Source organism: Calonectris borealis, chromosome 1 (genome assembly GCF_964195595.1).
Source record: "Calonectris borealis chromosome 1, bCalBor7.hap1.2, whole genome shotgun sequence".
Taxonomy (NCBI): Eukaryota; Metazoa; Chordata; class Aves; order Procellariiformes; family Procellariidae; genus Calonectris; species Calonectris borealis.
Window position 1 is genome coordinate 125,692,579 of NC_134312.1, and position 119,697 is coordinate 125,812,275.

At 39.5% G+C, this 119,697-nt stretch overlaps 3 protein-coding genes across 4 annotated transcripts; all 3 read left to right on the forward strand.

Moving 5' to 3' along the window:
* Positions 1 to 1,213: 1,213 nt before the first annotated feature.
* Positions 1,214 to 44,261, forward strand: RPGR (retinitis pigmentosa GTPase regulator). Its single transcript, XM_075174248.1, has 15 exons — positions 1,214 to 1,389; positions 4,597 to 4,722; positions 11,054 to 11,146; positions 13,699 to 13,761; positions 15,347 to 15,505; positions 17,015 to 17,164; positions 25,962 to 26,120; positions 33,758 to 33,913; positions 34,472 to 34,596; positions 35,720 to 35,902; positions 36,790 to 36,955; positions 37,995 to 38,101; positions 39,447 to 39,512; positions 40,156 to 40,200; positions 40,562 to 44,261. Exons 1-15 carry the CDS (start codon positions 1,314 to 1,316, stop codon positions 42,848 to 42,850), a joined length of 3,963 nt encoding a protein of 1,320 aa, XP_075030349.1. The 5' UTR covers positions 1,214 to 1,313; the 3' UTR covers positions 42,851 to 44,261.
* Positions 44,262 to 57,265: 13,004 nt separating this feature from the next.
* On the forward strand, positions 57,266 to 61,863 carry LOC142093248 (uncharacterized). The gene is made up of 4 exons (XM_075174234.1): positions 57,266 to 57,727; positions 57,946 to 57,985; positions 59,303 to 59,391; positions 60,441 to 61,863. Exons 1-4 carry the CDS (start codon positions 57,359 to 57,361, stop codon positions 60,663 to 60,665), a joined length of 723 nt encoding a protein of 240 aa, XP_075030335.1. The 5' UTR covers positions 57,266 to 57,358; the 3' UTR covers positions 60,666 to 61,863.
* Positions 61,864 to 70,455: 8,592 nt separating this feature from the next.
* SRPX (sushi repeat containing protein X-linked) lies at positions 70,456 to 119,017 on the forward strand. 2 transcript variants are annotated; one of them, XM_075174260.1, is made up of 10 exons: positions 70,456 to 70,644; positions 97,282 to 97,341; positions 103,767 to 103,958; positions 104,568 to 104,744; positions 110,970 to 111,096; positions 113,086 to 113,207; positions 113,889 to 114,068; positions 114,526 to 114,659; positions 115,990 to 116,111; positions 118,474 to 119,017. In XM_075174260.1, exons 1-10 carry the CDS (start codon positions 70,575 to 70,577, stop codon positions 118,652 to 118,654), a joined length of 1,365 nt encoding a protein of 454 aa, XP_075030361.1. In that variant the 5' UTR covers positions 70,456 to 70,574; the 3' UTR covers positions 118,655 to 119,017. The 2 variants fall into 2 exon arrangements, with proteins under 2 accessions (XP_075030361.1, XP_075030369.1); XM_075174268.1 differs by lacking the exon at positions 97,282 to 97,341 and having other exon boundaries at positions 70,562 to 70,644; positions 118,474 to 119,011.
* Positions 119,018 to 119,697: the final 680 nt, after the last annotated feature.

Here is a 119,697-nt window from a genome sequence, read left to right on the forward strand (position 1 = left end):
TCCACAGTATCTGGTAACTACAATCTCGGGCATCACTTTGTGGAACAATGTTTGTTCAGTTTTATTTTGAACAGCTTTTGCTGGATATGCCCTCGCTCCAGACTTAGGAGAAGCAGTTCGGGTAGAAAGCATCAGAGGGACAATGCGGTTCAAAGAGACAGAATCCCTGCCTCACGTAGGGGCAAAAATCACAAAGACTTTCTGGTCACTTTTGAAAATGTGGCTACCCTTCTTTGTGTGTACGTATACGGATACCTCATCTTATGCACCAACAACTGTACTGATTAAACTCTGCATAAAACAAGGCTTAAATTGGTTGTCTACTGTAAATTGCAGTACATCATCCCGAAAGCAAGACCTTATTCTTTCGGCAAGGGATGACTTGGCATATCTGAAACACACAGGAACAGCAAGAAAATGGAAATCCATAAACGACCATAGATTTTTTTTTTGGGGGGGGAAAGCTCCACTGGGAGTTTGGGACTGCACATTAAATACATTAAATACATTAAAAGCTACAAGCCCCTGGACTTATTCCAGTGGGGTCTGCACAACTGCCATCACCTGTGTCTCTGGCTGGGTGGAAGACTGAACGTTGTCTCATGCACCCGATCAGAAGACTTCACAGGGACATCCTGGTGAACCACAGAGACCATCAGAGGTAGCTTGTCTCTTAGGACAGCAGAATCCCAGTAGTTTCAAAGTTTGAGAGTTATGTTCTGTTCACCGATCTGAGGCAGGGCAGCGCCTCCAAGCACTCAGCAAAGCAAGCAGATGTATCAGGAGCCTGGCTTGGCTGAGCAGGGAGCTCAAGGCAGAGCCCCGGTGTGAGATGGCTGCTTCGGGAGCCGGAGGCAGGGACAGGCTGCAGAGGAAGGACACAGAAACGGTGCCCAGCCATGTAGGGATGCTGTCAGGAAAGCAAAGTTCTGCTGGAAATAAGACTCACAGGGGGCCTTCAAGGGAGGTGATTCTTCCCTCCTTTCAGCACCCGTGAGCCCCCGTCTGGCGCGGCGTGGCCGGTTTGTGCTCCCCGTACGAGGAGAGGCACACACACCCCCAGCAGCCCAGGTGAACTTCAAGATGGCGGGGCGGGAGCGGGAGGCCCCCGCCGACCGCCCCGCCGCCAGTCCCACCGCCAGCCGCCAGGGGGCGCTCCCCCCCCCGACCGCCAGATCCCCGACCTCCTCTCGGCGGGCTGGGCCTCATCGGCGGGCTGGGAGGCGCCGCGCTGTGCCGCGCCGCGCCGCTCTCGATGGCCGTTGCCCGTGGCAGGGCCTCTGTTTACTTCCGGCAGCCCGGCGCCGCGGTGCATGGGGCGCGGGGGCGGCCGCCCGCCGCCAGCTGCCATGGCCGAGCCCGCTGAGGAGGACGAGCTGCCGGTGCCCGGTGAGTGGTGCCGGTCCCTCACAGGAGACGGAGCTGCGGGCCGGGTGGGGGGACCTCGTCCGCCTGTGGCGGTCCCTGCCCGCTTCCCCCACCGCGGCGGCGCTGGGCGCCATCACGGGCGGCCCAACGGCCGCCTCCCGGCCCCGGCCCCGGCGTGCGGCCGCGGCCCCTGGTCGCCCCGCTCTGGACTTCTTGGCCGCCCCCGGCTGCGGGCCGCCGGCTCGGACCGGTGTCTTCCGGCGTCTGGGGAGAAATACGTACGCTGACGTCAGAGATTAGACGAGGGCAACCTTGCTGTCGTCACCGGCATGGTGTAGTGGTGCAGTGTTAAGCAGGCAGGTTTTTTCAGTTAATAAATTAGTTTTGGTCCGTGGTTTGACCTGCGGTAATTTTTAAACATTTCCTGGGTGCCCATACAGCAAAAATCTCATTGATGTTCTGTGGGATTTAATTTTATGAATTGGTAGGATCTAATTTCCAAACTGACAGCTTAGGTTTCAGTTGTGAAATTAATGGGATAGGAAGGACATCTGTGAATTAAATTGTCTGGGTTTTGTATACCTTGAATTAAGAATATATGTATTTTTTCATGTGAATGCTTCTGAAAGAAAAAGAAATGAACCAGAGAGCTCCACTTTGGCACGAGTGCCGAAGACATCGCTGTAAGCGTGGTCAAATATGCAGCATGGCTGGTTGGCTGGAGATTAAAACTTAAAACAAAATCATGTTTTCAGATGTCTTTTAGGATGTGTATGATTGTAGGTGTGTATACATAAAATGAGAAAAACTCAACCCTTTCTTTAATTTGACTGCACAAAGGCTTGTTTTTAATAAAACGGTGAAACACATCTAAAAAGGTAGTACATACAATTCTATACATGGCTGCTGAATGTGGTACATAAAATAACATCATTTGCAAATATGGGAAACTTGCGCATTAAAGAATAATTTCAAAATTAATATCAAATTTACAGTTTAAGAGAGAACTTTGGGTTTTGGAGCTGGAGTGCAGAGTATTGATGAGAATGAAATATCTCTATTTATTTTCAATGAAAGAATCTTACTATCAAATTACATATAATTTTACAGAAGCAATCTACTGTGACTGTGTGTATTTGTGTTGTCATAGCTTACATGTTAACAGAAAGTCTGCAAAGAAAAGGTTTGGTTTTTTTGTTTTCTTTTCCAAAGAATGATTCTATGCTTAAAGCACAAGTTTTGACATTTTAAAATAGGAGGTCTAATTGTGCTTTGCCACATTGTCTGCATGGCTTTTGGCAAATTATTTAACTTGTGAGATCATTTATTTTCTTGTAGAGTTAGTATTTTCTGTGTCAAGCCACATGCTTGACCAAAAGGTGAATGAATAATTAATGTTTTATGTTTTAAAACAACAGTGCTGACACTGTTGAAAAAAAGAAGAACTGAAAAAACTAGACAGATTACAAGGGTGGAAGAATTGTCTGGATTTTTTCGGTGGGTGTTTTTGTTTGAATTTTTTAGATCATGGTCTTATGATCAAAGACAGTTGTGCCAACCCATGTTTTGAAGGCTGAGAGTTTTCATTTTAGGGGGTCATTTTTAGACCACATGTATCTTTTCAGATGGGTGAGGAAGAGTGGTCAGTTTGGAGCCTGTCACCTCTTTAGAGCGTGTGTGTCTCTCTCTCTCTCTCTAATCCAGTTTGGAAAACCTGTTTGAATTCAAGTCTAAACGTAAGTGAGAACTCTTTGTCTCGACCTGCTTTCAGGATGAGCTTTTTATTTTACTTTCTGGAGGCAGTTATTCAGAGTTCTTTTTTCTTTCTTTTACGCACCTAGTAGTTTTTCTTGGAGGGTAGTGATAAAGTATGTTAGTGTACTTTAAGATAAATTATTGGATCTGTGGTGGGTTGACCTTGGCTGGATGCCAGGTGCTCACCAAGCTGCTTTATCACTCCCCATCGTCAGCTGGACAGGGAGAGAAAAATACGATGAAAGGCTCATGGGTTGAGATAAGGACAGGGAGGGATCACTCACCAATTACCATCACGGGCAAACCAGACTCAACTTGAGGAAATTAATTTAATTTATTACCAATCAAAAATCAGGGTAGGGTAATGAGAAATAAAACCAAATCTTAAAACACCTTCCCCCCACCCCTCCCTTCTTCCCGGGCTCAACTTCACTCCTGAATTCTCAGCACAGGGGGACCGGGAACGGGGGTTGTGGACAGTTCATCACATGTTGTCTCTGTTGCTCCTTCCTCCTTACTCTCTTCCCTTGCTCCAGGGTGCCCCACCCCCGGGAGACACTTCTCCATGAACTTCTCCAATGTGAGTCCTTCCCACGGGCTGCAGTTCTTCACAAACTGCTCCAACATGGGTCCTTCCCATGGGATGCAGTCCTTCAGGAACAGACTGCTCCAGCGTGGGTCCCCCACAGGTTACAGATCCTGCCAGGAGCCTGCTCCAGTGTGGGCTCCTCTCTCTACGGGGTCACAGCCTCCTTCGGGCGCATCCACCTGCTTCGGCATGGGGTCCTCCCCGGGCTGCAGGTGGATATCTACTGCACCGTGGATCTCCATGGGCTGCAGGGGGACAGCCTGCCTCACCATGGTCTTCACCACGGGCTGCAGGGGAATCTCTGCTCTGGTGCCTGGAGCATCTCCTCCCCTCCTTCTTCACTGACCTTGGTGTCTGCGGAGTTGTTGCTCTCTCATATTCTCACTCCTCTTTCCCGGCTGCTGTTGAACAGCATTTTTTTCCCATTCTTAAATACGTTATCCCAGAGGCGCTACCGCCATCGGTGATGGGCTCAGCCTTGGCCAGTGTCAGGTCCGTCTTGGAGCCGGTGGCATTGGCTCTGTGGGACATAGAGGAAGCTTCTGGCAGCTTTTCACGGAAGCCACCTCTGTAGCTCCCCCTGCTACTAAAACCTTACCACGCAACCCAATACAGTATCCTCAAAACACAATATACCAACAACAATATGTATTCTATTGGGAAATTCATGGAGGCTAAGAAGAATCAGAAGGACTAAAATATGAACCTGAAAACGAAGTAGTCTTGGTGAAACAGAATAGAAGAAAATGCTTCAGCCATTTTTTAAAAGAAGAAAAAGATGGGAAACTAAAATGTGCGATTGAATTAATAGGAAATGACTATTTCAAAATATATGAGGCAAAATTTGTTTTCACTAAAATTGACATTGTCTTTTTGTATTTTAGAATCAGGTGCTGTTTTCACATTTGGAAAAAGCAAATTTGCAGAAGATATTCCTAGCAAGTTCTGGTTCAAAAATGACAAGCCTGTACTTATATCATGCGGAGATGAACATACTGCTATTGTTACAGGTCAGTATTGGAAATGGAGTATATGATAAAAGGTTATATATTTGGACAGCTTGGATAGTTATGATTCTTATATGAATCCTGAAGTAATATATAATATAATTGGGTTGTGGAGAGTGGCGGGTACTCTCCTGTGGGGGCTATTGGATGCCTTTGATGTTAGTGTGAGGTCACTGAAGGTTTTCACAAGACATGTCTGAGAACTGTCGTGAGTGAATTGATAATAACTGAATGTATCACACTGGATTTAAAGTAAGCATGACTTTGTTCAGCTTGAATGTTTCCTGTGAATCTGACAGTATTTAGTAGATAATCTTAAATATAGAGGTTTGTATCATGGAAGTAAACAGTATCTGTTGAACACAGTCAACAAGTTCACTAGGAATCTGCCTGAAACAATACATAAAATTATATCTCTGAAATTTAGATTTGAATTACTGTTAACTGTCAACTGAAAATACTCATTGAAGAACTTGTTCATTTTATTTTATGTGGAAGGGGCTACTGTTTTGTTGATGAGCACGTGTGTTGATTGTATTGACAATCAACTACTGATACATAATAAGACTGTTGTTATGAAATTCATATGCATATTTTCAGGACTTTTTTAATTGGAATGTATTTATTCTTCCTCAGTGCCCAATTGGTCATTGCTCATTAAATAATTTTTTGAGGGTTTCTTGCTATGTCCCCAAGCAAAGTTGAAGATGCTGGATTTTTAGAATGAACAATTCCAGGCATGATAGAAGGAGAGTATAGATTTCATGGATTGCAGAATATCTTGAAATGAAATTATACAATGAATTTTTCAAGCCTAACTTCATAGAAGATGAATTATCCATTAATAGTTTGTATTTTGAACAAAACTTGACACTTTTTCTTGGATTGAACCAGTTCTATTAAATTGCCTGTTGCATAAAATTAATCAGAATGTAACCTGGGGCACTGTGAAATTTTCCTTTTGAAATTTTTTTTTATATATCCTTTCACATGCCCACACCCACTTTGAAATAACATTACTGTAATTCTCGGTTTAGACTAGTCAATTTAAATTGCCTCCCTGAGTTCCCCCAGCATGTGCCTGTGCCAGTCTAATTAGCAACAATCCTCTAATTCCCTTGTCACTGTAATAGTGGCCACTTAGATAAAGCTTTTGAAGAAGTCAACTTGCATGAGCACTGTTTCTCTATTATCTCCCCTTCTCCCTGTTATTTTAATATATACAGCATGTTTCAAAAATGTCTCTGTAGCTGGCTTTTGCTGTTGTAGTGTGCAGATACGTCACCAGGGAAACTTCTTAGATACTCAGATCTTTATTTTCTCAAAGCTTTTGAGGAGAAGGAACTGTAGAAGCACAAGTACAAAATTTCTTTGGTACCAAAAAGTTTTTTGGGACATTGTGAAGTAGAGGCAAAGAGGGTAAAATACTGATCAACAATGAGCAAAGGTAGAGAAATGGCAAGAGTTGTACAAAAAAGTGAAGAAGGGAAACAGAAGATCTTTGTCCCTCATTTGTTCTTCACACCTGTGCATGCCCATGTGCACGGCACATTTCTGCTGTTAGATGGAGTTGGATGATACAGTGGAATTACAGCCCTTGGTGAATGACATTGAACTGCAGTAACACCTGGAATAAAAGCTCATGCCGATAATGAGTTTACTGAGAAGGGTACAGACCTTGTGGGAAACCAGGAACTTTTTGAAATCCAGCTGAACCTGACCTGGAAGAGATAAAAGACAAACATCACTGAGAAAGGAAAAGTGTCTCAAGCAGGTGTGTGTTAATGCATGCTTCATTTTATTTTCAGTCTTTACTTACAGGTCACAAAATTCCCCGCTTCTTTTATTTTCCACCCCCTGGAAGAGGTAGTGGGACTTATGTATGTAGGGGACAATGGGAATATGAGGTAGATTCAAATCTGATAGAAATATATCAGTTTCACACTAACATATCTCAATAATCATAAGTAAAACAATCACCCAAACTGATACAAAACATTCCTTAAAGCTGGTTTTGGGTAGGAGAGACAGCTACATCTAGCACTGAATCTTGACTGAATGCAAATGAAGAAAATGTACAGGAACTAATACTTAGCATTCAAACAAAATACTCAGAAATTTTCAAATACTTCTTTAATCTAATCCAGCATCAATATTCCCATATGACTTTTAGGAAGGAAAGTGTAAAGTAAATACAAAACACACTGTTCTTTGGCTTTCTAAGTCAGGAGTTAGTCTCCAGAATTTTATTTACATACTATGGCTGTATGTTGGAATAGGAAGTGATAGTTACTTGCTGCTTCGAGTTGGCTTGCTGAGCTAGGCGGAGAAACATTTCTTCCTCCAGTTTTGGAGTTTGGGATTGAAATTTGTGTTTCTTTATTCATTTGCTCTGTACCTTTAGCACAATATTCATTAAAATGTTCAAGCAGGAATTCTTTTAAGCAGTTGTCTTCTTTAGTTCTTTGACACAGTCATGTGTTACACACTCCCTGCATCTTTTATAACTGCAGGCTTTGGAAAGCAATTTATTCATCCTATTGGGAGCTGGTGTGAAAAAAGTGATATTACACATATTTTTAAGAATGTCCTCCCAATACCTTTCTATTAATTTTCTCTTCTACAAAACGCTTAAAGTTAACAGCTGTCTTATTGTTTATTTGCCTTGATTAGAGTATCCTAGGCAGCTTGCCCACATTTGATCAAAGAGACTGATCCTGATCACAAGGTGGGAAATGGTCATGACGGAAAATGCATTTTCTGAACTCGGCTCTGGAGAGAATTGAAGCCCCCAGTGCAAGAGGGTAGAAGGAAAGAAAGAAGTTATCAAGTGTAAAAGTAGGAGTGAAAAGAGGTGCATGTGGAACCACAACAAGATAGTATGCTCATAATTTCGAGTTTTGTAAGGCATTAAGCGTTCAACAATTTACACCAAATAGACCTTGGAATCTCTCCAGGTCTTTGGACACCAGACTCCTTCTATTCTTTCCGCCTACCACCAGGCCATCAGAACATGGCACAGTATCTTTTACAGCTGCAAGGAGAAAATGAGAAAGATTAGTACATGTTTGTGTTGATCTTTGATATTTGTAGGAGCAGGCAACATACTGTGCTGTTTTTGTTTTTGTGATGCTAAATATCCCAAGCACGACTGTTCTTATTGTTCAATAAAGCTTTTATTTTGAGAATATTGTGACTTGCCTAACAAAACTGATGTCATTCCCATTTTAATGAGATTTATTTGAAATGTATATGAATTTTAAATGAACTGTTAACATAGTTTATTCACAAAATAGCACAAATAAATACAAAAAATCATGGTGCCTGGCATATGATACTCTGTCCAAAATATTACCTTTTAAGTTTTCTTCAGATACAGCTTCTCAATAGAATCTTGTAATAAATGCTCAAAGTGTACACGTTGTCTCCCCATTTTATTTCCCTCCAACACTAATATAATTTAGAAAGCAAGGGGGGGAATATGTAAAACATACCTTTAAACATAGGTGATAGGAATACTTGGCTGCCTGCTATTATCATGAAGCACGTTGAGGATTTCAGCTGGTATTTCCCAGCTCTGAATGAATGCCTTTAGTAGCGCTTCATGAACCAGGGGAGCACATGACAGATGGGGTTCCCAGGAATCACGGTTGTGGTAGCAGCTACTCACATGAGGAATGTACTGGTTAGGAGACACTCTCTTCCTGAAGCGTCTCACAAAATCCTCTGTTCCTAAAGATGTAACATCTTGTGGCTTCCCTAATAGCCCTGAATTAATGCTGGTGAAACATCTGCTGGTGGTAAGCCAATGCGTACATACTTTGGAGAAATACTCCAGTCTTGCATGAGGATGAAGGTGGAGACTGGTGTTGGAAGTACATTTTCGTTACCAAAACAGTCCTAGTAGTCCCTTTCTTTATATCCTGTTGTTTCCCTTCTGCTGCCGAGAGTCATAATCTTACTCTGCTGGACCTGTCTTCTGCCAGCCATTCCAGATGGCAGATGGCCACGATCTCTGTATGTCAGCACCAAAGTGGAAGCAAAAAGACAAGAGCAATCTGAGTTTGCGAAGTTTTGAAATATGATCGTTGCCTATTTGTCTGCTGTTGAATTGGTTCTCACTTCAGTGCATCTGTGGTGATGACTGGAGGTATCTCAGTATGCAATTATGAAAATAGGGCCTTTTGCGTACAAAATTCTGTCGTGTTTCCTGGCCAGCTTAGATTGCATCATGTCTGTTCCAAAACCTGATTTGCTGTACAGACCCAGAAATGTTGCTTCATTACAGGCATTTGTTTAGGTTCCTCTGTAGTGCCTGTTAGTTTTCATTCACTGTCTGAATTACCTGCTTCTCAGTTTTCTTATTTTCTGTTACACTGCTAAGTGTTGGAAGTGTGAAATTATAAAAGGCTGTCACTCAGTTGTAAAAGAATGTAAAAAGATTCCTCTCATCTGTTAAGCTCCTTGACTTACAAAGCAATGCCTGAGAATTTAAAGACTGGTATAAGAAACAGCAGATTATAGGATGAAAAGCATGACCTGTTGGAATTTTGAATGGATAAAAGAGAATGTGCTTAAATTGAAGTACAGCAGCTTGGCATCATATTCTACAGGAGTATTACTGTCTTATATAGGCACTTAAGAAGTATAAACCAAGGATACAAGGAAGCATATACCAATATAGGATGCCATTTACTAATAAAAATTCTTTCTGTTTAAGTGCATTTTGCTCTCAGTGACAGACAGCTCTGCATGTGTTTTGACATGATTGCATTATCAAAATCAGGATGGTGATATAAATGCTATTAGTAGTGCATTAGCGTAGACTTGACCTCAAACTTTCTTCCCTTGCAACTTTCTTGGAAAGACATAATACTGACACATAGCCCTGTGTTCCAAAAATTGTCAAATCTAACAATTTGATTGGGACTTTAGATACTAGTTATTGTTAGTTGTTGTTGGTTTTTTTTTTTAAACTATGTGGTTATATTTAAGAAAATAAATGAATTTTTTTTTTAAAAGAGTAAGTATTTTTGTTGTATTTTAAACAGTTCAATATCATATTTCAAAGTCTCTGTAAATCACATTCAGAACCTTCACTGGGAACCTACACTACTGAGGTACAAACCGTCATAATATTTTGGCATTATTATGTGGAATTGCTGTTATGCATTGCGATCATGTGATAATTGTTGATGGCTAGGGTGACAAAGTTTATTTACGTGACAGCCTTGTGATGGGAGTCTAACTCACAAAGCTCTCCAGACCTTCATCAAAAGGAAACCAACTCCTTTTAACAGTTGTAAAAGGTGGTTTTTTTTTACAAATCAGTTTCTGTTCTTTTGCAAAGATGTCTGTTGGAACAAGGATTTTATCTTTGGGTGTGAACTTCATAGCTTTACAAAAGGTAATAGTTTAAAAACTGAAATGAAATGAATTCATTTTAAGGTATTGTCAGTAGTCAGTTTTGGCTGCCTAATTTGCATGCCTGATGACAAAAGTGTAACCTGTTCATATACCACCCTCTTAAAAAAACACTGGTTATTCAGAATGACAACGGTTCGTTGTTTGTAATGGTCAACCCTGCAAGTTCAATGACATGTCATACCAGTTTCTGAAATACGATTCTAGCATTGCTCCTGTTGAAGATTTGTAATCAAATGTTTGCATTTAGGTTTACAAAACTCCCTGACTGCATGGTGTTTTTATACATTCCTTCTTTATACGCAGAATAACGCAGAATAATTAATACAATTTGTGAACACATTTGAAAATTTATCAGAAACTATGTCCTGTAGAAGTGCAAATTTGCAAATGATTTTAAGAGAAGACATTTAGCAGTAAAAGAAATAACCCCCCCAAAACAATAAAATAAGCTGAATGTTACAAATTTGTGTTTGTATTAATTATATAGCTGCATTATTCATTCCTGTCTTTGGGGTAAAAGATGTGGGTGCTCAGTTAAATGTGCTGTTATTTTATAAGTAGGCCTATAGATACTGTGGTTTCGGCACGGCAGGGTCTGTCCGAGAGTACAACATTTTATTTTCTGAAGAGCACTTTATCTGTGCTGTAATTGAAGGAGAGGATGTTTGTTCTGCTTTTTGTCCCTCCTTCTGGCTGGGGATTTCTTACTTAAACAATGCAATTACTACTTTTATACTGAAAAATCACAAGGATATTAATTATTATTTGCACTTAAGTATTGAATTGCCTAATCTTAAACCTTACATTAAAAAGGCAGTAGTAAATAGCATAGTGTGTGAATGACCATCATGTCTTGTATGAGGTATTCAAACACTTGTATGGATTCTGACTGTGCATTTTTTTTCAGGGAATGGTAAACTATACATGTTCGGCAGTAACAACTGGGGCCAATTAGGACTAGGATCAAAGAACACTGTCAGCAAACCAACATGTGTTAAAGGTTTGTTTAATTTTTCTTTTTTTGTCTTTTTGAAAGGAGACCCTTGTGAAAAGGTACTTTATAAGATGCAGTTCCAAAATAACTGATTCTTCCTTCTTTACTGATCATGTGTAGCATATTACTGCACATGCTTATAAAGGTAGCTTAAAAGGATCCCTGACTGATTTTCCATCAGTTCCAGATTCTGAGTCCTTTTGCGTCTGAAGATTACTTCAGATACATAGAATCCTGTCTTTTTTGAGGGCTCTCATTTTACATAATATTTGCCTTTTCTGACAAACCATATCTTCATTGTGACTGCAAAGACATTAATCAGATGCAGTGTTGTCTGTGTGTTAGAAATCAGAGTTCCAACAGCATTGTGTAAACTTTGTATCACTTTTGTCTTAGCACCTTTATAAATGAAAAAATCTGTCAGGAACTTTCTACAAGTACTGCTACATCTTTAGCAAGTGTAAGAAGTGCCCGAGGGGGCATAAATGTTAATATATTTATATGATGCAGTAAAATAAATGCCCATATTCTTTCACGTGTTGTAAAATATGTTTTCATTACACTGTTACCTTCTTGATCTTTCCTAGCCGGTTTTATCTTGTCAAACAAAACTAAGTCAATACTTTTTCACTATCCCCTTCCTTAAGTCAGCTTTATCCCATTTACACATTTCTCTTCACCATTAAATGTTTATCCTCATCCTTTCTGCCAGCAGATCGATCTGTTAGTTTATTGTTAAAAACAAATTATCCTGCTTGTTCAAACTCTTTTCTACCTGATTTAGTTTATTCTACTGTCCTTTATCTGCTCCTCTCTCTATTTCACTTAGAGGGAGAATGCAGCTACTCTCAGGTTCACATCTTCTGTCAACCGTGTGAGAGATTGATTCTTACCTTGGCTTAAATTGGTTGTGTGTCAAGATTTGTTTTTACTGTCAAATTGAAATGGAGAATAAAAGACGAAGAGGACAGCAATTCAAACCAGACCTGGCATCCATTGAAAAAAGTCACAAGGGGGGTATCTGTCTTCTCTTGGCAGTAGGCAGCAGGAGAAACTCCTGGAGCTTTTCTCACTAGCTTTCAGTCATCACTTGGCTTTGAGAATGAGGTTGCAAGGACACATTTCAGTTTCTGCTTGGGGCCAAATGGTTGTGGCTGCATGTTTCCTGAGAAAATATCTTCTGGGACTTGACTAAAGACTAATGAAATTGTTTATGAAAAATTTCCAGCAACATTGTAAATGTAGCATGGCTCATCAAATACAATTGATTAGCCTAAGTGGAGGAAGGTTAGGGAGCACAGGCTTCTGAAGAGCTGATTAAGATCATCTCTGAAGTCGGAGGCAGAGTTTTGGGATATAAAGCAGCAGGAAGAAGCCAACATTGGAAGTGTTACGGTTCTAGCCTGGTGGTGGTGATAGGTATCGAATAGGATAGGCAGGAACCTGAATTTGGACAATTTATGTTTGTGTCTGTGTGATAGACCACAGACAGTTCATGCTTAAGTAGACAGATTTATTCAGTAACTTGGTAGAAGGTAGAAGGGACTTTAATCTGAATGTTGTGGAGCTGATGAAGGTTGATCTGGAAGGACCGAAAAAGAGTTTGTGAAAGAAATGATGGTTGTTGGCTTTGTCATGGACTAGTGCAGTGGAAAAGCAATTTAAGATATATTATGTAAAAATAATGCTGGTTTAAGAGCATTGTCTAGGGCACATGGACATGGCTGAGGGAAGATAAGTTGTTGGCAACGATCAGTAATTGGAGAGAGGATGGAAAAGTTCGTGAGGTTTTTTTCCTCTGTTTCTGAAATAGAGTGCTTTTGCCATAGGAGAAAAGGCACCTTTGTATTTCTCTCTTTCCCACCAAAAAACCTCTTGACTCCTCTCGCATACGTTCCCAGCCTTTCACAGTAACCAGTCTGCAGAGAAGTACATGCAATGGGTGGGTGGTAATTGAGATGAAATTAAGACGAGATGGTATATGCAAAAATTTTAGGCACTAGTCCAGATAGGACTGTGCTTAGCAATTGAGTTTAGTGATCAATAAGAGGGCAGTGCAGAGCAAAAGTCTAGCAAAAAAGGTAGGTGTGCATAATGAAGTGAGATAGGGATGATAAGACAAAAGATTTAAGATAGTGGGATTTTAAAGATTTAAGATAGTGGGAAAAGCATAAAAGGGAGTTAAGAATAGTACTGTTAATGAAAACTGAAGACAGCTTTAAGGATGCATTTTGTCCTGCAACTTGATATATTCTTTGAGGCATATGCCATAAATGGTAAATTCTGGGGAATGCGGCATTGGAATGAAGTAGCCATCATCAAGTTAAACTGAGTGTGAGCTATAAGTTTTTAAGGTCTATATCTGTTTTCTTGTCTTGGGGGAATCCTGATTTAATAAGTCATGTGCTAGGTTCAAATGGGCAACAAATCTTGTAATCATTCTGTTGGTAAAAATATGAAAAATAAAAGAGCTCCCTCTAGAGTGTAGAACATTTTGTTGTTGAACCAGCTATCAGCTTGATTATAACTTTTCCCCCCCCTTTGGCTTTAATTCATAGCTTTAAAACCAGAAAAAACAAAACTTGCTGTTTGTGGAAGAAACCACACTTTAGTTTACACAGGTATGTAACCTATATTATATACATATTAAAGATAGAATTTCTTCCTTTGCTTTCATGCAAAATTACATTAGGAACCCCAGGAGTGTTGAGGAAGGAAAAATAAATGAAAATGCGACTGTTAAAACTTCGGGTTTTGATACCCAGTTCTTTGAATGCTTGATTTATTCTGAGCCAATGCATTTATAAAATAATGTTATATAGGAGTTTGCTAGCCATAGACAGATGAAAAAATATCTTGCTGCCATTTGAGGTGTGGTTATCAATTATAAATATTTCATTTAAGCCCTGCAAAGGTATATTAGTATTTTTTATATATCTGTACTCAGATTTACCTTTGACAAGTAATTTATCTTTGTTAGTGTGAAGTTATATATTTGAGTAAATATAGTAGAACTGAATGTTTTCAAGTCTTCAAATTTTGTTACATTTTGGTTAGACAAGGTAGTCTGCTATTTCAATGACAAGTTGCTTTATTAAGCTATAAATAAATAAACTGTAAATTTAAACTAAAAAATAAATTTTTAGAGAGACAGTATACAGAGAATTGATGCAAATTCTTGTCATGCTTCTAAAATTTATGTAATGGAATAGCCATCTTTGTGGTTGCAATCCTGTAGCTTGCAGTAAAGTTATAAAGAGGATTGTTTGATTATTAGGAGGTTTATGTATGTGGAGACCCTGAGCACTGTAAATAAGCCTATTAGAATAAACCAGAACATTTTAATAACAGTTGAGTATGCAAGACTGCACAGGGTAAATATTAGTCACTTTTAGTGTACATGCTGGCTAGATAATCTGTGGCCATTTATATAGCAAGGACCATTTATAAATTGTGTGTCAGTTGCTTATCACATTTCTGTCTGGATTTGTGTTATTAATGGGCCTTATCTTTTTCATCATAGATGAGCACTTTAGATGTGAAACATACTAAAATTAAAAATATAAATCTTAAAGTTCTCTTAAGTTCAAGATATCAATCATCAGCTTTAACTTCAAGATTCTAAAACAAAATAAAGACCTAGTTAATTAAATCAAAAGTGATTTAAGTATTAAAATGAGTAAATTATTTCTAATAAAAAATGAAGCAAAAATATATTTCATTCACAGTACTCAAAACTATCAAGTTATGCATCTTTCTAATTTATGTACTAATATGACTTCAGTTTTCCTGTCTGTGACATCATTCACCATTTTTCTCCTGCTTTATCTTAAAATATACATTATTTGGGTAAGGAGCTGCTTCTGGCTGCCAGGGCTACTAGTAGTCATTTTCTCAGAACTCTTGCAGAACTTCAAATTATATTTACTTTTTAGATCAGTCTCCAGAATGGTGGGAAACGCAGTCAGTCTAAGTACATGTAAGGCCTTTAGAAAGTTCTGATCCAAGCATGTGCAGGAAAGCCTCCTTGCTAGCTACAACAGAAACTGCTAATGTCAACTCGAGGATATCTCAGGGCAGTAGACCACAACTTTTCTGTAATGTTTTTCCATTGAAAATTAAATGACTTGCTCCAGTTTCTCTGACTTTTTACCACTGATGAGAATGTCTTCATTCTGTGTATTACATGTGCTTTTCTGTATGCAGAAAAAGGAAATGTGTATGCTGCTGGAGGTAACAGTGAAGGTCAGTTGGGATTAGGTGACACAGAGGAAAGGACCACATTTCATTTAATTAGTTTTTTTACCAACCAGCACAAGATCAAACAGCTAGCAGCTGGATCATACACCTCAGCAGCAGTAACTGGTAAGAGCAACTGCTAATAAAATCTATTTATGTGTGTCCAGCCTGGTGTTCCAGGGAAACATTTATTCCAGCATTCTGTCTGCATATGTGGGTGTATTTTCTATGCCTCCCTGTCTTCTTTCCCTAGTAACCATAGTCATTTTTTGATAGCCAATTGCCTATTTCAACACAATCTGGTAAGGGGTGGCAGTCTCATTAACTTCCTACAATTTTTGTGAAAGTAGACCTTTTCCATGAGCGGTGGCCTGCAATGGGAGCTCAATCTGTACTAGTTTAGTAGGAATCCTTACAAAGGAGAGACAGTATGAAGACCCTTAAAATGGGAAAAATCTTCAGTTCATTTCCAGGGAAGCCAGCTGCAAAACATGAATGTTATGAAAACTAAGTTTCTCTAATTCCACTTCTTATGGCAACTATTTTGGTCTACTGGTACAGGCTACACAGCTGTGTCATTAGTAATTCTGAGAGAGGCCTAACCTATGACCTATTTCTCCGATGGCAGAATTATACAATTGCGACATGTTGAAGTCCATACAGTTATAATACTTTCAGCCATTGGATGGGTGGTCCTTTATTACCTTATAATGTAATTTCTCAAGTTTTGCTACAAAGCAGCTGTTTCCGTACATGTTTAGGATAAGTTATTGAGGCTGTCATTTCAGAATGTGACAGAGAACATAAGAGGGTATGAGAGAGATGCTAGCCTGCTCGTTTGGTTTGTATTTTTTGGTGACAATTGCTAACATTCTCCTGAGATTTGTAAGTCAACTTTGAATTATTTTAGTTCCAAACAGCATCTCAGTAGCACTGTGGATGGTATGTTTTTTTATTCACAACTTATTTCCCACCAATAAGAAATACGCAGAGAGAGGACCTCATCTCTTCTAGAAAAATCCAGAGATTTTTCATGTTGTTCACTACCTTTTTTTGTTTTTTATTGCTGCCATTGGTCTTTGTGTCAACAGAGGCTGGTCTTAATAAACCTGGAACAGCTATTCTAATAGTTTAAGGAAAACAAAATGAAGCTGGGCGATATAATCACCTGTGAAGAGAACTGAAAGATAAGGCAAGAATAAGTGGGATGGGTACCAAAGTAAGAACAAAGAATAAGTTTGGAAGAATGGGAAAGTGGTGATTTGCTACTAGAAATGAGATGATGCCTTAAATTCACCATAATATTTTCATACTGACCTCTGGCAACTGAATTGTCTTATACACTCAATCTTCCTCTTTTTGAAGGAATGTTTTTACATAGTACTTCTCCTGTTGGTATTTATGGTCTAACGTCAATTGATGACTAAGTGTTCTGTGTCACTTTTGAAAAGCTTAAGGGATACCCTTTTACTTCAGACTGTTGTGTTGCATTGTGCTAAATACCATTTTATGTCCCTGAGATCATGACATTTGGTAATATCATACACAGAGTTTATGAAATGCTCTTAAATGGGTAGATTAACTTTTTATTAGTTTTGGTTTTAAATCTGTTAACTATCTGTGTCTTCATTTTAGAGGATGGACAGCTTTTTGTGTGGGGTGACAATTCGGAAGGTCAGATTGGCTTGGCTGATGAAGCCTGTGTCAGTGTCCCTTGTCAAGTGGATGTTGGAAAACCTGTTTCCTCTGTATCCTGTGGATATTATCACTCTGCCTTGATAACAGGTAAGAGAACGGGCATAGCGGTTAGTGGAGACGAGTCAGTAGTTCTCCAGCTGTTGTCTTTGTAAAGGTAGCTAATGAGGCATTCATTACTTTTGAAACTAGATATGCCATAGTTGTTAAAAACTGCCATGTGGCAGAAAGTAATCTATGTGGTTTTGTATCACATTGGGAGATTTTACCAGAGACAGGTTCTCTTAAATGTGGTCCTAATTGATTTATTTGGGAAACTTGTGTGTAATCTACTATATAATTGTATAGTATTGTTGAATTAACAATACTGTGAGAAAAAACTGCAGTTAATTTTCTGTATTTGCATGTTGTTGTGCAAAAATATATTAGAAAGAATGACTATCTTGCCACACTATTTTCATGAAGGTTATGACAAATGTTGTGGGTTAATATTATGATTTCAATAATCCAACTTCTCTTGAGAGTATTCATTTTTTTGTGATGATCAAATAATCATCTTCATCTTCTCTAGAAATATAAATATTGAATAGACTTACTATGTTTTGAGGAAAAATTAATCTTATTTGCTAGCAGTGCAAGGTGGTTGTCAAAGTTTGATGTTATGTCTTAAATTTTAGATCTTGAAGTCAGTTAAACAGGCAGTATACAGTATGAGGAGAAGCATACACTACAGTGAGTCAGTGTCTGATCTCCAAACCAACCCACCTGTCTGTTGCTTTCCACCTCTTGTTTCCCACCTCTCTGTTGGTTTCCAAAGTGATGATGCCACTCATTTTTTAATGATGCTAATATGGGTGAATTTATCAGTGAGTACTGATGGTATTATATATGAGCAGCCATGAATTCCTCTCAGCCATATAGATTTACTTTATTAAGCTTTACAGTTTAGTCCCCTCAGAGTAATTAAAGATTTCGAAGGACCAATAGGTTTGATTGCAAAGCTTTTAATGGGTACCCAGGAACTATTCTATCAGATACTTTTCTCAGGTTACTTGATAAATGTTACTTTTCCACATACGATATCTATATAGCTCTCTGAGAATATGCTGTTAACAGAATGAGAGCTTCCTATGGTGGACAAATACTAATTAGGTGTTATGGTGGTAGTGTGCAACTTGTATTGCAGATGCTTTATTACAGTAAATGAGTGAAGTGCCTCTGACTGATCAGGAGCTCAGCACCTGTTAGGAAATCTACAGCTTCCTGAACTCAAAATAAATGGGGGAAAAAAAAAAAGATCCTTACTTCAAGGATATAGTAAGAAGGTGTGTATTTCTGCCTTAGAGCCAAGAGCTGAAGCTCTGACAAGACTGCAGTGGGATGTGACGAAAGCTCTCATTAGAAGAAGGGTTGAGGACAAGCATCTAAGATCAAGGAGAGAACAGGGTGTGCCAGGTGCTCTAAGGAAGTGGAAACTTTTAATGGAGGGGGATGAGAAAAAAGGATTAGGGTAGCAATTGGGTAAGAGAAATGGAGCCTCTTAAAATATTAGTAAGAAGATGAACTGGTTATCACCTGTGAAAATGAGGAGTTGTTGAACTCCTTACTGATTAAGCAGGCCTGAGTGCGAGATGGAAAATCTTAATTTTTAGCCTTAGATCTGCAAATCCTGTACAAATTGGGCTTCAGTCTGTCTCACTGAAACTACTGACATGCGGATGGCCTCTTCTGTGGTGAAAGGAGAAATTGTTTTTTTATTATTTTTCTTTGGGCCCTTGCTGACAGTTTTATTTGACTGATACTTTAACTAAAAAAATTTAGTGTTGGACATCCAGGTACTTTTACCGAATTGATCTTCTGTTGCACTAGCGTCAGTGTATATCCAAACAGTTTAAAAACAAAGCTTATGCATTTAATCTAAGTGTACCATAGTCACACATTATTTTAGCTATGAAGTTAGCCATTAAATTATGAATTTGGAAGTTCTGCAAGCTGAGTCTGAGTACAAATGTAGTTACCTTATTTTTCTTACAGGCTAGTTAGGAAGGAAGTGAAGGCACTATGCTGTTAAAAGATTTTGCTTAAAAAAAGGTGATTCTTCTAGTATTATTACAATTCTTTTTTCACTTATGGAAAACACTTGCCTGTAGGACTTGCTAGGATGGCTAAGAACAGTGGTTCACATCCTCGGTATTCTGCCTCTGAGGGGTGGTAGAACATAGCAAACTAGATAATTATGGAGTATTTGGAATATTCATATTACAGGGATAGGGTTTTTCCCCCCCAAATTGCCAGTTAGTCATTGAATTATGCCTTGAAGTATGTTTAAAAGTTTGCCTAGCACAGGGAGTTTTCCATGTATTTTTATTGTATGGTTTTATTTTGTATACTAGAATTTAGAGTGATTAGGGTTATTTTTAATATATATTTTTGGAGGAAATATCTGGAAAAGAAAGTGGTTCTGTATTTCAGGAAATGAAATTTGAACTATTCAGGTGAGTGTATAATCTGTATTAATTCCCTCAACATTAATAAAGTATACCAGAGGAGCTTTTTTAGATTGTGGTTGCTGCTACTATGGAAGAAATGGGAGAAACTCTGTTAATAGAAAGCTTTCAACACCTGTAACTTATCAGTTATTAGAATACCATAGAATTACTACATTTTGACTTTTTAAACATGACTTGTACATAAAAAAGCATCCAATAATATACTATCTTTAATAATAAAACATAGCTGCAGGATGTAGGACTTGATACATGTTGACGGCCTGAACTGATGAGCATGGCACCATATGGTGCCCTTCCTTAATACATTTACGTTTGACATAAACTGTATACTGGCTAAGCAAACTGTTAGGATCACAGGCATATCTGCGTTAAAACTAAAAGGTGGTTAATGAGGATACTAGAATACATAGTGTGGTCACAGAGTGCCCTCTCCAGGGCAGGATGTTCATTAATAAGAGACTATTGAGAAAAAAAGTAGTAAAGTATGGATTCCAGCTTTTTTTTTTTTAAATTAAAATTGTTATTTCTTTGAAATAGCTGGTTTTATAAAAGATTTTTTAGTAGGCATTTGTCTTTAAGGTATTTCACTACTAAAAAGCCAAGTGCAATGTCAATGAAGAGTAGAGTGGAATCCTGACGCAAACCTTTAGTAGATCAAAGCATGCTTTATGGAAATTGTACGGCATTGGATCATCTGAATTTGTACTTCAGTTCTACAACCCTCCCTCCACCCCCGAAGTTTCTCAAATCTAGTAGTTCCAAAAAGATGATTTGTCGCCTTTCTTACTTTTGCTTTTTAGAATGCCTTCTTTGCAGACAATAATTCAGCTACTAAACATGTCAGTCACCTGTATTCTACCATGTACACATGGGCCCCACTGACACCAGAAGTAGTTGTAGAATAGAAGAACAGAATATATCCTGAATTATTTTTAATAAAAAACACTTCTGAAATTTAGACTAGGCACCAGCACAGGCAATGGCTAGCTCATTTCCGCATGCAAATTAGAAAGCTGGTCTAATTACTCACTTCATATTGGAAAGATGATTGTTTGCTCCCTTTTCCTGTCATTTTGCATTTTTCAAAGAGTTCCACTGAAAAGAAGTTTTTAATTTATCGTTTCCAGTCCTCTTTAGGACTGTTTCCCAATAGCTGTTTCCTTTCCTTTCTTTTTGCAGACTTGGGATGTTAGGTCCCCACATTAGAGGTATGTCTCAAACAAAGCAACAGAGCAAGAAAAAGTTGAAAGAGTGTAGCAACAATTTTGAGTATACAGATCTTTACTTGACTAGTCTTTGACCACACTCACTCAAGAGGGGACAATTTTTCAGAGAGCATTAAGCTTGGCAAGCATATATAGCTCATTTGTCCACTGGAGGAGATGGAGAGCAGGAAAAGCCAATGTATCTAACCACTACTCTGGTGTCTACAGGAATTACATTCATGGAGCCAGAAAGGAATTGAATATATTAAACCTGTTCTGGTGTTTCCCCTGCCTGAACTGTTACTATGAGCAAGCTCAAGATAGATTCCACTGAGAAGATGTCTTCTCATAGAGAGCTTTGCGGGTTCCTTGAATTCCTTTTTTTAATATACTTTGTCGTTATTTTTAAGGATCAGTTTTAAAGATCATCCGTTCCACAAACACTTCCATGCTCAGAATTTCAGCGTTTGAGGTAGTTTCAACCAATTTGGTCTTGAATAAATACTTCTCTTTTTTACCATCATTTATTTAAGGGATCATAGAGTGATCCAATTCTTTTGTCTACTGTCCTCATTTGCCACTAGCCAGATCTCCTATCTTCTCTCATCTGCAGTATGTGCATTTGCCTTTGAGGGGCAAAAATAGTTTTCCATTCGCTTGCCCTTTTCCTTGACATGCTCCTGTGACCTGAAGTTTAGTGATACAGAAAATGTGCCACACTAGTGAAAGTTCAACACATGAGAATGTGACTCATATGAGAGGAGAGAATGAAATAACCAGGTTCCATTGTGAACAGAATGTCCTTAAAATGCAGATGTACTGCACACATAATGTACTCAAAATTGATCTAGGTTTCACTGGATTCTTTTTATGCTTGATAGCTATTCTTCATAGTTTTTAGACTACTATTTGCCTTAAAGAGGTGTGTAATGTATTCAAAAATTGCTTTAATAAATGGGTTTATCTTTGTTAGCTTGATTATTAAGTTGAAAAAATGTAATAAACTTGATTAGTTTGGGAAGTCAGTGGAAGCTTGGCCATTTGAATCTCTAATCCTATTAATTAGATTGTGATTGGATTGATATTTGCAGTGCAGTAGTGTTTAAAGAAGTGCTGTCTCTTCGAAGAGAACTGCGTAAGTAGTTAACTCCCAAGTGCTTTTGGGGGTTTATCAGCTTGTTTCTAGAAATATATGGCAGATCCAAGAGTATTAAAACAATACTTACCTTCCAAAAAATACAGGGTTCTTTTTGTTGTTGGGTTTTTTCCTTTCTTTTCACTTAGAATCCCTAATAAAATCTCTTTTTGTCAATGGAATGTTTTGATTACAGAAGGCCTCATATTGCAATTGATTTTTTTGTTGTTAATTGGACTATTTTTTTAGAATAGAAAATTGATGGAGCTGCAAATAACTGCAAAGTATCAGCCTGTTCAGAGTATTTCTGCATGTAGGTATAAGAATAAAGATCAGAATTAAAACAGAAAGTCAAACTGAACAGAGAAGCCTAAACACAGTCTATAGTTTAGAAGTGAAATGAAATACAGTTTTCTGCAGCTGAGATAATTTGCTGTTTCTTAAAAAACACAGACAGATTGAAATTACTGCAAAACACCTCTTAGAAAAGAAGTATAGAAGAATGCCACAAAGGTATTTCTGCACAGATACATGCAGGTAAATGAAGTGTTACAATATTATTGGTGTAGTTTGTGTGTGCAGGAAGGAAAATGTCAGAATGATAGAAAAAATAAGGACAGCTGAGAGGGAGGGGTTACACCTCTGATGGTGATAGTTGGGAAATACAGCTGCTCTCCTATTTCATTGTCTTGCTGAAGAGAACGTAGCTCTGAATAGATTGTGGGTGGCTACTCTTAATTGTCTGAGCCCTCTGAAACCCTGCAGGAAGCTTGACATTGAGTAAGATTGTATTATTGTCATTCCCTCATTGCCCCTCTGTGCAGTTAGAGCATTCAGTAAAGATAGTAAGTTCAGTTGCTAGCCTTAGTGGCCCAGGAGCATGGTACTTGAAGAATCTGTGCCGTTGTGAGAGGCAGAAGTAATCTTGGAAAATACAGAAACCACATAAAATAGTCTGGGGTTTCTTTGACTAAGGCGGCGGCTAAATTCCTTAGGTCTTGTAAGCTTTGCAAATAAATATTGTGCTATCAAAGTTCTAAATCTTCGATGGAAGTGCTGGGTTGCAACTTTATGTTGAGGCTTAGGACCCATTTTCCGTTTAGAGCAGGAATTCAGCTTTTCTGAAGAAAAGTCCTTTTTATAGTTTTTTTGCTCTTTGAGTACATCATACATTTTTTTCAGAATTAATTGATAAAGTTAATTGATAAATTTATGCATTTAAATTGAAGCTGAGGTATCTTAAAAAATGCATAACCTCTTTTTTTTTGTCCTGAATGAACTTTACCGTAAAATAAGAGACATACTTTAGATTCTCCCTATAGTTAAAATTCATTGAAAATGTATCCTCAGACTTCCTTTGAAGAAAATAGATCATAATTTAGACCTTTTTTTTTGCTTATTGTGCTCTGTCGATACCAAAGGTAACATACATCACAGGTCAGCATGACTGCTCCAGAATTACTTCCTCTGAGAAGATGGGAGGAGGAGCACTGCTTTGTTAAAAGACATAGTAGTCTAAGGGTTTTCAGAATGAATCAAAGGAGGACCCTTATGGAGGGTCCTGGCAAAAGCAGTCTGTGCTGCTCTGTTCTACGCAGCCACTGCTATAGTCACTTTTAACACAAAGTAATCAAGAGCCAAGTGCCACGAAGAAAAAAAAATACACATTGCTGGCAAAAGAGTTTTCCAGGAAAAAAACATTTTGAATCTAGTTTATCTGTTGGATTTACCAGATGACTTAAATGAAAATGTATTACTAACTAGTTGTCCCATAGTTATACAAAATGAAGATGCGGTTTTGCAACCTGAAATTCTTACTCAGTTTTTATTCAGGCAAAAGAAAATTTTGAATGAGTGTACTGCCAGAGTAAAGCTCAGGAAGATTTAATAAAAATGACACATTTCTTACTGACACCAGTTTTGACTTTCTCTTCATCAGAATTAAAAATTCAAAAAGATAAAATTTGTTTCCTGTCTTGGCTTGGTATGCCCAAGTTTTAATAAACTTCGGTTCGTTTTGAATCATATCCTTTAATTTTTATTAACTTGGTTTTAATAATTTGAGTAATCTCATTTGCTTTTTACAATGCATATGTAGCTTCTTTTTTTCCACTTTACATTTTTATTCATAGGTTTATTTTTAGCGCTTCCATATTCCCTGTTTCTGCGTAGGCTTATTTTTTTGATCATTGCCATTGTCCTTAAATTCCCAAATTTTAAGTTGTGGCTGACATAGTGCAAGGAAAAAGCAACAAATGTAGCAGCCTTGCAAATGGCGGAATATTCACAAAGGCTGACAGAAAACTGGTAATAAGCTTGTTTTCTTATGCTCTGCCTATGTTCAATGGAGAGAGGGATGGACTTCTCTAATGGTCAATTCTGAACACCTACATAAGGCTTCAGCTTTGAAACTTTCTTTGAGCTCATCTATTTTCACTGTCTGTGGGGAAAGACCAGCATTTCTAAGATTAACTCAACTTTCATGTTGGCAAGGAATTCATAGCTTTTGAATAAGAATCTCTCAGATACTTGTGCATCATGCAGTAGTAATGCCTCTAAATGCTGTAAAAGTAAATTTGTGAACACTAAATGTATCCCTCTGAAAGTAAAAATACGTTTTGTACTGAAGTACAAATCTGCATGTTTCCAAAAATATTGTAGATGGGTGCTTCTGATGACTGAGCTCTAATAATGGAGTATACGTCTGGGGTTTGTTATTATGTTGATTATATGACTGTAGCTGTCTCTTCGAACTTCCTTTAGCAGGCAGCTCCTGCACTAGTTTAAACATTTCTTTTATCTTGGATTAGCTCCATGTGAGAGTTTTGTTTAGCCTTGTGCTTTGTTACATCCAACTGGGATTAAACCCAAACTTTTTCTTACATAATAGTGTATGATGATTTTTTTTTTGTAAGTAATTTCAAATTCAGATTGTGGGCCACAATGTGGTACGAGGACACTACTCCACAGATAATCTTTTTCAGGAGTAGAGAATATTCAGCCATTAATTTGAAGCTTTCCTGGCAGTAAGGAAACGTTTTCTACCTAAACCTCACTCTGACCTATTAGAATAGTTGGAGGCACCTTAGCACAGAAAATCAGAAATGTAGATGTAGCTAAATTGTGAAAAAAAGATGTAGATAAATGTAAAATGTAGATAAATGTAAAAGATGTAGGTAAATGTAGATAAATTGTAAATGTAGCAGTTTGTACATTTTACATGTTCCGTTTTTAACTATGGTAGAAGGATATACAGCATGCTGTCTTGAATGGTAATTCAGACTTACATAGCAGTGAAAAAGCAAAGGGAGTGATTGGAAAAGATAAAACAAAGGAAACTTGAAAGTAAAATGAATTACCCAAATTTGGGATTGAAGTTTTTGAACTGGATTCTTAAAAAGTCTGGGTGAATGAGAAGGGTGTTCTTGTATGATTATGTAGCAGATCAGAAAGAAGTTACAGGAAGAGATCTGTAAAAACCTCTCAGTATTTTTTTAACTTAATTCTGGTGGAGTTATTGCTATGGAACCACTGCTGTATTCCTGTTGTTGGATGTATGTTTTCTTGCTGTCCAGACCACACACAGTTTCATGTCGCTTACTCTGCTTTTTTCTTTTTTTCTCTATATCTTACAAGAAGAAAGTGTGAATTTTCCATCAAAATTCCAATGCAAAACGATTTTCTGTTTTAATTGAGATTCTTACAAGCAACTTCAGTTGACATAAGTACTGGTTACAGAGGGAATTATAACCTCTCAGAAGCAGGATGTATATGGTTTTGTTTTTCCCTTGGCTAGATGCCTTGCAGGCTAAATATTGCGATTCTCATCTTGGAGGGGGCTAAAATTTAGCCCCTTCTTGTCCCATCAAAGCAGACTGCTTTGCACAGCTGTTTGGACATTATACAAATATGTTCAATTATCCCGTAATGTTCATACACTTTTCTATCTTACTGATTTGTGTCTGCAGCAGTCTTGACAACCCATCCTTGCTTCTGAGTGCATGCTGGAAATCCTGCTCTGTTCTGTATTTTCACAGGAGATGGGGAGCTCTATACTTTTGGAGAACCTGAGAATGGGAAACTGGGATTATTGCCTGAACAGCTGAAGAACAATAGAGTCCCACAGCCTGTACTGGGAATTATGGAAAAGGTTAATAAGGTTGCTTGTGGTGGAGAACACACAGTGGTGCTGACAGGTATGCAATTTAACTGGCTTTTTTTACAGCCCTATAGCTTAATCAGTAAACTCAATTTACATCTCACTGAAATGTGAGATGCTGTAATGATCCTAACTGGAAGAACATTGTACATCAAGGAGGTAGAAATCCTCGTAACAGTTAACCTAAGTGCAGGCCTGTGCTGCGCTGTGCTGTGCGTATAGTTTGACGTTCAGGCCTGTGCTGCGCATATCCCTTTGCTGCAGGATAAACTTCGCCAGCTGATTCTAACAAAGGAGCTTACAGGCATCTCCTGCTTGGTACCAGTGGTTACACCACCTGCGTGTCCTTGCCTTTATCTAAAACTTCAGCAGCAAGTTCCCATGTGAATGTCCTGTTTATTTGACGGTGTAAATGATGAATAGAGTCTTTTTGCTCGCAAGAAAATCCTGTAAGAGCTCAGATGACCAAAATGGGGTAACCTTTGGGATCTGGGATCCCAAGATGGGATCTGCGTAGCATGCTGTGCCTGGCTGGAGGCCTGTTCAATTCCACACAGCTCAGGATTCCCAGCATCTGAAGGGATATGAGAGTATTGATACCATCTTCTTTTTTTTTGTAGTCTTAGCTCCAATAAATAGCATTTTAAGAGATACTTTACAGAGTCTGAGTGCCTTTCTTACTGGAATTGTAACAAGCCAGCACCTCCTCGTGCAACACGGATGATTGACGTTTCTTGCCTCTGAGGAGCTTGGAAGTGGTATTGGTGTGAGGAGGAAAATTTTAGAGGAAAGTTTCCATTCTGTAGTAATTTTAAATGACCCTGAATATTTAGGAAGGCATTAGGAAGTCACTTTTCAAGTAGCAGTCTGTTAATAGTGATGGAGATGCACAATCTACTGGATGCCTAAATGAATTAAATATCTCTTGTTGTGATACAGAATTTGCCTGTGACTTTGGGCAGAACTTTTAGGATACATACAAAACTCGTACAGATATAGACATTCAACGTATCATACAAGTTATAAAAATCAGCAAATACAACTGTTACATATTAGTTCACAGGGTTGTATGTATAGTACTTGGAAGATGAAATATGGTGTATATTACTATACTATTAAATAGTTGTGTGCAATGGTAAATTAGCTTTTCAAAGAGATATATGCAAAGCATTGCTAGCTATTTATTTCCACAAGTTCTATCCTGAATCATGGTAGTATAGAAGCAGAAAAGGGGAGTTTGACTTTGCCCACAGATGATTTAAAAAAAATCAGCTTTGGCTTGTAATGAATTCCACAGCTGTATAATATGCCTGTAATTAATCTCTAATGAAAATGCAAAAGCTATAAAAACAAGTAGGATGTATAGATATCAGTCCTTAAACCTGTATTTTGAAAATGCTACAGTCATCTCTTGTCAATCTGGTGGAGTGCCTTCAAGGTTATGTAACTAAAATTTCTAAAATATGAATTTAAAATCTAACTGAAATTGTAAGTAATATGATGTGGTATTGTATTGCAAGCCACTGGAGAGAGTAAAGGTGGAAGTGATGTGCTGGGAAAAGTTACGTGTAATGATGAGTCAAGCTGCAAGACTGTGGGTAGGTTAAAGCTCATTTGGGAAAACTATGAAGAGGAAATAACAGTAGACAATCCAGGAAATAATGCAAACATTTGTCTACATTTCAATACCTTTGTCTCTCTTCTTCCACCAACATACAGTCTTACCCTGGCAGTATTCTATGTCATAAAATAAAATTTCTTTACATGAAATCAGATTATCATTATTAGGAAAAAAATTACCATAAATTTGGGGCCAGCAAATGTATAAATCGTAGTATTATTTTATGGGTTATAAAGTGAACTTCTGCAGAAAGAATTTGATTATCATTATTGATTATTTTTTTAACCATAAATCTGAAGCCAACCAATAGATATTTTGTTTTAATGGTATTTCATGTGATAAAATTTCATTATAACAAATGACTGTTACAGAGATTTAGTAGGAAGATGTAGACCTGGATGACGTTAGCATTATAGTGAAATCTATACAAGAGCTAGAACAAAGAGGCAAAATATAAATGCCAAAAAACAAATACAGTGAAGAAAACACCATAGTAAGTCAGTGTCTTAGTATGTAAGATTTACTTGCCTATGGAAATAGATTTTGTAGTAGAAAGCAAATAAGAAATTCAGTGCTGGCTTAGCTGGCAGTCGATGATCAAAGTGATGAGTGCCAGAAGATCCAGTTGAATCAAGAGAAGAAGAAAACAATATCCGCCAACAAGATACATTTGCCTAAAGATTAATAGCTGTTGTGATAAGAGTGAAAGGTCAGATAGATTTTTTTTTAATGTAATTCGGCTATTATTAAATAGGCTACAGCTATGAACTTCTGCCTAATTCACTTTGAACACAAAAGTAGAGGATAATGGAAATACTGTCTCAAGTGAAAGATACTGCGTCAGAAGTGTTGACGTACAGAAATTTTTCTGACTCAAAACAAAATTTGGGGAATAATTGGGAAAAGAGGTAGATTTGGACACTGTAATCATTTAAAAAGTGAGTATGGTGTACATGCATTCTAGGCTTTGCACCAGAAACTTAACTTGAAATCAGTTCTGAAGTTTATATTGTATCTTGAGAGGAAGTGGCATGACCACAAATTGAGAATTCTGTTGAGGGATGTATCTTTACAGAGGAACAGAAACATTTATACCTCTTCTAAGCTCATTTTCCTAAATTAAGAAAGTAGTACAATTTTGAAGAAATTCTGAATTTCATGTATCATCTTCTGTGAAAATGGGTGCTGCTTACCTTTAGTAACACAATATATACTGATGAGGTTTTCATCTTTTCAGGGTCTTTCCAGTTTTCCAGGGTGTGTCATTTCAATCTTAAAAAATAAAAAGTGAGTGCTTGACTATTGTATATTCTCCTGTTTCATCTATCTTATTTAACATAGGAATAGGATAGGAGAAAATGTCATATGGAGAAACTGTTGCACATCTTGGCTCATTTCTTGTCATCAGTTCTACTTAGGGTTTATCAAATTAGAAGAAAGCATAATCCAGTTATCTTACTGAGTACAAGGCAAGTTTCTTCCTGACTCTCATACATAATTAGTCTACTCCAAAGCATTTCATTTGATTTCTTTTTTATGACTGCCTTATCTATTCTATTGGCAATTTTGGATGGTAAGAACCACTGTTATCTGGGTTGTTAAATCAAACTAATGTTTGGAATCTCTCCAGCAAGTATCAGAGTAAATGGTAGAAAATATATATTAAAATAATTCATTTTTTTGCTCTGAAACTCCAAAATGGGAAATTTTTTCCCCAGAGAACAAAAAATTAAACTGTTGAGAGCAACAATTTGGAAAAAATCTTTTTAAAGATACAAGGTTTTAGAAATGTTGAATATGGTATTGGAAACCATCTTCTTTACAAGTCTTATTGTTACTTATGCCGTTAATATTTGCAGTTGTTCTAGAGAATAAACAGAATCACAGTTAAAAATTCTATCATGCAAAAGCTTTCTCTCACTGTAGCAGCACAAACCTATTCATTTCATGACAGTCTGTCAGGCAGTTCAAGAAGAGCATATCCTCATCCCAGATGATTTCCCTCAGAGACTAAAAAAACCACATCCACTACCCACAATGCTTGCAAATGCTTCCTACTCAAAATGAAAACTGTTGGTATTGTCTCTTTTGAAAGAAATATGAGAGAGCAGCAATCCCAATTTGCATACTTTTTCAATAAAGCTTTTAACAAAGTAGAATAACAATAACTTGTGAATCTAGAAATTGGCGAATAAACAGATGATTGGGAGTGGCCTTGATATCTTCCATTTTTTCAGATGATGACAGATCCTCTGGGAATAATCCTTTCCATAAAAGGATATATTACCTCCTTTTATCCTCTGAAGGGAGGGAAAGCAAAGATATCTCTTCAAAGGAAAAAGTGAAGCACTCCGTCGAGAATAGATTGTTTGACATAACAATACAGCACATTAGTGGGTTAGTATGGATGTTGGATAATGTTGGATTTTTCATCTTCTGTCACAAGGTCTTTTAAAAAGAAAAGAAAGTCAGGATACCCTTTTGACAGAGAATGAAAAGATGAAAAAGCTCTACCTTTTCATGACAGAACTGACTGTTCAAACCCTATAGGATTATCTAGATTTTTCAAACCATTCTTAGGTCTGTATACTATTTATACTGAAATCCCCAAATCCAATTACTAGCTCTTGTAAAACTGAGTATTGTGTTAACAGCTATTTTTACAGTAACATTTTTCAACATAAGCTGTTTAAAATTAAAGCTATTGTAAGACTGAATAGCCCATTGGCGTAGTAGTAGTAGTAGTAGTAGTAGTAATAATAATAATAATAATAATAATATTCAAGGGAAACGAATCTGCGTGGAGAGATATAAGTATACTTGTCTGTTTCTGTTTTTCTTCTGTGGATTTTTAACTTTGTCTATAGCCTTAAATACATAGCAAGGAATGCAAGAATCTTAAAAACACTCTTGGAGCTCACTCAGTTCTTTCAGCAAATAGCATGTGTTAAAAAAAATCTGAAAGCTATATAGATTTTTGCCTAGGACTATTTTATTTGTAGTGACAACGGTCATGGAGATTAAAGAACTGTTATGTACTCCAAAAGATGCCTGCAAAGGTGGAAGATATGCAGTTAGAGGGAAATATCCCTGTTCTTCCAAAAAAGAAAATGTGGGAAGTAAAGGAGAAGCAGTCCCAGCACTCAAGTGCTGGAGGTCACTTGGAACAGTGAAGCCATTGGCTTCTGTGCAAGCTCTGAAACCATTTCTCTTCATCCTTCAAGGGCCCTTCTCATGGGCTGCTGCTGTGGAGGCAGCAGCTCCTTCCTCGAGGCCCAGACAGGACTTGTGTTCTGTTTCTTCTGGGTGCTGTTAATATGGCTGAGCCTTCCTCGTGATTCTCTGATGCACTGGAGGCAGTGCTGCTTCCCTCGTGCTGCGGTGGCCATATGTCTTTCCTCTCCCCTTGTACCACTCTGGTGCTGCCTTGACCGTTCCACGGGAAACTACATCAGCAAAACCCCTCAAAACCAGGTGGACAGCAGAGACAGTATAAGTGAGGACTGAAGAGGGAGAATTGGAGAGCAAAATCTACCCGTTTGCTGGCAGCGCGTTTCATTTGTTTCATCCAACCACATCCTTACTGGGACTGAGGACAGTAAGAAGAAGGTGGCAGTGAGGCGATATCCCCTTTTGGATTCATGCTGTAGGCAAATTCAAGTTCAGAATGATGAAATTCACCTCTGTCATTTTACCACTAAGTCTATGAGGTTGCTTTGCCGTAGACTTCTCTGTCCATGTACTTATAATGAGAGATTGAAGGAAATATCTTATTTCTGCTAAATGGGATTATTACTGAGGTTTGGCCTCACTTCTGCACCAGAGCGGTGAATCATTTAAGATAGGTGCAATGTTTTTGTCTTCCAAGCGAATGTTAGGAGGAGCAAAATTTAGGTGCCCCTGGTCTATAAGGGCAGGAGAAAAAATCATTCTTCTTATCAAAGCACTCTAACCTGGTTTTGGATTGGCCCATTGTCCTCATTGTCAGTAGAAACTGGGGAAAGAAAATAGTTTCCTGTACTTTTAAAATTAGCATTTGAGAACATCTCCCTCTGACCACAAATGCCTTTAGAGATCTAACTCGTTTAGTGAAAAAGGCATTTCGTGTTTCAAGCTAGGACTAAAGATAATATGAAAAAACTCCAACTTCACTCAAAATAATTATGTTAATCAGAGAAAGCCGTATAGTTTGAAAATGACAGGATCTGCCAGTTTCCAAAAAAATGTTAAAACAAATGCAGTACTTTTAAGCAGAATTTATAGAATAAGCCATCCTGAGAAAGCCATTTACTAAAATGAAGATGAGACTTCGGTTCGCTTAGAGAAAGCTCTTGTCTTTCAGGAGTAGTTTCTAGATTCTTATCCAGAAAGTCTAAATGTCATAGAAAAATTCTTACTTCTTGTTTTACTTTTTAAAGAACCTGAGAAGGTGTTGCTTTCTTGCTCTGAAATTTCCAGCAGAGGGAGCTTTACTATTACATTTAGTAGAAAAACAGCTTTACTAAATATTTTTCATCTACAATCTGAAAAAGTGTGAGACCATTGGAGTTTTTTTAATGGTGTGAATTCATGACATCTTAATATGGAACAATTTAAAAGGGACAGAAAAGGCAAACCCTTTCCGAGAAAGAACATTTCCATATGTAGTGTTACAGTATTTCATCATGTTTCCTTTGAAATTGGAAAGTTCAATATAAATTATTAAGTGTACTATGGTAGTAATATGGAATCTGGTCTGTTCTCTGCTTTCTCTTTCCCTGACAGTAGTGAAGGATTAGTTTGGGGGAATGGTAACATAATTTGGTTTTAATATTGCTTCAGTTTGTGGATGCTCAATTTGGTCACACAGTATAAACTACTTTTGTGGCACTGAAACTTACTTTGCTATTCCAGTGACCTTGTTTCCTTGACACAAAGAAGTGCTTAAAAAGCAAAGATTCTCTGTCGATTGTCGTTCCACACATTCAGCTGTGGATACTCGTTCCTCTCTTGCTTTTGAAGGTGGTGAGATTTTTGACCTGATGTCATCTGTGCAGCAGGAGCAGGCATGCTCTGCACCATGTTCATGACACCGATGTAATGATATATTGCTCCCAAGTCTCAGTTCTTTTTGTTTGACATAGAGTATTTTTTGTCCTTCTCAATCTTTCACAGGTTTTCTTAACAAATTTTCAAGTTCTAATTAGTACTTCTCTAGCTTTTCCCTTGTTGCCTACATGCAGAAGAAAAAGGGGCAGGGAATAAAATTCCAAGAAAACATCTGCTTTTCCCAAAAAACCTTAGTCTTTTAATTTCCCTTTTCAACTGTGACCTCATGAAGATTTCCAAGCATCACAGTCTTCCCCTGTTGTGATGGAGTGCCAGGGATGGACACACTGAGAATCTTTATTGTTTTGGAGAAGCTCTCTTTTTTTTTTCCTGGCACAGACAATCCATTAAATGGACAAAATATAAAAGTGAAAAGGTTATTATACTGTCACAAGATAACACAGTTATAGTGTTCTCTGTATTTAATGCAGGGCTGATTTGGTAGCTGAACAGAATACTGAAACCTATTCTGTTATTGTTCCAGTCTCTTCTTACACAGAAATTAGTATTGGTTTAAAGAGGTCTAGCCTATTAAATTTAGGGTCATACAGTGTACATGCAGGTAACCAGAAATTAAGATGAGACTATTGTACTTGAAAATGCACATAAATGTAAACATTGTGGTCTTGAATTAATTGCAGTATGTAAACTCCCATAAATTTTTTGTTAGCTGATATTTTGTGTATATGTGATCAGTGGATTATTTTGTAGTTATGTTAGAAAATATATTGCATATTGAACCATTCAAAATTCTTTTCTGTATATATTTTAGTGCTTCATTGCTTGTTTTTTATTTTGTTTTAATTTTTTATTAATTCATAAATTTAATTGATTAGTTGGTACATTTTTTAATTGATAAAACATTGCTTTTTGATGCTGATATCATTTGACTTTCACTTGGCTAATAGCAAGCAGGTTATAATGTATATATCAACATATTTGTTGTTAACTTTGTACATTTTCAGAGACAGATGTATATACTTTTGGACTTGGACAATATGGGCAGCTGGGACATGGTACTTTTATTTTTGAAACTTCAGTACCGAAGTCTGTGAAACACTTGAGGAGGCATAAAATATGTAATGTTACATGTGGGGAAAATCATACTGCTGTAATTGCAGGTATGTAAGTGAAAAATTCTGAAGTGCGCTTCCAGTGACTCTCTGTTATACTGTAAAAGCTTTCTTTATAAAATGAGCAGTAGAAGAAGACATATGCAGACTTACTAGTTCTGAAGGTTAAGTGAGCTAGTGAGAAAGCCAGATTTGATATTAGGAATTTCTGATTCACAGCCATGCTATGCATAGTTCTGTACGTGGTATCTCCTGGGGAATTGTAACCTCATAATCATGCCTTGCTAACAAGTATTCTTGTTTAGAAGCCTTTGTTTTGCTATACAATTTCAACCTTAGTGTTTTGTTGTTGGAGTTTTTTTCCCAAAATTGTCTAGATTAACTCTAATCTCCGACAGTACTTTGTCCTAAATATATATATATATATATATATATATATTTGAATCATATTCATCTGATGAAAATCTGAAAATAATTGTTCAGGTTTTGCTTTTGGAAGAGAAATATTCCTTACTTACATGGCCTGTTACTTTCTTTGTAATGGTTTTGTCCTGGTTTTGTACTGAATCTTTGTTATTAATAACATCCTTTTTTTTCTATATACAGAAAATGGCGTCATGTTTACTTTTGGAGATGGGCGACATGGCAAGTTAGGACTTGGAGAAGAGAATTTTACAAATCAGTTTGATCCCACTCTGTGTTATAATTTCTTGAGGTTCACAGTCCTTTTGGTAAAACTTTTGTTCATGCTCCTCAGACATCAAAATGTTTACATTTTTATGAAATATGTTATTAATGAGAGTTGAAATCTCATGATAGAATTGTTTTTTTCTACAACATTTAATTAGTAGACAACACAAATTGAAAGAAAAAGGAAATTACGTCTACTTATCACACTGTTCATTTAGTTTAGAATGCACTTGGCTTGGACTACACATATAGACTGCTTTTTAGGGCTTTATTCGGTAGTGTTGTACTATAGTATTTTAGTCTATAGGGCTGGTAGTAACCTATAAAATTAAATATTTGTTGCTCTTAGATTGTTGGCAGTAGGGGGGAAACTAATATCTGTTCTGAAAACACTGGACTGACATCTTTTTAATTTTAATGATTATTTGTACAGTGGGATATTTATTAAATCTTAAGAAAATTTGAGGAGTTGCTTTTTTGAATCCAAATGGGATGAGAAAGGAGAAATACTGTTTCCTTTGAAGGGCATTGTTCTCTTCTATTTCCTGAGGTGTTTAAGAAATATCACAGAATTGCCATCATCAAAAATGCAAACATGACTCAGAATTGAGCAAAATTTGGGACTAAAGTCTATGGCTCACTTCTGTTTGTTTACTGGACTTAGAGTTTAAGGAAGTTTTATCAGAAGTGGTAAGGGATTTAAACTTCTTAGAAAGTGAAACCTGTGATCGTCATGTAATTATACTTTGTCTTTTGGAGGGTGTAGGACTTTGTGTTACATTTTGTGGATTTTGTGATAAAATATCTAGGTTTGTATCACTGAAGATATCAGTATTGCCCACATTTTGCGTCAAAATAATTAGCTCAAATCTCTTCAAAATTGGTGGAAATATCTTTGCTTTCTTCTGTATCAATAATTTGATAGACCTATCTTGTATTGTATTTAAGTAAAGAGAAATGAACATAGATCACTAGTCATTAATAATTGTAATTGTACTTTTATCTTGCTAACGTCATTAGGAGCTAAATTTGAAGCAATTTAACATCTCTTACTTTTATTATGGTTTTTTTATAATCTAAGTCCCTAGGGACGATTGTAAGAAAATTAGATCCTTATATTGATACTTGCAAATGAAATAAACAGACCTTTTTTTGGTGCTGTAGGTTGCTTGTGGTGGTTGTCACATGCTAGTTTTTGCTGCTCCAAGACCTAAAGGATCTGAAGAGACATTCCTAGAAGATTTATATGAGAGCCGTTTGACTGCTACTATCTCTAAAATGAGTGGAGACTCACTACTATCAAACACCCTACAACTAACATCAGCACGAATGCGACGTCGAGAAAGGGTAAATTCAGAGTTGTTTAGAGTTGCCATACTTGTTTTAGGAAACAAAATAACTTTTTAAACTAAAATCGCAGCATACACCCAGCAGATAAATATATCTCCTTAAAATATGTGTTTAATTTTAATGTATAAAAAGAAGAATGAGTATCTACCCTGGTCCCAAAATTGATGCAGTAAAAGATAGGTATTGGTCAGATTTTGCTTGCTTATTTCTGTGAAAAAGACTCAAATTGGTTTTGTATTTTTTTAATTCTAAAATGTAGAGCCTGTTCCTTTGCATTTTTAAAAATATCTTAGAAATATTAAAAAAAAAGAACAAGAACCTGACTCTTTTTGGTGTTCCCTCTGAGTCCTTGAATAGATTAAACAAGTTCATAGTTTATAAAATATCAAAGGGGAAAGTTTCACAATCAGCTTAAAATGATCCTAAGATCCTGTAGCTACTTAAAATAGTAGTTTCTTCTTCTTTATCTCCACTACACATTCCATGTGATTTCTTTAGCAGCACAATGATTTGGATCATTTCACTTACCTGTCTGAAAACTAACTCTACCACAAAACCACATTTATTTTGTAAAAATATATTGATGCTGTGGATTAAGTAACTCAGTGTTATTTGAGAAACTAGTATTTTCATTTTAAATAAAAATCAAAATTCTTTTTATCCTTTGTCTATATTTTAAGATTGCTTGAGATTATTGTGTAGAAATGACCTATAATATCCCACTATATCTTTCTGCTTTTTATAAATAATTAAAATATTCAAGAAATTTTGTTTATGCTTTACATACAAAGTTACAAGACTCTATCATCAACCAAAGTATGAGAGGTTGCTTACATTTTATTCTTCTACTCTTATTCTCAATAATTTCTTTCAATCTTCTGAAGGAAAATTCACCAGAACAGTTTATTCGAATGGCACGAACTCTGCCTCCACTGGGAGAAAGCTTCTTAAAATCTTCATTGCCTGTGACTAGCAACACGAGCCCACTCTGTTTTTCTGTAACAAGTCTTCCTAAAGCTGAACCTATGAAGGATAAAGACCATGAAAAAGGTGAAGTGTCCCCACATTTTGTTGCTGTTTTCTGAGAATTATGTAGTTTGGCTTGCATCATTCATAAACAAATGCTCAGTTTGAACATGAAAGGTTTAAGTTCAGTCTTACCTCAAGAGAGTCTCGCAGAATACAGACGTGAAAGTTGAGAAATGCATACTTGGAAGTGCAGAAGTACTCTTCACTCTCTGTTATCTAAGATAATAAGGATTTGCAGTATTCTAGCTAATGCAAAAGCCTGGGTAACAATGGTACTGATACAGTGCTGGACTTCTGCAGAGATTCTCTAGAGCAGTTCTGGACTTCATCTGCGTTCCTGGGCACGTGTGATTTTCTGTGAAGAGCAGTACTGAAGAGTGCAGGATGCAGTGCTTCTGTGTAAAAGTTAGCTCAGATTTCTTGGACAGTCAAATCCAATTTGAAAGTAATTAATTCAGTTAGAATTAAGATGATTATTTGTAAAGCTGCCAGCATGTCCATTAGCATTTCTGGTTCCAGGAAAGCAGTGAAATTTGAATTGCCTTTAGAGTCTTCTGAAGCCTAAAACCTCAGGCTTTGTGCCATATGAAACTGGTCATATACCTGATGAACTTGAGGTGAACCTGAAAATAATGTAGGTACATTTTTATGATGCTGCATTGAAGTTAAACTCATTGTCCCTCCATCCGTTACGCAGATAATGTACAATGTAGATAATATGACTGCAGCTAATTTAGTCTAATTGGTACACTATTATTAAAGAGATTATCCAAAAGAAGCTTTGTCCCATGTAATATTTATGCTTTGAAAGCCTGCAGAAATGGTCAGAGATCTACAGTGCTCTGAGGCCAGATTGCTGAGCTACCTCTAATGTTAATACTGATGAAAAGGAGGTGGAAGTGTTTCTGCTGTGTCTTAGTCTGGGGGAATGAGGAATCTCAGGACGTCAGTCCTATGTCAGTAAAATAGAGATAATCTATATTTTACAAGAGCGGGGTGTTCTGTTTGCTATGTATTGTTCCTATGGTATTTGTTTACTTCCCCCTATTTTACCTTAAAGAAAAGAATCATCAAAAAGATGAACCTGGTGAATGCTCTGCGGAAGAAGATTCAGATAATGAAAATAATGACAGAAACCTTGGAGATACAACCGACATCCTAAATATGGTAATGTATTCCACTGATGAATCTGTGATTCAATCGTTTTTATGCAGGGGAAGAACAAAGCAGCTAAATCATGTTTCAAGTTCTAGTACAGAACTCCTGGCTTGCCCAGAATTTCATAGGTACTGACATACTGTTAAATGAGCATGCATTTCTTATCATCGTTATTGAATGCTAAAGTTTGTTTTCATTTTCCAAGTAATGTTGTAATATGAGGTTCAAGCAGTCCAAGTAGTGCAGCCCCTCCCCACGCTTTAGCTCTGGATGTCAGAAAGAAGAGGAGAAGGATGGTGGATACCACATGGTGATCTCTCTCTCTGACCTTCCTCATCTTGATGATTTCCAAGAGAGAGAACTGCAGAAAATGAAGCAGAGAGCTGTCTTTTCCTGTTCCGAGAAGAGCTTTTTTAGTACAGGATCCCATTAAAGGGAAGACCAAAATGCAGACATTTTGATTATTTGGTGATCCCCAAGCATATTCCTACGTATTTCTCTTATTTAAAAAATATGTTCACCTTATCACTTGCACACCTTTCCAAAACATTTTGTTCTCTCAATCTGTTACAGCATAGTTGTTTCAATTTTTCTGAACTGTGGCAACATAGATCTTATTGACGAATGTGACAAGAGGAAAAAAACCTTTAATATCATATTGATATACAAATTCTTGGGAGTCAGAAATCAGAACTGTCCATGCTTACTGTGTTGAAAAAGAATATGGTGCTTAAACCATAAGCAGTTAACAAACAGCAGCAGAGAACATTATCTTGTCATTTGGAGGATATGGAAGGAATGACCAAAATCTCACTATACTTGCCCACCTAGTATTCTACATTGCCTTGCCTTTTCTTTTTTTGCTTTATATAGAAGAGATAAAGGCATTAGATTCCAATGAAAATTTCTGCTGTATAATGTTTCTTTGAACATGTTCTTTCAAGGCTGTGCTATCAAACTGGATGTTAAGTTGAAGGTTGTGATGATAAGGGAGTAAGGTGTTATATTTGTAGCCACAACTTCTCAGTGAATGAAAGGTGGATCTAAAATGTGCTGGCGAGCTGTAAGAGAGGGCACGTAGCTTTCAGTCTCTACAGACAGTTTGGATGTTGACATCTAAGCTGGTTACCACTCGCTCTCTTTATAAGGAGTAAATGAGGGAGTGGAACTGACATAGGTGAGTTGAGTGATCATACAGATTTGTCTCAACCTAATAATATAATAATAAATAATAAAATAACTAAACCTAATAACTAATAAAATAACTAAACCTCTGTTTAGTAGAACTGGGCTTTGATGCTGCTTTCCCTATTAGTTATATTTATGTTTTTAATAGAGATCTTACTCTTTGCAGACACATGCAATGAAATTGAATCCCAGTGACCATTCCTTAAAATTATCACCACTCGAAAAACAAAAGGTACTGTAACTAATTATATATATACACGTATACTTATACTGACGTTTAAAAGATCTATGATTCTTGTATTATCCTTGTACTTTATTGTTTTGCTTTGAGTTTTAAAAAAGCTAGGCAAGTTTTATAGGCCTCCTCTTGCTAATTTTCTGAATATCCATGAGGTAAAATTCTAAGAAGCTGACAGAAGTCAGAGAGAATTTGTGCACGCTTATAGAACTCCTCATATGCAGCATAGTTTGAGATAAGAGTATATAATACTTCACCAGTTTAAGGAACAAAAGACTATCACATACACTCTGTGACTTATGCTGATAACATACGTTTCTACTGGTTTGTTGATGTTAAAATATTTTAATTGACTTTTGGGACACAATGTAAGTAAAGATCTTATTTACAGAAATTCATCATGGAGTATATTTAAAGGAACAATAATACTGGTTTTAATTATGAAATTAAAATACTTTTGTGTTCTTTCTATTTCACTCCTAAAGTGATCCCAACATTTGGGAATATTTCATTATCATTTTATTCTATATTTAAAAAATTATTCTGCAGAATTTGTTTAAAAATGTAAAATTTAAAAAAAAATTTTAAAAAGTGTAAAATTTAAAGCAGAAAGACAACAGAGTTTCAGACTTACTAGAAAAAGCATAACAGTGAGTGTATCAGAAGATTTCCCAAGGGGAAAGTTGGAGGAAGGTGTAAGAGAACTGAAGTTCTTTCCTTCTGTTTGCACAGCCTCACACATTGCATGTGGTCTAGCTTTTGGGACATGATACTGGCTGTACTTCTTGCATTCACTTTGTGTGCTTGAATAATGAAAAAGGAGTAGTAGTACATTTATCATCAACAGAATGTTACATTCTTCTAATATGTGCACTTGTAAATTCATTTCATGTGAAAGACTCTGCCTTTTATGCTATCTTTTAGTCCCCTCATACAAAGTGTTTCTTTTCTTCAGATGTTTTTGAAACCTTTTTCTTTTGCTGTCATTTGTCCTTAATGCTTTCCTTCTTTCTTTTTAATTTTCTGCTTCTCATGTGGAATAGAAGAACAATAAAAATGTGAAACTGAAAAGAGATGGTAAGGGTGGGCTGAAAAACAAGGATTCTCATTTCATGAAGAAAGACTCAAAATTAGATTCTGGCTCTTTACAAAAGCAGTCTTCACTTTCAGAATCACTAGGACAAGATTTAGAAAAAAGTAGTGCCTTTGTAGGGAAGCCTGTGGCCAAAAAAAATACAATGAAAGGTAAATCTGAGCATGCACAAAGTGTTAGTACTTTGAAAAGTGGTGTTCAACAAATTACTAGGGACAAATGCAGGTTAGTGAAAAGGAAGGAAGAATATGTGGAAAATCCTGAATTTGTCAGAGAGGAAGTAACTTATAATCTTCCCACTGAAAAACAAATTCTGACTGAAAAAACGAATTCTTCCAATAAAAAGTCAAAAGCTGTTAAATCTAAGCAATCGCTTAAAATAGATGTACTTCCTTCTGCATCCAGGGATCGGCCCCAGACTGATTCATTAGTTGTACAAAAACACAATCCTGTTAAAAAGCAAGGAAGTCGAGAAGCAGTAGAAAGTCGAAACAAAATAAAGGATATTGTTGAAAAATCTGATAAATGTGAAAGAATATGCGTCAGAGGAGAAGAAAGCAGTGAAGAGCAGAGGGGTTTTAAAAAAAAGGATCCATTTTTAAAACAAATAGCTGTAACTATGTCATCATCTCCATCTGAGGAAGGTAGTAATGATCTTGGAAAATACGTACGTAAGAGTAGGGAAAAAGAAGAGCATTACTATGAAGACAGAGAGATCCAGAAGGCAATGAAAACAGTAGAAAATGTGAAAGATTTGGACTTAGAAAAAGAAGACAGTGAGATTGAGGAGATGCAAGCTACAAATAATGAGAAAGAATATGTAGAAGAGACTGATATAAAAAGTCTGAATAATGAGGAAGAAACAAACTCTGAAGCTAAATCTGATGAAGACAGGCAGTTAGAAATTAAGAATGAGGAGGAATCTAATCAAGAGCAGGAGAGTGAAGGCAGTGAGAAGGGTGAAGGTGAAAAAGAAAAACTAGATGAAACAGTTGACAGTGGAGGTGAATTAGGGGAGGAAGAAGAAGAGAGTGAGGTTAAAAAAGATAGATATGAAATTTCAGTAGAAAGAGATGAAGAAGAAGAGGAAAAAGATTATGAGGAAGAAAATGAAAGAGAAGAATCACAGGCTGAAAGAGACAGTGAGAATGAGGGTGCAGAAGAGATTGAAGAGGTTAATCAGGAAAATGGCAAAGAGCAAGGAGATGAGGAAGGCAGGTTGATGGAGGAAGAAGAAATGCTGAGTGAGGGAGAAGACAAGGATATGGAGGAGGAGGAGTATGCAAAAGAGGAAGACACTGAAAAAGAAAAGGAGGAACAGGTTAAGAGTGAGGGAAGAGATGAGAGTGAGGAAGGACGTGAAGACGGAGAGGGTGAGGAAGAAAAAGAGGTAGAGGCAGAAGAGGAAGGAGAAGGTGAAAAGGAAAATGAAGAAGAAAACAGGGAGAATGAAAAAGACAAAGAGGGTGAAGAGGAGGAGTTGGAAGAATCATTGGCAGGGAGGGAAGAAGAAGAGGTATCCGCAGAAGAAGAGGAAGAGGAAGATGCAAATAGGAGGACTAAGGAAGTGGGGGAGGATGGATTGGAAGAAGAAGGAGAAGAGGGGGAGGATGAAGAGGAAGAGGAAGGAGAAGAGGAGGAGGAGGAGGAGGAAGAGGAAGGAACAGAGGCAGAAGCAAAAGGGGAGGAGGGGGAGGAAGATAAAAACGAGGAAGAGGAGTGGGAAAATGAAGAAGAGGAAGGGGAAGAAGGAGAAGATGAAGAAGAGGGAGAAGGGGTGGAAGAAGATGGAGAAGGGGAGGAAGAAGAAGAGGGAGTTGAAGAAGGAGAGGAAGAAGAGGAAGTGGAGGAAGAAGAGGGAGAGGAGGAGGAAGAGGGAGAAGAGGAAGAGGGAGGGGAGGAAGAAGAAGGGGAGGAGGGAGAAGAAGAAAAAGGGGAAGAGGGAGAGGGGGAAGAAAGAGAAGAGGAGGAAGGGGATGTGGGAGAGGAGGAAGAAGAGGATGAGGGAGAGGAGGAAGAAGGAGAGGAAGAGGAAAAAGCAAAAGGTAAAAGGAAAAATGATAGTAATAAGCTTCCACAAAAGAAAAGCAAAACCAGGAAGCTAGGGAAGACAGAAAGTACTGCTTCACCAAATAGCTCTAAACAAAAAATGAAGTCCAAACAGCATGTAGCAAATGGTTTACATAATTCAGAACAATTTTGGAACAATGTGCTACCTCATTATTTAACACTAAAGTAGTATAGACTACTGGAGATGCATTTTAAGCCTATTCAGCAAACTTTGGAATTATGGCAGATTGATTTTTATTACTTAAAAAATTTTTTTAATGTAGTCAATTATTATGCATATACTTTAAGTGCCAATTTCTTGAAAAGGACTGAAGAAAATGCTTAGATTTGGAAAGCTTTTGTGAGAGAAATCATATAAATTGTTGATACAGTCATTTACACAATCATCTGTATCATATATGACACAGGTTTAGAAAAATAATTACTGAGGAGGCAAAATGTGTTTGCCTCTTAATTAAATTATAATGTCATGCTGACAACATAAATTATACATTGTAACAGTGTAATCTTCTTTGCCTTTGAATCAGATTTCTTAAAGTAATGCATCAGTTTTAGCTGCAGGATAGCTTACTTGTTAATGTGCCTTATATGAAAGGAGTGTCAGTAAATCCTCAAAGATACATATTTTAAAATTTTGGTATCACTCTGTATTCATTCCCCCTACTTTTCTTCTGTTCATATATTGGTAAAATGTTTTGAGTACTCGGCGTAAAGTAAAGAAAGGACAAGTTGCCAAATTTACATGGGTCGGCAGATGGGAGGTAAATGGCAATACAAGCCTGGGTAAATGGTGGCCTGGGCTTTTTTGAAGGCCTTCAGGTTGACTTTTATTTTGGTGTCAGCACACAATTATGTGCAAAAAGACAAATACAAGTCTCAGAATCTGGCCTAGATTACAGTAGCGTCAGAATGCATCTGTTTAGGGATAATTTTTGACTATTAAATTTGGTGATTAGACATAATTAAGAATTTGAAAATACACACCTGTAAAACATTATTTTCTTGTGTATACTGTGCAGTAAACAAAAGATTCAATATCTGCCTACAAAAGACTAAGTGACATTAGTCAGCTAACTCTAAGGTTCTCAAGGAGGGGAATATACTTTGTTGCAGTGTGAAGCGTATATATGTTTTCAGGACAAGAGCCTAAGCTTCTCCTCATTGGAGGAGATTCGCGTTTTTCCCTCCTAAAAATCACATCTGTGGTCTCCAAAAAGAGGATGATGCAATAAACCAAGAAGCCAGATGGAATAGTAGAGAAAATGCATGAAAGTCTGAATTCTTTTTGGAAGAGACAAAGTATGTTAATACTTTTGGAGTTTCCTTAAAATACACAAAAAAATCTTGCAAATTATTTTTATGACTTTGTAAGATATTGCATTACTGTTTCAACTATTAGTGGTTGAACTGGCAAAAGAAGGGAAAGGGACTCGTCGTACAGCATTATTACTTAAATATTGTGAGTGGTCTGAAAAATTTTTGTAAACAGATCTCAGTATTGACATTCTCTAGAAAAATAGCTGTTTGAATCCTATTTGAAAATGAGGACGGGAGAAGAAAAGAATCAAAATGAATAAATGTCATTCAATAAAAGTGTTAATAGAATCAATACATATGTTGAGATTATGAAACGTTTTTAATGTTGTTTTGTAAGATACCGGCATTAAATGATCTTTGACACAATGTCTCCAGAATTTGTTTTCTAAAAAGGCTGTGGTAGATTAATAGTTTGCCAGTAGATTCCAGTTCAGTCCGATCCTTAACTCAGTCACCCCTTCCATATACCGCATATGAAGGTAAGATCATTTTCAGTCATGTGCTATATGCCCTAACTGTAACAAAAAGTTAGTCCAGTGGCAGTATTTTGTCCCTGTGAAATTTGTTTCAAGCTTTGGGATTTTCTGGAATACATTGTCTTGACATCAGCACGTGTAAGTCTTTGGAAAAGGATAAGTATCCTCGTATTCTGATAGAGTGGAATATTTTAATAGTTAAATGCACTTCCCAAGAAAACATCTCTCTCTAACAACGGAGTCCTCGGTTATTTAGCAGAAGTGCTGTGTTATCACTGAACTGCTGTGAAAATATTTGCTTTTGAAACAAAGTGGAGTTAAGCTGTGTTATTTTATCTTTTTTAGGAAAGATTAGGATGTTACTGTGATTAAACTTACAGTAATATCAAAAAGTATTTTTATAGGCCTAAACTCATGTTTCTTGGGTATGACATCTACTTATTTGTGATTCTAAAATTCAGCTTTGGAAGAAAACTGTGCTGTGAAAAAAATCTGTTATTTCTTATGAAAAGTATTTGCTAGAGAGGGGGGAAAAAGTGAGAGCACTTTGAAGCAAGTGATTTCCAATTCCACATAGGAATGGCTCTTCATTTACTGTTTGGCTGTAGCTTTTAATTTAAATCCTTAGGCAAATGGGGACCATTTGTTGTTCCTCTCTTAACATGTGCTGATAGCATAAGGCTTCCCAGGAGGGTAAAGGAAGCCAAGTTATGGGCATCTCCTCTTCTTTGTTTTGTCTGGATAAAAATTCATTGAATTGAGAACTGATTTTATATTGTTTTGTGGATCATTCCTGTGGTAGGGGAAAAGCAGAGCATTACTCCAGCACTTCTAAGGGTTTTCCACATATCGTTACATAAATTGTACACTGTGCCAATGTTTCTGGGCTTTGGGGGGACTTTGGAACTCCATTAGCGTAACTCCCATTAGTTTGACTCATACTGATTTATAAAGTCTGGTACTTGTGGTTTTGTGGAAATTCAGTATGTCCTTGGTATTTATTATGGGATACAAAAAGATTTATGTGCAGTACTTAAGCAACATGGCAGAAGTACTCCTGAACTAGTTTTCAGTACAGAAAAAAAGTCCTTCAACAGAGAGAGAAACAACAGACAACTGCTCAGACCAAAGGTCTGTCTAGTCCAATATCTGGTGGCTGCTGGTGAATGCCTGGCAAAAAAAAACAAGAATAGAGCAAACATGTAGTGTTACTCCTCCTGTGTAATCATTTCAGTATACCGAATATGTTCAGTGTACTCAATAATCTGCGGTTCAGAAGGTGTATCTATTGTATTTAATAGCCATTTTTTTCCCATGAATTTCTTTCAGTCAGTTTTTAATCCGCTTAGCATCCAGTACATGTTTTGGAAAACAATTCTTGGATTACTTTACATGTTGTTTGAAGAAGTAACTCCTTTTTTTGTCTTGAATCTGTCTTTTGGTACTGTCATTTGATGTGTCTGTATTCACATATTAGAAAAAAGAGCATTTATTCCCTCTTCATGATTTATTCCCTCATGATTGTCACATGGAAAAACTGTTCAGCTATGTGGTTTAAATCAAATCAAGATCAAGGTGGTTTATTGATTTATTAATAACAGTTAACCGGCAATCAACCAACTACACATTCAAGATCAAGAGTGGCAATACAACAGGGAACAACACCACTAGATATCCATAAAATGTTAATAAGCACCTGCAAATTTCTAAGGACGTGCTAATCTCGGAAGTTTGAATCCCCCTGCACACTCTCACATACATGTTCACAGAATTACATATGCACATACTGCCTTTTATAGCAGGCATGAATTACAAGCACATATTCCATTTTTGGGGGGCGGGGTGCAAGTCTGCTCTTGCCACGCATCTCCTGTTAGAGATGAGGGTGCTCTAGATTTCTTTTGAATATGCTGTAGCACAACTCTTCTCTTGTGCCTGCAAAATTTCAGCAGTTAAATTTTGCCATAATTTCTGAAAATATCAAACTATTTATTCAGATAATAGTTCTCTCTGCATAATTGATGCTGAATAACAAAAATATCTTTCTCCAAACTACAGAAAATGCCTGGTTTTCATTCACTATTTTTTGTCCCAGTGTCTTATCTGGATAGGTACATGGTTATTCTTTAGAATGGGGTCTTTAGGAATCATACATAAAAGGACATTTAGTTTTTGTTTCCATTGCTTTTAGTTTTTTTCCCTAGCTTTTCTTAGCTTTAGCCAGCTTTTAAGATAAATTTTAGCTTACTTTCTCCAAAGATGACACTACCTTCTAGATCTTACCTCTCAGAATAGTGAACAGTCTTTTGTTTTTATTAATTGAATTTGTGGTGTGAATCTAGTCTTCTGACAAAAGTGTTGCTAAATACTCAAAACAAATGAGAGTGATTAAAGGCAGAGCATTTTTTAATGCAAATTGAGTTGTTTCTTAGTGCGTATAGTGTGGATTTATGAACTGTGTACTCACCTGAACTTCTGTGTATTGTCTTTAATTTTATAATGACTGTTACAGGAAGCAGAATCAACCTCAGAAATAACAGGATCTTCAGACAAAAGAATGTTGTCAGATCTGTAAAAAGGCAAAAAAAGGGCAACGTAAATGTAAAAGGGCAAATTCTCAACTCATTTCTAAATGTGCAATTCAAATAAACAACAGTGTTTAGTACTGTGGCAATCTATGAGCAACTGAGCAAAAATTTTGCTTGCACAAATGGCAAACCTATAGTTTTGTTCTCAGTTAAGTTCTGAGCAAGTTCGTGATCTGAAGTCACTCACTGAGTTGTAATATTTTTATACACTTATTCATATGTTTTTATGGAAAGAGGAGAGGTTTGCTTTTGCATATTGAAAGGATTTTGGAGACATAGCTTTGGCATCAGAAAATTGCACTGCTGAGAGCTACAGAGGCTTTATTTTTCTATTGCAAAAAGAAAAAGCAAGTACACTTAATCACTGTCTTTTTTAAGGATTTGTGATAGTGTCCATTGCTTCTTTGCTTGGCAACCTCATGCCATCATAATTTAAACAAATATCAATACTGTTATCTCAAAAGCCCATACTTAGTTATGAAAATATTTATTATGAGGGCCCTGGAATGTCAAGTGTAAAGATATTTACCATTCTGGCTTTCATAAATGTCCCAGCGTTGAAAAATCAGACATGAGACACTGCTCTTTCTGTCTGAGGTGGGTTGCAAGGCAGTCTGCTGGAATGTCCCAGGTTCAACGTTATGGGTTTAGAGCTTTATAATTTCTCCCCACCTTTTACAAAGAGTTGCATTTGTGATTTTTGTGAAATGTAAAGTATTTGTGGTTTCATACTGAGAATGTGAGAGAGAGCTAAATAAAAGTAGCTGTAAGCAGAATTTTATATTAAACAAAGCCTTTATCTGCAGCTATACCCGTAAAGATATAGGTCGCAGTAGTATTGAAGAGTAATATTTCCCAGTTCCTGTGTACCAGTGATAATGCAAGAGACTGTGCTGTGCTGTTCAACTGGGAACTCAAGAATAATCCCCAATCTAATATGAGTTTGGGACTGTGAGCCAGCCTGGCAAAGGCTGGTTTTCTTACAGGAAGTTTAAAATACTTACTTTCATTCTATCCAGCATCTAGCCAAGGCACAAAACGACTCTCATGATTAGAAACACAGCAGCAGAACTGCTGCAAAATTTAATCTGTTTTACTAAGCGCTTCATTGTCATCTCTGAGGAGAAAAAGAACAAAGCAAACCTGAATGTGTCCTGTATCAAGAGTACAGAAAGAAGTTAAGCTGTGTTTTAAAGCTGGCCTTTTAATAGCTGGGGTAGAACTTTCACAAGTACCAGCATGATGTGGAGAACAATTTCATGGGAAAGCTGGTGGGACTTGTGTTAGTAAGTTGGGTGTGCCTTGAAAAATCTACCCATACGAGATGAGAATGGGTTTAAAGATTATTGATGGTTGTACAGAAATTGCCACTTTTCCATCAGATGGTGGATCTCCCCCGAGAGACCCACTCTTGCAGGCTGTGGAGATTTTAGCATGGGGCATCCTTTTCAGGAATGTACAGAGAATAGAGAATCTTGAAGAACCTTCCTGCGTGCGGTGGTGTTATTGGTGAAAATTTGCCTTTGTCCATATTTTTATCTAAGCACTGAATAATAACCAGCATGATTAAGGCGGGATTTCAACAAAAAGCACAGGATTTTGGAGAGACGTGCAGTACTCTAAGCTATGTGGCATAATACAAGCAGAAAGTAGTGACTGTCCTCATGCACTTGCAAATACGTGGGAGCTGCATGACAAACTCCAGACACTAAAACTTTTTTCTATAAGAATTCAGAAAAAATGCACAAACTGCATCCAAGTGTGGGCTAATATTCCCAAGTTAGTTTTTCTCTGTGTCTATTAGCATTAAGAATTCATTTTCTATGCAGCATAGTATCTTCCAGGGACACACTGAGTTTTTGAGATAACATCAACATATTCTGATTTGGAGTTGCTCATTATATTTCATCTGTTTTGCTTAAGTGCCTAGGAGTTATTTTGGTATGCTATTTTCAAGTGACTGAATATTAAAGGGTATTTATGTTACTATGTAAAATAGCTCATAAGAGATTATACGTGATGTAATAGTCTCCAACTTATTTTGTTATTCTTCACAAAACACCTTAAAATTTTTTTCTAGTTCTATAGAGAGTTTTGTTTCCTTTTCACCTTGGAAATTAATATTATTTATTTGTTCTCCAAAGAAAACAAACTTTTTTGAGAAGATAACAGTTTTTTATATGAAAGCTGTAGTACATCTGAGCTATTTCAGATCTTGATTTATCTTGGGGAATAAATAAAAAAAAATTTGTTCTGTATTGCTGGAGAAAGAGGATCCTTTAGATAACTCTATTTAAATTGTTTTTTGTAGTGAATATTCAAAATCTAAACCAAAATCTGTACAAATACTGTCTTTTTTAGAATGTAGTTTTACATTAAAATTTTATACATTGTTAAGTAATTATTTATACTCAAACAAGAATGCAGAGATATATCTTTCTCAAAGTACACCTACGGCAGCAAGCTGGCAAGGCACAGAATAGTTACACCAAAGCCAACTGAAATAATCTTTAAAAATCAAAAATCAAAATCAAAAATCCTTAATCCTTAATCAAAAAAGGACTGTCTGCTACTGTGTAATAATGTCAGTGTACTATCTCTGAGTGACACCTGAAGTCTTGATTAATAAATATAATCAGATTAATTCTTTTAATGCAAAGTATATGCACTGCCAGCCTGTGACAAGAATGCACAGATCTAAACTTGTAGGTCCTTGAGTTTGGCTTTTAGTAAATGAAATATATTGCATAGTAAAATACTGGCAGAAAAAGACTTAGAAGCACAACAATGAAAAATTAGTCTGCTCAGTCAGTTTCTAACTACATTATCTACAGCTATGTATTCACTATTTTATTCCAGTTTTCTCAGAGTGACACCATGCTGTTGGAGGATGCAACTGTAGTATCACAAGTACTATTGTGGTAATTAGTCATCACATATTCAGGATAATCAGTGTATCACCATGTGGCCATCTACTATTTTGAAACATTTTCTTCCATCATATTTACAAGAAGGCATAACTGTCTTTAAAGTTCAATTTTTGCTTGACATGTAGCAATGGAAACTTATGCCTGACATAAAAATTACTTCCAATTGTTTCACTGTCTGCACAGTGTGCCTGAAATTATGAGTTCGGCATTGCATTAGTATTCCAAGATACTTACATGACAGAAGCATTAAGCAACTGTTGTAAGTATCAGGTAATCCATGTCAAATGCTCTTGACATAGAATTGTACAATTAGGAAACCGATATAACCTAGTGGAAGTCTAGATGTTAACTTTTAGACATGGTAAGGTGACAGAGTCGGCTGAAGAATTTTACTGAAAATTCTTTTAATTGTATTTAACTGAGCTTCTCTGTTTGCTTCCATGACAATATATAAGGAAAGCCTAGTTTGGCTTGTTGACTGCCTAGTAATTGAAAGAATAAGCTTTTAAATCTCTCATTTGAGTACTTATGTCTTAGAATTTCATCAGTCGTCAAACTGGACAGCTCTTTCTTTAGTAATCATTGAAGTGAAAGATACTTCTCTAAGGTTTAGAGTAGCTGAGCTAATAACTTTTCTGTCTTAATAGCTACAAAATGAAAGCCCAGTTCAAATTCCTGACAACAAATGGCTAGCACTATGTGGATTTTAAGATGTTAAGCTTTCACTGTAACTGCTAAGTAAGAAACTACAAGGTATGTATCTTAGCTTTACTAAGAGTTTTGTCAGGCAGTATTTCCAGTCACTTCACATCAGATAACTTGATATCATGACAAGATCAATATCAAGAAAATGTTACATGCCTACCCATCCATGTATCTCCAACCCACAAAGGGTAAACAGCTATTTTATTTTTTTTTCTCTCATCAGCATGTAAAATTGTGGTTAATATTGTTACTTTAAATGCTATTTTAGAAAAACGTTAACACAGTGCATTTTCCCAGCATGGACAATTCAGGAGTGCACTAGTATTTTGGAGAGCGAAATGATAGCTAGTGGAGGGTATGATTCCTCTACCTATTCCTCTTCAGTCCTGCATCAAAAAAGAAGGGTGGTCTGTAGCAATGTATTTTGTAGTTGTCTTGAGCAGTGCTCTATGGAGGGGGCATTGTTCAGTCCCATATGACAGCATTATGCCCATTGACCAACCTCTTTAGACCTGATACCATCTACTAAGAGTCTTCTACTTCATGGTGAAACTCCTGCTAGGTATGTATTCCATTCAGTTGTCGTATAGGCGTGTAAGAGAGCCATGGGATGCTTTTGGGCATCTAAAGGCAATGGGCTGGACAGGTAATGGGAGAAATCTGTTCCTTAAATGATTAAAAACTCTGCTAAGCAATGGCTGGTTTATGGCTGCTTGGCAGAACAACACCAAGGAGGAAGCATGTAGCTAACTACCTCATTCTCAGCTCTCTTTAATAATCTTCTCTGTGGATTTTTAACAGTTTCCAGGGCAACTAGAAACAGAAATATCTTTTCTGTAAACCAGAGCTTCCCAGAACTCTCCATTTCTGAGTGGTACACGTAATAATTACAGATTTCTCTTCATCACTGAGTTTTCACCAGATTTTTAAAAGATCTGCAACTAAATTTGTCTCATCAGTGGTTTTGAGATTTTCTTCCCTAGAAACATGAAATGATGGCAAACATAAAACATTTTGACTTCTTGAGAAGGCTTGGAAAGATACCATAAGCCTTCCCTTCTGAAATGCTAATTATGAACAGCCTGTCTGCCAGAGCTCAGTTTCCATAAAGTATGCAGGAGGGATCCATAATGAAATAGTTCGGGCAATATAGGGAAACCTAGTTTGCAACTGTCATTTGAGCAAGGTCTACCATGAGACATGTCTCCAGTCTTCAGTGAGACCATCTCAGCCAGAGCATGACACCAGGTGAGACAACGGTGTGGAACAGAGCGAAATTTTTTCCCCTCTCTCCTGTAGACATAAGACCACATTTTTATAGAGCATTCGGAAAAGAAATGTCTGTCTTCTGTGTTAATCTGCCCAAAGAAAAGGCAGCTGCAGCCTTTTTAGCAGAAGGCAGTTATACCCACTGAGTTATACCCACTGAGGCAATACTTTTGCCAAAACTGTAAGCAAGTAAGGTCATTTGTCCCCTAAAGCTTGGATACAGCAGATTTATCCTTAAGAATGTCTTATTATGAAGGTCTAGGTTTACAGGAAAACCAGTGTGAATGCATGCAAAAAATTAAGCAAACAAAACAGTTATACAAAATCTGTATATCTGTTAAGTCTGCAAGGTCATCTTTTCAAGACTGATGTTCCGCTGTACTGATTTATTATACTAGAGGTACAAAATGTTTAAGGTTGTTTCATAGTACTGACCACTTTTTTTGTCCTTGAAAAAACTGGAACCTCAGGCTTAAATTAAAACTGTTTCAAATATTTTACTTGTATGTTCTTTACTACTTCTGACTTTCCGTGTGTGACCTTCTCTGTGTCTCAACACAGAGCTTCTCTGTGTCTCAACTTTAGAGGTGAAACTATTGAAGTTATTCTTACAGCATTATCTTTCTATGATAGGGAATTTAAAGTGGAATAAGAAAATAAACCTTCTAAAGCATAATGAAAGAGAATAATGCAGAGATTATACATATATATAATATATACATATAACATAACATATATATACATAGAATATATGTATAATACATATATACATATTCATATATATATATATATTTGCTTTAATTAGTAGCCTCAGATTCTTCAGAGATTATTTTTAATGGCCAGATGATTAATCGTTTAAAGTAAAAAGAGCATCTGTAGTATGACATTCTCATGTCTCCTTCACTACCTTTGGTAAAAACTCTCCAAAACATGCCTGTAAATGGGCAAGCAGAAGTGACAGTAGTAAAACTGTGCTATCCCAGTTATTATTCAGAATGGGTTATTTTAGAAGTTGAACAGCTAAGGTGACAGCCAGAGACACCTGTGGCAAGCTGCAAATACAGTAAATGGAAATGTGGTCAGTCTGGGAAGCTGTTCAGTTTAACAGTAGGTGTCTTCTTTGGGGTGAAATGAGTGTTTCTCAGCTCCACCAATTTTTTTGATGAGGAGCATGGCTCAGTTGCCTAAACAAACACATCTAGTGTGATTTTAGGAGTTGTGGGGTATCGTACATGGCTGTGAGTTGGGGTCCAGAATGATGCAGGTCTCCGTAAGCCCCCATCCGTAAGGATGTCTCAGATTCCTGGGATGTCTGAGTGGTGCTTATCAAAGGAACATTTCTGTTAATTACAATGGCAGCTTAGATTCTATGTCCTTTGTAGATTCCTGCATTTAGATACCTTCGTTTAGGCTAATAGGAAGCATTGCCTCTATGATAGGATCCAAACCTGATACGTAAGTTCACTGTAAGCAGAACTTGTGGAGTAGTACAGTAGAAGTTCACCCATTATATAGCTGTAAAAGAGCAGTGATTTTTGTAGGCATAGGAGTTGTACTTAAGTCGTGTAAGTTCTATAAGGCTACTGTAGGATCTTGGTGTACAGTTTCTGAAATGCTGTAACTATGTTAATATGGATGACATCACACTGATTGTGCTCTGCTTTTTTATTCAAGTATGCTAAATATGTGTCCACCTGATTCTGCTTACCACATGATAGGCAAATTCTAGAATGCTGACAGTACTTTTGTATTTTGTTAAAATGTTGTTTTATTCTTAGAATAATGCTGTTCTAAGTCCTGCTGATCAATGCTGGCTCTATAAAGAAGCAGAAAAAAGGGTTTTTTTAATGGCATTCTATGACAACTTTCCTAGCCATTTGGAGCATTTAGTTCTGATGAGATTTTCACCAAATTTACAAAAAAAAAAGTGTTCCTTCCTGTCTTTTTTAATTTAGCACTAGATTGTGCTTCTAGGAAGTATTTATAAACAGCAAGTTCTGGTTTTTTTGGTTGCTTTCAGTATTTAGCTGCCATCTTAAAGAGAATTAAAGGGTGCTGTTCCTCATTGGACACCTTATTATCTGTGCAGGAGAAATGGTTTTGAAAGAAAATAAGCTTTGCATTTCTTAAATTACGTTTTGAATGTTTAGATGAGGGAGAAAACAGTTGTTGGTGGATAGAAAGCTGGAAATCAAGTGTGCCTAGAGATGAGGCTAGAAGTTAAGGTCATTTCTGAGATTGGATTATCTACCTGAAAAGGTGAGGATTGGAAGAAGAGCTTTTTTCATATCAGTTCGACTTTGGGACTGATTTTCATGTGAATATGTCATGACTTTTCACTATGTAATTAGGAGAAGTTCCTCCCTCAGAACTTGAGTCCTAACTACTTTTATTGCCCACAGTATATGGAACATCAGTATTTTTGTTGCTAACTGCTTGACCAGTGTCTCCATATCAGCAGAGCTAGAGATACTTACATGTGCTTATGAAGTGGGATAAACATTTTCAGTAGTTCAAAGTTGGACTAAAATCTTCTCTTACAATTAGCTGTCTTTACACATTTTGCTGTGTTTTGTAGATGCATGTTACAGAGTGCATACATGCCCTGCTAATCTTAAATTTCTTCGAGTGTGAAATGGCTAGGTTGAATCCCTTCCATAGGCCATAACTATGCTAAACATCTGTGAAGACCGTTTCAATTTAGAAGGGACCAAAAATAGAAAATTCTGGCTTTCTCACAGATGTCTAAGTAATTCCATGTCAATCTGATACTCCTCTGGAAGACTGAATGTCAGTATTTTATCCAGTGGAGTTCTTTTTTACATTTTTTACAAAGACAAAATCCTGCGCATGTGTTACCTCTAAACACTTCTGTACTGACTGTTGCAGTGTACCCATAGTGGTACCATTCAAGTCTACAGGTAAACTATACCAATGATAAATAACACCACTTCCAAAGGAGTTTAGATGAAAACATTTTCCATTTTTATTGTGCATTATTCCTCAGATATACTGATATGTAAGAAGCAATCTTTTCTCAGCTCCTAGAAAGGTGGAAGAATTATTAGCTTTTGCTTTCCATCATAGATACTGGAATATATTATAGAAGAGTCAAGTTTGTAAAGAGTTTGTCATGTTTAGCTTCATAGTCAATCTTCTCAGTAAAACAAAAAAAAAATCAAGAACATTTCAAAAAAAGATCACACCCTTCTGAAACCTGCTGTCATTCTCCTCCTACCTGTTTACTTGTTCGAAATGCCAGGAGACAAGATTCTTACAGTGGTTGTGCTTGTTCTCAGAATGACTTCCCATTGTGCGGAGCCCCCAGCACGTGACAGTGGGATGACCACAGGGAATCTTTTGCACGGCTGCTGGGAACCTGCACAATGGTGTGCCAAGGCACACGACCAGGTGGTGATAAGGAACGGTGTGCTCTACGCTATTGTGCGTGTCGGCACTGCAGCTCAGGCTACGTGCTGTGTGAGAAGAAATGGTCTCACTGAAATATTCTGCACTTAGTTTTCTTTTGTTAGAGTTGAAAGCAGATTGCCTTTTTCACTGTTTGCAGTGAAATTCACAGACTGCAAAGGTGATTGGAAAAAGCCTCAGTTAAGGAAATCCTGGGAGATACCTGTTAGGAGAAGGTCTTTTCTCCAGTCATGTGAGCTGCAGTGTTCATCTGTTGCAAAATGCCAGTTGTTTGGATCACCATTGTGCTATGCTACAAAAGGGACTTTCTGCCAATGGCATGTGGCGATTTCTGCTTTTATTTCATTCCTAACATTTCTGGAGCTGGAATATGTAGCTGGCAATATAACGTACTACCAGGATACCTTCAGTTTCCCAGGCGCTCTCTGTAGCATCAGCGTGTGGTTAATGTGTAGCCTGAACTCCATGCTGGATTCGTCTTTGCTGCCAGCCTGTTTCACAGCAGTTCTCAGAACGTGGTGTGTGCTGCCCAGATACTAGACACTGTGGAGGACTCCCACTAACTCTGCTGCACATGCTGGTATGCACAGTGAGGCTTTTTATCCTAAGTTTAAAAATTTGGTCTTTAAAGCTGCGAACGGCAGCACAGACAAGCCTGTGGACAATGGGGCAAAAGACAACAATGGAAGTGGTACAAGCTGAATGTCTGTGGTATCGTTGTGATTCTTAATTACAGGTGTGCTGTTGTGCTTTAAGTGGTGGAAAGCTTCTAAGTAAGGTCCAAAAATACTTTGCCACACAGTTAACTCACCCAGAAGAGAACAGGCCAGGAAACAACTAATCTGTTAAGCTTTTGCATACCTCTAACATTCTTGGCTGAGCAGCCTTGTGTTCCAACCTCTAGAAACATTAGCTAATGGTCTCCTCCTGACTAGCACGTTACCTTCTGATGAGCATGAAAACAGTCATTGTGGAGACAACAAACAAAAATTTAAAAAAGTAAGAGGGAGTAAGGAAAACATTGACGAAAGATAGGAGAAAGCATTTGGACCTGCTATATGAAGGTGTTCAGAAAAAGACTCATTCCTCTAGCACACTTTCAAAAGAGCATGCAGATTGTTCACACCGGTTCCCATCATGACCTAGGCTGCAGTGAACGGAAGTGTTTTGTTGTTAGGTTTCTTTAACATAAAATACTGGTTCAATACCTGTATTTCAGTCAATCATAGAAGAAAAGCGTCAGACTGCAAACATGTAATAGTACGTCTGGGCACTCTGATGCAGTGATAAGGGTTCACTTGATTTGACATCAGAAGTCCATCTTGGACTTGGTTTAGGCCCTTATATTTCTGCAATGGGAGGGAGAATGTTTCTGTTTAAAATATTGTACTTCATAAATACATAAATGGCGTAGTAATGGCAATCTGATTGAATGGAGTAATAAGTATATAGTTGGTTCTTCTTTCTACACATTTTTACAAAAATAGCATTTGCACTTTTTAAAATTTATTTTATAATACTCCTGGCTAATTTATTTTACTATATTGAAGTTTTATCCTAGGCTGAAACCAACTTAAATTCAAATTGTAGTGTCTATATTGAACCAGATGAATAAGAACATTGTATCTGTTATTGTTTTATTAATTTTCTTGGGAAATAGATTTTAATGATTTTTTTCAGTGTTGGAATAACTACTGCTTGTATTACTTAGGCATATTTCAAACATTTAAAATAAGTATTTTGTTTCAAAAAAGAAGTTTGTTTTCATTGCTTTTCCATTAAGGAGACACATTAGCAAGACATAAAAGTCAGCTGTACTCCTAATGTTCACTGGAGGTCTGTTTTTTAAAAATCTATTAAAATTTGCAAACTTCAAATGAGGGCTCCTGTCTTTGTTCTTACTCTATCTACTCCTTGGAACATTTTCTTTTGAGTTTTCTTGTTCTTAGTCAAATTATGATGTATGATGAACTGGTGTAGGATGAAGACCATTGTGCAGCATGAATTTCAAAATTATGTTTTGGCCATTTTGTCAAAGGAACAAAACTTGTCTGGAGATGAAGAGACAGATGATGATGATGAAGAAGAAACAGAAGAAGAAGAAGCAGAAGAAAAAGAAGAAGCAGAAGGAGAAGAAGAAGCAGAAGAAAAAGGAGAAGCAGAAGGAGAAGAAGAAGCAGAAGGAGAAGAAGCGGCAGAAGGAGAAGCAGCAGCAGAAGGAGAGGAAGGAACAGAAAAAGAAGAGGAAACAGAGGAAAAATATAAAAAAGAGAAACATAGTAAAACACCTGAGGGAGAGGAAAGCAGTAGTAGCACAGTGGAAACTGCAGAGGTAAAAGCATTTACTCCTATTAAGTTATTGGCCTCTGAAAGAATTTGGTTCTACAACTTATATTAGTTTGAATATATGTGTTCCTATCTTGGAAATGCAAAGTTGTTGTTTGGGGTGGCTTTGGTAGAGGGAAGGAACAAATACGTAGGTGTTAATAGTTTAAAAAAAAATTTTAACAAGTTTGAACGTAGAGATTTCATTGTTTTGTCTCTCTATAGACAGAAGAGACTACTCAGAAAGAGACCATCATTCAGCAGGGTAAGAATGCAATTCCTAAGAACTGGACCAGTATGGACATTATAAAAAAAAAAAAATTTTTTTTCAAAAGATAAAACTCGTCTAAACAATCTCTCTACAAAAATACTGAACAATACAGTTATTGTCAGTAGTTGGTAAAGCAGTTCTTGAGAGGTGATGAAATTTGAGAGGCAAAAAACCATTACTAATTGTTACTGATTCGGAAGAAAAAAATACTTTTTCCAGTTATGTATTGGAGGAAGTCCATGAGAAGGACTTTCTCTTAGCAGGACTGTGTCTTACTTGCTAAGAGCAGTTCTAGTTGTGCGGTGACAAAGTAATGGTAATTGTATTATCTCTCAAGCAACTTCTTTAGGTGCCGTGTTTCTTCACTTCAACAGAGAAGCTTGTCAAAAGTCTTCCTCTGTCAACTGACATTTCCTCATTATGTTCACAAACAGATTCTTTTAGGTGAAATGTGGTAATTACTGAACATTGTTTAGAGATGCTGAAGATGTAAATCTAGATGTTGCTTGTAGTTTTGCTGACAGTTTGAGTGAACCATATATTCCTTTAGAAAAGCTGGGGAGCGTGAAGTTGGGTGCCCTATATGCAAGACAAGTCAAAAATACTTATTTTATTTTAGAAATTCTGGAATAATCTGTAATTGCTCTTCTGAAAGAAAATAACAAATGTGGTATAAAAAAGACCACTGCCTTAATAATGAAGAAGCTATGCCATTTATTTTCAATATTATAATGGAAATAGCTTGTCCAGAATGGATGCTTAAATATTTTTCCATCATCCAGTGATCTGGAAGTTTTGATATTAAGTTCTAAATTTATATCATTCATACAGGGAGTATAGGAAAATTTAAACCCAGGAACATCAACTCAGATGGAAAGTTTTTCCTTTCCCAGAATTGTTTCTATGGAATAAAATTCATGCTGAACCATAACTCCTGCCCTAAAAGTCAGCTTTTCCAAATTAGAATATACTTTCAAAATCAGTCTGCAAGACATTGTCTTCTGTCAGCAAGAGGAAATTATGGATGTCAAGTCAAAACATTTTATATAATGTCACAGCCATAAGTGTTCTGTTCTTGAAAATGGAGCATCTGGAGAATAATATAAGGGCATTATGTAGAGAGATTAAAAAAATAAAAACATTCTTGTCAGGCTGGGCATCAAGTTGAACTGAATATTCTGATTGCTTTTTTTTAAGATCCACATTTTATTTAGTGACTTTTACTTCAAAAATAATTCGAAGAACAGTTTTGTCTGCTCTTAATTTGCAAGAATCAGAAGGAAGTTAATATAAAGGTTTGTATTATTGTAGAGAAAGAAAGCACTGACAATCACACTGTGAACAATTCTTCAGAGAACACTGATGACCAAATAACTGGAGGAATCATTGGGAGAAAAAAGGTGCGTGGCCTGATTTTTCCTTCTAGTTTTACTAGTGACCAAGAAGGTAGTGGGCAGTTACCAAGCTGAAGCAAATACCCCAATTTATCTGATCTGCATGAACAATTAAACTGCTGAGCAACCTGTTCCTTCTGTTTAAGATTTGATTTGATTTTGTGATAAAATAACTTAAAGCTGTCCAAATAATTGCTCTGTTAAAATAAATCATAGTACTTCCGTCAGTAGAACTGAGATAAAGCCCATTATCACCTGTTCATGTATAGTGTGCCCATAAAAGACAGGTTGTTAATCACATCAGATTTTGGTGAGGTGAAAACTTAGGACTTGATTCCTATGGGACGTTATCTAAAAAAATTTTCCGCCTTATTTCTCTCTGAAAGCAGCAGCTGAGCTAGTTGACCTTGTATCTGTTTCCAACGTGCACTGATTTAAAAACTGTGGTTTTTTTTATATATATATATATGTATATATATATATGCATGTTGAGGACCTTATATGGAATTTCTTACAGGTTTAGGATCCAAAGGCTGCTGTGGCTGGCTGCTGTGTTTCCTGTTGAACAAAGACCTTAAGCACCAATTAACTTCAAGCACATGTGTAGTCCCACTGACATAAAAACACATTGTCATTAACTTTAATGGGACTACACACATGTTTATAATGAAGCATATTAAGCATTTACTGCTCTGGGGCCTTGCAGATCTGAGCCTATATTTTTGGACCTTGCCTCAGACTCTTGTTTGAAAGGAACGCAGATAATTTTGCACCACTTGCAGTATTTTGTACAAACCGTACAGTATGTCATTTGACAAAATGCATTCATTTTAACTTCTCTGATTCATGTGTGCTATTTTGACACATTTCAAATATCGCAGCAGAATGTTTTCCATTAACATTTTTCAAATAGTCATTTTGTTTTGAAAAATGGTTTGTTTTACCAAGGAGAAATTTGCAACCTAAATTGACCTTGGTCAAAAGGCTTTGTGGTTTAAGCTTGAATTTCACAGCTAACTGTTTTGGGCATATTATTTACCTGTTTTTTACTTCAGTTTTCCCTGTTTAAGCGAAAGCCACTGACAGGCCAGAAGAATGTATGTAGCGGAAAGGAAGATAGATCTGGAAAGCCATTACAGAGTGAACAAGAAAAAGAAAAGGAAGATTTATCTGGTGAAGACAGTAAAGATGAAAACCAGAATCATACAATGGAGAATTCCAGGGAAACTCTGACTAATCAGGACAGAAGGACGAAATCTGCTACTTGTATATTACTCTAACACTGTTACAGTATGTAAGAATGTGACAGTTGTAAAGCACATAGTGCAATTTTTACTTGAAAACAGTTATGACTCACTAGAGATGTTGATGGTTGCTTTTTTTATTGATTTGATTGCTGTGATTTTAAACATGGAGACCATTTTCTTGATATTTATTGGTAATTTTAATAGTTGCAATTGATATGCTTATCAGCATCTTGCTGGAGTTCTGTGGCCTTAACTGTTGGTATTGTAAAACAAAATATATTTTTTTATGTGAAAAGTTGAATACAGGCATTTCATGGTTTTTGCTAAATAATTTTATTCTGTTTCAGTCTACAGAGTACCACTTTCAGTGTGATACTCTTGCAAAATTGTAATATTTGATGTAAGATGTTATTTGGTTTAACAAACTAGGTAAGAATATTGAAGTTCACATTTTAAAGAGGGTACTCAGTTACTTAGAAATACATATGCCTTTTTCTGTTTTGACGTAGAAAAATAGCAATAAAACTTTCAAGTTAACATGTAGGCCATTATTGAAGAAGTTACTTAAGTATGTGCCTAATTTCATATATGGCAGTAATTCCATTGGAAACAGTACCTAAGAGTAGTGCGAGTATATAAGTAAGCATCCTGCCAAACTGGGACTTGGAGAAACCTTTCATTTCTGAGAGATGCTGAACACCTTCGCTCCTGCTGAAATCAGCGTAAGCTGATGGGACTCTCTCCTCACAGAATCAAGCCCAATAAAAACTGGACATCCTCACTGTTGGTTCACTTGGATTCTAATCCAATATTCTTTGAACATCCATACCTTAATGAGTCTCTAGTGAAGCTTTTCTTACAGGAGAATAATGTAACGAGAGTTACTATGGAATACATTGGTATGGCAAACAGATCATGATGGGCAACCTGGCTTTTCTTCAGATGGGGACTGAGCAGCAGGAGTAAAGAATCTCATTACTGGTATGGTTGAGCAGAATGTTTGGGTTTTTAATTAGTCCAAGAAGCAGAAGCGACAAACCGACTATTCTAATTAACAGCATTCCCTCTAAATGAAATTTGATTTCTGAAAATTTAGTCCAGGTGAATAAAAATATAACCTTTACCATGATGAATCTGATCAGGGTCTGTGTTTGCCCCTTACGAGAATATGCTTAGTTTTTTATGAATATACACAAGCTCTAGCATAAATATGAAATAAATAATTATTTCTAAACTGAGTACTTTTCAGAATACTTTATAAGGGACAGATGATCTTTGTAGAAAACCTAGGAAAATGTTACTTAATTTCACTGACTTATGAACATATTTTAATATGCCTTTGGCCATGTTTTGCCTTTGGATTATCGGTTTTTCCTAGTTTCAGAGTTGCATAAATTTTATGAAACATAGTCGGAATTGTCTGGAGTTGGTTTTGACCTAGAAGTTGATTCAGCTGAACGCTTTGTCCCTATATAGGTATGGCAGATGCCCAGATTCTTTCATGGGGCCTCCTCTGTGCTACAGTAAGCATCATACTAAAAACCTGGATGCTTGGGTCATCCTTTGCCAGTGTTAATTAAGATCCTTTTGTTTCTGTTATTTTTCTTTGGGCTACTCTTTAGTTCTGCAATGAACCTTACATGAGGTATTTTTTTTTCTGCCAACGTGCATTATATTTTCATATTTTCTTGTTTTCCTGAATGCACATGTGGTTTCTGTTCTACTTGGATACTGTTGTGAATAGTAAAGAAGTGGAAAAGGAAAAGTAAAGTAAATAGTGTCCTCATTAATTTAAATAAGCTTTAATTATTTTTTAAGGGAAGATCAATCACAGAAATTGTTACCGTAAGGACAATTTCTTTTTTTAAAATGTGAACTAATTTAGTGAAAAATATTACTTTAAAGTGGAAATTACCCTTAAAGCTAACACTACAGAAGTTTATGTAATGGATTCTAAACTGCTGTACATCAAAGCAGTTTCAGGGACTTGTACATTTATCTGGTCCATACACTTCGCTTAAGAAGAAGCAGGAGTAAATTAATCCATTCAGATGTCTTTTTTACATGTCTTCCTCGGTAATAAAAAAGATTAAACAAATAAAACAATTTACATGTATGTGTGTATTACTTCAAAGTTTTTTTTTTTAACAAGTTCACAATCCTTATGATAAAAATGTAAGGAGGTTTTATTACTTGAAAGGCTTTCATCAACTGATGAGCAGCAAAAAGTTGTAGAAACATTTATAGAACATTTTCCTCTGTTTTTTCTTACTTTCCTAAAGATAACGGTAGCAACTTAAATCTTTATTTCTAGATTTCACAGCCCTCTCATACTATCGAGATTGTGCTTTAGAATTGCTGGTTTTCTAAAATTTCACCATCGAACCTACCACGAGGTGGAGTTTGTGCTCTTCGAAGATGTAACTGTCTCATCCCACCCAGCCTCTGGAGCCAGAAATTTTCCTTCCCCTGGCCCCTGAAAAGCAGTTAAAGATACTCACTCTGTATCAAATTTTCTGATGCAAAATTCTCTGAAAACTTTATGTTTTCTGGCATATTGCTTTTGGCTTTAAAGTACTCTGGTGCCTTGACATGTTTATATAGTGTGTTTTTAAAGTTTTAGAGAGAGTATATATATTTGTAAAAATACAAAGATGGAAAAATAAAATCACTTACGTATTTCTCCATGTGTACATAGATGTTCAGTGGTCAGATTCTGATACATAAATATAAGTTTAGGTATACATGTTTGCTCTAAAAGGAACTGCTATTTGTGCATCTTGCATACGTATATAACATATACATACACGCACACATATATACACTGATACGTATCTATGTGTATATATACATTTACTAAGATACATACATAGAGACTTATGTATATATGTGTGTATGGATATGAATGATCAAACATGTATACCTGACCTCCTAAAATTTCCATTTCATCCGTATATTTACATACGCATGTTTACTGATTTCCGGGAAGCACGGGATTCATTTATGCAGCTACCATTCCTGTGCAAGTTTGTGATGATTGAAGTAGAAAAGGAGAGAACACGCTGTTTAGGCAGTATTTTATATACCCAAAGATAATAATAACATATCAAATTAACTTTGTGCAACTTTTTCCTTTTTCTTCCAGGAAATAGTTGTATAATATGCAAACTACATCCAATCTTTGTCCCTGGGGAAGATTTTAAGTCATGCTGTTTACATTAGGGTCGTTGAAGTAAATTGAATTAATATCATAATGGTAAACCACTGTAAGTCCTGATAATCATGTACACACAAGCTAATCTTACATTACTATTGATAAACTAAGTAGGGGTTCACTTAAAATGTACTTGTGAATAAGACATTAACTTCTCCAGCTTTTGACAGCTGGCTTTTGACATCTAGCATTTTTGACATTTACTTAGTATCGGAAATGCTTTCTTGCACATTAAGCCCATTCTGTACTCAATTTCTGTTGAAATTGCTGGCCAGGCTCCTTGCTGACCCAGAAAGGGGAGGTTCTTAAAGTGACATAGTTACCCTACCACCACCGATACGACTATCACTACTCTCTACATGAAGGTGAAGGAGTAACACTTCACCCAGATTTATGACATGCCCCTAGCCAGCATAGATGCTTAACAACACACATGGAAAAAAAGTTCCAAAAATACCTAACATGTCTGAATTAGCAGTAGAAAGGAAATCTGTTTGAGTTAGATATTAAAATCCAATATTGAGCCCGTTTAAAAATACCCAAATGTTGTATAGGAAAATGATAACCGTTTACTGCATCCTTGGACTATTTTCTCTCTTTAAAGTATAAGTAAACGATCTCCAAATTCCCTCGGAGTGTTTTTAAGAGCTATATTGTTTATACTGTTCACTACACACAGGGGTTTACAACATTTTCACACCCTGTTATATCTACAGTCCTTTAAGAACATAAATAGTGTCCTGGTTAAGTGTGATGAGACCACTATCAGTGGTGAAAATAAGAGAAATTAATGTTTTGGTAGTAGGTCTGCTTTGCTCAGTATCTCATACTGATGAGGTCTCAAACTTCACACCTATTTGCCTTCCAAGGCTGTGTTAGAATTACATTTTAATCACGCTATATAATTATTAGTCTCTTTTTCAGGACCAGATAGTAATGACTCAACAAAAACATTGCAAAATCTTAATCTGGCTAAATTGTTGTTCCTTTATTTGTACACAAAGAAATCTTTTATTTTCAAGACCATTCTCATTTGATGTTGAAACAATTTAGACACAGCTGTTTCCAATCACACTCATCAAAAGCTGAAGGGATTATTAACAGAATTTCAAGAGATGTTAACAGCTTTAAAAAAGTAAAAATACAGAGGTTTTGTTCTTCAGTATATCTATTAAACATTAAACTATGTATCTGCTGATATACCACATACTATTCTTAAAAAATATTCATGCATCATTCAGTATCTAACTAAGAATGCAATATTGTCTTCCCCGAAAAATTTCTGGATTGCTGGCTGCCTAAGACACTCTGTCAGTAGGACACATGCATCCCGCCAGATGGAAGGGGGAAAAGGCAACTGGTGTTCTCAGAGACTTGCTACATAAGTATACTATGTATATGCTATGAATGTGCCTGACTTGGACTTCCGTGTTGAAATTTTCGACAGCAAGCTTCTTGGTACTGGAGAAATTGAGGGAGAGTTAGTCTAGCCGTCTGCTTTATGCCATTGCTGGAAGGGAGGGCATGTGCTGGTTTTGGCTGGGATAGAGTTAATTTTCTTCACAGTAGCTGCGTTTTGGATTTGTGCTGGAAACAGAGTTGATAACACAGGGATGTTTTCCTTACTGCTGAGCAGGGCTTACACAGAGTCAAGGCCTTTGCTGCTCCTCACCCCATCCCACCAGTGAGCAGGCTGGGGGTGCACAAGGAGTTGGGAGGGGACACAGCTGGGACAGCTGACCCCAACTGACCAACGGGATATTCCATACCATATGACGTCATGCTCAGCATATAAAGCTGGGGGAAGAAGGAGGAAGGGGGGGATGTTTGGAGTGATGGCGTTTGTCTTCCCAAGTGACCTTTATGTGTGATGGAGCCCTGCTTTCCTGGAGATGGCTGAACCCCTTCCTGCCGATGGGAAGCGGTGAATGAATTCCTTGTTTTGCTTTGCTTGCATGCGCGGCTTTTGCTTTCCCTATTAAACTGCCTTTATCTCAACCCACGAGTTTTCTCACTCCTACTCTTCCGATTCTCTCCCCCATCCTGTTGTGCGGAGAGTAAGCGAGCAGCTGTGTGGGGCTTAGTTGCCGGCTGGGGTTAAACCACGACAGGGCATGAGGCCACCATTAACTAGGAAGACCAAAGGAGACTTCTTCAGATCACTGATGTAAGGAGCACACAAGTGCTCAGGGATGGAACACACAGACAGAAAGTGCTGCCCTGAAGAACATCTCATTTCCCTAAGATATGTTATTTCTACAGCCAGGGCAGTATATTCTTCTGTATTTTTGTCAAGGAGTGTGCCATTAAGGTTTAGATCTGACCTAAGAAAGAAAATTACTAGGATATAACTTAAGATTGTGGTTTCACAGAAGAAACTATTTGATCATTATCTCTGTTACTTAAGCTTACAGAACAAGTATTCGCATTGGTCTACATCCTTCTGACATTTTTAGCCAGTGATGCCTTCTTGTAGGTTGGCCTCTAGTTGTTTCTTTTCTGTCTGTCATCTTAGGAAAACCAGCTTTCTACTAGAAAACTTGAATATATCACTTAAAAACGCAAAATGAGCAAAGTCTCTTTGACAGGCATGCTATCTGCAGTGAGATGCCTTTTGAAAAAGGCACTGAGTGAAGCATCTACTCTGCATGAACTGAAGCACATGTGCTGGCAGTGGGGTTTTCACAGGCGTGCGCTGACAGCAGCAGCATGGTAAGATTGAGGAATTTTGTCTATCATTCCCCGGACAGTGCTCTACGTGACACACATCCACCTGCCTCTTTCTGACCATGTCTTCCCCTGACTCTGTTTTGCCGTTTTTCCTCTCGGCGCCTCCAGTTCCTCACCACTGCAGTGCCGACAGCAGAGCTGCTCTTCCTCCCCGTCATCTCCGCAGGTCAATCCCAACCTTCGCTTCCATTTCAGTCTCCCTCTCCAGGACTCTTTGGCAGAGCTTCGGAAACGTCCCAACGCTGAAGTGCGCCCCACCAGCCTGCAAGCACCCAGAATGCCCCCAGAGTGGGATGCTAACAGGGACCGGTGTCCTAGCACAGTGCGTGCGCAACAGGCTGACATCCAGAGGGGAAAAAACCTGGCCCTAGGAGCTGGCAGTTACGAGCAGCTGGAAGGAGGGTTTGATAACAGCAAACATTGAGCAACAAATAAGTATTTCTAACTGTTGCTGCCACTAAACGTCATAAGAAAGTAATTAATAAACTTCAAGAATTGTAAGATTTGTACAAAAGAATTGCATTTTTTTTTTCTTTACTATTACTTTAGGACCGTCTCTATTTCTGCAGATATTTACATGAGTAACTTGAAGTATTAGAGCATTCTCATTCAGTAAGGCCATTCAGCAGGCTACAAACACTGTGTAGTTTGGATTGGGCCCCCAGTTTGTCATCCTCTTATCATGACTAATCAAATCTTAGTAGGGGCTTCCAAAACTTAATTACACGCAGCTGGGTTATTGTTTTTTTTTTTCCTTATCATTCTTTTATTATTTGGAGAAAAATTATTAGATTGTTAAACGTTATTAAAAACTGTACTTTAATGAATTTCTCCCCTCCATCAAAAGCTGTATTTTTATTATCACTGTAACTGTAGTTAAATTACAGCCATTCTGGTACAGAGTAATAAAATTATACTTCTGAACTGCTCTTAAAAACATGGAAGAGAAATTATGTGCTTAAGTTAACTCCTTGGCATAATAAGAATATACCTTTAAGTCTCCATAAGCACTTAACTTTGGTTTGGGTTTTATTGTTTATTCAACTAAGACATTCTCACACACTTTCATCCTGTACTGTTGCTTAATTTCAGTTTCGAAAGTTTTCTTTATTTAATCTGGGACTGCATTTCATTTACCTCTGAACAGTAAAAAACCGTGAATCTTCAATGAAAAGCATGCTGGCTGTTTCTTGTGTAATGCCAGTAGTGCCTGGAACTCCAAATAACCACAAGCTTAAATATTTGGAATTTTTTCTATGAAAATTGAAAGCTGAACTGCGAGGAAAAAAAATATCCAGGACTATGCTTTCGAATTCAATAAATGTGACATTTGTCCACATTTGTTTAATACATTCCTAGTTCCAAATGCTTTCTCCTATAAAAAGGTCCCTTACGAAAACTACTGTACAAAAATCTAATTTGTATTACAAATTCAAAAAAGTTTTTTAAAGATGCCTTGAGCTTGTCTTTCAAGCCCCAACCTTTTGGGTGGTTTCACATAGCTGTCGTTCTAACAAAGACATAGAATAAGGGTTACAGTGCACAGAGAAACTCCAGAGCCAGCTTGCATCTGAATGAGTGCACACCTCAGTATTGGCATGTTTACAAGGCTAATTTCAAACAGTCCATGAAGGATACATTCACACTAGCAGTTATGCTCGCACTTGCATCTGAGTTTGAGCTGTAACTTGCAGCATAGTCTTCTGCTGCCAGCGGCTTCTTGTACAATGCTATCATAGTGTAGACCTTATATTCTTGGGAAGAATGTCTAAATAAAGGCTGTTGATTTGGAAATGGGCAGCTAAAAGGACATACACAAAGAGAAAGCAAGAGATACCTGACCCATTAAATCTGCTTCAGGTACCTCTAGTGTTCCAGTACATGCGCGTGCTGAACTTTTACCAAAGCCTTGCAGTGCCGATAAACTACAGAGATTATCACTATTTATTACAGATGTCTCACCTTTTAGTTTAGTCTTTTCTATGATATCTGTGCCAATAGTAATAGCCTAAAGCACTCCTTTTTCCTTATTCTTCTACTTTCAAACAGAGTAATGTTGGTCTTATTAATCCCTCCTCACATGGAAATCTAATCTTTCCTTAGGCTGTTAAACGGCAATGGCTCAGATGATACCACGTTGGTTTTGTTACTCTTTCTTTTTGAAAACAAAGTGATCAAAACTGAATATCGAAACCTAGCATACTCAAGCTGCATCTGCACTGGGCAGAGCATGATCAGCTTGGAGAAGAGTGGGTGCTGAGGACCCAGTGCCTACCCATACCCGTCCTGGTATTTTACTCACGAGGAGCTCTAGCCTGGCCCCCATGGGTGCAGGAGGTGTGCTTACTCCTGGGGCATATTTCAGTCTTGGACACCAAAAGTAGTGGATTCGAGTGGGGAGGTGTACTTCAGGTGCATTCCTGATCCAAACGAAAACTCTGATTAGAAGAAAACGTTTTGGGGAAAGCTCCCAAACATAGCGCCCACCCAGATTTTTATTCTAATTACCAGCAAGATCCTATTTCTTTCTTAGACCACTTTGGTATAGCCAGCCTCAAAAGTAGGCAAAACTAGTGCCTCTTCTTCCTCAGTTTCCAATCTAACATTTCCCCTTGAGATTACTATCCTTTCTCTGAAAATTGGCATCTCTTATTTTTAAAGAAGCATTCCTTACTAAATAGCATTTCCCTATTTGTCCGTGCTTTATTGCAAACACTGCAGCATGCAGGTGGGACCCCAGGAACTCCCTTGGGATCTCTCCCCCTTACTGCCCCCGCATGCAAACTCTTTACAGGCAGCACACTAGCTGGGGCCAGTGCTTTCCTGCACCTTCACCAGGTTATAGTGCACATTAGATGCTACCTCTAATGGTGGAAAGTGAAAAAAAAAATTAATATCCAAGTCTAGCTGTAGTCAAGCTGCAGAGTTGACAGATCTCAGATTTAAATCAAAAGTATTGGAACATTTGATGCGCTGCCTGAAGCCCTCGCTTCCGTAGGCTAGGAGCGATTGGGGAATTTCATCTGGAAGGCGGAAAAAAAGCCTCTCGTCTTTGTGGTTATGGAAAAAAGCCTGAAAATGTGACCCCACAACACCCTAGCAGCTCAAAAAGTTAATGGGCAATGCGAAGACTTCAAACTTTTTTTCTTAATCTCATGACTTGAGGATTTGACTCACGATTTTTGAACATTTAAGGCTGGCCATCTGCAAATTGCTGAGCAACCGGAGCAGTTCATCTTGAAAAGCCCAGTCTGTTTCCCTGCGCTGCTGCCCGCAAAACTCCCCAGGCCTGCGCCGGCAGCCACTGCCACCCTGGATGGGATGCCAGCCGGCAGCGGCGTGCCTTCCCTGCCTGGTCCCACAGAGAAGGGACCGGAGGGAGCACGGCTCTTCCTCCCCATCGCGCCCTCGCTCAAGGGGACCCCCAACGCCCGCAAAGGCGGGAGGGAGCAGCCGGGGCCGGCTGCCTCCCCGCCTTGCAGCGACGCTGTCCTGGCCAGCTCGGTGCCCTGGTTGAGGTCGGGACGGCGCTGCCGGTCAGGGCACACGGCACCGGGCGGGGACCCCAGGCCGCGCACCAGGGCGAGGGACCCCACGCCTCTCGCCGGGCCAGGGCACTGCCGGGCGATTGCCGCAGGCCACGTCGGAGGGGAGCGGTGCCGCCGCCGGCGGGCGGGAGGAGCCCCTCGGGGGGCAACCGCGGGGCAAACCCACGCCGGAGCCCCGGGGGATGGGGGGGGGGGGGGGGGGGGGGCGGGCAGCGCGTCCCTCCCAAATGCCCGAGCCCCTTCCCGCCCGCTGCCGCCGCCGGTCCCGGCTGGAGGTGAGGCGGGGCGGGGCGGGCGGCCTGCCCCGGCGGCGGTGGCGGGAGGAGGAGTCTCCGGCGGCGCCCGGGAGCCCGCTCGGAGAATGTCTCCGTCCCACTCCTCCTCCTCCTCCGCCTGCCCCTTTGCCGCGCAGCCCTCAGCCGGGAAGGGCCGCCGCCGCCGCCGCGCAGCATGAGGAGCTGCTGGCTGCGCCTCGCCGCGCTGCTCGCCCTGGGCGCCTGCCCCAGCCTGGAGTACGAGGGTAGGGAAGGGAAGAAGGGAAGGGGGCGGCGGGGGCCGGGGAGCCCCCCGCGGCCGGGGGTGCGGAGCGGGGAGGACGGCGGCGGAGCCGGAGCCGTCTCCTCGGCCCGGGGCGCCGGCGGGGGCGGCGGGGCAGCGCCGCGGTGTCCCCGGCAGCCCGGAGGGGAGTCCGGCCGGGGGGGCCCGGGGACGGGGACGGCCCTTGCTGCTCGCTCCCCGCCCGGAGCGCTTTGTCTCGTCCTCCGTCTTGTCCTTCTCCGGGCGCGTCCCGGGACGGCCGTCAGCTCCAGTGGAGCCTCGTCCTCCGTTTAGAGTCCCGGGTTGTTAGGCGCGATTAAAACTTTAATCTGTTCGGGGTTTAAACACGCGGGGTGCAGGCTGGTGGTGGCCCGTCGCATTTTCACGCGGGGCATCACATTTGCATCTCCTGCCGTTATCCTGGCAAACCACAGAGGACTGAGAAAAGGAGAAGACACCCACTCGAAGTTGCTTAAGTAGAATAGAGAATCCGTGTTGTCCTTAATTGTAAAAGGGGGCGAGTATATGTCCGATTTACCAGCCCTGGCTCCAGGACCTTGGCACTTACAAGTCTTTCACCAGTTTTTGTTGCCCGTGTGTGACTGCGCATGCAGAAAGCCAATCTCAATTTTCAGTGTGAAAAATGAAAGGGTGAATCTGGCTGGGTTCTTACCCTTCTAGTAATTAAAAAAAATGTACGCTTATGCTATTTCACTTCTAATTATTTGCATTTGCTTTAGCAAAATTTGAATTAAGCTCAAATTTAGGTCCGTTTCAATGGCAAAAGGAAATGGGCATGTAGGTCTGCCTGTTCTTTTAAAGCAGCTGCATCTTGTCAGATTAAACATTGCTGACTTGGCGGACATTGCAAGCAAGCGTTAACTGGCACGCAGTGGTGGTTTAACAGGTGTATCAATGAAAATTTGTGGTCAGAACAGAGCCTTCAAAGTAAGTGGGTATTGCTTCAAATTGAGGTGGGTTGACAGTGAAGGGCAGCAAGGAACAGGTGAGAAAGCTGGCTAATACAATTCACAGCTGTGCATGCAGAGAACCTCTGTTTGTTGGCGATACCTATTTTTTGTATCCAGGAGCTATCTCTACTTAAGACATAGTTTTGCCCACAGAGGGGCATAAAATGGCATAATGATGGTATTTGTGAGTTGAAGTTAGCTTTTCTTATTTTTGTTGGCATGCTTCAGGTGGCTTCTTTCCAACATGAAAGATGCTGAAACACACGTTTATGCTCGCTCTTTACAAAACGCTAAGGTATTGGACACATTAGTTGCTAAATCAACAAAGACAACAGAAGTTTCTGTTTGGGCATTTCTCTGAGGACTATTGTACTGCCAAATTCTCTTTATTTTCTTAGGAAGATGACTGAATGCTTTACTTTGCGGTTCATGTGAATGTTAGTCTTCAATTAGTTTGCAGAGGATGCTAGTATCCTGTCCTTCTCTTTCTTCCTAAAAGGCCAAATGTAACTTCTCCAATCTCAAAAATCTAATTTTTGCATGTAATCTTCAAGTTGGCGGCACAATAGCCTGCTTGTTTCAACTTTCACTCATTTGAAAGTCCAATTTTCCTCTTACGCTTAGTGTCAAAGGCTCCAAAGAGCTTAAATCATCAGCAGCTGTATTTGTAAACCCTAATATAAAGTTAAGGTTTCATGTTCCATTTCTTTTGTTTGTTTGTTTTTTAATAGAGAGAATGTGATATTCTTTCAAACCTTTATTCTCAATATGAAATCTAGTGAAACTGTAAATAGATATTTTCTTTAATGGTACCGTGTTGGTATGTAACTGTGCACATTTGGTGCAGAATGCCATTAAGTAAACCAAAACAGACTTCTTCAAAAAATCTCCACAGCATGTGTGTGTATGTAGCCCTCCTGAATACAGACTATACATGCACATACTTCAGTGAACTGTTACCAGGAGGTTGACACTTCACTATTTTGTAGACAAAGCCAAACAATCTATTTTGGATTCATATAAAATGCTTATTTTCAGTAGTAGATTGTTATCTAAACATCAGAAATAGTCTAATCAGCTCTTGAATTCATAATTTGGTAGCACTGAAGTTTTTAGTGTAGAACATTTGTGCTCCGTTACCCAAAGACTATGGTGAACACCACACTAAATAGAAATAATTTATATGCCGTAAACAGAGTTCTGCGATCAATATTTGATTGTGGGCAGTAAAAATCAAGACACTATTCTGCCTGTCAAAATGTCATTGAATTAACTATCTCCTTGGCATAAGGAAGGCAACTGAAACATATTTGAATACTTAAAATTGTTAGAATACTTAAAAGCATTTGAAGCAGCTGCTGTATTACCTGTAACTGTAGTTTGAAATCTTAACAGGATGCCCGTGACCTTTTTACATTGTTCCATTCAAAGCCCGCAATGCACTGACAAAATCTCTCTGATGGCACCACTCAGAGAAAAGTCCGTTTGCTCTTCAAGAATGTTTTAGAGATGCACCTTTTGGAAGTTAAAACAAGCTTAAAACATTTTCCCCAAGGACTAAAGAGGGAGATACAATCTTTGAGCTTTTCAGTGACTCTTTCTCATCAGGTTCTTCTACTCTTCCCCAAAGTTCCTCCCATCTCTTCTCTTCTGGTTTTCCGAGCTGTGAAAAACCAGTGTAGATCCTTACCCTGTCGGGCTCAGGCAGAGCACTGCTGACCATCCAGTACTGCCGGGTGAGGGTACAGCTCTACGTACGTACGGAAATCACTCGTTTGGTGTTTTGGGTACATGGAGATGAAATCAAGCGGCACTGCACAGTGTAAGACTGTTGTACTCCTGTCTTTACACTTTTAGTGATAAAATTAATGGGAAGGGCTTAAACTCATTAAAAAAGAAACGGCGCATTGGAACAGGATATTGGTGTGAAGGCTCTGTGAACCTCGAGAGAGATGCCATTAAAATCACTTGAAGACCACGTAATGTTATAGAACTATTTTCAAAAGCTGTATGAGATTTAATTCAATGAAAAACAATATATACATGTGGTATGTTTGTATCATAGGTATATATTTCGATTAAATGTGAGTAGATGGAAGTCTGGTTGTGGAAGGGCTACTCTTCTCAAAGTTGCATTGTAGAGCAAGGGGTGCATCTGTGGGTGAGGCTTCGGAGTGCTGCAGCCGTTCAGAGAGAGGCAGTCCTTGCCCAATTGAGTTTATACTGTGAATAGACAAAGGATAGGAGGACATAACTGAAGGAAGTAAATATTTAAGATTGCTTAGAGTCATATGGCAGGCTTTAAAAAAAAATCTGGCATTACAATTAATAACTTGATTTCCACTCGTAGCTCTTACCCATCAGCCCAAGCTGCAAAATGGTCAAGAAGCGGTCTCCAGGCCCCTAAGCAGCTGGCGTTCTGCATTGCCAAGGGTGGGGCCTGTTGTGTCAGCTGAGGGTTTTTGTTGTTTTTTTTTTAAATACAGCTTGCCGTCTGCCTATTAATCTTAGGTGTCAATTTGCGTAGAAATACATACAGGATCCATTTGTATGCTTAGTTCTGTGTGCGCTGGTCCCCTGAAGCCGAGGGCACTGATAGCGAGCTCGTGGTGGGTACAGAGCCAGGCGTTGGGCATGCTGGCTAAGCACGGAACAGAAAGGCAGTGGCTGCCCTCAAATCGCTTGCAGTGCAAGTACAAGGCAAAAAGCAGCACATGAATCCAAGCAGATAAGTATGTCCTAAGGCACAGCTTTATCCAAAGAGTTGTGCTTTGGACGGGTTGGCTCCCTCTAAAGAAGCTCCAGTTAGCTGGATGGTTGCATATGAATGAATAAGACTTCCAGCAGCAGAGAAGGCTAATAGAAATGACATTCTCAAGTGACCTCCAATGCAACAGATATGTCATGTTTATATCAATTGATAATGTTAACTCATCCCCTGATGCTGCTTTCATATTTTCTCATGGAAGTGGGCCGTCTTCATGAGCTCTAGTAATTCCCTACTGAAAACTCCTCACGGCTTTAAGCATTATCAAAGCACTACATTTCTTTCTGAGTGGTCCTTCAGAAATCAGGTCATCGCATCCTCCGTGCTAGGCCTGCTCAGACTGCTCGCTCTTCAGCAACACCTGGGGGCTTCGGGGCAACTGAAATCTCCAGGGTGAGATCACGTAAACAACGAGTGAAATTAAGAAAATTTTCTGAGAGGTGCTTTTGATGGGTTGCTCAGCTGTCCTTTTTCTCACAGTGAAATACACCTTGCCAAAGAGGACAGGCAAGCTAACTGCATATAACGGCTTGGATAGTTAAGTCTAGGCAAGCATTGGAAATGATACAGGAGGTGCAATAGAACAATCAATGGCAGTTATTCTTCATGCCTGCAAGCTGCTGTATCCCTTTTATTGTTGGTCCACTGCAGTAGTAAATGCTAACAGATGCGACACGGGTTTCCCGAACATCTAGAGCGTATAAATGCAGTGTTTGTAAAATCTTGCAATTGAGATTGCCATCAGTACAGGTGAGGTTCTTGTCTGTGAAAAGTATGAATGAGCTTATAACTTGGATTATCAAAAACATTGATTCTAAAAACATTGATTTGTAAATGTTGATGTTGAGGTGTGTTTTACCTAAGTCTCCTCATCCCTCAGACAGTTGAAACCAGTAGTTGTAAATGAACATTACTGAAATACATTTTTTTTCCTCTCACTTTAGAGATATGAATGGGATGGATATCTATTGGGTCTAATTTGTGGCCGATGAAGGTGCTGGGAACAAGATTTGGCATGCTGTTATACTGGCATTCAGTTGAATAAGCCACTGGGTTGAAAATTCAGACTCCTTACATATTTGATATATAACCTTAGGCAAGTTACTTAGACTTACTTGCTCTTCCTTGCTTTTCCTTGTTGGAGATGCCTGTGTAAAAAGTCTACTACTTAGATACTGCTGCGTACTGATTTACAGGAAGAATGGAGTTTGGAGATGGGCATGGACTTCAGCCCACACTGTCACATGTCGTGGTGCTCTGTTGATAAACTATAATTGACTGAAGGCCAGAGAGTGTGTGAGGAGCACCATTTGCATGGATGTGCTGTAAAGACACAAATGATGAATCGTGTATCAAAGTATACTGACATGTAAAAATATACTTAAATTTTTAGGTACTAATGCAATAGTCTTGAGCCCTGTACTCTGCTGCCATACATGAGATTAGGTAGTGTAATGGTCCCAGGAGTATCTTCGTTGGGAGAGACTGTTTAAAAGGGATGGGTCCCCAGCCCACTAGTGCGATTGTTTGGGGTGGAGAGCCATGAAGAGGCAAACACCAGCACTCCCATTCCTCCCTACTTCCACCCCCATCACGCTACTAATGTTTTGTCCAAAAAGTGTATCAGTAATCTAATACTTCATGAAATTGTAATGTATACTGTATTGTAATACAGACTGTAATTTGATATTGTCAGTCTTTGTGTCTTTCACGGTACTTCTGTGAAACTTCTGAAAGTACAAATGTTTTTTCCCCAACGGGGGTAACAAATTACATGTTCCTCTAAATACTTGGCTAATTTTTCTGCTTCTGAAATGGTTGTGTTTGTTGGTTGGGTTTTTTTAATTTGCTGTTTCAAGTTGTGTTATATTTTAAAAATTATGGTGTGCTGGGGATCGTCGGTTCCACAAGGCATTCACTTAAGTTTTTTTAGCGCATTAAATGAACAGCTCAGCATAAAGGACATGGCTGGCTGGCCGGCACTTGTCTGCCACTGTTTCTAACTATTGATTGTATTTAAAGGGCACTGTTAAGGTTGTTCAAACTGAAAATTTGTGCTGCAGTACCTTGAAAGTGGCTCCGAATTATAGGTTTCAACTTCAACGTTTCTGATATTTCCTGTAACTTGAAATAGCCACTCAAGAGCTTTGCCAGAGTTTGCAACCACTTCAACTTGTCATTTGGCATATCTTTACATGAAGAGAGAAAGGATTTTTATATTTCTTGAGAGACCCATGGAAATAAATTAAATTTCCCCAAGTTAATACATATGGGAAGCTCAGCTTTGCTAATGTCTTCCTTTGGTTTGCCTGAACAATTTTGTTGTGCTTGAGGAGACAAATGGTGTCTTTGCCATGTACATAACGCACAGAAATGTGGAAGGAGTAGTGACATGGAGAGTAAAGCTCTGTCAAGTGCAACATCAGGAGATAAGAAATCCTTCCCCCACCCACCATTATCTCTAACTAGTGTTTCTTGGCAGCTGTAGGGATTTTCCCTGAGAGAAATGTCTAAAATTACATCCCCCTCTTCAGTTCTCTGAAGAAGGAGGGAGAACGTGTTTAGCAAGGGAGCACATTAAGAGCCCGCGACCAGCATGCCGAAGTGAGTCTGTCAAAATACCTTGGTGCTGGACTACTGTAAAAATTAAACTTTTCTGCTAAAAGGCTTATTTGAGGAGAAAGTGTTGCTCGTGGGTTTTTGCTTGTTTCCTAAACAGAAGTTACTGGACTGACTCTGCCGCAGTTCCCGGGTTTGTCTGGCTGGCCTTCTTCACCAACTCCTGATTTTTCTTTTTGGTGTTATTTTTGTGCTTTCTTCTCTAGCACTTAGCAGATGCTACCTTGCAAAACCAGCTACTTTGTGTTCCTTCATATCCTTCTCAACAGCATCTCTTTTTCTGGTTACTTTTGGGCATTGTGCTTTCCCTCCAGGAAACGTTAGACAACCGTGGCCTGTTTTTGCCCATCAGGGTGGACTCCTTGTTCTCCACGCGGCTGTCCTGGGCTTCCTCCATCCCTGCTGCCTGACTCCTGGCGTGTAAGACCTTGGGCAGGATCCCTCGCCTCCATCCCTGTTTGTTCAGGTGCTAATGCGGTAGGGCCCAGGTCCGGGCCCTGGCCGGGGCTCCCGGGCATGTCTGCAGTACAGGAGAGATTTCCAAAATGGCTTTCTCCCAAACCTATTCTTGTTCCTGTTTTGCATTGCTGGAAACGTCCCCTCTTCTCTCACCCAGGCGGCAGCTTTCAACTCTTTTCTACTCTCCTGCTTGTGTTTTTTAACTTAGCTCTTGACTTTGAGGCGGGCTGCCCAGCTTTCTCGACTGCCCCCGGGCGTGAGTAACGTGGTGGCTTCGTGTGTGATCTCTCAGCGAGTTGCTGCAAACCTCCAGGGAGAGGGAGGCTTGCCGGCGAGGCCAAATCGGGACGTGGCTCACATAAGTTTATCTAGGACGTCTTCCTTTACCCTCTTGTGCTATTTGCTGTGAAATAAGCAACGAGGGTGGGACCCATTTTATTGCTTTGGATGGTGCTGTCTCTTTCAGCTGGCCTTCTGTGGGTCTTTACTGCCCTGGCTTCGGCTGTCGAATGTTAGCTCGGTAGTTGGGAGAGCTGCTGTCCCCTCCCAGCAGCGTGCCGGGCAAATTACAGGCTGGGAGAGGGAAACACCCCCAGCCCTGCCCGAGCGCTGAGCCTCTGCCAGCCTGTGCAACTCAAGCTGGGGGCAGTCGGGCGTTTTTGGCAAAGGTTTTTGCCGTTTGAGCAGATAACAGTTTGTATAACTTCACGCTTTTTGCTTACTCAGTGAAACTGTGTTGTCATCTGAGAACAGATGACGTCAGTGGGATTTAGGTTAGCTGCTCTGAGAGACCAAGTTTTGCTCAGTGCATAGAGCCCGAAAAAAGAAATGAGAATGCTTGAAATGATGCATGTTCTGGGTTGCTTTTGTGAGATGGGCCATTATGAGCTATTTTCAAGGGGGAAAAAGACCCCCACAACCAAAACATGCAAGATGTGTATCATAAAGATTCTTGATTGCATTCATTTGTTTGAAACTGGTAACTATCTACATATGTGTATATATGTCTTTGATTTGTATAGTCTTTGAATTGTGACATGCAGCTGTGTCCTTCAGGGAGGCACAGAAGAGACTTCTACAGCTTCGCAGGAAAATATACAACAATATATTTTATGTTACTGCTATCTTTTGCTCCAGATCTTGCAGTGGGTAAAAATATACATGCGTGAGAACAATCCACATATGCAATTTGGATGATTTAGAAGTTTGTGTTATAAGGCAAGTTTGTTTTGAAGATTCTAAAATTACTGTGGTACAGAAGGAAACCCTTTTTTTCCAGTTGTGTAAAATTTAAAATTTGTCACAACTCTGAATAGACAGGTTTTCTTACAGTTTGAGCAGTGTGATTGAAGACATCTGATTTTATTCTTCCCTACTTCTCGCCCTCTTCTTGTTCTTTTCAGAAAAAGCCATTGCTGTTCAGGGTACTGGATTTAGACATGCACATATATCCACTAAGAATAGCATTGCAGTTTGAAAGTAGTCATGACCTCAGGCTTCTCCAACAGTGCCTTGTCATGCTGCATGGTTTACCCAAAGCCTACACTTAACCAGTGTGGGCTGGCAACATGAGTCACTTAGCAAAGTCCGTCTCCTTTTAGGCTGTACCGTGAGAGTTTTAACCTGCTGGGGTCTGTGGTCCGTCCTGGTGTCCCTCAGAGGTCTTTTGTCAGGCTTCCTGACACTGACTGGCCAGACGGGGGGAGATGCTGCTTCCAACTCCTGCCTCAGAGGGAATTTATGAGCCAATTACACTTTTCTTTAGAGTTGTCAACTTTAGGGCAATGCACTTAAAAGTAATTAGTTGATTTGAATCTGCCTGTCTTGAGTCCATCCATTGCGGCTCTTCAGTTATACTGTGTCACTCATAAGTAAAACAGGCCAAAATTAACATGCCTCTATCCAGCTGTTCTTGAAGATTAAAAACATGATGGCTCGCAGATATTCACTGTTCTAAGCTGCCCGGAGGCAGATACCAGAAACAATGGTGCTGAGTTAGAGTGGCAGTGAAATGTTTAAATAAAAAAACCAACCCAACAAATAATAAAAAGGTCTTTACCATACTTTACTTTTCTGGGAAAGGAATGGATGTGAGTGCCCCAGAAGGCTACTCGATGCTGAAAGGGGGATCTTTCTTATTACTGTAGTAAGGAAAAAAGGGCTGACTTGCTGAAGGTGTTTTTTGTGAAGGCATTTGACAGGCAGTTTGCTTCAACTTTGTACCGCTGATTTCTTTTTGTGACATTAAGGCAGCTGGTTAACCTGTGTCTGCATCCCCTTTGTGAAGTGGTTTGTCTGGAGAGCTTTGACTGAAAACATTCATATAAGGAGCAAGTACTATTATTGCTATTGCATGTACAGTGCATCGTATTAAGGAAAACTGTGTGGGTGTGTTTAGTTATGGAACTGCTACAGGTTGCTCTTGGGTCTCTTTAAAGCTGAGAAGGAGTGACCCGTGCCTGGTTGTGGTTCTGGGCATACCTGTGCGCTCTTCTGGCTAGTCTTTCCATTGCCCTCGTTACTGCTTCAGTTACAGCTTCAGGCTGTGTTTCCATTTTGGTGGGTATCAGGAACCACATTTTGAGTTTCTCGTTGGTACTTGGCATTTATTGTAATGAGATAGGAAATATGTGTCTGGGAGAAACGGGAGATTACTGTAACTTGCCTTGACTTTAAGGACATTTCCAGTGAAATGCATCAAATCCTGAGTAGTTCTGTAATAAGGGAAGGCAACTTTTGTATAAATGCCAGCAGTGCTGTTGGTATCACGGATATCTTTTTGTCCTTTCCACCAGCACACTAGAAGCTTGCAGTGGTTAACTGGCTGACAACTTGTTGTCTTTTCGGAAAATATGAACACCTGAATTGTTTTTTGTCTCTGTTTTTAAGAGAATTGCTTCTGATTGGGGATTCTGTGCCTCTCTGCAACTGAATGTCAAAACCAAGTATATTAAACTGTATCTTTAGATGGCTCCAAGACATTTCAGACCTCTGAGATACCCGTAGCAGCGCAGGACACGCACTGCAGCCCTGGAAGTTCTTTTGTTCTATTCTTGTCCAAAATCACCCTTTTGCAATACTTTTGTCTGCCAGTTTGTAGGGAAATCTTTAATATCTGACATAGGTGTAAAATGACTCAGACATTTTAGCTGTAACATACATTAAAAAGCACATATATTGTGTGTGCAATGAAAGACAACTTGTAACTCATCAGAAGGATAATATGATTGATTTATAGCTGACTTCCCTGTTTGAAAAATAAACCAGTTTGCCAAAACAGATCAGTACAAAGGAATTGAAAATAAGTCCTCCATTTGAGTTATAAAATATTTCCATATTTGTAAGCACCTCACAATGAATATGGGGTTTGATTTATTTGCAGTGGGTGCATGTTGTCTCTAAAGCACAACCCTGGTCTCTCTTTACTCTTCTGCCTTTAACAAAGCTATTCTTTATTGCACAAAGACAATGAGAAAGCGAGTCAAGGAACAGAAAAATTTGTATTGTAGTACATGACACATGAGAATAAATCAATGTATTATTAATGGTTTTTGTGGTGTAGAGCCTGATGGTTCTCAGGGTTCGAGTTCACAGGAAGCCGTGCCCTCCAAAATGTCCTCGGTCTTACTTGGATGAAGACACCGTGGTAAGTGGGACTGACAAATGGCAACAGAAGTGCGCAAAGGGAAGACATAAATTAGACCTCGTGGCTGCATAGATTAGTTATTGCACAATTTAAATAAACTTCAACTGGAAAGCCCTGCACACCAGCACTGTTCAACAAACTGCAGGCTCTTCTCCTCATTGCCCTCTAAGCCCTTGTGAGAGCTGATGCAGCAATTTATGTTTTGAATTATATTTGCTCAGACAGTTCTTTTAAAACCATCCTATTTCATTCTTAGTCACTTCTAGTTTCCACTGCGGAGCTGTGAGGAATCCCTGCCATCGCAGTGAGGTACTTTCTGTGTGCGTGTGAGCAGGGGAGGAGGAAGGCTTGGCAGGCAGCACGACACACAGCAGCTTACAAATTCATACAGCATTGCATCTCTTTTGGGCTTTTAGTTCTCAGCCGCCTGTGATGAGAGTGCTCCAGCCCCGTAACAAGCTCCTGAAAATTTTTGAAGGTTGGAGCATGATTTACATTGGGGAGCTGGCTGATGGACCGGTCCTGCTAACAGCTTCTTGCCGAGGTGGCAGGTTGTTGAGGGATGGTTGAAATGACCTGTAATACAGCTGCTTTTTCCCAGAAAACGATTTCTGTTTTCCGAGCTGGCTGGGTGAGGGAGTGGAACCAGGGAGCTTATTGTCAGATCTTGTTGGAGGCTGCCCTTGGCCTGATTTCTTACTGACAAATGTTGACTTGTCTCAGGCTGCTGTTGAACTGGTGCCTTTGCAAATAAGAGATGCTGAAGGGCCTGTCCGCTGCAGAGGGGCAGAGCATGAGAGGCAAACGGCTGGATAGCTGCCGTGTACAGCTTGTGTAAGCCCTTGCCTTCTGCTAGGAGCTCGTGCTAAATGTAACAGCCCATTTTCTTTGGTGTGAAAAGGCCGGTACAGGACTATATGTAAACAGTGGGGGAGTAACACTGATTGTCTTTTGCACACGAGACACACCACCCTGTGCAACTGATTGTACAGTACTTTTCCAAGTTTGCACATCATAGTAAAATTTCATAGGAAAGAAGGAAAATTTTAAATCATGAAAAGAAATCAACAAAATTCAAAAGCACATTTGTAGATAGGCAAGTGGATGGAACCATTGGTTATTATTTGGTCTGTCTGCAGTGGAAATCCATGTGAAATCTTGCACTAGTTTTAATAACATGGGGTTGGATTTGCAAATGGAAGGCCAGAGCACTAAATCAAGGAACCTGGGCACTTGATTTTATTTTTTTGTCTGGGTGGTCCAAATCATTAAGGCTTTTTCCAGAAGCTATGCAGGCTCCCCAGCTGAAAATATTTCTTTTTTTCTGTGAAACATCATGTTTGGTTGAGAGGCATAGAAAACTGCGGAGTCAGTATTTTTCAATTATTTAAAAAAAAGGAGGGGGGGCTTTCAAATTTCTCATTTCTACATAGAAGACGTCAGGGTTAGGGCTGTCCTGGCACCGCGAGGGCTGGCAGCGGGACAGGGACCTCCGCTGGCAGCCCCGTCCCACTGTGCCCAGAGGTGGCAAGCAGAGCCGGGATGAGCACCGGCTCCCGCTGCAGGGACGGGGCAGCTCCGAGGCCAAGCCAGGAGCCCCGACGGGCGAAGGGCTGGCAGGGTTGGAGCTGGTGTGAGTGTTATGGGGAGTGATATGTCTCACGTGTTTGACGTCCAGCTGGATTTTGGATTAAATTCCACATTATTTACAGTGTATTAAGTCTTAGTAATTGTTTAGGAAATGGTTTCATTTTTCTGTGGGAATTATTACTAGCTTAGTACTTTTTGTGTGGATTATTATTTTTTTTCCCCCAGTGTGTTTGACATGCTCCCTTTTTACATCCATATCTCCAGTCTGTATGACAAACTTGCAGGTTGTCAGTCAGCCTTTAATGGCAAGCCCTGAAATCTCACGAGTCAGTTTTTCAGGCTTTGATGCTTCTGTGAGGAGGAAACAGAAGTACGATGACATCCTTATCCTGTCTTCGTGAGACAAAACAACTGATCTTTGCTGTATGTCCCCAGTTTCTTTGAATAGCATATTTTGACACGCAGAAGAAACTTGGTGTGACAAGAATGCAAATGAACCCATAAATCTGTTATTTAAAAATGTCTGTTCTGCTACGAGTTTGGCTTGTTCTTTCTGAGAGCATCTAGTTACCGTCTTCAGGACGTTTATGAAACTTGAGCAGTTTTTCAGTACTAAGCTGCCTTTGTCGACAACTAAAATTCATAGAACTGCCTATTAAAGGATTATATCCTAATTATGTTAAGTGAACTCTGACCTCGGTAATTTGAAGCTGTCTGCCAGCTTGCTAGCTGGAGCTGGTCATTCCTGCCAGATGTTGTTCATCAGTGCTAGGCACCAGCCTCCCCTTAATGAAAGGGACCCAGAGCACAGCCATCCTGAGGTAACGTAGCGACTTTGTATTTTCCTGCTTAACCCTGCTGCTTCCCAGAATGCTCCGTCCTGATGTCAGGAGGCTGGGGCTGGACTGGCCGCTGTCGATGGCGTGGCAGCTGCAGGAGGTGTTTCCAGGAGCTGCAGGAGATGGGGCATCATCCTTCTTGCTGGGGACCATGGTGCTGGCCACAGCCTCTCAGTATCTGCTCTTGGCCTTGCAGGATGGGAGGGATGGGGAGGAGGAAAAGGAGCGCTACTGGGTGTTTGGTAATGGTGTGATGCAAGCGGGAGGAGGAGAGAGGTAGGCACATATGGCCACCGTCTCCATTGCCCAGCAGTAGCTGGGGATGCGCTTTTGGTTTCTGCTTCCCCAGGTTGCTCGCTGCCTGGCTGAGAGGCACGGGGGGCTCTGCTGAAGCTGGGACCGGGTCACCAAGGGAGAAGGAGAAGCCCTCAGCATTTAGTGCAAGGATTAGGAAAAATCATGTTTCCATTCTGTCTTCAAGCTCATACCTTTTGAAAAACCTACAGGTTGGCCATGTAGACAGTCCTCTTCTCTCCAAAAAGGTTTCTTTTAGGGTCCCACTTTAGGTGCTTCAGTCAGCTCTGCTGTTTCTGGTAGTGGCAGTGGATTTTTCCCTACCCTTTTCCCTCTCCTGAAGGAGCAGCGTCTAATTCTGGAAACGTGGCTTTGGTGTGTTGGGGTCATTAATTTTGTTTAAGTTATTACATTGGTATTGCCAGGTTTCTCTTTAGCTTAAACCAGTATTTAGTGTTCCAAAGACTGACAAAATTTAATTTTATGTTGATTTATTTTTATTTACTTTCTAGTTTGGGGCATTTGAAGTTTCTGAGCGTTGTCTTTGGCAGTATGGCTATATATATATATATATTTTAATATAAAGCTAATGCTTCTTACGATCATGTAATTTCAGCAGATATAATGTAAAAGAATCACCAAAAGATCAAAGTCTATTGTATCAAAAGCCATCAATACAGTATATTTTTTTGTAATACTCTTGTGACTTTTGTGATACGTGTGTATCATTAGTGAAACTGGGGTATCTAAGGCAATAGCCTTACAAATGAGCTTGGTAACCACTCTTTCAGAAGGAAACTTGTTTACCCTCTTGTGTTCAATGGAACTGAGAACTTGAAGAATATCCTTCCAATTGGGAGTTGCCACTGACATGAATATTAATGAAAAATGAGCAAGGGTTTGGAGGGAGTATCTCAAATGTTCCTTTAAAATCTAATCAGCATTATTTTATGCTGGCTGTAGCAAAGAACTTTTGAATCTGCCTTAAGATATGATTAACATTTATTATTTTAAACAAAATGAGCAAGCTAGTTCTCATCAGTTGGTTTATACAACTTCTGTGCTTTTGGCTGTGAACTCCACGTTAAATACTGTTTGCATTGAGGCTGTTTTTAATACTAGTCTTCAGAAATAAATTAAATTCCTATCTCCTGAGTCCTGACAGCCATTGTTTACTTTTCCTTCAATTGATTAGTTTGCTATTAAATTTTAAGTTCCTCTGCACCTCCTTTTTTTTTTTTTTAAAGTTCCACCTATTTTTCTGTCGTCTTTGCTTAGTTTTTGACCTGCTGACTGCCCTACATGGCTCTGAGTTGTTCTTTCAGCTCTTCCTCCCTAGTGTAATGCCTGCTTTTTCTCCTTCATGCTACCCTTGCAAAGCACTAGTAGAGCATGAGTAGTCCTGCAGCTCTTAGAAGTCTCTATTTTTCTTCCAGGAAGGGCCTCCAGTATTAATACCAGCAGCCCTTAATGCTTTCGTCTGTTTGCAGGCGTCATGGATAAAATTACAAATTTTCTAGAGCAGGGCCTTTGTAAACCGATGTCTATGCTTCTAGTTTCTCTAAAAGGAAGCTGCTCACATGGAAGTGAGACATAAAGTATGCTGTGACAGACTTCTCCGGACTACAGTTGTATTTATTCATAAGAAGAAAACTAGTGAGAAAATGCAAGCTGACAAATTGAAGCTAACTTGGGGAGAAGTCCTGCTTGAGCCAGTTGAGGATAATGAGCCACCACAGAAGATACGTTTTTGTCTCTTTTTTTTAAGTAGTGATTTAAGCAGAGAAGGTAAGGGAAAGTTGCGCAGGGGAGAAGTCCTCAGGGGAGAAGTCCTCAAGGGAGCTCGCTGCCAGCATAGGGTTTGCAGTAGTTCTGTGTCACTGTGTGACTCCACTTACTAAAGAGCAAGAGGAGATCACAGCCAGTAACTTTTTCCAATCCGTTTCTGTTTTCTAGGAACTTGTTGGAGAGTTTCCTATGGATTACAGGCAGCTCCTGATGCTAGTTTTCAGGTGTTGGTGTAGTGTCTGATACTTGAAGCTGAGATTTTTTTCCTAGGGAGCCTTTCTTTTAGTGTCCTCATAAAATCTGAAAAATATTTTAAAATGGCAGAGCTTCAGAAATAACACGTGACTCAAGGATAAAGAGAAGAGAAGAAAGCAGTATATCTGGTGCTGTAGTATGAAAAGTTAGATGCTGATATGTGCCAGTTTCCACTCTCAGCATTTTAAAAAAAAAAGGTTTCTTCCATCTGTCACCAATTCAGAATAGATCAGGATTAGTTTTCAATCTCTTCCTTTGGAAAGTTATCCCAAAATCCACTGGAACTTGTCATTAAGGAGACTTTCAGCTTAAATATTCTTTATTTAATTAACCAGTTACTAGTAGTTCTACCTCTTTTTAGTTACCAGTAGTAATACCTCTTTTCAGTCCCTTGTTGGCCTTCTATACGTGGCCTCCTGTTTTTCTGCCTTTTCAATCTGTTCCTGAAATGTAGGCCTACATTAAAGACCCTATAATGTCTTAATACAAGGGAAAAAAACAATATTGAATTATGTTCACACGAATTATTTCTCTGGATCTTAAAAGATAACAGTCTTATCTATATGTGGCAGCATTTGTTTGCCTCTTCAGAGTTCCAGTTTGCTTTTCCATCTTGCAGTCTTCTAGCGCATCTAATAGTGCGCCTGCCTGCGATGTACCCCGTCCTCCCATCCTTTCCCCATTGATAAAGTCACTGAAGCATCTTGTATGTGTAGGGCTTTATGTGTAATTCAGGCTTGATTTGTTGTAAACTCAGTTTTATAAATTTCATGAGAAAAGTCTAAAAAAAAAAAAATACCCAATTGCTTCTGCTTAGCATAGAGGGTAGCAGTGGCCTGCGAGAGCCAGAAGAGTTTGTGCCACAGGTGGGGGCTGGTCCTCAGGATCTGCTGTCCTGACGGAGGTGTGCCCTGCCAGCAGGGATGGAAACCTCTGCGGCACCAAAGCGTGTTCATCTGAACAGGGTTTCATCCCAATGCCTGAGGTAGTCTTTCACCCTTTCAGGTAGTCCGGAGGCAGACTAGTCATTGCAGCTGTTGCGTGAGGGTGGCTGTTGACTTCACCAGTACGCAGCTTATCTGGAGGGCTCCAGCCATCCCAGCTCTTGGGAAAGTCTGATGAGACCAGAGCACAGCTGAATGATGCTGGCAATGGACCTGTGTTGCTTTCTTTCAGTGATGTGAAAGCTGTCGAGGTCCCTGCCAGCCCATCATTTCCTCATGGCTCCAAATACACACATCAATTAGATTTTTAAGGTGTGCAAGTAAGGTCCATCAGCAAAGCAGCTTTGAAAATAGAGTGCCTCTGGGCACTGGTCCTGCATGTCCCTAGGGGCTCACGCAGTCTCCGAAGTCCTGGCAGAAGAGGAGGGGTTGCTGGTAGGACGCAGGTGGGCAATTCTCAGCTCAGGCTGCTAAACCACTGTGGAGAAAAGAGCCAAACATACGTCAGCAGTAAAAGTGCTGTGAGAAGCCAGCCTAGAAAACAGAGGGCAGGTGGAGACGTGCTGCAGGGTTATAAAATAGCTGGAATTTCCTTAATTACCCAGAACTTCATGCTTAGGTAGATTAGGCTATTGTAATCCATTTGAGCGGTGACAAAGCTATGAATAATTGAGATGAGCTGGTGTCCCAGGATGGGACAGAGTGCGGGTTTAGCTGTAGACAAGTGTCACTGGTGGACAATGCTGCGTGAGAAACCAGTAACATTTACTGATGTCCAGACCACGGGCAATGTGTTGACAGCCTTTGCAGAGCCTCTTGTAGTTTGTCAGGCACGGAGTGCAAATTCTTCTATATCGAGAGCTGTCTATATCTGTGCAAAACCCCATAGCTGCTGTAGATAATGAATGCTTTGCTTTCCTGATATGCTTAATCTCTGGCTTAGACCACGTATGTGCTCAGAATAGCAAATATATTATTATGCAGTGTGAAGCTATGATAGCTCTGTTTTATATAGATGTAATGCAGTGTGTTTACCCTCCTTAAACCTATCGATTAAGGAATATACATTTTGTTCAGCTGAATTGATTTACATTTTAGTGTTCATGACACTTTTCGTCCTTTCTTTGGTAACAGTATGTGGTACTGCGGCTGTTCCTGATCATGAAGAGAGATGCTACCATTAGTTTCTTTAGCATTATTTATTGAAGAGTTCCTTAAGCAAAAATCAAACTCTGAGTTCCTCGTAGTCTGAACAAAGGAAACATTTTTCTCCAACCTCCTCCCTGTTGGTCTCCTGGCATAACAAGCTGTCATTCCAAATATTCAGGGGCTTCTTTTGTTTGCCAATCTTTTTTTTTTTTTTTTTTTTGGGGGGGGAGGGCGTGTGTTATTTTGTTTTGCTGGATTTCAGTTTATTTGCAAGATCCTTATCAGATGGAGCCCTTTAAAAGGGAGGGCAGATGCTCTTGGGCCTTCTCTTGCCAGCTTAAAAAATCATGGAAAAGAACTTCTTCCTCTTTCTCTGCACCTAGTTATTTAAATGTTTGATTTAGCAATGAGTCCAAACAAAAAAAAACCTCACTGGCCATGCTGAAAATCAGCATTTCTTGAGAGCACTGTTCATGTACGTCATGTTCAGATTTTTCCCTTTGAGCCAAGCTCCCAGCCTGACCCCTGTAGCCCATCTACTTGATGCAAATTGTGGGATGTACTGTTCAGCAATCAAGGGAACATGGCCTATATGGGATGTAATGAACAACACAGGAGATGACTGGTATTTCTCTTGAAGATATACCAATGTCAGCTCCCAAGTATATCTTTATTAGCCTGTTGAGCTTTTTTATTTTTTTACAGAAATTGACACTTTATTTCAACAGCAGAGACCTTTCATCCTTATGTTTCATGTTTTCCTCTAGATTTTCTTTAAATGAACTTTTTGTTGAAAACGAACTATATAAATATATATTTTTTTTTCAACTTGGAAGTTGTATTTTAAGAAAAATTTGATGAAATACTCACTTCCCATTGAATCACTCAAAATGTCACAAGAGCATCCAGAGCAAACCAGGATTTCCAGAATTAGGATTCTGAAAATGCCTCGTTTGTTTTCATTGAATATAAGGAGACAATTTTCATTAATTATGGTATTTTTTACTGCTTCAGGTCTGTAGTATTTAAAAAAAACAATTACCCAAGGCCTTTGGTCATTTTATGTGTGTATACTGCAAGCAATATTTGAATACACTGCTTATCCTAACACTAAACAATTGCATTTGCAATGGAGAAGGATATCTGGGAGCAGCCTTCGGCTGCACAAAGGTTCCTGGACTATACAGGTGTTGGTGAAGGTGTTTGTAGCCTCTCATTAACTCTGCCAGCTTTTCCCTTGACTGCTGGTGTGCCACCGGGCTTCTGCCTGGGTTGAGTCAGAGCCACTTGAACAACTTCCACTTTTATTGCTGGTCTGGAGAGGAAAAAAAAATCCTAAAAAACCAAATCAGTGGTGGAAAGTGTTCTGCTATGGATTTGCTGTGTCTAAGATAGCTACATGTGTACGTAAAAGGAAACAGAGCTGAATTGTACTTTACAGAGCTTTTCTGGACTAACACTGATGCCTGTGCCCATGCCGTTTCTATCCCACTGCTGATTTTTGTGAGTGAACTGCATGGGTGTGGCTTGCCTACTGCTGGGTGTGTGATTTCATTGAAATGAATGAGACCTTACGCCAGCACTGTTTTCTTTCTCACACAGTATTTGCCAGCACATAAAACTCATTTCATTTTGTTAGCTGACTTCTCTGTAAAGCCATAGTTTTCTCAACTTGTGTAATTAATCTGTTTTGAAACACCTTCATGGCTTGGTGTCAGTGCAGAGTTTCTTCATAGTTGCATTGGGAGGCAAGGGAGGAGGGAGGAGATTATCTTTTTGGGAAAAGAACCTGTGCCTGCATTTTCCTAATCAGACTGATGATTTCTGTGTAGTTGGGTGGTTTTATTCTAAAAAGCGTAAGCTGCTGCTGGCATGCAAACTTCAGACATCTCTGACCTCTTTTGAACTTGCTAATTCTGAAGCTCTCTGTTCTGCATTTCACTTGTGCTTTGATTATGATGACTTTGAAGGAACTGTCCTTTGATGGAATCTTGTATGAGGCATCTCTCTTGGAGCAAGTTAAAACCTGTGCTTTAAAACATGCTGTTTGCATCTTAATCGATACTGAGACACAGTGAATTAATCTGTGTATAGCCCTGAGGGGATGTTCTTGCTATGGGATTACTTTCTGTGCCTGAAAGACCTTACACCTGCAAGGAATAGAAGCACAACAGTGGTGTGGGGCTTGCGGGTGTGCATGGAAGCTCAAATCTGTGCTATCTACATGTGTATTTCCATAAATACAGGCAGGGAAATTTCTAGACATCTCTGGAAGTTAATCATCTGGGCTACTAAACTGCACATACCATTTTATTAACTTTGTTTGGATGAGTGAGTAGCATTTGGATTCAGGAACGTGCCGTGGCTGTCTTGATATCTTCTACTTACCAGTTCAGCACAACTCTTGCTGAATACAAGATTGTCCCATTTCTGTGCTTTATCTTGCTTTCCCCTGCATTGCACAGACATTTGGATCTACTGATTGAGTCAAGCAGGAGACTGAAAAGTGGTGTGGCCAGTGGGAACATCCTTTGAGGAAAGAGGAGGGCAGGTCATATCTTTTGAGTTACTATGCATGTTGAAGACTGCTTAATATGAGCAGTTGCCATTAGGTTCTCTACATTTAAACATGTTCATTAATACAGTTGCATTTCTATGTCAACCCACCTGTAGGAAGGTTCAAGGCAAGTCAGTATCTCTGGCTATTTATTAATTGATTTTGCTGACTCTTCCTCTGCTATTTGTTCTGCTTTGATTTCTGTAACAAGATAAATTTTATATTTGTTATTTTTTTTTAAGCCTTACAGACCAGATACAACAAAACACCTGCGTGTGCAGGCAGCTTTTAAACAAATACTGAAATCCCAACGAAGCCAATGGCATTTCAGCATGAGCTTTGTAGAGCTGGGGCGTAATGTTCAACCAGTAAAGAATGAGATGAAAAACCCAGCTTTCCATTTTTACTACCATCATAAAATGAGTGCGAGTATTTTTACACACAAAATAAAGCCCTCTAATGCGAAGATTGTGACTGTTTTTGGTGCCTTTTCTGCCTCCTCATGTACATCTTCCAGACTTCTGAGGTCTTAGTGTGACCTAGCCCTGCCGTACTGCAAGGAGCTCTATAGCCGCACGTAAAGCTAAGTTTTTTAATTCATATATTTGATATGGCTTCAGGTACTCTGGAATGTAAAACTCTGAGGCAAAACATTGGAGGAACTAAATCCAGATGTTCCAGACTTATTGGTGGAAACTGGCCATCCTCTTCTTACACATGCTTAAACTGATCAGCTGTTTGAATATGGAAGGAATTCCCAAGTGCTCTCCTCTGTTTTGAAGGATAGATTGCGTGTGGAATGAGCCTTTCCTTTCCTCCCAGTATCAAGAGTAGCCAGTGCCTGCAGACCAGAGAAGATGCCATCTAAGCTCATTTAACTCACGTTGTTTCCTTGTGTGCAACATACAGTGTCATTACAACTGTTTTTTGGTTTGGTTTTTTTTTTTCCCCACTTTGTTTTCCTTTTGGTTATTCTATGAAATTTGCCATGCAGCTGAAATTGGAAATTATCCCTGTATTTTTAGGGTTGGTTTTTTCTGTTCTTCATTTCCCAGCAATGTTGAAAAAATTGGAAATGCAGTGATCTTTTCTGAAATACATAATTAAGTAAATTGGTGGTATGTTTAAGACTCCAGGCTTCAGTAGAACATAAACTGGAACATTGACTGTTGCTGCTCATTTTTACAGTATGTACCTCAATTGTAGGTAATCCTTATAAACCCTGAGTGAAAGAGCATGAGAAGGGGGAAAAAAAAGGCTTAAGAAACTCAGTGGTGTAAATTGACAAAATAGTATCACCTAAAAAACCTGAACTTTTATTAATGTTTTCTGCGGGACTGTAAGTACAGATATGAAACTCTTCAGTCTGCCTGGTGCTAAACTAGGGAGGAGAGCACTGCTGTTCAGAAAAAAACCCTTATTGCTGGCTAAGTGCTGTAGCCTTTTGTACTTAAGTGCCTGAACTTGTCCTGTCTCGGGGCAGTATACTGTAAAAGCTTTCCGATTGGTTTCATGAACTATACTGTTGTTGTCTATAGCTTATTTTCAGTTGATCCAACTCAAAAAGAGTTAAGAAATTCCGAGGTCAGTCATGAGAAAAACAAGTTTGCATAGTTATTCTGCCTCTTATAGCCCACATTCCTTCTTTTTCTCAATCATAAAGGCTTTATAACACAATAGCATGTTAAATGTTGTTCATGTACACACCTGTGTATGCAGTGCCTGCCTTGGCATTACATTCTTGTGCCCTGATTCTGCCAGCAGACCTGCACGTGTGACCTGCCAGCAGACCTTTGCAATGGGGAGAGGAGTCCTGTGTGCGTGACCTTAAACTTGCCCATCTGCAATCACTCACATAACCAGTGGTGTCAAACAGTGGAGCACCAGAGTCCTCATCCCCTTTGCCCATGTGGGTAACCCCAGCAACCCTGGTGAAGATCTTACACTGAGTAACTCTGCTAAGGTTTATATGTGGTTGCAGGCTTTAATGTTGTGTTTCTCGCTTACTGGTGCTTTGTTTTTCCTTTTAACTTTTTTTAAAGAAACTTTAAGTCTTCTACTGGTATTGATTTTTCTTTTGTGCATTGTTATTATTATTTTAAACCTTGCCTTGCTGCTGCTTGTCAGAATTAAATGATCCAGTGAGAAAATGCCTGGTTTCAGGTTGGAGAAGGTGCAAAGTTTTTTGTTGTTTGTAGGATCAAGATGGCTAAGTAATTATTGCTAGATCTTCCAGTTCTGAAGACCTTTGAGATGGTAAGGCAGAATGGAAAGATTCTTTTCCAATTAAAGGTTAATACCATGTAATATCTGGAGGTTACCTAACCATTAGAGAGTTTTTGCCTGCCATGGCCTGACAAGTGTGCCTGACAAGTGTGGTGAAGTTTGGCATCTTGTGGTCTGGAATAGTGTCTTTCTATCTGCTTGGGGATCTGCGGTGCACAAAGGACTAACGTACTTGAGCAAAACTGAGGGACAGCAGAAGTCCTCTTAAAACTTCCTCTGCAATCTGATAGCATTTGTCTTCCTTCTCTGGCTCAGCAAACACGGACAAATTGATTGTCGCTCTTATGTAGCAATCAAAGTACCCTCCTCTCAAAGCTTTTGCAGACTTAGTACCGAACAGGCAAAGGGAGGACAATCAGACCCTGAGAAATACAGGAAGTATCTTGCTCAATGCATGTTTGGCGGTGTGTATTTAACTTACATATCTTGTATTGTGCGCATATGTGAATGTGTCACTGTAATCTGTGCTTATAGACGAATGCAGCTATACGCTCCACTTCCCTTCCTTTCTTTTTCAGCAGACCACGGCCCTGGCCGAGAGAGCAAATGCTGGGCTGTAAGTGTGGAAATGGAGCCATCAGGAGAAACTGAGAATAGCTGCCTTCGCTGGGTGTAAGCAGCGGGGTACTTCATCAGATGCTTGATGTTGAACGTAAACACCTGTAATCAATTTTGAGTGGATTTAGGGTTAAACAAGTGGTCTCCTAGAGGCTGGTGAGACCACTTCAGGAGATACTTCAGTGTTTTGCTGAATGAGAATTGGTGAAGCGGCGCCTTGAAGGCTGGCATCAGGACACTTGGAGTGGATTTGTCAACTACAAAACACGGGCAAAACTGATCCTGAAATGGTCTGATTGAGGTTTTGCGCAAATGGGTAACTGTTGTGTGTCTGAGTGTCCCATTAGCTTGCCAGTTTGAACACTAAAAGTAAATGTGTTCTCTTAATAATGAATTCTTGTACGGGGATTTTTACTTCGTCAGAAGACTTACCGGCTTGCTGTCGTAGTTCCTCCTGCCCTGACTGGCAGTCATATCCCTGGATTTATTCATTTGGCACAGACTATTGGATTCTGGGTGACAGACACTGCTGCGTGTTTGCTACTAAGTTGCATGTAGTTTCATTAAAACTCTATGCCCTAATAATACGTATGTAAAGAGAAAGCTTTCTTGTGCATCCCTGGTTATAAAAATGTAGTAATTATTTTGTGAATGAAGAAATATTTTTTCCTAACATAAACAGAATCATCTAAGTTCATAGATTAATCTCATAATGGATTAATCTTAAAATGAAAGTGTTATTTCGTGGGTTTTGCTTGTCGTCTGCCAGAACAAAATCCACAGCCTGTTTTTGCAGGACCTGCTGTAACATGAACCGTGATGTGGGACATCTGTAAAGCAGCTTCTTGTTCATGTCGTTCTTCCTCAAGTACCCAGTTTTTGTACCATGATAATTTTAGCACTTTGAATGCAGACCAATGCTTTGTCCTTATGTGGCTTGGTAGTTAATTGTGAAGCAGAAAACCCTTTTGTGGCTGAGAAAATGAAGAAATGGCGATTTGCTCAGGATCACTCATGGGGTGGCACCAGTGGGGAGTGAGGTGCTAGGTCAGGCCTCGTGGCCACTGGGACAGAAGCCATCTGCTGAAGCGGGACAGCTGTCAGACAAGATGGGTGGGTGAATATGGGGAGAGGTACAGGAGATACCAGGTCCAGGCACGTGTGAAGAAGGGCATGTGGAGATAGGAGGAGATCCAGCACCGCTGTGTGAGGTGGTGCTGCAATGCCCTGGGGCAGGCGTGGGGGGGTGTAGATACACCTGCCCAGAGCCAGCCCAGCTCTTCAGGGACACCCCTCTCGATTAGGTCGGTTCTCCATGGCGTGGCCCCGGGCCGGTGAGCGATGCCCAAACTGCCCTCGGTGCCCCCAGCTTGCGCAGGCTCTGCCGGCCCCGCCGAGGCCCGGCGTCGGCCGTTGGGCTCTCTGGGAGAAGAGGTTGTGGAAAAGTGGGAGCGAGACCCTCCCAGGGTAGCGTGAAGATGACCTCTCCCGTGGTTCCTCCAGCCAGGCTGTTGTGGTTACTAACAGTAACGAAACATTGCTTGTTAGGACACAAACCCGACTCGCTTCTCATTTCAAGCTAGAAAACGAGCTGGAAATGGGAGATGTCAGACTCCATGAACCCAGCCTCGTTTCAGGGCCAGAGCAGTGAAGAACTCTTTAAGGCCAATTTTTGTTAGAAGACTTTCAAAAGCATTTAATTATTCTCGTCTAAGGAAAGGTAAATATGTAAGAGTTCACATAGCTCTAATGTTTATTGATATTTAAATGCTAAAGTCACTGCACAGTGAAACTTGGACAATTAAGAATGTAAACACCGACATAACAGTTTTATAACCCTTGAACTGAGTAATTAGCTGAGAGTATCCCAATTTCTGACAGAGAGGTGTTCATTTACATATCAAGGTCTCCACGAAGCCCTCGGGGATCACAGCTTGCTCTTCATGTTATACAGTCAGACTTCAAGTGCAACAAAAAGTTCAACGTTTTTATGTTGAGAAGTTTTTCAGATGTCAGTGTTTAGGCATCAAAAATTCAACCACAACAACAAAAATAAAAAAACCACAGAGAAATGGCTCCCAAGGGATAGGAAGCCTGCAGTATATAAAGCCCTCGATTTCAGGGGAGAAGCTGTTTGGAAGTTCGCTTCGTAAGGTCCCAGCTCGAAGCCTTCTGAAAATTGGCGGAAGGATTCCCAGTGATAACAGCAAGCTTTGCATCGGCCCAACATGAACTGTGGGGTTTTGCTACTTTTATGGTACATGTGAACACAACTCTCTTGGTTTTTCACATGCAGGAGCCTAAATGGTTCGCATAGCTGGAGTATGGGTGCAAGATTTTGGTCTGAGGTGGAGCGCACGCACCTCCCGCTTCCCCACGGTTCCCAGCGGAGCGCTGCGGGCTGGTCGCGGGTCCTGGGCGCTAGTGCCCGTCGCGCAAGTAACACGGCGAGAGGGGTCACGGGAGATGCAAAGGGTCTCTTCTTCAGGGGGTCCGAACCCTTGCCGGCAGTGCTGATGCTGCGGAGGGCACGGCCCTTCTGTAGACAGACCCTGTGCACTGAAGCTACTCCCGTGGAGCAGCTGCAGATACGTGAGCTGGATTTCTCTCCTGGGTTTTCCTGGGGCTAGTAGAGTAAGAAGTAAAGTTTTACTGGTTTCTGGGCAGTTTATTTTGTTTTTTGTAAGAAGTGGAATCTGCTGACAGATGCTGACAGTGATTTTGGGGAGGCAAACATTGTTTTTGGTAACTCTCTTATCCTTATGCTAAATCATTCTAGCCATTGACGTCTCTTGGGTTTGATTTCTGCAGAAAATCTGTGTGCTTTGCACGTTAAGTTAGTAGCTTATTGAGGTGCCTGAATTATTTAATTTAGCCTAACTTTAAGCAGCAGCTTGTACAGACCATGGTCTCAGAACACAACAAATAGTGATGAAGTATCCCCGTAGCTGTAATTTGAGATACCATCTGTGAGAAGCTCCTGTAGGGTAGTGCTGAGCCTCCTTAGTACTTGCCTATTGCATGCAAGGTTTATAGAAAGATTTCTCAGCGGAGAAATTTGTATGAGCCCTTCTTGGAGAAGACTTATCTAGAATTTAGACTAAACTTTATGCTCTGAAGCTGCTGATTTTAAGTGAATTTCGCCTAAGGATATTTTGAAAGCTTTCTTGCTGACTGCCGTGTTTTATTGATGAATTACTTGAATGGTGGTGCTCCGAAGGGTCTCTGGTTTTTATAAAGCAGTTTCTACCGTTATTTTAAGCTTTTAACTATTGCACAGGCTTTTAAAAGTACCGAACTATACTATCTCTTTATTTTGAACAACCTCAGAAGACTGCTTGATGCCAAACTGTGTTTTTGATTTGAGTGTAACTTGTGTTTGCAGGTAATGTACCTCAATGTTTTGTTCTTGGTATGAAGATCATACAGGTTGTAAAAGAAGGTTATTCTTGAGTTATGCACATTTTACTTCTGCTATTTGGCCTGATGGCTGTTAACAGCCACTGACGCTATGGAACCACTTTATAGTGAAACCTTTGATGTGTCCCTTCACCTGTACCTCCTCTGTTCTCTCCGCTCAATGAATCAACTTCATGGTAGGTGGGCTTTCCATAACAGAGGAGCTGTGACTTGACATGTGCAACATGGCATTGCGCAACATCGCTCTAAGAGCAGTAAGAGAGATTTACTATTTCACTTGATTATCAAATCGATTTGCCCCTTCCAAATTCACTATAAACTGGGTCTGCTATGAATCTGAGCTTCAGAGAAGCCCGTGCTGATGGCATTGCGTAGACAATTGCATCCTAATCTTGCATGTCTTTTTGCAAAGCTTTCTTTTATTCTTAATTTACATTTCCTTTCTTGCTGCAGTTTTTTTCTCTATTTTGTATTGTAGGATCGGGATATTCACCCCTTGAAGATGACGAAGATGTGTATGCACGCAATAGATATAAAGGTGAATGCTTTGCTTATGTGCTAAAGAGAATCAGCTGATTGCTGAGAGAAAGCTTCGTTCTTTTTCTTTTCATGGATTATAAAATCTTGGTGATCCAGCTCCATGGTTTTTCTCATGGATTTTTAGATCAAGATTTAATTTCTACTTTTTTTAACAATGGAAATTAGACCAAGTACTGATCACCACTCTTTTATGCACCTGAGTAAGTAACTTTTGCACTACCTTTGCTCTTGGAAGATCAGGTTGTTAAATCATGAAAATCTAGGAAGAGCTTCTCTTTCTTCTTCATACATCCTAACAAAACCATCAATGATGAGCTGACTCAAAACCTGGGCCTACTGATGGTAATGTATAGAAGTACGTGCAAGAGAACTTGATTTTCATGACTTCTTTTCCCCCATAAAATTGTTCGCATTTCAGGTTAACCTGCTATCTGAAATGCCAAGTGAAGTGTGTTTAACGAATGAACGTGTACATTCCAAAAACAAATTACATAGCTGGATGAATGAGCGAATGGACTGGCGTGTTTATAAAGCAAATTCAGGTTTTCTTCCCTATTCTAGAAGATTTTGCCACTCAGCAAGACTGAGAAGTTTTTTGGCACTAACAGTAAATCTTCCGTTTACTATGTCCATTTTCTTAAAAAGTCTGCTTCTGTCTCAATACCCCTTTCCTCTGCCAAAATCCCTCAGAAGCCTGGACAATAAAGAAACTTAGCATTCAATTTGTCACTTTAAATGGTAACTGTGTTTCTTTTTAGTAAACTAATCTGTGGACATGCTAGAATTGTAATGTAATCGTTTTGATTACTTGAAAATACTGGGCATTGGTGTCTTGTTGTACCAAAGAATCAAGGGGCCTTATAAGAGGTAAGTCATAAAGTAATTCAGACATTTATAAACAACAAAGCAGAAAGCACAGATGTTATGGCTATGTTGCTGTCTTATGTTCCTCCCAGTAAAATACTTCAGTATAAAATTTTGCTTTCAAACACATGCAGAAATATGTCGCTAAAGCTTTATTTAGGTAAACTCATTTTTCTTTGCCTTTTAACATGTAGCCCTCTACAGACACATAGAAAAAGAATTCCAGAGATCATGGAGATAAATCAGTGCCAATTCATGCCAGGGCAGGCAAGTAGTTAAAATGCGGATTCTGTATAAATTCCTTTTATATGGTGATCCAAAATGGATTATACTCATGTCAGCCAAAATGTCACCAGGGTAAGTGGAACATAATGACTCATTCACGCAGATATTAAAAACTGCCCTGAGTTTGGAAGCGCTGCTGCCAAATGTTGAAGATCAGACAATGTGAATCTAAGAGTGTAAAGCGTTGGAGGAGAAAAGGCTCACTCTTCATTAGCATACTTATTTAAGTTAGTATTGGGGGGAAGGGAATGGAGAAAGACAAAGCAAGGAAAAATGGGCTGAGTAGCTACGTTCAGAGCTTCTCCTTACATCTGCAGTCCAGCATTTTGGGTATGGCCCATTGCTCGGCAAATAAAACTTCCCAATAACAAATAACTAAATGAATTTTCTTAACTGATGTTAACATACGTAAACAGCATTGTTTTTTCTTTGCACACACACTCACTAAACAGTGCAAGTGAGCACGCAAATTCATCCTCTTTGGCATCTGCAAACAAAACATTGCAGTTTATTGGGGGGCGGGAAGGGGAATCGACCTCCTACCAAACCCTTTTGTCTTCATCTGGATGTTTTTCAACTTGCTCAGCTTTCCAGAGAAACATCGCTGAGACTTTCTGTGCCCACAGCATTTTTAGAGAGTTTTTCCCTTCCTCCCTGGAGAACCCTCAGCTCTGTTGGCTGGAGTACCAGCAAGCAACGGTACGGCTGGTCACTTTGCATGCTGCTTATGAAGGAAACGCTCAGCTGAGGCTGGTGGTTAAACAGGACTGAGGGGTTGGGGGAAATGATGCTCTAGAAAATGCTTTCCTTCCTGCCACTTGGCATGGCTGTCTCGGATCATATTTGATGAGAAAGGGCTTCCCGAATACAGCAGTTCCTGTGTTCATCACAGCTCTAGTGCCACTGCTCTGATGATCCTCATTCCTAATATTTCTCAAAAACTGTAATCATCAAACGGTAGCCCTAGCTGTAGAGGCAACATTGTGGCTTCAACCATTTCTGCTTCCTGCCTGTTTTCCAGTGGTTTCAAACACAAGATTGAGTCTCTGAAATGTTTTACCACATTTCGGTGACAATGCAGGCTATTGTATCGCTGAAGAATGGTGCAAACTTTCTGTTAAACAGAAAAACACTACATAGGTCCTGGTACCTAAGAGTTTGGATTTTAATTAGGTGAACAGAGCCCAGCACAGATGGTGAAGCTCCAGAAGAGGTGCCTGGGAAACCTGTAGCTTTTCTTATTGTCAAAGCCTTCAGGAACACGGCTGATCTTGTCTTGAGGCAGGGAACAGCTTGTGTGACCTCTCGGGGCCCCATCCAGCCCTAATATTCCATAAATATTCCATGTAGCTGCTTAGCCTTTGAAAACCAATATGTGCCTTCAGTTAAAAATAAACAAACTTTGATCTTAAACTTTGTTGTATCGTTTGATGTGCTTTCAGATGCACATAAGCTTTTCAAGTTAGATGGGGGTTTTTTCAGTGATAGCAGTTGGTCTAAACCCAGATATTTGCCCCCTGATAAACCGTGCCTCACCCACTTTCTTCTAATCACATTCAGTTCTAGAGTAAGCATAATAATGTTTTAGATCAAACAGATGTTCCTCCTAAGCTCTTCAAGTTATCTGCATCCAAAAGCATGTCTGTTTTTGTTTTTCTTTCTGACGGTATCATTTGGTCCATTAAAGATGTATTATCCCTCCCTTGGAGCCTTGTTTTGTTTCTCTCTGTAGACCACCGTAGCTGCAACAACGCTACAGGAAGAGCCTTTTCTTTTTCGGTATTCTGTTTCTGCATTGAACTGCATTTGTTAGCTGTTAGCCACTTTTTTTTTTAAATATGTGTGCAGCTGTTTACTCAAGGCAAGCGTGTTTGTAAAGCAACAAAAATTTGCAGAAAAACTCAGGCAATTTGCAATACCTGAAACATCTGCTTGCCTTTTTTTTTTTTTTTAAATTAGCTTCTCAATTGTGTTGCAAAGTGTACTTGTCTTAACACCCTTTACAAAGGAAATCAGCCGTGTGCATTTGCACCTTTTGTGTGTGGAAAACCTGAGGCATAAATATCTTGAACTGATTTGCTGGAGGATTACCTAGGTGGCTGGGGCAAAAGCCCAGCCTACCTGAGTCTTCATCTCCCCTGTTGTGCCCCTTCAGTCAGTGTTCTCCTAGGAACTTCAGGTTTAAACCCTTCTGCAGAAAAACTGAGGCCTCCTCATTAGTTGAGGAGATCCTACAGCAAGTGGGAAAAGCTTTTTTTTTTTTAAATAAAAAAAAAAAAAGAAGTTTAGGGTCTCAGGCCATGAAAAGAACAAGTGGGACAGAAAAGTTGGAAGTATTTTGGGATGAGACCACTGAAGAGGAGATTGTGGAAAAGCTGTTGTTAGCTTTTAGGAGGAGGCGGATTTCTCCCGGAGGTGAATGAGACAGAGGCTGCCTCTGTGAATCCAACATGCGTGGCTGCCCCCAGAGAGTGGTCGGAGGTGATGCTTGAAGACTGCGCCAGTGGCAGGGGGGTAGGCAGCTAAGGAGGCTGCAGAGATGGGTGCTGTCATCACTCTACTTCAGCAGTAGCTGATTGACTTCTATTCCTGCTAGCTCACACTCCTCACCTGCTCTCCCAGTTTTAATTTGGTTCATAGCAAGCATGAAAAATGTGAGCCGCTGTGATACAGCCCCTCAACAAAATGGCCCAAGTAAGTTGATGGTTTTTTTTTTTGAATGTCTTTTGGTAACTATGGGATATAGATTAGGGTGAAGGACAGGAAATAGTTCTTAAAAAAAATAAAACAAAACAAAAAACCAAAACAAAACCCCAAACAAACCACTCTCCACCAAACTACTTTTTCGTAATTGTGAGGTAAATAGTGGAGGATGTATTTGACATTCAATGCTTGTGGAAAAAAACAGAGATGGGATGATTGTGTGGCTGAGCCAAAAAGCTGAACTGCACTCTGCCCCTAACCTGCTTGTTTCTCGTGCCTCAGTTACTGCGTATTTGGTGACACTGGGAATAATGCCACTTACACATCTTTGTAACAGGTTTTCACATGTATTGGTGAAATACAAAAATAAGCATGTCACAGTACGATACGACTGCTTCAGAAACGGACTAGTTTAGAGGAATGTGCTCTTGGTCTAGTCAAAAGCTTGACAATTAGTCTCTGATTTTAGTCCTCAAGTGCTATTTGTGTTGATTCAGGACCAGCACAGCAAAATGTAGGTGCAAAATGTAGTTTCCATTGGGAAAGTGTAAATATGTCTTAGAGACATTGTACACTGAATATAAATATCCCACGTATGAGAAATATAACAGGCTGTATTGATTTTTGTTTATTTATGTGTGGAGCTGATCCAAATAGTGTCGAAAAATGTACATAATACCTGTAGGAATTAAGAGCTAGAAGTGAACATCTGCCAAAGATGGTCTAGAAATTATTTTTAAATGTCTCCTGTGAGTTTGGAAGGATGAAGGCTAAAACTCTTTGTGTTGTGTTTGTATGGGTTTTTTTTTTTCCATCTTTCTTGCAGACTTTGAAAGTTTTGTCATGTACCTCCCGCATGTCACACATTGTCACACAGGATTTCAGGACCTGTCATCTTTGTTTTTTTCCCTTGCAATCCCTCCCTCCCTCTCTCTTGATATGTCCTTTTCAAATCTTGCCCTGGAAAGGGCAGGCTTAGTCACTTCTTGTGTAGGAATCTCCTACTGAGGAGCTGCCTGCTGCAGAAAAAGCACGGCTTTCTTGGTGAACCCCGTTGTCAAAGCTAAACAAAGATTTTGAAGCTTTAACTGGGAAGGGGAAGTCTCTATTTGATACTGCACCCATCAGTATCACAGTATGGTGTTAAATCCTCAGAAGGAGACGATACCCACATCCTGCGTATTTTGATGTGTAGCCCTGACCAGTTATTAAAAGTTCAGTTTTATGTACATGTGTTTCCCTTTTTCCCATGAGTTTGGTAGGAGAATTAGCCCTGAAGTCCTGGCCAAATTCCAGCTTTCCTCTGACTTGGCAGATCCATCCATGTCAGTGTCATGCATCCAGGAGCAACTAGAAGGTCCTTCTTGTACTTCAGGCTACTTTTCCATGATATTAGGGAAACGTAGTCCTCCACCCATCTTTTGAGATGAAGAGTACAACACATGAAGTCCAGACCTTTGAGAAGATTTAGAACTGGATTTAAATTTCTGCAGCTTGGATTTCCTTTTCTGACTATGTGCTATGTAATATGCTTGTGAATGAACATTGACGCTCTCTGAAGGATTTGACCATAGGAAGTGCAGGGGTTTGTGCTGTCAAATATATGCATTGTGCCTGAACATATGTTGCACTTGGAAGCTACAAATTACTACCAAAAAGAGAGCAATAGGGTCAGATCTTTCTCGAAAGCCCTTCACTTAGTCTGTTGGATTGGACACTTGCCTTCAGATTAATCATGGCAATGGTGCTGTGCCCATTTGCTGGTAGAAGGCTATTTTGTGGCGATACAAAGGGTATTTGAACGTTTCAGTGTGGCACCGCAGAACTGCTGAGAACAGCGAGGGAGCTGCTGGTCTTGCACACTTCGCATGTTCCAGTTCAGCCTTAATCCTGGGTGCTAGCTTGGAAAGTAACTTTGCCAAACGGGAGCCGTACTTAAACCCTGAATGGATGTTCTGACGCGTGGAGGATGTGTACAGACAGGCTTGGCATGTTGGCAATATGATTTATGTAAGTCACATCCTTTCTAACTGTAGGAGAGCTTGAACTACCACAGAGTTCGGCCAAGGCAATGTCCTTTACTGCACAAGTTATTATGGAAGGTGAGAGAGCTAAATGTTGTAAAGATTCCAACTAAGCTGGACCAAAGGTTGTTCCTAATGCAAACTTGTGTTACCAAAGAGAAGTTGGACGTACCCATTTAAAAACGAAGGAAAAAAGGTCCAGTTGTCATCAAACTGTCCACATGGTGGCAGACTTATTCCATGGACAAAAAACCATAGACCAACCCTTCCCCGTTCCACCCCCCACCCCCCCACCCCAAATCTAATGGCTACAATCTTTAATGTTTGTAATAAAAAAGAGCTGCCAGTCTTTGAAGGGCTGACCTTCTGATGTATAAGACTTAGTGCACCTTGCTGTATTGTTACTTCTCCACTTTGGTGGCTTTTTAGATAAGACTTTCTTCCATTTCTTCTCTGTGACCTTGAATAAAAAAAGTGATTTTATATTTGTGTCTGACCTTTTACATTTTGCAAAGTACTATGTGTGGTTTTTTGTTCTCTGTGCTAGAAACACCGTGGTGCTCTCCCATTAAGGTGAAACATGGTTATGCAAACTGCAGGACACCTCAAGGGGAGTATTACAAGAATGTACTGGGGACAAGATGTGATATTCGCTGTCAAAAAGGCTACGAACTGCACGGCCCTCAGCAGCTGATTTGTCAGTCAAGCAAACGCTGGTCTGGGAAAGTGCTGTGCAAACGTGAGTAGCTACAAAATCTCTGCCTGCGGTTTGTGCCACAGATTCAGCAGACAATAAACTCTACTTGCCTTTGAAACAGTGATCTTCGGATTGTTATTTGTATCTTAAACATTGACAATATACTTGGATATGTAGATGGGCTTGTTGCTGAGGATCTTACAGTGGTACATGGCGTGATAAGTGCCATGAGTGGTACAAATACTCTTGGCAGATAGGGAATGTTTTGTGAGTGTGGGATTTTGATTTGTGGGAATAGTTTTATGACAAAGCCATAAAGCTGCTTTAAAATATTGCCCATTTTGGATTTTGTAAGCTGACGCAATTTGTATCGGGTGTCTAAATGGGCTTTTGCCGTAAAACATTTTCTGAGAAGAGCGGAATAGGTACTTGTCATCTTTTTCTCATATAAATGTTGCATTAGGCCACTATATATGTAAAGTTAAATTTGAAACGTGGCTAATAAGAACAGCGTGAAACACCTCACGTGGAACATGACTTTCTCCCACTTGTCATTTGCTAGCTGTGTCTTCAATTCCATGTAATACTTCACATTGACATTACTCCAAAGGGGGATAATAGGTTTCCAGAAGTCTTTGTTTTCTGTTCCAGAAAAGCGCTGCCCCACCCTGTCCATGCCGACCAACGGGGGCTTCAAGTGTTTAGATGGCGCCTATTTTGGCTCGAGGTGTGAGTACTACTGTTCGCCGGGATACCAGCTGAAAGGCGACCGCATAGTAACGTGCATGGACAACAAAGTTTGGAGTGGCCGGCCAGCGTCCTGCGTTGGTAAGTAGGATGGTTGGTCTGCATCCTGGAAAGTCTACATCTTGAGGTACCTGCTGGTGCCCCAGCCTCCAAATGAATTTCAAAACGCTCTTTTATCCAGTTCCTGGAGGAAAAAAGCAACTGTCCCTTTTGGAGAAGCAGAGAACAGTTTTCTAAAAGGGATACAGTGCGCTCTCCCTCACTTAGTACTTTCAGTCCCAAGTGACCGTCTTCCTTAGACACACGCTATCAGCTCCAAGCGTTATCATCACTTTAATAAAGATGAAGCTGGTGTAAATGGTCAGTGCTTTACAATGCTTATAACAGCCTTCGCTGATCTCCTGAGTGACTCGCTGGTAGTCTGCAATTACTGTGCTGCTCTTCTAGCATGTTCTCTGTGCTGGAGTCTGTTGTGCTCTCTGCAACTTCATGATAAAACAGGTTTGAAACGAAACCCTTTGTCTGACCTCCCCTGTTGCTTTTGTTTCTTGGGATCACAGTCTCCAAATATATCCAGGGAATATGAATGGATTGTAGTTACCAGCATGGTAGCAGTGAGCTAGACTAAATTTCAGCCTAGTTTACATTAGTTATGCCAGCAATTTTCATTACATTACAGCAGTCTCTCAGGAACCTCGGCTGGAATAATTGTTTTTATGTACAAAAATAAAAAGAGAGAGAAACAAATATTGAGATTTAACTTTCCTCCCTGCTAATGAGATTTCAGCAGATAGTGAGGCCTCAGCTGCTGTTCTTGTTTCTGGGAAGTCTCTCATAAAAGATTCAGCAGCTGTCCACAAAGGAAATTATTTTTTTGGCCATTTGAATTGGCTACCAGTAATTTAAGCTTGTGGGTGGTAGAGTATTTGTGCTTGGTGTTTTTTTGTGTACGATGACTTGGTTTTCCTCAGAATGCCTGTGGCTCAGTCTAGGTTAGCAAATGGCTTTGGAGTCTCCCCACTGTGGCCTGATGTTCGTAGAATTTTCTTCAGGTTTCCTGTTACTTGGTGTTGTACAAATGTATAAATGAGCCTGCCGCTTAGGTCTAGACTGTTTGTGGTGACTCTTGTTTTTATTTACAAAAACGAGCCTTGTCCTTCTCAATGGTGCGGGCGGAGGAAGAAAAACAGTTTGGGAACGATAAAATGTTGTCCTCTGTATTTCCTGGCACTTTCAGAACCTCATCTGTTTGCAGTGACAGGGTGCTTATTACAAAGGATGCTGTTTTGCAGAGAAGAGTAAGCAAGTATGTCTTAAGCAAAAAAAGAGAGGCTAAGTTAGCACTAACGCTTCTTCTTGATTCCAAAAATGCAGGAACAGTCGTTGCATAGGGTATGATTGCAAGTCCCAAGTAACCCAGTAAAAGTAACATTATTATTTAAGTACTGGTAATACCACATAGTATGGAGAAGACCTGTTTCAACCTTGTGTGCGCCCAGTTACTCTATGCAAATAGTGAGTTATGCAGTTAGCAAACAGTTTAATAAGGTTATCTTTTGGCCTCATGATAGGTAGGATAGAGATTTTTTTTGTGACCAGACATGACCCTAACAGTGTAATTGCAGTTTGCAAGTGAATACACATCCCTTACTGTAATTCAGTAATTAAAGAAAAGTCATCAGTGAACTGCAGCCTACGAAAGCTTACCAATGGCCAGAAGAGAACTGGCTGAATAGACATTCTTCCTCACTTTCAGCTGAGGAGTAAAATTAAGGTGAGGGGAGTGATGAAATACAAAGGCAAAGAAGCTGTTTTATTTGTTACTTTAGTGTATAAGCAATTAGTTGCACTGTGCACAGTAGGGATGTTACATGTCATCATAGGCATGGGCTGGTAAAGTTCATGTCGTTACAAATAGTTGGGGAAGTGACCTGGGGACACCACAGCTATTAGCATCAAGTGTGGCAAAATTACTGCAGACCTGAATTTATAATCCTCTTGAAAACAAGGGGCTTTCCTTTACCCTTTACTGCAGTTGCACTGCTTAGCATTTTTGCACAAAACTACTTGGGGTTCACAGTGTGGTCGTGAAGATCCATGTAGGAAAGGCATCGGGCTAAAACATCATTGCTGAAACAGGAATTCATTAAAAGGAGGAAAAAAGTTTTGGTTTTTTTTTAATTAAAGAAAATGAGGTATGTTTTAGCAGTCACTTACAGAAGTGAGTATTCTGTCCTAACAAAGCAGACTCTTTCCCCTGTCCCCCTCCTATAAGAGGAAGGATATCCTTCATGTTGCTGAAATAACTTTGATTAAAAAAGATCAACGTACAGCTGCTTTTGGTTATCAGTTAGCTAAAAATGCCAATACTGACTTGAATAACGTTTCCATTATATCCTTAATGCACTGTAGCATAGATTGAAATAGATATTTTCCTCTAGAAGATTGAAAAATGTCACCTTCTTTTCTTCGATAAAGGTTTCATTTTCCTGCTGATTGTATAACAGAGGTTATGGTAAATGGCTGTCATTGTGCTAAGTCGTCCTTTTGTCACATCCTGAGACTATATTGATAGGTAGTTAACTAACAGCTTCCAACTGCCGCTGTCTGAAACAAGCTCTGCACTCTGAATCATTAATTATACAGGCCCTGATAATGGATGTTTTGAAACACAGAGCAATGCCTTGTGGAGGGGGGTGGGGAGAGCAGAACAATGTTTTTCATTCCCCCTTTTATGATTTCCTGTCTCTTCATCTCTTTATGCTTTTGACACAGACTAATGTTTTGAATTAACTTCCAGCCATCGTTCAATGTTATCAGCAACCAGTAATAACAGCGTGTTTATGTAGCGGCAGACCGTTTGTTTACCTATCCCATATGGACTCTTGAATAAGCAAGCAGTGGGCATTCAGTACCATCCCTCTGTTTCTTTCCTCCTGTTATCCCAAATTCACAAGCAAATAAACGTAAACCTTTAACAAACTATGAGAAAGGCAGTTAACAAGCTCTTTACATTTTGTTGATATTGTTAATGTGGCCAGTCCCAGGAGTATGTTTTTTAAAAATAAAATCTAAAACCTATTTGAAAACTTAGCATTTTTCTCCACAAAGTTCAAAAAACAGCTTTAAAATTCGGTATTCCACTGCTGACCTCCTGATGTGATGTCTGCAACGCCGCTTCCCTGCGTGGAGCCAGAGTACCAGTTGCTGCTGCCGAGTAGCCAAGAAAAGTGACAACTTCAAGAATGTAAGAGAAGTGGGGGCTGAACAGCGCCAAATTTTTTATGAAAACTCAATTTCCCTGCCTGTGATGTAAACCTTGCAGGCAAAATTCACCCATTTAATACATAGCCCTGCTAAAGAGCTTAAATAAATCCGCTTGGCTTGTCATCGGTCTTTCAGCAGTGACACTGTAGTAAAAGCGTAAGACCAGCCGTACGGGGTCAGACACCTTGCAGCGTGTCCTGGCTCCGACTCTGCCCAGGAATACTTATTAAGCGAGAGAGTCTGACAATCCGGCACTTACAGGGTGATTTTTCCCTCTGATAAAACCTCCCCAGCAGTCAGCAGTCTTGTGGGGTCCTCCGTTGGGGTTTGTTTTGGAACTGGTTTCGTTTTCTGACCTGCAGGTGGGCACCTTGCTCACGTCATACATTTTATTGAAGGATTTTTCGGAGGTTGTGTTTCAGTTTTGTGCGTTTGCCTGGATGTTCTCTGCATTTAAATGGGTTGGGTTTTTTTAGACCTGTCTTCCTTCTGCCAAGCTGTAGCTAAGGTGCTTAATAGGCTGTAGATATCTGTACGAGGGCACGAGGAAAAAGACCTGAGCGCTGTTTGGTTTAACACATCCCAGTGGCCACTGCAGTTAAAGAGCCTCTGGTAGACAGCTGCTTTCTCTTGGTTTGCTTCAAAGCAGAGTTATTCTGGTGGGGTTCATTTAGTGCCTGTTGAATGCTAAGAGGCAGCTGAAATGACCAAAGAAAATATCTTTTCCAGGAATTTTTAAGTCCAGCTAAAAAGGCTGCCTGGCCCGTGGGTGCTTGGTGAGTTGGTTCCCACAGTAACCGTATTGTTTGTCTTTACGGTATGGAAGTCCAAGCCGGTTCATAGCAACCAGTCTTCTCCGCACTAAATAGCGTAATGAGCTTTCTGATTAATTAAGTGCTTAAAACACTGGGTCCTTAAATGCTGTTCTGCCTTTAAATAAACGTAATGCTGGAATAAATGTATACTGTCCATAGCACAGTGCTGTGCTGTTGCCACAGTAAGCTAACTAAAGCCAGAAGCAGCCTTGGTGAGCCTGGGTTATTTCCTACCCCAATTCAGCTACACTGGGCGGTTACTGAGAGCAACGTGGTTTTGTAGAAGAGGGCAGAGCTCTCGCTGGCTGTGATGTGAGCACCTTTCCACACATAATGGGAAAAAGTACTGTAAAAATAAGGGAGTGAATAAGAAACATGAGGAAAGGAGACAAAGAGCTTCCTACAGCCAGAGTGGATACTTGAAAAATCCTGCTCGCTTGCGTACTGCAGCCGATGAGGGAAGGAGGAGTGAAAGAGCTCAAAAAGTGAAAAAGTTAAAGAAGCCGTAAAGAAGAACTAAGTGCTTTATGTATCTTTAGTGAAGGGTGTTCTTGTAAAGTACAGGAAGCTGCAAAAGCTTTTTAGAGGATTCTGCTGTTCGTTTGTGATTGCTCCACTCCTTGCAGTGGGAACCCGCTCTTGCTAGCTTCACCTTCTAGTAGGATCTACAAAGAAATCAAAGGTTATCCTCCCAACACTATAGGAAGATTTTTTTTTTCATTGTTTATTTACAGAAAAAACACACAAAAATAAGCATTTGTGTAAGGCAGTTTGCAGTATTCCTGATGTTTTTTGAATAACTTTGGTAAGACACTTACTTGCCTGTGCCTCCCCCGCTCCCCTCCCTGTGCAAAAATAAGACAGGAGCTCTTCCTATGGAAGTGCCTCACAAAGCTGCGGTGTTTGGGATTGGCGGAAAACTCTTACAGAAGAAATAGAGATAAGCCAGTTTTCAAGAGTCCCAGGTTCTTGGAATACCATTAAAAGTTTGAAGGGGCTATAACAGGGCTGCACTTGCCCTAGTTAAACTGGTAGAAAACATTGTGTGTTGCTTTTAGAATATGAGGGTCTATGAAATTATTTTGTATATTTGATGCTTTATAAAGACCTAAACCTTTTCTCATTGCTATTTTTTTGAAAGAAATCCAGATTGTACTTTTTATGTCTGCCCTGAAAATGAAAAGACAAAGCCTGCCACCCTTTAAATTTAAGCAGCACTTTAGGGATTGTTTTCTGTCTGCAGGGAAAGACCAATCCTGTCTCTGTGTTCATTTTTAGAGCTGATACATGACTCCATGGATTTAGACTTCATTTGGGTATAACCCAAGCGATGGTAAAAAAACATGAGGCTAAAAGTTATTAAAGATAGATTTTTTTCTTTTCTTTTTTTTTTTTTTAAATTAATGATTGTGATGGTGTTTGGACTTCATTCACCCATGTATTTCTGCTATGCTGGCAGGATTGGCAATGGACGCGGCTGTGCATCGCCTTTGTCCTCCATCAGGGTCTTCTATAATCTCCACTGTTCCTTTACTCCTGAATAATAGTCACAATGTTCTGGTAGCAGTTAAACAAGCTTTCAAAACTTACCTGGTCTACTTTTTGTTTTGTATTACCTCTAAGGCATTATTATAAGAATTACTTGAAAAAAATCAAATGCAGCAGCAACTCCCTGCAAAATGACAATTTTGTCAATCATCTGTTGTTTCTCTTTTTGCCATTGCTGCAGGAAAAATAACCAAGAATTTAACAGTAACATGCAAAGTTATCATACGGAGAGAGATTTATGTTCAGTGTGCTTTACACGTGTCGTTAATCAGAATATCCACCGCACAGATGAACAAGGAGAGGCAAAGCAGATAAACAGAAGGGTCAGGCTCCTTGGGTACAATCTTGGGCATCCCTCCTTGGAGTTCAAAGCTAAATACAGTCCATTTGTAGACATTGCTTTTTAACTGGGGACTAGATAAAGAAAGTTACGATAACTACTTTTTAATTAGTTTTTTACATTGGGTGGGGGGGTAGATCATTGTCATCTCTTACTCCTCTTACAAAAAGGTGAGAAGTGCAGGCTCCACCTGCCTTGGCTGGGACACCTCCAGTGTGGAGGAGGCCAGCTGAAGGTGGTCCTGAATTACGCTGGCAACAGGGCAAGAGCTATGAAGAAAATGCGTAGCTATAACATACGCATACGTGCCCGTTTCTGTGACGTTTATTTCAACAGATACTGAACCTCCGAGAATCCAGTGCCCGAGTGTGAAGGAGAAAACCGCGGAGCCTAACAAGTTGACAGCCAGAGTGTTCTGGGATACCCCGGAGGGACGGGACACTGCTGACGGGATTCTGACAGAGTAGGTGCAAATCTGTAAATGTTTGCATTTTCTCCTTTTTATTCCTGGGGTCTTTGGTTAGTAATTCAGCTGATAAGGGTGGCCAGGTACCCTTTCCCCTTAATTCATCCAAGATGGTTATTTATAGCTGTCACATGTGGATGGCCTGTAAAGAATTGCATGTTTAATTGTAAAATTAAAAATTGACAACTTGAATCGTTCACGACCTGGCATGTAGAAGGGTAGCAGATTATTGTGGGTTTTTTAGAGCTGATGGAATAAATGACAATAGCATTTTGACTGCACCTGTGAAATTTTCCGGAGCTTCTTTGTGGGTCTCTTCTCATATACAACAAGTTTTCTTCCAGCAAGTTACCTTTTATACATAACAATGAAAGGATAATAGTGCATTGGAGGTAGCAGCAGAGGCAATTTTGACTGCCTTAAAAAAACCAAGATTAATTGTGTCACAAAACAATATCTACAATCAACTTTAGGCTTCTTCCTGAAGTAGTGCTGAGTACTAATGTCACAGCGTTCTGCAGTTACTTGTAAAGTAATGCCTCTCATTTGAAACTTGGGGAGCTTTAAACATTGGATTTAAACCTAACACTTTCTTCAAAATTTCCTTGTCAATTTTTATGGTTTTATAGACACATTTTCCAGAAGAGCAAGGTGCACTTGTGATGGTACCACTGTCTCTGATTTTCCCATCTTGATCATGCAGGATTTATGGCAGTCTACCTAGATTATTGTAATGGAAAGAGTATAGAAAATCTGCTTTTTTCATTAAGCAAGTTACATCTTTTAACTCTATATTGGTGGACTGGTTAAACTTAAAATCTCAAAGTTGTAAGCACAAAGATGTTTACAGTTTTATGTGAATACAAAAAAGCTGTTGAAAGATGCAGTGACATTGCCTTTTTATTGTTACAGTTTAAGTAATGTCAGAAAGAAGAATTCATTACACAATTAAAAACAATATTGCTGTTAAGGTCTAATGTGATAATTCTATGGCAATTAACAGCATAAAACAAAAAATTAAGCCTGATAAAATAAAAACTTTGAAAAGCATCACAATAAAGAAATTCCAAAGTCTTTTTGATGAAATAATGTCTGGCAGGCAAAAAAAAAAAAAGGGCAATATCCCATGTAGACTTTGTCATATGAGTAACTGTTCCCAGCTCTGAAGAGGCTAGGTGTTGAATCTGTGGAAGCTTTTCCATAAATCTATCTTTATAAAGTCTTGCTAAACTGTGATGTTTTATAGAGTGTACAGTGCTTTCCTTAAATGCACTGGGTCCTGCAGTCCCGTGAGTATGTAAGCTTTCCCATCACCTGGAACACTGCTCAACCTCACTGCTTCAGTACTGAGGATATGTTTAACACATCTAAGTTTTCCTGACACATTTGCAGGATAGGAACAAGTTCCAGGTGAAGAACGCTGCTGTGGATCACCACACCCTTCCTGCTGTAACGATAAATCTCACTTTCTATTCCGTTTTTGTACGTTAGTATAATCATAGGAGCAGAAGAGCCAGATGGGGTATGTCCCCATTGTAAGAGGCTGGAAGTTTTCTTAACACTCCGGCGGCTCTGGGTTTCACTGCAGCCCTGACAATGGATTGTTCACGATACAAAAGGAGGGAGGATCAATCTTGACTTTTCCTTATTTAAGAAAAAGGAAGCTCGAGTTCCTGTGGGCATGGCGTGATGCCTGGCTACACTTGCCTTATAGGAAGTGAGCAGGCCCTGCCTGCTCTGCCTCCCTTGTCTCAGCAGGGTGGGACCCTTTTGTAGGACTCCAGGGTGGGCTGTTGGTAGCAAGTTTAAATACTCTGGACACAGCTGCCCAGCTTCTTCCTTTCCTTACTCTCAGTCTTCAGTCATGCAGCACAGCCAGACAATCTTAGCATGCCACAAAAGTCACTTTCAGGCTTTTACAACATTGTCAGTAGGAAAATACTGCTGAATTTATGCACGTCTGTCCTGGTTTATCTCCTGTTTTAGTGTTATTTTGAAAGGCCTGCCGCCAGGGTCACATTTTCCAGAAGGCGACCACAAAATCCAATATACTGTGTATGACAGAGCTGAAAACAAAGGCACTTGCAAATTTCTTGTTAAAGTCAGAGGTAAGAATGGTGTTTTACCCTACAAATACAGTCACTGATTTGCATCTGGCTTAGCAGGCAATTTGAGAAATGTCCTCATTTCTCTATTTGTCTGCATATGTATGTGTATATAAACTGTATGTTGATGCTGTCTTGCTCAAGACCCTGGGGGCCAGACCCACAGCGGGGTGGGTGGCCAGCACTCTGCATGTCAGGGAGGAGCTTCATTGATCAGTCCTGCCTCCAGCTCCACACCCCTTCCCTCCTGCGGGCTCCTCCCTGATACTTAGCTTGAGAGCTGCTGAAAGTACGCAAAGGAGCTTTTCCAGCTGTGACTCACATCTGTCAGGGAGGGCTGCCCTTTCAGAAGTCCAGATCTTGAAATCTGGAGTTGAATATGCAGAGATGAAACCTGTAGGTTTCAGCTTCAGCTCTCTTTGTGCTCCATGACCTTTTGTCACCAGGATATCACAATCGCATACAGCTATACATCTATCTATCTGTATGATTTTAGTTTACATATGAGTTAAGAGGAGTTTTTGTTTGGTTGGGGTTTTTGGTACGAGTCTAATAATACAGAAAGCAAACAGAAAAAATGTCTTCTATATTGGTATTCCACTGGCCATGCTACCCTAGTAACAAACAGGGTGACTCATGCCTTGCCTTTTTTTTTTTTTTTTTTTTTTTGCTTCTTGCTTAAAGTCAGGCGCTGTGTGAAATTAAATGCCCCAGATAATGGCTACATCAAGTGTTCAGGTGATGGAAATAACTATGGTGCTACATGTGAGTTCTCCTGCATTGGTGGCTACGAGCTGCAAGGAAGCCCAGCTAGGGTATGCCAGTACAATTTGGGGTGGTCAGGAGTGGAGCCAACCTGTGCACGTAAGTGAGTATTTCACCACTTTACCAGAAAGGCTGCCAGAGCAATGGTTCTCATGGCAGTGAGAATTTGGGAAGGGGGTGTGGGGTGAAATACAGCTGCAAACTTTAGTGCCCTAGAGGTAAGAAACTTAACATCCTTGTCTCCTCTGCCAATTTGCACTTATAGCTGAAGCCTTTGCCACCTTTGGCTGCTCTTTCCTAGGATGATGATGGCACCTCACAACTGGTAGTGTGTTTTAGCTCAAAGCTCTCTACAAAACTTCACATTCTGGAGTCAATCCATCTTGCAAGCCAGAACAGCTTAAGATAAAATTGTTGGCTTCAGTGAGGCCAGTATTTCACCCATATCTTCTTTATTATTATTTCTTGTTCTCGTGCTTCTGTTATCTAACAGATTGTGCTTTTAGAAATCTGTTTTCAGTATGCTCTATAATTTTTGTTTTAAATTTAATTCTAGCCATGAATATTAATGTGAATGTGAGGACTGCGGCTGCACTTCTGGATCAATTTTATGAGAAGCGGAGACTGCTAATTATTTCGACTCCTACTGCAGCCAACTTCTTCTACAGGATGCAGTTGGGAATGCTGCAGGTAAAACACAATTTGGCAGGGGGGTTCAACTATTTTATTTCTTTGAAGAAAAACAGAAGAGGACAAGCTCCACTGTTTGATATAAATCCGCAAACTTCAGCTGTTACATTGCAGCCACTGGAGGATCTGGCTGAAGCACTAGCGGTTCTGGATTAATCCTTTTTACATGAGTTTGAGTTGAAACATCTCCCCAGTCTCTAATTCAGCTCCATTCTGGATTGTGCTGCCTCTGACTGACCAGTCGCTGAATCCCAAGCTGTTCTGGCCCTCTTCCATGCTCCCCAAATTAATTTATTATTAACTTGTGTTCAATAATCAATCCCTAACTCAGCTCCTAAAGAAGTTGGGAAAAAACCCCAACCAATCCAGCACTTCAGTGGTTGCAGCTCATGCAAGCCAGGCTTACAGACTTGGTAACTACAAGGCAAGGAAGCGTGAATAGCTTCAGAAATAACCAGTGCATCAGCAAACAAAGGACCGGAGACTCAGCATAGAAATCATCCAGAGTGCTGGAGATAGCACTGGGGTGTTTTGTTCCAAAAAAAAAAAAAAAAACGAAAACTTCTGCTAATTGTCCTTCTTATGTGATGCTCTTGTTGGGTTGCTAGACTTAGGGATGTATCTCAGAAATGTATCTGTGTCCTCAGGGAAGGGAGCCAGTTCTGTATTCTTTCACAGCGGCAAGTGCTTCTATCTTGGTTTCTTTTCGCACAACTGTAACAAAATTCAGTATAAATAGTTATTGGGATATGAACATGCTGATGTTTTTAACTGCTGGCTTAAGTTACAGTTGTATTAAAAAAAAAAAAAGAAAAGTTCTTCTTTTCCCCCATTAGATTAGCTTGGCAGGAAAATTCAATATATTGATCAAAATTAAATAGTTTAAAATACTAAATTTAATGGCTGTAGTACTTTTCCCACTGTTTGACAGTGGTCAAACAAGTTGGCATGAAAGAAAACTTTCTGCAGTCAACTTCCATTTCACATACCTTGCTTTGATTGCCAAATTAGATTACTGGCACAATGCTTAATATCCTGGCATCTTTTCATGTCATTACAAAGACAAGTTTATATTCCTCCTAGGTGGTCCCTGTGTGTTGTTTTTCTTAGAGCAGTTAAGAATCCGTCATTTAACATCCCCTGGAGTCATGAGGCTCTAGTTCTTCACAGTGAAAATGAGACACTTCAAAGTATGCTGTCATTTCAGTTTAAACCATCTCACTAACATAAGAAGATCGGACTCTTTATGAACACTCGCTGCACGCTCAAAACAACCCTCTGTTCTCTCACTGATAACTAACACACCTTTTTCTTCTTTTAACCCTTCCAGCCAGCACAGTGTGGTTTAGACCTCCGACATGTTACTGTAGTTGAATTGGTTGGTATCTTCCCAGCACAGATAGGAAGAATAGGTGTAAAGCTGCTGCCCCCGTCACTTGCCCTGCAACTCAGGTAAAGTAAGCTCTCGCTACTGTTGTGTTTGCACCTTAGCATATATGATGTATTGCTTTTGATTCCCTGCATCTTACTCTCTAAATATACATATTCTACTCTAACGTATATAGCTAGACACTGGAAGGTAGATGTTGATGAGTAAGTTTCAGGGTTAGTTTGCTCTCTGTCTGTGTAGTAGCTACTGCAAATTCATGGGCATTTGGTATTTATGAAATGAAGAGCATAGACTTCAGCTTGTTTCATATTTAAACGGGCTGTGACCCATGTAAATGTGAAACAAGCTGAAGTCTATGCCGCTCTTTCAAGTGCCACGTCTTCCTTGTCCCTTTGCTCAAACTGAGTGAATTTCTGAATTCACGCAAACTCCCTGTGTATCCCTTTGATCATGTTATAGGTCTGTATTTTTGGGTGCTGCCACTGAAAACACTTCAAGTATGTCTGTATTTGTGCTGGAGTTGGTCTGATGCAGTCATGACAGGCCGCAGTCACTTTGCAAGGACAGCCTTGGGGCAGCTGCCAAATGGCAGTGACAGCTCATCTTCTCTGCAGCGCTGCTGGTGGCTGTGGCCAGGCCAGAAGGGGAAGCAGTGGTTGCTCTTTGATGTCCCACATGTAGAAATGATATGGGCAGTATTTCAAAGGGGAAATTATCTCAGCCTCCCCAGCCTGACTACAACATTCAGCAGTTTTACTGAGGTGCCTAAACTGTTTTGACTTGGTTTTAGACTGGCAGGGGGTTGGTTTTCACTTGAAAGGGAGACTTCAAGTGCCAGCATTTCCTAGGGACAGGAGAGGAGAACTACGAGAGCCAAAAGTGAAGGCCTCAATGGCAGGGAAAGTAGTAGTTAGGAAAACAGTCCAGGAGCATTTTCGGCAACATCTTCTGTGATATGCCTGAGGAAATGGAGCGAGTTTTATTTGGGGACAATAAAAAATCCTGACAAGTCAGAGAGGATTTTTTGGATTGCAAAAAATGAAAACATTTGTTCTCTATAAAAGGAAAAAGAGAGCACAAAGAGCCTCTCTCTTATTCAAAAAAATACTTTTACTAAAGTTGAAATGGTTTTCTTGTGGCTCTGTAGAAAATAATAAGCTCTGGTGACACTCTTTCCCTCCCCTCCCTCCCCGCCAACCTTTAACGGAGCCACATTTTGGAAATTGGTATGGTATGACTTGCCCTACACTCAGTGAAAGTTAGTTTTCCGTTTGATTTTTCTCTCTTGTTACTGCAGTGTGTGAATTATAGCATTCCAGTTCTGGAAGGCACTTAAACCAAAATGAAATGCACCCTTAAACATCTTGAATAAAGATGCTGTCCAGAATTGGCATTATGTAAACTAATGAGCACAGGTACCTTAGTTAAAACTTTGGAAACCTCAGAAGGTTAGCATTTGGATTTGTAGAAGGGTAAGCATTTTTCCTAGGTAAGATGAGGCATAAGAGGAATGTAGCTTCCTATCACCATAGCTTAGCTTCAAACTTTATTTTAGTTTGAATTTAATAGCCAAGCTCCCTAATTGCAACAAGAAGACACCTAGAGCACTCAAACTTGTTAGAAGGCTGAGGAAGGTCAATTTTGATGCTTCACACCTTACCAACCCCCCCAGACCCTCTTCTTCATGGCAGCTTTCCTGTCCTGACACCATTCTGTCACGGCTGCCTGAATTTATTTCCCCCACACCAATGATGTTGACTGACTGCATGTCTAAGGATCTTTTAGTTCATTACTCTTTCAAGCAAAAGATGAAAAGAGCACCAAGGACATAGTTTTGTAACTGTCGCATCTCCAAAGGAGCTCAGATGACCCCTTTTACCACTTGGAAGGAAAGTGGTAGCAGTGGCTTTTGTTCTCCTAAATTGGAGTTGCCACCAGGTAGATGGTTATTTTTAGAAAGTGATGAAAACTGACTCCAATAATTTTGTCCTGCTTTTTCTCATTGTGGTTTTATACCATGTGGCAGCCAAGAAAGGGAATAGTCTACATGCAACTCTAGCTCCATCGCAATGGTTTTCTTTAGGCAATGTGTATAGTACCTTTTTTGTCTTAGGTTTTTTTTTCTCTTGTGATAGCCATAGGTAATGGCATGTGCTATAATGAGTTAAAGGTCTGAGAAGAAAAGAGAGCTGAGTGCAGTTACCTTGAGCTTTCCCTAATGCAGAGGTAGAGCCTGCAGCACATGCAGACACCCACTCTCTATCTGACTCCTTGTTCTTAGAGCTGCGGACCCTGTATAGCCCCCCTCTGACCATCCCTGCCTTCCTCTACCTAGACCCAACAGGCTGGTTTTGCCCTTTATTAGTTTGAAGTGCCCAGGTGGTAGATGACGGGCTTTAACAAAACAAGTTCCTTATTTTGCAGGCTGCTGCTGAGGATCCCCCATTACAATTTCAACATCGTGGTGATGGACAAGCATGGAATGGACAAGGAACGCTATCCTTTCCCAGCAACGCCAGCCGAGCTCTTTGCACTTATTGACAATTTTCCCTTGAGAAAAGAAGAGATGAAACTGCAAGCAGAAATTGGTCAGTCATGTCCCTAATTCAGGATTGCAGGGCTTGCAGTTGTCAGTGAATTTTTTTAATCCACATAATTCTCCCCTCGGTGCTACACAAAGCATGGCTTTTTTAATCACTGATGTACAGATTTTTGGTGTGTGTTGTTCAGTCTGTCTGGCTGTGTAGCTGCTCTGCATAGAAGTATGCATGATGCTTTTTTGTACTTTCAGCCATCTTTAGATAAATGTGTATGTAGGATTACTACCCAATGGAATTTCTTGTACAGAGTGAAGAACTGAGGCACGTTTCTGGGAGTTTATTTTGGATTTTTCATTCAGTGTAAAATTGGGATTTCTTTCTTACTGTTTACAAGTCTTTTTATTAATAAAATATTGTTTTGCAAACAGATAGTTGTCTAAAATTCCTCTTGGAGGTAAAAGTTGATCAATTAATTCAAAAGTTGGATCAAAATACCTCTCTGCAAACCATTATAACAGAGACATTAGCCTCAGATTGAAAATGTACAAGCAACCCAGTGGTGTCTTTCAGTTCCACTAATAATATGGTCAATCACAGACACAAAGCATAAGCCGAAGGCAATGCAAGTACCTGTTTTCAGCAGCAGCGAGGACAAAATAGGTGATAGCAGGAGTATGGAAGTCATTGCCAGAAGGAATACAATAAAGGAACAGTGAGCAGTGTAGAACATGGGCAGTAATTACTAAAGGCGACATACTGCATAGGAAAATATGCTCGTACCTGGTATGCTTCTGCTTCTGGCTTTTCATGTCCAATGGACTCGGAGTAGCAGATTTCTTTCCCCTCCTCATCTTGGAGGCAGACCAGGCTGTTGATTTGATGGCAGGAAAACCTTTCCCCCAGGGAAACTTCATCAAGGATTTGTCATTTCCAGATCTGTGAAAATATTTGTTTGCAAGTCATCACTTACAAATTAACAAAAAAGTTCCCTGCTTAATAAAAAGTGTTAGGAGGCAATCAAAAAAGGAAGGAGTTTTCTACTGTTCTGTTATAGCCCACAGTCTTGCCAATCCACTGCAAAGAATATACATCATGCATGAAGAACATA

What these genes read in the sequence shown, in the direction of transcription:
- RPGR (XM_075174248.1), top strand. Translation starts at nt 1,314, where the DNA reads ATGGGGCGCGGGGGCGGCCGCCCGCCGCCAGCTGCCATGGCCGAGCCC. An exon ending in GGATAAAGACCATGAAAAAG is followed by an intron (nt 36,956 to 37,994) that starts GTGAAGTGTCCC and finishes TTTACCTTAAAG; the next exon opens with AAAAGAATCATCAAAAAGAT. An exon ending in CACCACTCGAAAAACAAAAG is followed by an intron (nt 39,513 to 40,155) that starts GTACTGTAACTA and finishes CAGACTTACTAG; the next exon opens with AAAAAGCATAACAGTGAGTG.
- LOC142093248 (XM_075174234.1), top strand. Translation starts at nt 57,359, where the DNA reads ATGATGAACTGGTGTAGGATGAAGACCATTGTGCAGCATGAATTTCAA. An exon ending in GCACAGTGGAAACTGCAGAG is followed by an intron (nt 57,728 to 57,945) that starts GTAAAAGCATTT and finishes GTCTCTCTATAG; the next exon opens with ACAGAAGAGACTACTCAGAA. An exon ending in GAATCATTGGGAGAAAAAAG is followed by an intron (nt 59,392 to 60,440) that starts GTGCGTGGCCTG and finishes TTTTTACTTCAG; the next exon opens with TTTTCCCTGTTTAAGCGAAA.
- SRPX (XM_075174260.1), top strand. Translation starts at nt 70,575, where the DNA reads ATGAGGAGCTGCTGGCTGCGCCTCGCCGCGCTGCTCGCCCTGGGCGCC. An exon ending in TGCACGCAATAGATATAAAG is followed by an intron (nt 97,342 to 103,766) that starts GTGAATGCTTTG and finishes TCTCTGTGCTAG; the next exon opens with AAACACCGTGGTGCTCTCCC. An exon ending in AGTGGAGCCAACCTGTGCAC is followed by an intron (nt 114,069 to 114,525) that starts GTAAGTGAGTAT and finishes ATTTAATTCTAG; the next exon opens with CCATGAATATTAATGTGAAT.